The sequence below is a fragment of the Squalius cephalus genome (genome assembly GCF_949319135.1).
Source record: "Squalius cephalus genome assembly, chromosome: 22".
In the NCBI taxonomy this organism is placed as follows: Eukaryota; Metazoa; Chordata; class Actinopteri; order Cypriniformes; family Leuciscidae; genus Squalius; species Squalius cephalus.
The window spans coordinates 21,149,754-21,257,167 of NC_137143.1; the positions used below are offsets into that span (position 1 = coordinate 21,149,754).

The 107,414-nt window shown below is 36.7% G+C and overlaps 2 protein-coding genes across 22 annotated transcripts; both read right to left on the bottom strand.

Annotated features, from left to right (window-relative positions):
* Positions 1-1,713: 1,713 nt before the first annotated feature.
* golt1a (golgi transport 1A) lies at positions 1,714-4,122 on the bottom strand. The gene is made up of 5 exons (XM_079856764.1): positions 4,028-4,122; positions 3,728-3,819; positions 2,191-2,369; positions 1,906-1,969; positions 1,714-1,768 (listed from the first exon to the last, which is right to left on the bottom strand). The coding sequence occupies exons 1-5, from the start codon at positions 4,050-4,052 to the stop codon at positions 1,727-1,729; spliced, it is 402 nt and encodes a 133-aa protein (XP_079712890.1). The 5' UTR covers positions 4,053-4,122; the 3' UTR covers positions 1,714-1,726.
* A 3,073-nt stretch (positions 4,123-7,195) lies between these two features.
* Positions 7,196-105,975, bottom strand: plekha6 (pleckstrin homology domain containing, family A member 6). 21 transcript variants are annotated; one of them, XM_079857160.1, is made up of 27 exons: positions 105,851-105,975; positions 84,151-84,283; positions 53,415-53,498; positions 51,322-51,454; positions 49,940-50,044; positions 49,682-49,754; positions 41,030-41,130; positions 28,554-28,750; positions 26,394-26,840; positions 24,627-25,125; positions 24,057-24,146; positions 23,697-23,750; positions 20,866-20,934; positions 20,648-20,728; positions 20,411-20,560; positions 20,177-20,272; positions 19,530-19,641; positions 18,273-18,412; positions 16,722-16,904; positions 15,672-15,747; positions 15,187-15,290; positions 13,627-13,779; positions 12,135-12,284; positions 11,863-11,996; positions 11,360-11,502; positions 10,526-10,613; positions 7,196-8,695 (listed from the first exon to the last, which is right to left on the bottom strand). In XM_079857160.1, exons 4-26 carry the CDS (start codon positions 51,436-51,438, stop codon positions 10,528-10,530), a joined length of 3,360 nt encoding a protein of 1,119 aa, XP_079713286.1. In that variant the 5' UTR covers positions 51,439-51,454; positions 53,415-53,498; positions 84,151-84,283; positions 105,851-105,975; the 3' UTR covers positions 7,196-8,695; positions 10,526-10,527. The 21 variants fall into 21 exon arrangements, with proteins under 21 accessions (XP_079713286.1, XP_079713270.1, XP_079713269.1 ...); XM_079857144.1 differs by lacking the exon at positions 105,851-105,975 and having other exon boundaries at positions 18,273-18,409; positions 28,554-28,669; positions 84,151-84,426; XM_079857143.1 differs by lacking the exon at positions 105,851-105,975 and having other exon boundaries at positions 28,554-28,669; positions 84,151-84,244.
* Positions 105,976-107,414: the final 1,439 nt, after the last annotated feature.

The following is a 107,414-nucleotide window of genomic DNA, read 5'->3' on the forward strand; positions in this document are numbered from 1 at the left end:
ATACACAATTATTTTTATACTGTACAAACTGTATATTCTATCCCCTAAACCAAAATTTCAGCATTTTTACATTTCAAATTCTTTTACAAGGATTTCGGATACTGCCATTTGTACCCACAATGTAGGGTATACCTATCCACACACAAACAAACACACACGCACGCGCACGCACACACACACACACACACACACACATACACACACAGTAGACGCAAACTCAGACACACACTTCAAAGAGAATTTAAGTTATCAAAAGCATCACAAATCAGCCTGTCACCCCTACTAATATTCTGTTTATAGATGTAAATGATAAAAAAAAAATGTAGGCCTAATACAATAATATCAACTAATCAGATATTTTGTGACCAAAATGCTGCTAAGCAAGGATAAAATAGCAATGTAAAAGGTGCGTAAGAAAAATTAAAGTCATTCTTCAAAACCGCACAGGCTCAAATTGAACATGGAATTAGCGATATCAAAATGTGCATTCATTTACATTTTGAAAAGCATAGAAACTACAAAAAAGTGGATTCTTCTTTAAAAAGCATCACATTCAGACCCTTTTGGTTTGGTTTTACCTGCATATACAAAAACATTGCAAAAATGCATATTTCCAGTGAACACAGGTACTGATTAAAAAAAGAAAAAAAACGTAATCACTTTGAAAAATATGTCAAATGCATATGTAAATGTAAAACCGTCAATCAAACCCTAGACTTTAAACAGACCATCACACAGAATGTATAAATGTGTGCTTACACTCCCTAAGGACTTCAAATAGACCATCACACAGAATGTATAAATGTGCGCTTACACGCGTACACTAACATGTATGCAACTATCAATGCAAACATGAACATTTCATGGCAGTGGGAGAATAAAGTAAATGGCTTACCTTTACACCTACTGGTATGGAGGTTGTGTTTGGTTCACACAATTTTCAGACACAATTTATCTTTTTCATACAACATCACCTGCGTCATAGCCTCCCCGGTGGGTGGGAGACCTGCATAAGCTTCCCTTCTTTCCCTCTGATCTTGTCTTTTTGCCCCGGGGTGGGTCCACCACCCATCCATTTCACCGGAACAGAACCACAAAGCCTTTATATATTTGAACTCGATATCATTTGATTTTCAATGTGAGGATATTTCATTGAAGTTGGGGGGGAGCAGACAGATGGAATAGAAATGAGATGATTGGAAAAGCACTCCTCTAAAATATATATTCATAACTTGTGGCATTGAGAGCAGGCCAAGAAGCTTTACAAGATCACCAGACATTTTATTTTTGCTTGTGTTCATCTCAAGAGGGAAATGTAAAAAGTACAGATCAACGTATGTCTTGCGCTCATCAAACCCTCTTGCAGCATATATATATATATATATATATATATATATATATATATATATATATATATATATATATATATATATATATATATATATATATTATTTATTTTTTTATTTTTTTTTATGAAAAAAGATAGAATTTTTTTAATAAATGAACACAAAAATAACATTCTTAAGTTATTATATAGTAGTTTCTTAATTTATTAGGACATGTTGTTATAAAAATGTACTAAAATATTAAAATAAAATAAACCACACAACTATCCATCATATACCTTAGTCCATGTATATATATATATATATATATATATATATATAATATATATGAAAAACAATCTAAAATTTTAACAGTGCACTGCAACAGCCAACATATGCCCTCACACCATTGAGGAACTACTTCCAGATAACTTGTTTAACATCTGAAAGAGAGCAAAGAAACAATGAGGAATGTTAAGTCAATCCTGAATGTTTAATTGTATTGTTGTAAAAAATAAATACTTTGGTTGTGCTTAACTTCAATATAGATTTAAGTTTTGATCCAACTTTTGTTCCATACCGTATTTAAAAAGGGAATGTTCAAGACTGTTGTGAGAAATCCAAAAGCCATTGGGAAGAATGACCTACAAACAATGCAGATTTGTGTTATTTGTCAGTTTAGGAGAGGAACGATCCAAGAATGATGCCAATTCAAGCAGACAGATAGCATGTATTTAATAAAAATATAAAAGGTTTCAAAATGCGATTAGGCAAAATGCATCTTGGTTGGTTTAAAGTAAGAATATCTTAACCAAATGAGGCGCCTGCCCTGCACACATGGACAGGACATGATTCAACTACTCACTTAAATAGAAGCACAAAGCCATAGGTCTCCACTAGCATGCCAATACGAGGCCATCTTAGTAGAACTAAAGCCACACCTCCTAGAAAGAAGGCGGAGCTTCTGAGCTTCTGTCTCTGGAAAAAGAAGTGGACTGTCCTCCTCAAGCCAATGATGAAGGCCAGACCAGACAGAAACAGAATCTGAAACACGAGAGAAGGAAAATGTTCGGAAAGTACACAAAACTAAGAAATAAAAGTATGTGCACTATATTTTTTATGCTTTTGAAAGAAACATTTATGCTCACCAAGGTTGCATTTATTACAATACAGTAAAAACTGTAAAATTAACGTTATTACAATTTAAATAACTGCTGTCTATATTATTTAAAAAAAAATTATACAGTCATTACTTCAGTATCACATGATCCTTAAAGGGATAGTTCGGCCAAAAATGATATTTAACCCATGATTTACTCACCCTCAAGCCGTTCGAGATGCATATGTTAATCATGTTTCAGACTAACACATTTTCAGTTATTTTAGAAAATGTCTTAGATCTTTCAGTGGTTATAATGTGAAGCTATGGGGTCCACTCCTTCAAGTCCCAAAAATGTGCATGCATCCTTCACAAAAGTAATCCATCCGGCTCCAGGGGGATAAACGAAGGCCTTCTGAGGGTAATCCGTGCGGTTTTGTCGTAAAAATATACATATTTAAAACTTTATAAATGAAAATATCTTGCTTCCGGCAACGGTCGACGCGCGTTCACGGGAGATGGATGCCGGCGTATGACGTAGGACGTAGCGTAGGAAGCGTCGTGACTACGTCATACGCCGGCATCCATCTGCCGTGAACGCGCGTCGACCGTTGCCGGAAGCAAGATATTTATCCTTCGTTTATCCCCCTGGAGCCGGATGGATTACTTTTGTGAAGGATGCATGCACATTTTGGGACTTGAAGGAGTGGACCCCATAACTTGACATTATAACCACTGAAAGATCTAAGACATTTTCTAAAATAACTGAAAATGTGTTCGTCTGAAAAAAGATTGACATATGCATCTCGAACGGCTTGAGGGTGAGTAAATCATGGGTTAAATATCATTTTTGGCCGAACTATCCCTTTAAGAAATCATTCTAATATGCTGACTTCTGATTTTCAATGTTAAAAAAATTTGTGCTGCTCATTTGCTTTCATTTGAAATATAGGTTTATGTAACAATGTTAAAAATATTTACTCTGACTGATCAATTTAATGCATTCTTGCAGAATAAAGAAAAAACACCTAATCTTTTGAATGATATTGTATGTCATTTTCTGACACACTTACAGTACAAGTGATTGTAATTCATGAATTTGGGCCTTTCCATTTCTTGTCTTATTACCATTTCTGGATTGAATTAGCTGTGTTTAGCAAAAAAAAAAAAAAGTTTCATATTTGGTAAAAGTGACATATGGTTGGGCAGATCTCCAATTTTTAGAAGTACCCCTTTAAAAAACATTTCCCATGACCAAAGATCTAGCTTGTTGTGTCATATCTAAGCTCATTATAATACTTACATTACCAAACGCCAACAGGACCGAGTCAAAGTACAGCAGTATTCCAAACAGCACAAAGAACATGCCGAATCCTGACAGACCCACACCGATTTCTAGAATCCAGTTAGAACAGATTGTTTAGCTATATTTTTAGTTAATCAAGCAATTATTAATGTAGTCATTTAAAAGGGATAACATATTCTCATTCTGTTTATCAGTTTACAATAAAAGTCAGAATGAACATACCAGTGTCTCTGTGTTCAGTTGTAACTGCAACTCATACAGCGGTTCATTTATATTCAGTGAAAGAAAGACACTCACTCTGAAACTCAGTGATTGTGATCATGGTTTCCCCTCTGTTGTCTTTCTTGGCTCAGATGTCCCGGTTTAGGTTCCTTGGTTTTTACTGGTTTGAACGTTTCCCATAAATACTTGACTTTGAACCCTACCGTAGGGTGAACATTAACCAAACGTATTAGAATGATGATCACTTTATCTCCTTTACAATCTATCACAGTCCATTTACTCATTCATGTGTCAACTCAACCTCTGCCCTTATTTCCTTACCTCACATCCCACAAAAAATTTATTAATCTCTAATATGACTGCTAATGCTGCCAAAAGTAGCCTACACCCTAACACCTTTCACAATTTGGTAATATCCCCTGTCCCCCAATCTAAATAACTGGAGTATGTAATGTGCTTTATTGGCATGACAAATAATTGTATATTCATATTAGCTGTGTTCAGAAGAAAATAGTGCAAAACAAAATAGTCATTTTATCAGAGACCCTTTTGGTAGTTAAACAAAATTCTGGCATAGGCCTACTTGATTCTGACTTTTCAAGAGCGACATTCAAAGGTCAGATATTTTACTAATATTCCCCGTTGCCCATGTATGGAACCTTGTTTCTGCCACAGAATAAAAAATAAAAAAGGTAAATGTGACTATCTCACAAATATGACTGAGTTTATGTCTAACAATTCTTACAAGATATAAACTCTCTTAAAAGATATAAACTCGCAGTTTTGACTTTTTTCATACGCTTTTCTAAAACGTGGCGACGTCTACTCAGAATGCAATGCTCGATGACATTGTTTCTCCATTCATTTTCTCTATAGGAAAATTAATTTTGAACAATAACTTTAAACCTTTAAAGACAGGCCTATTAACGGCAGAATTCTTAGTGAAAAACCCCATAATCTGCTGTACACAGTCTTGTCCTTAGTCTTTTTTCCTATTTTCAAAAACTTTTTTGCTTCAAACCAAAGTTTGTAATGTGATTCACCTTGTAGCTGATTGGCTTAGTTCATGGCTTATAAATCTTTAACGAAGACTTTTTTTTTAAATCCCAGAATGGGAAAAATTTATGGAAAAAATAAAAGGGGGCGGGAACTGTTGCACTCATTGCGCATTCCATTTAGTCACCGCCATCATGTTTTAAAACACACTCATGAGCGTACAATCATATAAAAGTTTCATTTTACTAGCTTGGAAACAACACAATGGTGAAAGTGAAAGTAAAACTCAATGAAAAATTGCACTTCATTCAAGATACGTTTTCCACACCAGTCCTGAGAGCGGCTACGGCAGGTCATAACACCGGAAGCGTTCACCATTCTAATGTGTTTTTAACTGTATAATATGAATTTTCACATCTCTATTTACTCAGCATTATCTCTTGTGGAAGTGTGAACAAATGCTCAAATGCATTTTGCTAACACTTTACAATAAAGTCCCATTTGCTAACATGAATTAACAATGAGCTTTTTGAAGCATTTATTGATGTCACGTATTGAATTGTTCATTGTTTGTTCATGCTAGTTCACAGTGCGCTGACTAATGCTAACAAATAGAACTTTTGATTTTAAAAATGTATTTGTAAATTTTTCAATTAACATTGACTAATATTAATAAATGCTATTGTTTATTGTTAACAAATGAAACCTTATTGTAAAGTGTTACCAAGATCTTGGTAACAAAATATCTCTTTCTTCCTCTTTCCGTCCTGCCATTGACCTCTTTTTTTTTCTTTTTGTACCTCAACCATAACCCGTTCCCCTCCTGGCATCTATTGAAACAACCCCCAACAAGCTCTTTATTTTCCATTACACAAATCCCTTCTCAGTCTGTGCACTCATTTGTCCTATCCTCTGTTTAACAAATGCAACAAAGTGAACTGTCCTTTAACCAACTGATCTTCACAACATGTTACTTCAATGCCTTAATACTTTCCATTAGAATGTCTATCATAAACATATTAACATACTGTTTGCTTTACAGAAGAATTTGAATTTGTCTCACATTTGATGATGTTTACATCGATTACTTACAACTACAAGTGGCGCAGGAATGATTGTGATCATAAATATGATGGGATTTCTATGAAAAAAAAAAAAAAAAACATGTTGGAAAGATGCATTGACTGGCGTCTGGCTCAACACTATGAGTTTCTTTGTGGAGTATTCCATTTCCAACTGCCAGAACAAGAGTAAGGCCCTGTGTCCACCAAAGCGTTTTTTTCACGTGGCTGGTGTATTTTCCCAGTTGTTTTCAATGGGAGTGCTATTTACCTCACAAGTTGACCTCTAGAAAGATTTGCCTGTTTGAGAAAAATGAATGAAGAAAAGTGTCATGTTTAAAGGATGGCTGTTCTGTGTTTAAGGTTCAAAAACTGATACGAACAAATGAAGGTTTTAAATACATTCGCTTTATTGCATGAGGGTACTTCTAAAGCAAGCACATGAAGTATTAATTTGTTTGATTTGCATAGCTCAAGCAGTCTTGTTTTTTTTACTTAAAATAGCAGTAAATATGACATACAGTGTTTTGATTTAAAAATATTTACACAGAACAATGTGCTTATTTTGAATTAGATATTCCCACTTTATACGCTACATATTTTATCAAATATTAGACATATCTGTTTTGACTGTCCAACTGCAACTTTTGACCATTTTTGTCCAATTACATACAAAATAACACTTAAACAAGGCCTTCAAAAGGATGCTGTAAAGTTTTGGTCAATAAATTAAAAATATATCAGCCTCAATTCCCCATAATACGTCAGATCAAAACTCTCTTTAATCATTTTATAAATGTAACCAATCAAACCCTTATTTATACATCATAGAAAAATATGCAAAGCACTGTTCTTGTTTTTCTCTTTCTGAAAAATGATAAAAATAGATCTCTGTCTTCCCCTTCAGGGCTGTTTTTGCTTAAAAGTGATGGTGAGTAATCTGCTTCTCTGAAACTTGTCTTTCATTTCCAGATGTCATACTGTGTTTTTAGCTTGATTCAGGTTTTTTTTTTTTTTTCTTTCGTTTTTTTTTTTTGGAATAAGAACAAAATAATATCCATGACTTTACCTGACGGGAGAAATAAAAATGACAGTATTTTTCAAACAATTTTTCACAAAATATCTCATACACAAGCGAAGGCCAGTGTTTAGTCAAGAGTCAGACCTAAGACAGACTGATTTCATATTTAAAAAAAAAAATTAAAAAAAAGACAAGCAGAAAGCACAGTATGGGCTAACAACTTGCATGCCATTTCAGAGGTTTCGATATGGTGAAAGATCGAAGTACAAAACAGGAGATTTTTATTGTTTGGCAAATTGTTCTTTACTTTACGATACATTATAATCAAACTGCTTGATTACAGAGGTAATTACCAGTGATAGAAAAATAATCCAAAATATTGTTCCATTTAATTCCATGTCAATCTATATTTACACAAAAACTGTGCCACAGCAGAAAAAGAAAGCCAGATGAATCTCTAAATGGCACACTGATCCACAAATAAGGGCTTTGATATTCTGTTGGGGCAACAGGTTACATAATTTAAAGTCAGTACTGTATATACAGGCTGTAATGCAAGTTGCTGGCCCTGCATGAACACGCATCGTTTCAACAAGCAGACTTACAACTCTAAGGACACTTCCAATGTTTGGGCTTCTTTTCTCATTAATCTAACACACACGCTCACAAGTATTTAGGTACCATTATTTGGTAACAACTGTCCTAGCAGTAAAAGCACTATGATGAGTCCACATGGCTTTGATGCAAAGATTAGAGTAATAGTCATATCAATATATATGCTTTCTTTATAGATACACACGGTACTTAAAGGCCTGACAATGGTTTGAGAGACTGCAATGTTGACTGGATGAGGGTTCTCAAACCCTATAGTGAAACCGGAGAGGATAGTGGGAAAGAAGGAGGCCAGGAGGAGTCACAGTGAGTCTGGCCTAAAAATTGATGGAGGGGAAGTGCCCAATGCCAAGTCTTCTTGAATCAACAACATCCTTCGGATCAAAACAACAACTGTCTGCGATTGTTCCCAGTTCCGATCGAGGCTAGTGTTTTGAACACAAATAATAATCATCCCAGCGGTTCCAAATCTCTCTCATGATGACTTGCTGATAAACTGAGCTTTGACAACTTTGCTGTAGTCCTTGGTCTGGTTTACACAACTTCCTCAAGCATGGCTATTTTCCTCTGGTCGCGCTCTTTCCTGTCACGAACGTGCTTGTGTCTGCAGAATCCACCCTGAGCAGCTGTAGCATGAATTTGCTGTGTGTACTCCAATCACTTAATGTGACCGAGAGCAGATATGAATCTGTAAACATCGTCCACTTCCTGGCTAGTTTGTAGCTTTTTGTAATATGACTGCCATCCTCCGAAACCAAGTCAAAACAGTTGATTAATTCAATTACGTAGCCTAGTTCTGCTGTGGGTTACGCACTCTGAATACGGAGAGCGCGCAGATGTGGAGGCAAGATGACCTCGTGAACAACCCTCAGACATCCAAACATATTGAAATATTTCTCTGCTTGGTATTGTGTAAGTAATCAAAAGAAATACAATGTTTGATGAAGGCAAAACATATGTTCTTGGTGTTCAGTGGGTTTTTTCCATCTTTTCTTTGTCTGCTGGACACTCAGAAGGGCTCACCGTCAAATTTGACAGCTGCAAGAGCTTGAGCTGGGAAAAAAATGTGACATGCGAGAGAGAAAAAGAGAAGAGGAGAATAAATGTATTGTCAGAAACTGTCATATTTCTTTAGTTCAAAGAACTTCAGCTGAACGTTTTTCAAGCACAAAAATGATACTAAGGCCAAAAACACACTCTGTGGAAGTATGTGAATGCATTATCACGGATAGTTCACCAAAAAAATGGAAATTCTGTCATCATTTACACATTGGTCCAAACCTGTATGATTTAGGCCACGTTCACACTCAAATCCAATTGTCCATCCAATTGGAAACTGAAACAGATTTCCAGAAATGCGATTTGAATAGGATTTCAAACCACATATAAATGTAGCTCGAAACGGATTTGTAAAAATCACATTTCATCTGATTATTTTAGCCATTCACACTTGCTAAATCTGATCGGATTTCAATCGGATATGCACAAAAAAAAATGGATTTGGAATGAGTCTGAATGAGGCTTTACTTTCTTCTGAAGAACACAAAAGAAGATATTTTGAATAATGTTTCAACTGTTTTTTTCCGTACAATAAAAGAGTCCGAAATAACACTAAACCCCATTGGCTTTCATTGTATATGGACAATTTTGTGTTACGCCGAAGAAAGTCAACGAGAATTTTCAGTTTTTAGAAATCTGTCAAAATGTATCAAACGACAATTTAAAATGCAACACAAGTATGTGCTGCCACTAGGGGAACATTAGTGTACATGTGTGTACAAATTTTTTACAAAATGTACAAAATTACTACTCAATAAAACATTTTAGAGCTTGGCTTAACTAGAAAAATGTATAATGTATTGTATTCATTATTAAAAAAAAAAGCCCATGTAAGTTATAAGATTTTATTAATATATATGAGGGAAAAAATTGTTTAGGGTGGGAATTAAAATAAAGCAAAAAAATTAAAAATATAAGATATTTCTTATTTTGTCTTAAATCACCTTTAGTCATCTTGAAGTTTGCTCTATGGGCCCCAGACCCTTGGTAGAGAACCACTGAGTTACATTAAACACACTGTTTATGGCAGGGCCTATATAGTTAAAATTGACTTATGTTTATAGATAGCTACTTGAATAATAAGGTCTGGCTTAATGGCACTTTTTTTTGTCTATTGAGCTCTGAGGTTTGCTACCATCAGAGAAATGCAAGTTAAATACATTCAAAGGGATTACACTTTTGCAATGCGTCTGGTTAAACATTCGCATCTGCGTTCACACACTTGTGTTGAGCATGTTTCTGGCCAAGCAGTTAATAAAATTTCACAAGCGTTGAAGCCAAAATATCAGCATCTGGTTTCCATGTGGTTATAGCAGCTAAAATGCTCCTTAATGAACCAAAGGAGAAACGTAGGGTTTGCAAAGTCCACTGTAGATCATATGATCCACATGGTCCAAATGTGTAATTTCAAACACCAGGCCTTTCAAAATTCTTGTCACGTTTTTTTTATCATCACTGGCTAATGTCATGAGCTGATTGCAGCTTTTAGGTTTACTGTTAGTCTGTTTACTCTTGGTGTCAAAACTTGTCCATTGGAAAAAATGAAAAATATACAGAATGAAAGCCAGTCAACTCGATTGCAGGATGTGTTTGTGGAGTAGCCATAAATCCTTGAATAAATATGCAGTTAATTATTTTCTTTTAGAAAAATACCAAAACAGGGTGGTGTAAACACCCCAATATTCTGAGCGTTTATATTTCTATCTCTACTGAAAGTAAAATAAAGCAAAGACAGTAATGAGTAGGACCCAGGAAGAGAGTTTGTGTAAGGAACTGGAAGTGAAAGGAAGAGGCGGGGTTTGTTGTGCAGTGGGCGGGACTCACCTTCACACACTCATGATGTGGGAGTAGTCAGCAGAAGGGGGAGGGACCAGGCTGGTTGGGGAGGCAGGGGGACTGGGGACGCACTGGGCTGCAATGCAGTGGAATCATGGGGGGAAAATATCAAAAGGAATGTATGCCATGAAGCAACTGAAAAAGGATTTGTGGGACAGAGAGGTGATCATATACTGTCCTCTCATGGAGCCACAACACAGAAGGTAAAATGAATCCATGCTAATTGTATTTCTGACTTAAAACAATATGGAATAAAATGAAAGAAAGCTATGAAGGAATGTCCAATGCATGATCCTAAAATTAGCATGAATTTTTGCATTTTGGCTGCTTTTAAAAATCTTAATCTAGCAATTGAGATCAAAGGCATGTTAAATTGAATATAAATGATGTTTGTTCTCTCTGCCTTTGTCAATTCATATGTGTTCTGATGTTTAATGATTTAGTGAAGGTAACAAACCTGAATATATTCATAGTCATTAAACTCTAGAGCAGTTTCCCAGTGAATCGAAATGGAATTAGACAGTGTGCTTCAGTACAGAGGTCACACATCTAGATGTTATCTAAAAGCTTCATTAATATATTGCAAATGCAGATTGTGATAATAAAAATAAATCACATTATCATTTCCTTTTGCAAAATAACAAATCTAATAGTTCAAAAAATAGGTATAATTAAAGTGCAAGCTCAGCACTGAAGTGTGGTGAAAGTGTGCATTGAGGACATTGAGGACCATGTGACATTAGAAGGGCATGAGGGTCAGACAGTGATCAGAGAGTAGGGGTCACAGTTCGCCAGGCTCCTCTGGGCGGCAGGCTTCCTCACCGGAGAGAAGCCGGCTACGGCGGGACGCCTCGGCGGCCAACGCGCAGGAAATCTCGATGCGTTTCTCCTGCTCATGAAGCTGCTGCTCCGGGTTACTGGATCCCTCCACCGGCCCGTCCAAAACTGGCACCACATTTTGCAGGCTGGAGAAAAGACAGATCATCCATTAATATACAATAAAGAATATATATATATTTCCACAGATGTGATTAAAGTCTATTGTTTTAAAGGTTTTACCTAAGAGGAAATACTATCATGATTTACTCAATGTTGTTTCAAACCTATTACCTTACATTTTCCAAAGAACACAACTTTTATGGTGTGTTTTTATACTTGTATTTTCACAGCTTGACATCGTTTTAAAAGTTTAACGGTCCCATTTTGTTCGGCAAGTGCTGCGTATGGTTTATGGCAGTATAACAAATGGGTTTGGACCAAACAGAACAAAAACAAAACGAAGGTTACTGGCTGTGCAATGAATGAGGACATGATGTGCATCATACTTTGATTTGGCAATCAGTGTCTTGATTCTTTCAACTTTCTTCTGTTTTTCCCGCTGCTCTTCTGGGCTGAGCGGTGTACTGGGCTCGATGTCCAAGTATCGCTCAGGGATCAGGACTTTATCTGGCATTGACAACTGAAAAAACAATGAAACAAAAGTCCTTGCATATCATTCACATCAGCCATTATAAAACAAATGTAAAATTGCTGGATGATGTAAAAAAAATTGTTGTTCAAGTGCAAATCAGTGCTGCCATGTGTCCTCTAGTCTAACCTCTTTGTTGAGATCCAGGTCATAGTGTTCAGGCTCCACGTGTCGTCGCAGGCGAGCAATTTCTTGCCTGGGTGACTCCACACCACCTCCCCTCACGGCCGCCTCAAGATCCTTAATATCCACCTCATCAGCTGTTACTCTCCTCCGCACCTGGATAACAGGAACAACAAGTGGCTCAATGCTTGGCATGACTTAAAGTACACTGCAAAAAAATCTATTGTTTTCATATCTTCAATTACTTTTATTTGTCTTACACCAGTGACAAATCATTTCATGTTTTAAGCATATACTTTATGGTACCCAATTAATGTATTAATTATTATTAGATATAATATATCAATTTACTTAATTTACTACACTCTTAAAAATAAAGGTTCTTTTTTTGGCATCTATGGTTCCATGAAGAACCTTCAACATCCATGGAACCTTTCCATTGCACAAAAGGTTCTAAGCGCAAGTAGTTTCTTTAGATTTTTTACCCTTAAATGCATACCTCGTGTCTTTAGTGACCCAGGACGTCATTTACTACCCTCATCTTTATTCATTTTTTAAAGTTAGACATCAATCTTCTTAGTATTGCTCAATCAATTCATTATAAACAATATAACAAGAATTAAATAATACAATTATAAAAGAATGCCTGTTTTCCCACAAGGTGGCAACGTCTGATACACAATGATGAAGTGATGTTTCACTCATAGTTACCGCAGGCAGAAAACAATAGAATACACAGTATTGAAATACTGAAATGGCTCAGCGATTTACTGCAGAGCAAGTACTGAACGCAATAAAATACTAGTGTCACTGTCACTTAATGCTAGATCTGGTAAAGTAGCTGACAGCGATCAAAATATTGATTTTGAAGACATTGAAAATTATAGTTTTGAGAATATGTTTGAGATGGTGAGGAAATGAGCTCTGACAAGGACAGTGATGATGGTATAAAACATCTTCTCAAACTAAACCCTTCCAAGCTTCAAAAGGTATCAAAGTGTACTTTATTTTATTCTTCTGTAATTGTTACTCTAATATCAGAAGTATAATAATATAATAATCAAATATATAATATATATTATCAGGATAGGAAGAGATCCATGCTTGTTAGATATAGATCCACATCGCTAAAGACCCGAATATGCAATAATGATTGGCCAAACAATCATGCATTTAAAGTTTAAAATATTCTTCACACTAAGAGAAAAAAATGGTTCTTTTAACAACTGTTTACTGAAAGGTTCTTTGGGGAACCAAAAATGGTATGCCACTGCTACTTTTGGAAGCGTTACTTTTATTTTTAAGTGTGTAGTAAAGTAATTTTATTTCAAGTTGTGAAGTGCCTAAATGATCAAAATTCAATAAGTAATAAATCTGACCCTAATAAAAAGTGGGAGTAAGAATTCAACTCAAAAGCATGAGCTACTGGTAATAAGATGCACTGCTAACCAGCTAGCCTTGCGTAAACTCATGATATGTTTAAGAGTATGACGCTAACCACTCTGTAGTTAGTTGAGTTGCTGGAGAGGTTGAGGCTACGCCTCTTGTCTCTGACGGAGCTGCTCTGGTTTCTTCGTATCCTCTCGTTCTGTTCCTCCACGCTCATTTTCGACTTCACTTCTGCTGGGAACACCGCACTCTTTGGCCTCTCCTGGGACACACATCAAACACCATTACAGGCTGTATTCATAAATGACTACTTATAATGCCACATAGTCCTATTCATACTGAATCTAAACATATAATTTGGATCTGTAACCAATTTATGTTATAAATTGGACCTACTATATTTTATAGTTCATTATACTTCATCATACACTCACCTAAAGGATTATTAGGAACACCTGTTCAATTTCTCATTAATGCAATTATCTAATCAACCAATCACATGGCAGTTGCTTCAATGCATTTAGGGGTGTGGTCCTGGTCAAGACAATCTCCTGAACTCCAAACTGAATGTCAGAATGGGAAAGAAAGGTGATTTAAGCAAGTTTGAGCGTGGCATGGTTGTTGGTGCCAGACGGGCCGGTCTGAGTATTTCACAATCTGCTCAGTTACTGGGATTTTCACGCACAACCATAGGGTTTACAAAGAATGGTGTGAAAAGGGAAAAACATCCAGTATGCGGCAGTCCTGTGGGCGAAAATGCCTTGTTGATGCTAGAGGTCAGAGGAGAATGGGCCGACTGATTCAAGCTGATAGAAGAGCAACTTTGACTGAAATAACCACTCGTTACAACCGAGGTATGCAGCAAAGCATTTGTGAAGCCACAACACGCACAACCTTGAGGCGGATGGGCTACAACAGCAGAAGACCCCACCGGGTACCACTCATCTCCACTACAAAAAGGAAAAAGAGGCTACAGTTGAAGACTGGAAAAATGTTGCCTGGTCTGATAAGTCCCGATTTCAGAGACATTCAGATGGTAGAGTCAGAATTTGGCGAAAACAGAATGAGAACATGGATACATCATGCCTTGTTACCACTGTGCAGGCTGGTGGTGGTGGTGTAATGGTGTGGGGGATGTTTTCTTGGCACACTTTAGGCCCCTTAGTGCCAATTGGGCATCGTTTAAATGCCACGGCCTACCTGAGCATTGTTTCTGACCATGTCCATCCCTTTATGACCACCATGTACCCATCCTCTGATGGCTACTTCCAGCAGGATAATGCACTATGTCACAAAGCTCGAATCATTTCAAATTGGTTTCTTGAACATGACAATGAGTTCACTGTACTAAAATGGGTCACCAGATCTCAACCCAATAGAGCATCTTTGGGATGTGGTGGAACGGGAGCTTCGTGCCCTGGATGTGCATCCCACAAATCTCCATCAACTGCAAGATGCTATCCTATCAATATGGGCCAACATTTCTAAAGAATGCTTTCAGCACCTTGTTGAATCAATGCCACGTAGAATTAAGGCAGTTCTGAAGGCGAAAGGGGGTCAAACACAGTATTAGTATGATGTTCCTTATAATCCTTTAGGTGAGTGTAAAATGTATATCTATTGTTGAATAACTTTTACATTTAACAAACAATTTACAGATTTAACCTACCCTGGAAATGTGACCGTTGGACACCTTCCCATTCCTCCGTTGGACGGCATCAGAGTTGTTTTTTTCTTCTGAAGGCGACTTGGTCCTAGGTGGAACAATTCCAACTGCGAGGAAAAAGTCAGTTATACACTATATTTTAGACAGACGCCATTGTAAGGCAATGCAGTTTTGTTGGTTCCTTCCTAGGTTTATCAGTTGGCCATTCTATAAGCATTTTAGAATTCATCCTAGAATTTTGGGATTTTAGAATTTAGCTTTGTAATACAAGATTTTAGATTAGTAATTTGTATATTTTAAATATTGGTCTATTTTTTGTTTAAAATCCTTAAATTATTTAGTACTGATGTCTCATTGTAACAGCAAAATAATTCAACTGTTTCAGGAAACTGTAAAAATGCTAAGGTCAATGAACAATAATAATAATATTCCAGATTTATCCCCAACTTCACATGCTCAAAATTAAAATTGACAGCCATTCTTTTTACCTTTATTCTGGTTGGATAGCCGGTCTTGCTCTGTCTCAAAGTCGCCGGCCTTTTCTCCCTGTGAGTTGTAGTTGTGCTGAAACAGAACATAGCAAATATAAACCCTGATAAAAAAAATATCCTAAAGGAATATGCAGGATTGCTAATTGAATTTCTGTCATAATTGAAACCAGCCACCCCAAAGAATCCTGACAGGATGAAAAAATAAATAAATAATAATCCTCTAAGAATCAAACTGAGAATCTAGTTGTTAAATCTTATTTGATTCTTAGCAGATGCTTAATCTGATCCATTTGGATTAGATTCATATTATGATTTAAATGCCTTCCCATACCTACATTTATCACCTAGGGAACCATTTCCCACAAAACCACCCGCCATTTAGCACAGCTTTTAGCAATTCATTACCCTAACAGTTTTCTTAGCATAGATGAAAAAAGTATGAAAGAAAAAAAACAGTCAGCATGGTGCACAGTGGGGGCTTCTACAGGTTGCTCAAAAGCATGATGAATAGCATCCTGTAAATGCATGAAGCTGTTTGGGCGAATATGACTATACGTAAAAGCAATGGAAGCATTTCTACAAACCACAGCACTGATAAACGCAACACTAGCACTGACACGAGCAAGCACAAATTAAAATGGGTACTAAGGACAAAAATGGTGCAACTACACAAGTCTGTATATGAGGGAATTTGAGCTGTCTGCCAGCACACACACACACACATTAGAGGGAAAATGGGAACTGTTATGGAAGACAAGCTACTCTATCTGATTCATTTATTCCAGTATTTTCTATATCTTACAACAGATGTTATATTGTGATGGCGTTTGGTTTGAGATGAAGTGATAAACGACAAAATGATAAATATGTAAAAGCAAACAGAGATTATATAAAGTTAAATAGTACAGCAGAAGGAAAGGGAAGTTATCAAGTTAATGAGTGAGCGTGAAAAGGAGATGTTGTTGAGGTTGCAATAATGATGATGGAAATGGACACAGTGGAAGTATGATTCCTTGTTCTCGTAGTGTGGCCGCCTTCCTGAGGTACCTTTCTGCTGCGGAATTCTTCCTCGTTCTTGTAGCCTTCGTGCTGGATGCCTGAATGGGGGCCCATACTGCGCAGCCAGGCATTGCTGTCTAAGGGAAGGGGAGGGACAGAGGGGGGAAAGGACTGGGAGGACTCCAGGGGCTGGTAAGATTTAGGAAGTGGAGGTCTTGGAGGACCAACCTCCTGTAGTGGAAAGGCAGGAGAAAACAAACAAACAAAAAAAAAACAAGGAAGTTGGGAAAAGAAAGTAAAGTTTACGGAGAGAAAAGGTATAAAGCAGAAGGGAAAGAAAGGCAGGGAGGAGGAGAGAAGAGAAGGAATGGAGAGAGAGACCACTGCATCAAGAGCGACTAAGCCAGGTGGAGGGCGGAGAGAGTCATGGGAAGCATATTGGCATGGATCCCTCACCACAAACGCTAAGCAACACTGACCTGCACACGACCCACACATGTACTTTGCATTTTGATAAATCACTGCTAGCAAAGGCAACTTGAGTGAGTTTAAATGGCTAAGGCCATTTGTTTTAACATGGAAATCCTTTGTGACCTAAAATTTGAAGTCTGAAAATGTGCAGTTCAGTCAGGTGCTGATTTTTCTGAATAAATGGTATGTGCTAGAAGCCAGAAAAGGCATAAAACTCTGGGTATATTTTGGTAACGTATCACTGTAGGAGTGGGTCGCCTATGAATACTAGCAAACACGCACAACCAAACGATTAAGAGTGACTACAGCTAAGTAACAACAAAAAACAGAATCGTACAGCCAGAAAACAGGTATTAGACACAGAAATCCCATTTCAGGCCATTTAATCATTATTCAATTACATTAATTCAATTCCTGATTAAGCTCATTGTGCTTTATCTTATGCTAACAAGCTAATTGAGAGTGCAACAGTGCCCGTCCACATTTTCAGTAGCCTTGGTTCCAAGAAGCCATGGACCAAACCATGTCAAAGGTACAAGACTGTTTATTTAACAGCAATCCCATAAAGCATTGCGAATTACACAACTGAATTAAAAACATTGGAGATTTTTTTAGTTTTTCACTAGGAATTCTGTTTTTGAGCATGCTTATTTAAAAAATACATTGAAATAATGCAGGCTGCTGGCTTCAACAAAAACATATACCATTGATTTACAAACTTCCCTATGGACAAAATAAATGGGATTTTTACTTCCGTAACCCCACTGTTGCACTCTATTATGGACTCTTTTAAAAATAAAAGTCTTTTGAAATTATTACCACGACTCCATGGCATTGGACTATGGTTAGGGTTTTCTTTAAATGAGCCCAGTACAGCAAATATTAATTATTGTGAATAAGGAACAAATCATGCTGTCCTGAATAAACAAAAAATAGAAAATCCTTCAAATGTAAAAGCTAAGTCCTATGATCAGCCTTGATTTAATTAGAGGAAACAGACTAATTGAATATCCCCTTCTTCGTTTAAATGAAATGTTTTGGTACTAGAGAATATGCTATTGTATTGTTTTCTGTGCACTGTAATGAGTAACAGTGTCTTCCATTGAAGAATAATGGTGTGTGAAATACCTCTGTGGCCAGCTGTTTAGTGGGAGAGGCGTGAGAGCCAGGGACAGGAGAGAAGGGGCTGAGAGGACTCGTCAGACTCACTGAACTCAAGGGACTTGCAGGACTGTTTGTGCTGAAGGAGCCGGATGCTCCACTGGCTACTGGAGACAGAGACAGATAATAGAGTTAAGGACTTATGTCAGGACGTCAAAACTAACCTAATATTCTTCCCTGTAATGTGCTCCACTTTGCTGCTGTTGTATTCTAATAAAACATAATCAAATCATAAAACTAATGATGTTTTTCTCTGTTTCCCAATTACTTAGACTGTTTCACAATGTATGCACAAAAGGTATGAAAGCGCCGCAGGATAAAAATGGAAAATAAAGTGATTTCTGATTTATTGTATTGACAATTTCCTTTAAAGTCGTCATTAAACGGAAGTAGCAATAGTTTTTTCTTCTCTTTTGTGATGTTTATCCGAGTGAAACGGATTCTCGAACAAGAAAAAAATGTAGGACAGGACTAGATTTTACTCCATCAGGAATTGATTGAATCGTTACAGGTTGTCTCAGGCAGTTTTGTGGGTCACACATTAAAAGTAACGTGAGATAAGTAATTAGATTACTTTTCCAAGTAACTAGTAAAGTAACACATTACTTACTCAAATAAGTAACGCAAGTTACTTTGTTTTCCCATTTATTGACTGACAACTCTTGTCCCCATGTTGAGAGAAATTGGGAATAAAGGTGTAGAGGTGTTGTGTGCGCTGTGTAAACATGATGGTTATTGTAGTTCTAGACTAAATGTGAACATGCATTTACTCATCTCACCTGCACAAAAACTGAAGTGAGATGCACAAAGATTTTTTACTACCCAATGTCTTTGCTGCTGACCTTCAATGATCCCATTGAACCATACTAATAAGCAAAAATGACTTTAGATAAAAAATGGAGGGCAGAGACTTGGTTCTATCCATTGATTGTTGATTGGAAGGAGGAAGATCTGAATGTGAACTTTCAGATCATTTTAAGAAAGGTTTGGTGTTTAAACTGACTAAATGATTGGAGAAGTCTGGCGTACTCACCAGAGAGAAGTCTGACGTTTCACCGGAAAATCCAGTTATGAAATTTTGATTAAATTACAAGCCAGTTGGAACAAAATGAAACGCATTTAGAAAAAACAAAAGGGTGAATTTTCATCTCATGCAGACTTTAATATTCTTCTTCTTTCCAACCAATTTTTTGCTGTGTTTATGTGTGATTTAGATCATCTGACCTCTGTGTTTGGCCGTGTCCGTTCCACGAGACGGGTTGTTTTTGTGCAGCCCCTCCAAGACATCCTGAACCCTCCAGAACTCTTTCTGAATGTGCCTGTGTACCAGCTCACTCTGGGAGGAGAAGAGATTCTGTTAGACAAGCTATTCATTGAAACAGAAAAGACACATGCATTATTTAATAGTGCTGTCAGGATCATTATAAAAATGCATTTTTATTCACATTAATAATTAATAAGAATCACAAGCCATTCAATTATTGATTGCACAATTAATTTCCATTTAAATAAATGTGAGCAGTCCTTGCATTTGCACTACTAGCAAATAAATAGGTAACTGCTATGGATCATAATTTAGTATACTAATTAATTCTGTATCGTCAAGGTCACATTTTTTACTATGATAATGCCCACATCACACCACCCATGATGGATAAAGGTAAATCAATCATGTGAAAATGATCATGCTGAATACATGATGCAAATGGATAATTGCATGTGCCCGTGAATAAATGATCTGTCTAAATGAAAAGACGGCAGAAGTCATTAAGGGTTTGTAGTATAGGAGTTCAAGGTTTCCAAGAAAGTAATGATGATGTTGAAAACATGAGCGCCGCTGATGATGATGACAAACATGGAAATCAATATACCTGCCCTCCAGCGTTCAGCTGCTCCCAAAGGTCACCATGGATGCTGTTCACATCGTCCTCTAGTGCCTCGAACTCCATTCGGGTGGTGGTCAGGGCCTGTAAAGAATGCAAAGAATATTTAAGAAATATCTATTTTCAAAATCATACAATTTAACATTTATTCAATCAACAACACTAGCTTTGATAATGTGCTAATGTGTTTTCATAAAACTGTTAAATTGTCTGTTTTCTTACACTGGAGGCCTGAGACAGCTCTCCTCTGATGTTTATCAGCTTGTTTTGTAGACTCTCCTTCTTCAGCTGAAGTTTCTCCATGGCCAGCGGCTGGTTCCTGTACAGCTCCATCTCCTGATGTGTGGCCACCAGCACCCCCTCTAGACTATCCTGGAGATTGCAGAAGACATTCAAGTAATGTTTGGTTTAGTATTTTTACGTTTTATGGTTTAAGTATATCATTTAATCAGAAATTACCTTTTCCATTCGCAAACGATGAACTACAGTCTCCTGCTCTTTCACAAGACGATTCTGCTCACACAGGCGGCCCAGTAGTTTCTGTACAGAGACAAAATGAAAATTCATGGGTCTGTTATGCCAATGACAATGATTTATATGTGTGAGTAATATGTATGACAATGAGTTATACATGTGTGCACCAAAAATTCTGTCTTTGATCATACAAATTGACTTACACTGGTTTCAATCTCATTAATCTTCAGTGTGGGATGTAGGTCACCGTACACATCATGAAACGGAGGCACCTATAACCAGATAAAATAAAATAAAATGGAAATATTAGTGAAAATGAGTCTTCTGATTGTATATACACTACCAGTCAAAAGTTTTGGATCGGTAAGATTTTTAATGTTTTTAAAAGAAGTAAATTCTGTTCACCAAGGCTGTTCACCGTTTATTTGATTAAAAAAAAATGTAATATTGTGAAATATTATTACAATTCGAAACAGCTTTTTTCTATGTGAATATATAGTAAGGTGTAATTTATTCCTATGATCAAAGCTGAATTTCCAGTGTCACATGATTCTTCAGAAATCATTTACATTTTTATTTCAGGATTCTTTGATGAACAGAAAGTTCAAAAGAACAGCCTTTATCTGAAATATAACAATAAACACTACTGTTCAAAAGTCACTACTGTTCTTTTGAACTTTCTATTCATCAAAGAATCCTGAAAAAAAAATTGTACACAACTGTTTTCAACATTGATAATAATAATGAATGTTTTTTGAGCATCAGATCATCATATTAGAATGATTTCTGAAGAATCATGTGACACTGAAGACTGGAGTAATGATGTTGAAAATTCAGCTTTGATCACAGGAATAAATTACACTTTACTATATATTCACATAGAAAAAAAGCTGTTTGTAATAATAATAATAATAAATTGTAATAATATTTCACAATCTTACTGTTTTTTGTATTCTTAATCAAATAAATGCTGTCTTGGTGAGCAGAAGAGACTTCCTTTAAAAACATTAAAAATCTTACCAATCCAAAACTTTTGACTAGTAGTGTATATATATATATATATATATATAAAGAGCATAATATTATTAATATCAATAATCGTTTTAAATAAATAACTTTTAAAATAAATAAATAGATACATTATTTATTAGCCATTGCAACGTGCTGTTTGCATTATTCAGCAACAAAAACCATCCCAAATGCTGTGTCAATGATAAGCCCCACTGTGTGAAGGCTATATACTGAACAATGGCTTTCTTGCTGGATGATGTGAATGGGTAAGACACACACACAGAGGACAACAGCAAGACGGCACGATACACAATGACTACACAATGGAGGGTGTGATATAAGGCAAACAAGCACTGGAAATGGTGGGATTCTGGCACATAAATAAAGCGAAAAGGCTGAAAACCAATCGAAAACCAAAGACAAACTGAAGATTGTGGCTTAACTTGTATCACTGAACTTGAAAACTATCACTTAAACCTAAAGCACTATCGAAACATCCAACATGCCACATCGACCAGGAAGCACAGAGAGAGGCAGGCTCCATTACAGCCTCAGAACAGCCTCGTTTGAGCCTAACTTTGCCGGAAAGAGACTGAAATGAGGTTTGGTGGTGCAGGAATACCAGGTAGATCAGCAGCCTGCCTCTCTAGAGGACTCTCGACTCTCTTACTTGTGAGAATAGCTTTGTTCGAGGAGAGGAACGCTCAACCATTCTGGTGACCATGCCGATTAGGTGATCACCATCTGTCATCTAGGGCAGAACAAACCATCATTCATCTGGCTATACACCTGACTTTGAATATGGCCGACTTCGGTGGAACCTAACTTATACTTCACAGCAGGTAGAAGAGAGACCGGGGCTAGTTGTCACAGTATTTTTTTTCTATCAAGTCCATATTAGGTACACTACCGTTCAAATGTTTTTACACTACAGTTTAGGTCGGTAGGATTTTTTAAATGTTTTTGAAAGAAGTCTCACTAGGGCTGCATTCATTTGATTAAAAATAGAGTAAAGATTTGGAAATGTTCTTTAGTTCCACAACTACATCTTCTTGGAGATAAATCAGTGGTAACCAACCAACCATTTATCGAAGAAACATTTAAGAAACATTTCACAGTAGGTGTGACAATGTGCCTCAATGAAAATGTGGCATCCTTCCCCAACCTGGCATTAAAAATAATAATTTCCAGAACTGACAAAAAAAACAACAATTAAAGACAATTAAAAACCACTGCTAGAGTAAACACATATTTGTAAAGTTGAACTCTTGACTCGAAACCTTACAACCTTGTTACAGCTTTCCCATGTGAAAACTACGAAGGAGCTAAATATAGCAGTTGCGGCTGTGAACGTCACATGCAACCGTAATGAAATTAGAAAACACTTTCAGATCAGTGTGAGAACTAACACAGAAGGGAGAAAGGGAGGAGAAGACAGTGGTGCTTTACAAAATGTTTGAAAGGACCATGACTACATTTACGACGTGGTTGTTTATGTTATTCTGAAGTGGGCATCCAAACATCAGTCAGTCTGTTCTTTATCAGAACACCTTCTTAATGTGAATCCAACAATCAAAAGCTCTGCTTATGTCTAGGTTTGAATACCAGATTTCTAATGTGGTCAAAAAAAGTCGACATGAAATGGAAGTTGTGATAGACTTTTCTTCCCTATAATTGTGTCGTATATCAGAGAGAAACGGCTTTTCGAACAAAAAAAAAAGTTGATTTTGTCCATCGAGAAATGATTGGATTGTTGCAGTTTGCTATTGCTGTGATGTCATGTGAGTGACAGGTTGTCCTGCCCTCGTCAGAGAAGATATGTTGTTTGAAAGAGGGAGGGAAAGCTATTTTGACTAAAGATTATGAGGGCACATGAATAAAAAAGAAGAAGATGTGCACATATAAATCATTTATAATAAATACAGTAATTTGCCAAGGTGGGTTGCTCTAGCTCGCTCGGTTTTGGAACAGAGCATGTGCTGTCAGCATTGAAACTAAGTTGTGTTTTTTGGATCAAGCCTACCTGCTGATCTAGGTACTCCAGGTTCCTCTGAAGCTGCACGTCTAAAATGTCCTCCTGATGTGTGTTAAACCCAGCAGCAGCAGCATACAGCACGCAAAAGCATCAGATGGAGGGATGGAGACCGAGACACAGGAGAGGACACACACATGCTGATCACGGCATTGCTAATCACAGCACAGCGTGGTGCATCACGCTCATACTCATAAGAACAGACAAGTACATGCCCTCAATTACAAGCTATTGCACATACAAATGATCAGTCACATGATCACATGATTTGCTGATTCTCAATTGACAAGGCTGTAATCGGCTTGCACCATGCTAAATACATTCACAAATGCTTAAAAGGTGCTGACTTACCATTTTACTGTGGAGAGATGCTGGGGATGCCGGGTAGTTATAGTGGTACATTCCTTGGCTGTAAGAGCGACGATCTCCAGGGAAATCGTACTAAAATAAGAATTAAATATGGTAATTTAGTGTATGCTGTATATACACATTTAATATACACTATTTTTGAAATAAACACTTTCATTTAACAAGGATGCATTAAATTGATCAAAAGTGACAGTCATTTTTTTTAAATGCTACAAAAGATTCCTGAAAAACTGCATCACGTTTTCCAAAAAAATATTAATGAATATTAAGCAGCACAACTGTTTTCAACATTTATGATTTCTGAAGGATCACGTGACACTGAAACGCCGATTTTTTGGATAATATGTTATCTTAAATAATATATTTTGTAGTGCAAGTGGGCAGTTCTGCAATAAGGTAATAAGCTGCAAAGTGGACTAACAGTAGTTTGACAGCACACGCACATAAAGAATTCAAAAGTTTAAGAAAGTTGCCAGTCAAAATTATTCAATTGAGGTGCTCTGGTTATTGTTGTCACTATATGGATGCTTAGCTGGTTGACAGGTGCTTTACCTTAGGTGAGCTCAGTGACCTGCGGAGTCCGTAGACCGAGGGGTCAGCATAAATACCCTCCTCTCTTATTCGGCTGGGTCCCCGATCAAACCTAGTGCTGGGCGATCGGGCAGGAGAGGCGAAGCTGTGCGGAGAGTAGGGTCCTCCCGATGAGGAAGAAGGCGAGCGAGGGACTGACCGTGAGCGCGGCTGTATGGAAAGCCGTCTCATAGAGTTCTGTGCAGAGTCCAGCTGGGGGTAATAGGCAGGAGCTTGGGGTCCCATCATCCACTGAGGGTCTCGAGGTTGACCGTATATGGGTCCGTCTCGCAATGACCTCCTTCTCTCTTCCACGGTCCAGCGAGGAGATGGTCGGTTGTACGCAGCCGACATGGAGCAGATGCTCTCGGGTCGGACACCGGGTGGGTAGAGGGGATATTCATCCATATACGGAGGCCCGCCGTACACGCTGTAACAGTCTGCTGACATACCGCGGTTCACTGTGTAGTACCTGGATGGACTGAGAAGCAGAGTGATTATAATTAATAACAAATTAGTGAAAATCTAAATAAAAATAGACTATTTTTCTAAGTTTGGGGTCAAAGTCTATTAAAATAACTGTTTCTATGTTAATATATGTCAATTATTCTAAATAATTCATTATTTTTCAGCAGTCATTACTCCAGTCTTCAGCATCACATGATATTTCAGAAATCATTCTAATATGCTGATTTGGTGCTTAAGAAACATTTCTTATTATTATCAATGTTGAAAACAGTTGTGCCGCTTAATATCTTTGAGGAAACCGTTATACATGTTTAAAGGGTTATTAGATTAATAGAAAGTTCAAAAGAGCAGGATTTATTGGAAATAGAAATATTTTGTAACATTATGAAAGTATTTACTGTCACTTTTAATAATTGAATGCATCCTTGTTGAATAAAAGTATTAAAGGTATAGCGGAGGATTTTCTTTTTCCGGGTGGATCATCAAGACTATTGGTCCTCCTAAGTGTCAATCATTCTGGTGATATGTTTACGTAAGGCCGTCGTACGTGCTCGTGCACACGATTCACACGATGGCGTGCGCTCAAAACACAGGTTGGGCTTCCCACTGATGCCTCAGTCGCGAAGTTTCTACTTGACAGGTAAAGTTTGGCATGCTATTTGGAGAAATCCATTTAAAATCACTGCTAGTAAAAGTTAATGTAGCTCGTGCATACGTTTAATAGGCGTTCCCTCTCGGGAGCAGGTAGAGTGTTGCGCATGTGCATTTTTTCAAAAAGTGGAGAGGGCGGTTCTTTTCTAAAATTCGGGAAAATCCTCCGCTATACCTTTAATTTCTTAAAAAATTCTTAAAAATGTATTGACCCCAAACTTTTGAACAGTAGTGTATATATACTAGCATTACTTAAGAAAAAATGAAACTAAACTAAAATAATTTGTTTACAACTCCAAAAAGAACTTAAATTCCCATACGTTTTTGCAATCTACTTACATTATAAACAAAAATGTCAGAGAAAAATAGCAGAGAAATTAAATCAGTTTAGTAATTGTACCAGTGTGATTAAGTTTAACATATTAATATTAAATACTATAACTAAAAAAAAAATTAAAACACTAAAACTAAAATAAAAACAGAAAATTACAAACCTAAAGTAGATCTAAAAAAGATAAATAACAAAAACTACATTAAAATACTTCATTGAAAATAAAATGAAAACTCCTTTGAAAAACCCAACTATAATAACCCTGCTGAGAAGAAAAGGATGAGGTTGTGACGCCTCACCTGCGTCCGTCGTCCTGTGGCACCATGGCCCGTCGCTGGTTGACCCACTGCTGCAGCTGCGTCATGGAGCTTTTCCTCTGGGCGAGTCTCTCTGGTGCCGTCCTGGGCACAAAGCCCCTCCGCATCACCACATTCTCCTCGTGCGGCTCTCGCAAGTCCCTCACATTCTCTTGGGACTGGTATCTTGAACCGTTGGGAGGACCATAGTTACCCCAGCCGTTGGGGTGATGGGGTGCCAGGCCTCCTTTCTCCCCCATCCTGCTCTCTATATTAGGGGTTACTGGGGTGCTGGGTGTGGTGTCTCTGGACTCTACTCCATTTGGCTCATGTTTGACTGGCTCGTGAAAGTCTGGCCTCTGCCCGTTGTTCTCCGCATGAGAGTTGGGCTCCAGTCGTTTGGCTACCATGTCATTTTGGTCAGCTGTAGGGATGGGCTCAGATTTATTTCTGCAGGACAGCAGGAGAGAGAAAGACAAAACATCTGTGAGACACTGTCATGAAACAGAGTGATGCCTTTGATCTTCTTTATGCAATGTTGTTTTATAAGGAGTGCACATGACTGATTGTTTCAGAGTATCAGGGTAGCAGTACTAAGGACGCACTCTTGCATTCCATCTCTGCTATTTTTTAGCATCTGCTGTTTTCGCTCCACGAGAATCATGTTTTTAAGACGCTGTCCAAACCCATGACTTTTTGTCCTTCTGTGAAACTCAAAAAGTGGAAATCTTGAAGAATGTGAAGAGTTCAGATGCAAAAGCCTCTAAATGCCATCTGAAATTTTCTTATAGAATGATCTTTTTATCAAGCTTGTATATTTAAGTTCAGTAATTTCACTTAAATGACAATTAATAGGTAATCTTCATTGCCATTTAAGTGAAATTATTGAATTTAAATATACGAGCTTGATAAAAATGATCATTCTATAAGAAAATTTCAGATGGCATTTAGAGGCTTTTGCATCTGAACTCTTCATGTACTCTTTGTTCTCTATGAATGAAGATCCATAAAAGCACCAGAAACTTTTAATAAACGTAGTCTATATTACTCATGGACTTTATTTCAAGGAGTGGTTGACCGATATATCATCAAGGCTGATTTTTTAGTTATCGCATCGGCCAATAAGTTATCCTGTTTGGTCGTGAAGTGTCGTATGTGGGACTTTTATTTTGACAGAGTGCAGACACACAGGAAAAATGCATGTACAAACTATCCAAGTGAATTGAGTTTGGCTGTCACTAGATACACACAAGTGAGCAACTTCAAACTATGGTGCACTATATATCTAGTTGACCATTATGTGGTCATATTACTTATGTCATATTCACTTTGTAGTGTGTGTAAAAATAGCATTTCCTGGTCTTCGAGGGGTTTGTTTTTATTCCCATTGCACACAGATTTACACTACCAGATTACTAGTAAGTTTTATTGGTTATATTTAGTGTAGGACTGTTAAACGATTAATCGCGATTAATCGCATCCAAAATAAAAGTTTGTTTTTACATAATACATGTGTGTGTATGGTGTATAATTATTTTCTATATATAAATACGCACACATGCATGTATATATTTAAGAAATATTTGCATGTATATACTGTGTATATATATTTATATTATATATAATTTATATTATATATAAATATTTTATATATAAATAACACATTTTCTTAAATATATATATGCATGTGTGTGTATTTATATATAGAAAATAATTATACTCCGTACACAGACATAAATTATGTAAACACAAACTTTTATTTTGGATTAATCGTTTGACAGCCCTAATTTAGTGATGTTTTTAAAAATGTCTTTATTTTTGAAAAGGCCATAATATGATAACAGAATCAAGCATTTGCTATCTAAAGTATAAGCGTGTTAATTCTACATATTTTGCCAAAACGCATCTTAATACAAGGTGTAAACAGGGCCATATAGTGCTCATTCTTTATATGGAAAAATCATTTCTCCTTTTATGTTACACAGGAGAAAGAGAGTCATAAGGGTTTGTAATGACAGGAGGGTGAGTAAATGGCAGAATTATATCTTATATAAGAATAAAAATATATATTTTAAACAGTTTTTCACTTTGTCAAGCTGTTTTTGAATGCAGGACCAAATTCTGTGTGAATCAGTGTGTATTATGTGTGATGTGTGTGTGTACCTGGATGTGGCTAGGATGTGGACCCTGGCAGCCTCACTCATGACTTGGATCCACTCCTCTTGCTCCTTCTGGCTGTCGGCACTGAAGTAATATGTACGAGTTCCTGCGTGCTCAGCCTGCAAACAGAACGCAATACTGCCCTTTAAATCCTCACTTTCCTCTTCCTCCTCCTCCTCTTCCTCTATTTCACGCCACACCTGCAACAGAAAGAGAAAGAAAGAGAGAATATTATTGCACTGTCCTGTAGCCACTCCCATTTTGTAAGAACTTAACTGTAAACCTGATACCACAGGAACAACAGAGCATGCAAAAAAAAAGACCCAATACAGCTCATGCAAAATAGTGGATTAAATTGCTCATATGTACGTGAACAGGTATACAAATAACAGCCTGCAAATGAAGGACATGCTTAAAGTTGTAAGCATAAACACAGCACTATTATTTGGAGTAATATTTGGCTTATCGCCTTTCAGAGCTGGAGAGATGTGGGTAGGTGGGGTTGCAGTGCATGCAAACAAACAAATCAGTCGTGCAACGACTGTACATTTTCATGTAAATTCATATCCTCGAATTTAAGAGGGCCAAATTTGTTGATATTTAATATGCAGCAGAACATGGGAGAAAATAGCAGAAAAGACATGCAGATCAGACTCACAAATATAGTAATTGAAGGCTGACAGGTGAGCAATTTAGTCCGGTTTCATTTTTTCATTTAATGACCGACATTTGATTTAGACTACTGAATATAGAAGTTTGAAGATTCTTATAAAGTTTTGTCTTCACTATCATTACCGTTAGCTCATGTTAGGAACGTAAGCATGTGAATCTGATCTTGTCACTTGTCATGCAGTTATAGGAGCAAAAAGAGGTGTTCTGAAATACCTACTAAATGGGGATCATCGACACACTGGAGAAAACTCACTCAGGGGTCCTCAGAGATGGGGGGGTATTGGGAACAGAGGAGAAAAGACTACATAAGGATGACTAGATCAAGTATACAAATCAACTTTAGGAGCAGGTTAGATGTGGGCTAGGTGTGGCCTAATGGAGTGGATAGTGTACACTAATTTCCTGAAAGAGATGGCGGTTAGTAGAAATGGGGCTTTGTTGTGTTGTTTCAGACACAAAACATCAGCTATATGAAACACATAGACACCTGACAATGTAAAACTTTTGTGTGAATGTGTAAGTATAGCATAAATTAGGCTACATTTAAAAAGTAAGACTAGTTTAAATTGTCCAAAACACTGCAGTAGACAACTTCACCACATGAGGGCACTACAGAGTTAATTGTGGACTATATGCATTCAGTGGTCATTAGTGGCAAAGAGCAAAGAAAAAAGAAAAAGAAAAGATAACTGAATAAATTAGTTTGACTACGCAGCTAAAAAACAAAAATACTGAAGGTGTTATTTCTATAATATCTCAAAAGAAATCAACAAAGCTCAGATCTACAAGCAAATTCTACCTAATGCCTCTGATTGAACTTATGTCTAGTCTCTCTAGTTCTTATTTAGGGACAATATTTGCCCTGGAATATTTTTTTTTCTAACCATAGAAAAACACAGTGTATTAGTCCATTTATGCCAAATACTTAATTCAAGTCAATTGAGAAAAAATAAAGTAAATAAATTCAAATGAATTCTAGCTGTTGTTACTTAAAAACAAAATTATTAACAAATATAGCTGTAAAATGTACTGGATATAATAACTATTACTATGGGGGAATATTTTAGTACACATTTTAAATATCTTGGGTCTTTTTTTAACTTTCAGTGGCATTTTTGGTCAGTTTATGATGCAAGAAACCTCAGATTTCTATAACATACATGACACTTTGAGGAAACACATCACGTATACTGAATGGAGAGGGTGTGTTACCACTGATGAAACCTGACAATCACTGGAAGCTACAATAATCCGACCATAAAAATATCATTATGTAATTCAGCATCTCTACCATTGCCAATCCTCTTGATTAGTCTTGCTTAAAACAAACACCTGAACTTTTAGTCATCCGAGGGTGTGCTACTGCTAACATCAGTTTCATACAAACTAATAGTTAACAAATAGACAGTTAGCTAATTGATACTAGAGATCATTAGGGAACTAATTGTATTTCTGAATAGACAACACCCTATGAACAGGATTTGTTGTACATCCACAAACAAATTATAGTCATACACTGTACTGTACAGATGAACGTGTTAATGTGAAATGTCTAGTAAGGATTAAAACCCAGGGAGACCCCTGAGCTTACATGACTTCAATTAACCAGAATAACAGACCTGGACTAAACTAAAGTAATCATTTATTTTCTTGTTCATTCTCTCAATTAGCTGGATATTGTTTGCATGCCTAAAATTCTCTTGAAACTGAGACAGTTATTTGTTTCACAGGAAATGGAGTATCAAAACAAAAGTTTGCCTTAAGTTCTGCCGTTCGCATTGCGGAGGTTGCTTAACTTTAGAAACATGGCACAGAAACCAGTAATGCTGTCCCAATCCTTCGCTCACCTTTGTACCTGCCAAAAGAATGCCTCATTTTCTTTGATTGAACCTCTCCCTGAGGAAACCGTCAAACACTCCCGCACTATTGATTCATTTCAGGGCTTGCCAAATTCTGTGATTACTGTTTGCATTTCATTTTTACAGGGAAGCCATTGGCCTTTGTTTAAACCTTCATTATAGTATAACCAACATTCTAGCACATCTTTAGGTAAGGTAAACAAGTGCAGGAGTAAGAGAGTTTGGCAATTTGTAAGTATGTAAAAGATATTTGACACTGCTTTGTGAGGACGCATGACAAATGAACCATGCTAAACTGAAGTGACATGATTTATCTGGTGCTAATTTGACAAGTTGTCACTAACATAATGATTCAAAGTGTAATATTATAATGAGAAGAGGCAATGTAAAGTTCATAGGTTTCCCAGATGAGCAGTTACCGGTAGTTATAATATGGTGTTGTTTTGGACCCCATTGACTTTCATTGTATGCACAAAAAAAGGTTAAATATCCTTAATACAATAAAAAAAATTATACTAATAATAAAAATGTCTCCTTTTGTGTTCCACAGAAGAAAATGTAGTAATACAGGTTTGGTTTTTAGTGATGCTTCATTGCTTGTAAATCACTTCCTCGAATGTGCATCCTGGAGACATATTTATGTTCCAGATGAGACATTTGAGTTTACAGTAGCATCACATGTCAGACTGATCTATCTTTACAGACCTCCTCTTAACTACCACGTACTCTTCTACCCAAATAATCACAGGGGCCTTCTTTTCTTCTTCACAAATCAGAAAGAAGAGTATTTCAGTGCAAGACTATATTTAGTCAAAGCTTAATTATGTCCTAATTGAAAAGGTTTGTCATCATTGGTCTGTGAAGAGAAACATGCGAGCTCAATCTCATCCTCAGGAATTCCACAGGCTCAGTCAGACCACAGACAAGAACTAGCACAAGATCACTTCTATTGCAGCTAGCCTAAGGAAATAAGCCTACGCAAGGGAAATTCGGAAAGTATGTATTAGTATCCTGATCTGTGTAGGATTTCATGTTATAACGACGCCCTCTTTTTGTGCATTTGCTGATGCAAGTGAAGGCAATACACCGGACTAGCAGGTGATCTGATAAGAATGACATACATTTGACCCTTTTATTGCAAATGAAAGAAGGTCAAGCTAGATAGTCTTGTTGTAATTGGAGTGTGCTTTGATGTCTCTCTCCGTGCCAAGAGCTCTCCGTCTCCTATGGCACTGGCACAGAGGTGCGACCTGAGAACCATGTTTACTAGGGGTGTGACGGTACACAAAAGTTACGGTTCAGTACATACCTCGGTTTAGAAGTCACGGTTCGGTAAAACCATGAGAAAACTAAACATTATTTTTAATAGTAACCTTACACATTACTATTATATTAAAGGTTACAATTAACAACAGAGCCCAAACTATTAAATTCAGTTGCTTTTTATTTTTAGATTTAGCCTAATAATCAACACTCACATAAAAATTGTATGCAAACATTTAAATTGCATATAACGCAGTTTTAGGTTTCTGGTTGCAGCAACGAGGAAACAGGATTTCTGTGCAGCAGACTAACTTAAAACTTAAAACTTAAAACTTAAAACTTAAAACTTAAAACTTAAAACTTAAAACAACACTCGGGAGACTGAGAAACAGGACAGAACAACCAGCTTAACATTAACAACAGACACTGAACAGGACAAAACACAGGGCTTAAATACACAGAGCAGATGAGGGAAACGAGACACAGCTGGGATAAATGAACTTAATGAAAGAAACCATAGTAACTAACAGGCTTGGGATGAACTAATGAAGGAGGAGTGGCTAGAAACTGAACACAATGAACATAGAGGAAGTCCAAACACAAACAGAAGCGTGACACTTTTAAATCTAATTATACAATTATGTTTCTACTCCAATTTGTTGTTAAAATATACTCATTTACACAGTGGCCGTCATAACTTGTTTTCATGACAGATTTATCTAAACGTACATTAAATAATCAAGACAGGTTAAGTAAAATATAAGGAATATATAGCTAATATAGTGCATATATTTAGCGAAAGAGTTTATTTCTCTAGCGAACTAACAAGCTGTGGACACTGAATGTAAATGTAGTTAAGTACTTACCTGAGGTAAATGTAATGCTATGTGACATTGTTTACAAGCTGTTTTATTGATGCCTATCTGCCGTTGAAACACTGATTGTTGAGCGATTACACGAGATATGTTTAAGTTGTACTGTATACTGTCTCTTTCATCATACCTTCAAATGTTTATTCTGTAACTATAGCATTACATTTCATTATAAAATGGAAATTCATTCATGATAAAAACGAAAAATCTCGATACGAGTACGTGTACCGTTATACCCCTAGTGTTACAGTAATCAAATGTCCAAGAGAGACAAGAGACAAGTAATGCTAGATCATTTATTTCAACTGGCAACAATGAAAGTCACTACAGGTTATTTCCTTTGAGTGCAATATCCACTAAACATAGTTTCCCATCTCGGCAATGACCCACAGCTGAGCCATCACATCATGGCTTTTTACACCACAACACAATCTGTTGCTGAGTTTTAGGAATTATTTACTATTTTGTTGTGGAAAATCCCAGAAATCTCAGAAATCCTCTTGTACATTACACGTGCTGTAACTGTATTCTTCTATCTGTATCTTACAATGATGTACATCTCAACATCTGAATAGTGATTCTATAGCATCTTGAAGAGAATAGAATACAATACAATAAAATAGAACAAAACTAATTAAGTTAAGTAAGTTAAGTAAGTTCAATTAAATAAAATCAATTAAATGTTACACTTTATTTTATGGTGATGTAGTTACATGGTATTTACTCAGGTAATGCACTCAAAAAATTAAGCCTTTTTTAAAGATTTAGGCCCTATGCGTTTCAATTAATAGTAATGTTCCATCCAATTTAATTGAATAATCCTAACATATTTGAATTGAATTCAATTTGATGGAATTTTACTATTAATTTAAAGGTGTAAATCTTTTTTAATGATATACTGAGTAATATTAAAGCTGCAGTATGTAAGCTACTTCTCTCTGTTTATGTCTATGATGAGTCACACAGGTACTGGGCACAGTGGTACGACCCATACCAGTCTTAAAGAGCCTGACTATAAAAACTTGTTATAGGTGTACCGTAGTGATTAATTAACTACATGTACTTACAATAGAGTTACAGTTAGGGTTTGGGGTAACACTTTATTTTACAGTGTCCTTGTTACATAGGTTACATGTACTTACCATAGTAATAACAGTAAATTATGCATAATTACATGCAACTAACCTTCAACCAAATCCTAATCCTACCCTAACCCTATAGTAAGTTCATGTAGTTAATTAATATTACTCAGTACTTAAATGTATAATTACACTGTAACAATGACACCTTAAAATAAAGTGTAACTGGTTTTGGTTTAGGGTTAGTTGTAATTATGCATAATTTACTGTTATTACTATAATAAGTACATGTAGTAGTGTGTAACTAACGTCACCTTAATTTAAGAGATAAACACTCAGAGAATGAGCAGTTCACCTGTCTACACAAATTACAGCAGGTGCCGATGCCCAGAGCAGCTCAATGTAAAAACAAAGGAACAGGGCAATTCTGCCTTATTTTTTGGAGTGCCAGACGGAAGAGGAAGCAGACAGTCAAGCTTCAGCGGATATGAAAATGACAGCCCTCTGCTTTCCAGTCTCCCTGCTTCTGTTATTCTGCCTGTCTAAACTCCTTTTGAGCCTCTGACACAAGTAGTTGTACACTCTCAGTCATGCGGAGCTAGGCTTAACTGGCTTGTTTTTGATCCTTATGTTTGCTGATCCTGGAGTCCAGGGGGCAGGGACATGTAGACATGCTAGTGTAGACAAACATGCTTTCAGAAAACTATGAGACCAAATAGGGTTGTCAAAATACCAAAAATGTCAGTAGACAACAACAACATATAAATATAATGTACACTACCAGTCAAAAGTTTTGGATCGGTAAGATTTTTAATGTTTTTAAAAGAAGTCTCTTCTGCTCACCAAGGCTGAATTTATGGAAAAAAAAACAGTAACATTGTTAAATATTATGACCATTTAAAATGACTATTTTCTATTTTAATATATTTTAAAATGTAATTTATTCACTCAAAAAAATAACTCTTTGAATGAACAGAAAAAAATCATGGAAAGGATTTCCACATGATTAACTTGCTTTATTTCAACATTATGCAATTCTGTTCCAATTTAATGTACTTACGTTGGGTCAACTTAATTTATTAAGGTTGATTCAACTTATTTACTATGGTTGGACACAGCTTAATTTAATAGTGTCAGCCCAACTAATTTACTTAATTTGCATCCAACTTATGTGTTTGTTATTTTCATTCATCCATTAATATTTCATTTATTTTAGTGACACATAATTAAATTGATAGACTATAGCTAGCTATTTGCTAGCAGTAGCACATATTAGCATCTTAAATGCTAAGATGTACATGCTCTTTCAACCAAAGCAGTTAAAAGTAACCCAATCAGTCCACAGCCAAACAAAATGCTCCACACTTCTCCACAATGGTAACCCACTGTAATTTAAATGGTTCTAATAATTCCAATGTAATTGAACATTAAACACAATTACACACTATCAAGTCTTATCCTTTTCTCATTTTCTCAAAAAAACATAAAATAACACTTAATTTTAACATTTATTCTCTCTTAATTCAACCATATGCAAAGCATGCTGGGAACTAACAAGCACTGCCCAGTTTCAGTTAATCCAACACAAACGGATTAAGTAAACTTAGATTTTACATATTAAGCAGCTTGAACACAATCAAATTAAATTAGGGCAAAATGGCAGTTGGCTCGCACTACACTGCCACCCTCTGGATGTAAGAATTTTTTACTTAACATAAATGGTTTGTGTTTAGACAACACGATAGGATTTTGTACTGTTAAGTTGAGAAAAAACATTTCAAGTCAACAAACACAATTATTATAAGTAAACTAAATATAAATATATTATGTAAAGTGCACAACCTTCCTAGTTCATTTTTTGATTAAATCTGAATTTTCAGCATCATTACTCCAGTCTTCAGTGTCACATGATCCTTCAGAAATCATTCTAATATGCGGATTTGATGCTCAAAAAACATTCATTATTATTATCAATGTTGAAAACAGTTGTGTACAATTTATTTTCAGGACAAATGGAAAATTCAAAAGAACAGCATTTATTTGAAATAGAATCTTTTGTAACATTATAAATGTCTTTACTGTAAATTTTGATCAAGTTAATTCATCCTTGTTGAATAAAAGCATTGATTTATTTTATTTCTTTCCCAAAGCTTTCTATTTCAGATAAAGGCTGTTCTTTTGAACTTTATATTCATCAAAGAATCTTGAAATAAAAATGTAAATAACTGTTTTCAACATTACTTTATATTCACATAGAAATAATATAATTATTTCACAATATTACTTTTTTTTATCAAATAAATGCAGCCTTGGTGAGCAGAAGACTTCTTTTAAAAATATTTGAACAACAAAACTTATGACTGGTAGTGTATATATAAATATAAAAAGTAATTGGTTCATATTTATATTATATACTATATTTTTAAGTAATGCAATTAAGTTTACATTCCTTTAAGTTAATAATATTATAATAATCAACAGTACTGTACTCAGTAACACAGCTGGGTGAAGGCAAACAGCTGGAAATAACGCACACGCAACATTGCAGAAGGTTAAAGCCACAGCAGTAGTGTGATGCTCTCCATGTTGACAAAGCAGTTAACAGCACGAGCTCAAACAACAGCAAAAATATGGGGGAGAACTGCAAAATGAATGATTGCAGCAACCTTTAATGACTAGGCATCACACAGGGCTGGACGGCTCCTTGTGTGTGTGTTCCGTCTACCACTGTACTTTACAAACACGCACACACTCTCTGGATGGCGTGTGTCTGTTCTGAACGCTCTGATGTGTACTTCATACACAGCAAACAGACAGAGTTCACATGTCTGATAAGAGAGACACCTCAGCCCAGCACGCTAGGACAAGGTAACCAGCTCAGGGCTGCTGGGAAGAACAAAGTGAACTCAGGACAGACAACACCGACTGCAGAGACAGGTGAGAACGGGGGGTTTCATCCAAATTGCCATCAATAGCTATTCCAGACTGGCTGCAAACCCTGTTTTCAAGGTCCACCCTACTTAAGGGAAACATGTCTGTCATGAATCTATTACAAACTATATGAAAGCTGTCTGGCCGTATCTGTGCATCCCACATGCCAGTGGTTCAGCCGCTGAGGACTTTTCCATCCAGAAAAGATTTCTCATCTCTAAGTCTGATGGCGTGAGTCGGTAGACTCACCTCCTGATCTTTCATGTTTCTGCCGTTCATCCCTCAGAGAAAAGATGAATCTTAGGCTAAAAATGTTCCAAGCACACAGCAGTTACACAACCAGCACTCATTAATATTGCAGCGGCTCTATACTGGGACATTAGAATGAGAGAGAGGGAGTAAAAGAAAAATAAATCTCTTCAAAGAGAACATAGTAGCAAACACACATACATATTTATGTAGCCATCTAAAATAAATTGGGCTGATGAAGAAATTATTTTACTGTTGCAGACAAAAGCATTCAACGGCTAGTTCACCCAAAAATGAAAAAGAATTGTCATCAATTACTCACCCCCATGTCATTTCAAGAGTTCAGTAAGACTTTCGTTCATCTTTGGAACAATATTGTTAGAATATTTTTTTTCCAGGTGATGAACAATAAAAGAACTGACAGCCAAGTATGCGATTTCAGATACAGCCAATTAGAATCCACATAACTTTAAGGAGCTCAAACAGAACGTTACCGTCCATTGGTATGGACGATATAGTTATAATTATCTATATAGTTATAGTTATCGTTCTTGGTGTGAACAGGCCTCAACTCCAAATTTAAATGGAATTTTGTCAGATTTAGTGTACTTTTGGGGACAGTATTGTCCTCAAAATTTATCCAAGTGTCCACATACATACTTGTATGTGTGTGTGTGTGTGTATGTGTGTGTGCGCGTAAGGCCTGAAGCAACACAGAGAAAGAGAGTATTAGACTCCCCTGTGAAACTGAAGAATATACTGTGCCCAAAGGCCAAACACTAGTTTTGATCCTTGCACACAGGAGAAGAATTTCATAAAAGAATTGGTAACACTTCCAGGAGAAGAGTCTGAATAAAAAGACCCAGGGCAAGATGCACTGCATCGGACATGTTTCAGGTTCTTTAGTGAAGGCAACATGATACATGTAACCATTCACTGTCACCGATCATGATGAAGAATGGTTGACTAAACACACCTTCCTTTCTCTCTCTCACACACACACACATGACAAACACATTTCAATATCTCCGGGTTAATTATTAACACCTAAGTTCAAAACACGCACACAGATATTTTTAGAGACATAGTGTGACATATATGATGGTGTCATGATTTTTATTATGGCTGCCATAAAAATGAACCTGATCTACGCTGACGTGGATCCACACCGAAACTACACCTTAAGGGTCTCTGTGATATGAAAAAGAAACACTGCACACCTTTGCCTCAGGGTGCAGATGTAAGAGGCTACTGGATCCCTCTGACTGTTGGTTTGCTTTGTTCTGCAAACTAATCTCTGGAGTATAAAATAGTCTCTCTTTAGTAGAAGACTGGACAGCTTTGGATATGTTTTCAAAAACACGTGGATAGGCAGACATGGGTTTTAGTAAAGCTGTGATGGCGGTGTGTCTAAACCTGCCATTTCCACAGGGGATGAACATTAGAAGTATAAGTGTGACGCAGAAACCAAAGTAAAATACAAAAAGAGATATTTGAGAACTATAAAGAAGACTTTGAAGTAAATGTGATCTTACAGTCAAATGACGGTTAAACCCCCTGCTTCTTAAAAAATATTACTTAATGGACAATAACAATATTATACAACAGACATGTTACATAGGAGTTTAAGTCTAATATTATAGAATTTAATCCAAATAGAAAGGGCAAATATAAAATAATGTCTAAATAAATCATATTTAAAGGGATAATTAACCCAAAAATGAAAACAAAGAAGATATTTTGAAGAATGTTGGTAACCAGACATACTATGGAAGTCAATGACTATCGTCGTTACCAACATTCTTCAAAATATCTCCTTTCGTGTTCAGACCCACATGTTGTTCCAAACCTGCAGTTTGAGTAAATGATGACAACATTTTTGGGAGAACTATCCTTTTAAGTCATTATATTTACAATATAATAATTTTTTTATTAAATACAAATAATATATTGTAAATATACAAAATTATCAAAAGTGACAGTAAAGACTTTCATGATGCTATAAAATATTTATTTTTCAAAATAAATGCTGTTCTTTTGAAATTTCTGTTTATCAAAGAATCCTGAAAAGATATTAAGCAGCACAACAGTTTTCAACATTTATAATAATAAAAACAAAAATTCTTGAGCAGCAAATCAGAATATTAGAATGATTTCTGAAGGATCATGTGACACTGAAGAGTGGAGTAATGATGCTGAAAATTCAGCTTTGACATAAAAAATAAATGACCTTTTAAAATATATTCAAATAGAAAACGATTATATGACATTGAAATAATTTTTTTACAATATTACTGTTTTTACTGTATTTTTGATCAAAAATTAGCATAAGAGGCTTCTTTCAAAAACTTCTTACCGATCCTTCTGAATGGTAGTGTATATAAATAATATGTTTATTCAAGTCAAATAAGCACTAAATAAAATACTTTTAAATATAAATATAATTAAAGCATTTATCAAATACAAAATATTAACTTACATTTATATATATATATGAGTACAACTGAATAACAAAATTATTATTATAAATATTCCCAATATAACCCAATTTTCAAATAACTTAATTCTAAATAAGTTAAATAAATATTTTTGCATAAAGCATCATTCAAATATAACTAAATATTAAAAAAGCTTAAATCAGAAATTATTCTTAATACATCTCCGACAGAAGCAAAGCTTATTCCTCCTTCCTGATTATTTAAAAAAAATATATATATATTGCCAAAGGTCATCAACGCCTCAACTGTGCCTTGTTTGTTGCTTGCTTATTTCCAATTGGTCAGTTTAAAAGCCAGGTGCTATATATAAAAAAAGCAGTTTTACTAGAAACCTAACCAAACTTGCAGAGACACGACACCAAATTCTTGAACATCTCCAGCCCAGCCTTTAGGGGCCCCGTGGAGCCAGAGGCAAGAGACATAAACACAGTTACCAAACACATAACGGTCTCACATTCTCCACAAGTGGAACGAGCACACCTACAATCGTGTGCTATAAACACAGCTCAAAACACATCTTCACATGCTACCCAGCATGCACTCTGTCTAATCTAAAAGAGCCTCACACAAAGGCTAACCACAATCTTATTCACTAAATTATGATAACTCACTAAATTATGATAACTCACCACAACAATGTTCTCTCACAGTGCAACCAGGGGCGCATACACTCAGAAATACTGTGATCTGTCAGATATGTATGCTCTAAAGTTCTATGTACTCAAACCCAGTCGCCTGGGACCCTGATGGAAATTTAATCTGACATTATGTTTGTCCTTCTGGCACATGGTGTGCAAACATATTCGGGAACGCATGCAAAGATGCAAAGTCCACTGCATGTGTGGGTGTGCAATCAGGGTAAATATAGAGTCCGTGGTTTTGACTAAAAACAGATAAAGGTCAATGAATCATGATTAATTCAGAAACATCGCTTAAAGTTTCCTATCATCACATGACCTACACTGACACCGAATACCATGTTTACCTGTCGCCCCTCCCATCCCTTGTCCCGACAGCATTCAAAACATTAATTAAAAATGCACAGAGATCACCAACCTTGAAGGCAAACTTGCGGGTAATGTTGTCCACTGCCTGAACTGGTCCAATCTTGAAGCTGAGAAGAGGAAGGCTGCCCAAGACTCCTTCTTCTTTATCGTCTGGATGGAATAATTAAAAAGAAAAAATGTGTATGTCAAAGACAAACGTAAACAAAAAATAAAATAAAACATCTGTATTATAGCATTCCAACCTGGATTTAAAAAGAAAAAGCTGATGAGAAATTAGATGAGAAACAATTCTGTTCTAAATCAGAAAAGTCCAACTTTCTGTTGTGTGCCGCTACACTGGTGATGAAAGGCAGCGGTAATGGAAAAGCAGGTAAACGGCAGGTGAATCCCATAATAGATATCCATTTTTATCCCAGCGCAAAGCAACGCTAATGACACTGAAGCAAGCAGCGGCGCACAGCCTGGGAGAGAAGCGCTCGCGCTGGTTAAATAATGGAGCACATCGTTAAATTTTCATCGCGAGGAGGGCAACGGAGATCCTGTGTTCTTGCTCTCGATCTCCCGTACTGAGAGCTGCTGACGGGGAAATGCAGTGAACCCACCCGCGCGCATGTGTGTGTGTTCTGACAGCACTGTGTGTGCGTGTTTCTGTGTGAATGAGAGAGACAGGGAGGGGCGGAGGGAAAGGAGGGGTGGAGCAGGTTGTGTTTGTGCTGTATAGAAGCGAGAGAGAGAGAGAGAGAGAGAGAGAGAGAGAGAGAGAGAGAGAGAGAGAGAGAGAGAGAGAGAGAGAGAGCAAAAGATAGCTATCATCCCCTCAGTGACTCAGTGCTGCAGGTATTCTGGCTCTCGACCAGCTGTACCTGCACTGAACAACCAATCAGAGTATTATTCTGTCAACAAAAAGGTCAGGCAAAACAATTCTGAATAAGAACCGTGTACTGATAAGGAAAAACATGATCTCCACGACAATGAAATACATGAACACTGTATAAATGAGGGTTACATACCAACAACAACCACAAGAACAACAAACACAATCCTAAACCTGTATGTCAGGGTTGTAAACATTACAGACATTGACAAGAAATATCTCTCCCAATTTTCAGATTTGTGGTTATGAGTTTAGATGTGAGTTTTTTCAATGGTTGATTCTTTAATTTATTAGCCTTAGTCCTCTCCAATCCTGAAAACTAGCTGTCTGCATAAAATATATCCTTATTTTACTTATTCACCCCCCACATTTAGCATTTATGTCTTATTTTCCAGTAAAAATGTCTAAGTAAAAACTGCATGAGACATGGTGTCAGGGAATACATTTTTCTTACTTTGTTGGTATATTGCTATATATTGTGTTAAGCATAAATCTAAGAAAATTTTGTTTAAAACAAGAACATGATATAATAATAATAATAAATAAATAAAATAAGTGAAAAACATAAGATATATTCAAGTCTTACTGTCTGACAATGTATTTTTAGAACTATAAACTATAAAAGAAGATTTTTTTTTTTTGGCAGTCACCTATTTTTATCTCTCTGAAACTGTGAAAGTCATCTTAACTGTGTCCAAGTGCTTTGACATGCTTTTGTATACTTTAATAGGTAATTTTACACAAGAACTGTTCCACAAATTATGGGCTGACATATCAATCACACACTGACTAATGGCACATGTCAATACAAAAGCGGAGACAATATTTACTTTGAGTCTTGATACTGGTTATGTAACAATACTAATTTACAAATTCTCTCAGAATCTGTTGTTTGTCTTTTCAAAATAATTCTTGATATCACAGGTTCGAGAAGATCCTTATTTCTCTTTTCAAACAGTTCATAGTAAAAGCCTTGACAAAAGGTGCAGTCGCATTTACTGTTGTTTGGTGAATTTTCGCATGCAAAATCCAGTCATTTTAATAGGAATCCCCACAATTGGGAATTTTGCCTGAGGAGCGAAAGATTTCGCAACAGGTTGAAGTTGGTCATGCAAATTTGCTATGTTGGCCATCAGAAAGATGCTTGGTTTGAAAGTGACTTCTCTGTGCTTCATACATTGAATACTTCTCGAAAAAGAGAAATTATAGGGCGGGACTTGATTTTGTTTATCGGGAATTGATTAGACTGAATTGATTGTGGATTGCTATCGTTGTGATCTCGTTGCAAGAGGGAGGGGAAGATATTTTGATTAAAGATTAAAAAGGCATATGACATTTGAAAAGAATAAGGATATTCACAGATAAATCATTAATAATATATTCTGCAATATTTCATAAAAAAACAAGTATTATCGATTTTGATTTCATGGTGACATTTCATGGTGGACAACTCATACAGGTTTTGAGGGCGAGTAAGTACAGACAAAACTGGTGAACTTTTCCTTTAAGGGGTGAACAATCATTTCATCCAAGTTCTCTTCTTTTTATTTGGCATACTGTACAGCTCTTATATCTGCAGTGACAACAACAGCGAGCCATTTTTCAACGTCCCCCCACGTTCAGAATACCAATTGAGGCATTAAATTGCTCTGTCACACATTCTCCAACTCTTTTGCACAGCACAGTTGGGTAGATGGATGTGGGGTGATAAGAAGACGTAGGGTGTTGTGCCTCCAAACACAGTGCCGTTGCCAAGACATTAAGGGCAGCAGTGGAGACGTATGGGACACAGCCAGTTTCTGAGTGTTGCTGATTGTGATTTTTAAATAAATGACCCTCTCACCCCAGTGAGCCAATCAAGGAAGGAAAGAAACTTCCTGGTGTTCCTGGAGTGTGTTTGTTATGCCTCTGACAGTGACTCTCATTAATATTGTTATGTTGTTATGCGTTACATTTTTGAATATACAATGGTCTTTGTGTAAAGTAGTTGCAAAGTTTATTACTATGCAAGTGGGATGACATGACGTTTGTTGGCAAACTGAAACACGAATATCGTTTTGACCTTGCATCTAATATCAGATTTCTACAGACATTGAGTTAGCATGTTGCTAAGCTAACAACATGCCACACTAATAATTATAATATACAATAATAATTAAAGCACAAACATTACAACCAGTGGGTAAAATTATCCATAAATTACATTTAAATAAAATTACACTGAGCTATTGTTATTGATGATATTCAAGATTATTCATAATCAACGCATTTATTCATTTATCTCAGCTCATCTGCCATCTTGGATTTTTTAGGTTTTAGTTTTGAGTTTAACAAGCTAACAACGCAATTCCCAGAATGGTATAAAATGACAGTAAGATTTCTTAATGTTTTTTTTTAAATAAGTCTCTTGTGATCCCCAAGGCTCTATTTATTTGATCAAAAATATAGTAAAAACAGTAATATTGTAAAACATTATTGAATAATGTAATCTATTTTAATTTTTTTTTTTAAATATACTTTATTCCTTTGATGGCAAAGCTGAATTTTAGAACAGCATTTATTTGAAAAATAAATGTATTTATTCACACAAAAAAATTGTATTGACACCAAACTTTTGAAGAGTAGTCTATAATAAAGCATTTTATATAATAAACTCTCAGAAAATTTTTATTGATTCTGGGAATGTCTTCTCTATGAAGGATGCGAGGAGTGCTCATATAATGCCTTAAAGTCCCCCTGTGGTGAAAATCAAGCTTTTAATGTTGTTTATATGTCTGTGGTGTTTTTAATATGCTTTAAGTCAACACCATTGCTGAGTATTTTCTCCTTAAAACTGTAGTGAACCAAAATGCAGTTTGAAATCGTGTTTCTGATGTCACAAACTACCTTGTAACCAATCACGTCAACGTGTGGATCTCTGATGAGTGATTGGAGACGGGGGTAGTTTGCATATTCATAGAACTGCATATACTAAATGAGGCAAGGGTGTAGAGTTACATTCAAGCTATTTTAAGGCATGAATTTTTTATTATTTTTTTTCAATAAAGAAAAAGTTTAAATATGTCATTTTGGTGATCAAAAATGAGTTTTAAGGGATAAAACTATTGGCTACAGGGGGACTTTTTACGTTTTGATGTTGCCTTCAGTATATGAGGGTAATGGAGAGGCAGTGTGAAGTAATTAGCCAGAGAGACATGGGCAAAGTCAACAAGGTTGAATCATGCAGCCGAAGCCCCACAGGCTTTGCTGCATTCACCGATATAATTAAACCTGCTGCACACAGAAAGCTTGATCCAGCCAAGAACCATTACTGTAGACCTCCTCCTCAGGGTAGACGCATACACAGATGTTCTTCAAGTTTATGATTAAATTGCAGCCTGAGCTGGGAACATTTTATGATCTAATGTGATAGGGTAATGGATCTCTAATGGGTCTCAAATTTACACAACAAATAGGCATTATGGAGACCAGTGAGTAATCAGGATTTGCTCATCTCATCAGCAGGGCTAAATCAATCAATCACCAAATACTGTCTCTGATCAGAGAGCACATCTGTGAATCCACATATAAACTTAGGGACGTTGGATGTCTGTGGACAGCTTTATCCTCCATAGGCTTTGTGGAAGAAGACAACAGCCTTTAAAGCTTTACTTATTCTAGGCAAAACAAACCCCATGACATGCGTATCTGTGCAGAGCCGGGAGGACGTCAAGCGTCTACACTCCCTTCAGAAACCTGAGATCAAATGCATGGGAGTCCTGTCAAAGGGGAATGCTTGTATGAAGGCAGTAAGGTGGTAGTTTAAAGAAGGAAGCACCATAACACAGGCCTGGAAGACTGAAGGGATGAGGAAGTCTTCAAGGAGAGGAATGATCTTCAGAGGATATTTGTGAAATTGAAAAGATGTGTAGGTCTAGTGGTACAATTTTGTTTGGCATGGAATTTGTTCAAATCCCTACTTAAAGAGATTAAAGTACATCCAAAAATTAAAATTCTGTCATCGTTTACGTCCAGACCTGTGTGGCTTACTTTCTTCTGTGGACCATAAAAGATATTTTAAAGAATGTTTTGATTGTTTTCATCCATACAATGAACGTCAATTGGGTCTAAAACAACATTGGACCCCAATGATTTCCATTGTTTGGATGAAGAAGAAAAAAACATTTATGAAAATATATTTTTTTGTGTTTAACATGACATTTTCCTTGATGGGTAAACTATCCCTTTAATATGAATTTTTAAATTAACTGCATAAAAATGCACAAAACATGACAGCCAATAATCATGCATTTTCATATATCATTTAAATGAATTTTTCAAAGTTGAATTTTAAATCCATTTTGGCTCAACATCTGAAGTGGCACGTGCCGCGTCACTTTCATTTGGCATGATGCTTCTAAGCAAACACACAGTGCAAGAAAACATCGCTGTTTTTACACGGATGATTGGCAGTTACAATCTCACAGAACAAGTTTGTTTCTGACACAGCACACAAGTGTTCAGATACACAGCAACAAGAAACCAGTCTCTGAAAACTGAGAACCAACTAAGAACAACACTGATAGCAAGTGAAGAGTGAACTTTACAGGAAGTCTGACATGTTTGGAGACGTTGAGAGACTCATATGTGCATTACCTCAGACAGTATCACTGTCAACTATGGTCAGGTGCACACATAGGGTCTATTCACACGGGATTAGTATTACCTGTTGTAATTTTTCCAGACCTTTTTACTGAAGGTAAAAAGTCGGCGTAATCTTTACTGATGGCACATTCGGACAGGACTAAAATCACAGAGAAGCTCTGGTAATTATTACTTTACCCCACCTCTCCATGTTAAACTAGTCCCGTCCGAATAGGGCTATAAACACACAAAAATAGTCAATGGATCTAAAACCAAAACTATGTGTCTGAATTGTAGCGCCATCAATGTTGTTTGCTTTTAAAACAATGCACAATGAATCACTGACAAGAGGATTGCCATAAGATTACGTAATAAGATGGGGGGGAATCCACTATGGTTACATAACTTAATATGTTTTGATTTATATTCTTCTTAAGGATTGACTAGTTATACATTCTTTAGCAAATATGAAGACAAATCACTGACTGATATTCCCAGACAGTAAAGTATGTGGATTTTAAATCACTTTAGGAAAGTATTGAGGGACACAGAGGAAAATATGCAGAAAATAAAATGTAAGAAAGAGAGTGTTAAAAAGGAGTGCAGTGAAAAATACATTTTCTTCAGTATTTTTGTCTTGTTTCCAAATAAAATTGTCTAAATATTCTGAAGATAAATTTACTGCACCCAAAAATGAAAACGATACCATAAATTACCCACCCTCAAGCCATCCTAGGTGTATATGACTTTCTTCTTTCAGCCGAACACAATCAGAGTTATATTAAATAATATCCTGGCTCTTCTCAGCTTTGTAATGACATTGAATAGTGCCTGAGTTTTTGAAGCTCCAAAAGCACATCCATCCATCATAAAAGTAATCCAACGCGCGTATGGCCATTGCCGGAAGCCAGTGATTATAGTTTATAAAGTTTTAAGAAAACTCGGGCACTATTCAATGCCATTAAAAAACTGGGAAGAGCCAGTATATTATTTAATATAATAAATCTGATTGTGTTCGACTGAAAGAAGAAAGTCATATACACCTTAAATGACCCTTTAAGACCATAAAGGAATAATTCCCTTTCATTTACTTGTCTTCCTTCCTTTCAGAAGACTTCCTTATTCCGTAGAACACAAAAAGTAGATATAATGTGGTCATTCTTTTCCATGCAATTACATTTAATGGAGTATGAAGCTCTAAACTTTGAAAAAACATGCTAAAATAGAATTAAAAATATCCTAATTTGGCAAATTGTGTAAAAAAAAAAATTGTGAGGTTCATGCATTAAAAAAACTCAAAGATACCCAATTCAAGATACATTCTCTGAAGTGTATATAAGCAAATGATCTTGTTTTCAAAAATAGAATATTTGACATTCTTTTCTAGGAATTCATCTTCCTCTGAAATGATTAGTAGGTTTATATTTCAAGATTTCAAGATTATTCTGCACGCAACACAATTCATTCTTTAACATGCTGACCATTTTTACCTTTCCACATGAAGGCTTTAACCCTTTTAGACCCTTTTAATTTTTTTAATAGTTATTTTAAGAAAATGTATATATATATATATATATATATATATATATATATATATATATATATATATATATATATATATATATATATACATTTTCTTAAAATAACTATTAAAAAAAATTAAATAAACAAAAACATATTTTAATAATAATAATAATAATTATTCATAATAATTTAGAATTTAGAGTACACATAAAGCATGGATATAATGTTGGTGTGTCTGAAATATAAACCAGGTCTGAAAGCGTTAAAACCCCAGATGCGACCAGTGTCTAAAGAACTGAGCAAAAAGAGATGAGAGAAGAACATGAAGGAACATCTGGGCGAAGCTTCATACCAAATATCTTAACACCCTCCTCTTTCCCACAATGCCTCTGGATGATGTTGATTCTCCACGCATGAGCTGTGACTGACCTTCACGGCTGGTCTAAAGGAGACGGTCATGTATTCTCGTCACGCAGATCACAGACGCCGCTTTCTGAGAGTGCGTGATTGAAGTGGGAATAGTGTGGGAACAACTGACTACAAATTTGCGTCACACTTCATTTTGTAAAGTGTCATTCTTGCACCAAACTGAATTGCAAAAATGTCTTCCATTGGCCAGACAAACAGATAAGCAGTGGAAAATCACATCCCAAACTCACACAGCTGGTTGAGCAAATATCAGGATGCTTAAACATAGCAAAGTTCAGTGTGCTAGATTTTACTATTTAATTCAGGGTATTTTAACTAACGCTAAATCTCAAACACATAAACATTTAAAATACTTTTAGGCTTCATATAAAACCTATTTCCTTAATCTCCATCATTACACACTCTTTAGGAATCCAGCTACACTTCATTAGTTTCTTTCCAATATGGGAAACTAGCTGAATATATGTGCAAATTGAAATGTCATATAAAAACATGTAATTACCCCAAAGTAAATTAAAGATAATTACTAATGTCTTGTATATGCCTCGGTTAGAAGGAAACCACAAGTCAGATGCTTAAGGTTTACAGTATGTAAAACCATGACAACATCAGCCAGTGTGGCTGTCAAGACAACTTCACAAGCAAGTTCATGAGAAATAACACACAACAAAACAAACATGTCTAAACATGAAATCCTCTATTTTCAAGGCATCGTTTCTAAGATTTGTTTAAGTTTTTTAAGTTCAAGAACAATTTCTAAAACTAAAATTGAAATGAAAATTAATTTTTGGGTGAACGAAAGCAACCTTGCTGAATAAAAGTGTTAATTTCACTTTTATGACCCCAAACATATGAAAGGTACTGTAGTGTTTCTATGGAGTTTTATGGTTCTTAAAAAAATACCATTGATTTACAGTGCTTCAAAATATGTACCATGGTACTTTTTCTGTTGACACAACATACATAATACAGTTTTCGAAGGCCTTCATAGAGGTTTCTGTAGTGTGCTTGTGCTAGACTGTCATTATTGATCTACTTTTATACTTCTCTTCTTCGCTACTGGCAGCACACAGCCTGTGTGCTGAAACAATGCCATGGGATAAATTCAAATAATGTTTTATAAAACTGGTTTTAAAAAATACATTCGAATCATTCAGCTTTTGAGCTTCTGGGGAACTCACTAAAATATGTTTAACCAAATTCACGAGGCCTGAACTTACGCATAAACCAGTATTTACATGCACAACCTACCTTTGTAGTAGAAAAGACATCGATCTGTCAGCACAAACCAGCGCTTGTTCCACTGTTTCACACCACTGCTTGCCTACATTGCAGGAAAAAAAGAAAAGAAGAAAAAAATCAAGGCCTTGAAACTGCATCTAAGTGCCTAGACGTTTTTGAAAGAGAGTGGCTTAAGTATGGATTATAGAGTTCTGGCTTTAGGCTGTGAGAGCGTGTTTGTTTGTGTCTGTGTGGATGATGGTGAGGTTTAAGGATGAGCAACAGTACCTGCTTGTGAAGCCAACCCTGCCGGGCCACCTCAGCATTGGGGTTGCGCCGCATAGAGTTGGAACGCTTCCCAAACGTGGCGGTTCTCTTGGGTGTGCGCGTGCCCTGGTGGGAGAGTCACGGAGGTGTGTTAACACAATAACACCAACGGTAAACGCACACAATCTGGGTAATGAATGACAGTGGGAATGAATTACAAAGGAAAGACATCCACCGCAGCCAGACCATTGTTAACAACAACTAAAACCATTAAAAATAAAAATAAAGGTAACATTTTATTTTACAGTTCTATTTCGCATGAACATACTATGTACTTATTGTAGAAATGACGCTATCTGGGTAATAACTAAGTACTAGTCCTTAACCTACTGCTGAACCTAACCTTAACCCATGTAGTTAACTTTTATTACAGTACTTTCTTGAATAACTACAATGTAAGTGCAATTTAAGTGCATGTACTGTAAAATAAAGTGCAACCAAAATAAAATGAAATAAATATAAACTCTTTATTTTATTTTAGTAAAAGTAAGTTTTTTAAGTTCAAGTACTAAAATTGAAATAAAAATGAATTAAAGCTAATCTCAGAAACATTCAAAAACTAATAACAATTATTAAAGCACATAAAATTACAAAAATAAAAAGCTAACTTAAAATATTTATTCAAATGTTCTAATTCAAAAATTCTATTATAACATATATAAATTAGGGCTGTCAAACGATTAATCGCAATTAATCGCATCCAAAATAAAAGTTTGTGTTTACATAATATATGTGTGTGTACGGTGTATAATTATTTTCTATATATAAATACACACACATGCATGTATATATTTAAGAAATATTTGCATGTATATACTGTGTATATATATTTATATTATATATAATTTATATTATATATAAATATTTTATATATAAATAACACATTTTTCTTAAATATATATGCATGTGTGTGTATTTATATATAGAAAATAATTATACACCGTACACACACATATATTATGTAAACACAAACTTTTATTTTGGATGCGATTAATCGCGATTAATCGTTTGACAGCCCTAATATAAATATTATTAAAATAAAGACTTGTTTGTTATAACAAGTTTAAATAAAATTGTATCTTTGTATCTTCATAATTAATATAATATAATATAATATATAATAAAAATAACGTAAAATATGATATAAAGTAATATAATAATAAAACATAATATTAAAAAAAAAAAAAAAAAAAATATATATATATATATATATATATATATATATATATATTTTATATATGTATATGTATATATAAAATAATATTACTACAAATAATAATAATAATCATTCTAATAATAATTCTATTTCTAGAAACTAGTTCATCTATAGCAGCTGTACTGACCCGTGCGTGGTTTTGGGAGTCCGGGGGCATCTCAGAAACCATGCTGATATTGTTGGTGTTGCTGTTTGCTTCGCTGGCTTTGTTCACGGGCCCCCTGCCACCCGCCTTGCCGTTCATTTCCGAATCAGAGCTCCTGTGAGCACACACACAAAGCCATTGAGCCATCCCAGCCTTTGATCCCGTAACAAACTTCTCATCTGCCGACGTTCAACGCACCAATGCAGAGAAATCATTTTTCAAACTAATACACTCGAACTGGTGGAAAACTGAGGGATTATGGGAAGGAAGCACACAGGCATTCGGGAGCAGCTATTTTTATTCCCAACTGGCACCGTCGTAAGGCCGCACCCCTGAGGTTGCAGTTTAAAAACAGGCGATGGTTCACAAAGAATGTGATTGGAGTGGCGAATAGAGGAAAGAAAGAGAGAAAGAGTTGGTGGATGCAGGCCTGCAGTCTCAGGTCAATCGTATTGATCTCCTTACGGGGCCGCCCAGGCCCTTTCCAACAGCCTTCGATCCACCGACCAGCAAGATGAATTTACAATACCCTAGAGCCGCCCGGTGGCTGAAGCTTCCATCTTGGAAAGCTCACTGTAGTGCATGCTAACATCCGCAGTCAGTTTATAGCCAGACGCAAGTCATTATGAGTCTCTGAAGCAAAGAACATTACATAAACACATATGGAACAGAGCATGCACATACAGATCAAATAAGGACATAAAAACACACACAATCATTAGCGCAAAGTGGGAACACACACACGACAGTAACAATTACTACATTAGTGCACGATAGAAACATCTCTGTGCTAATTATCTAGGCTTTATTTAGCTATCGTTGCAAACAGCGGTAATGTTCCACCAGCTTCCTGCTTCGTAAACGGAAATTAATCAAATTAAATCCTGGATGGATCTCAGCTTTAATGGCATCACCTCTTATTAATGTGCTATTGGCTCTCGACTCATTATATTGATCCAGAGGAGAACAAGAGGTAAGTGCATTCTCTTTGTCCTGGAGGAACGTTTTACTAAATGTATAGAGGAAATCAAGGAAATTCTGACACGTTTATCCTCCACCTGTTATCTCATGCAGCTTAAAACTAATTAATAAAATGCTCTCAGCGTAATTTATCCCTGACATCGCCATTTGTTTGTATTTATGTTTCCACAAGTGCACAATTATTTTATAATGACTATTATACAAAAAGCCAGACAGAACAGGGCTGGTCTGACAAGTAATTGTTTTTCTGTCTCCTCATGTCCTTAGGGGCGTTCACACTTACATTTTCAGCAACAATGAGACGGATGTTATTCATTTTCAATGAGAGTTGATGATTTACACCGACATGAGTGACAGTGACTGTTGGGAACACCATGTTTTAAGCAGCAAGTAAACTGCCTTCTCAAAATAAAAATCTATTTTTATTATACAATATTTTTACAATTTAAAATAACTGTTTTAATATATTTTAAAATGTCATTTATTCCTGTGATGTCAAAGCTGAATTTTCAGCATCATTACTCCAGTCTTCAGTGTCACATGATCCTTCAGAAATATGATGATTTGGTGCTCAAGAAACATTTCTTATTATAATCAATGTTGAAACCAGTTTTGCGTTCTAATATTTTTTGTGGATTTTTTTGTGGAAAGTAAAAAAATTGCAGCATTAATAAGAAAAAAAGTGATCAATTTGATCAATTGAATGTGTCTTTGATGAATACAAGTACTAATTTCTTAAAAAAAGACATTTCTCTGACTCTAAAATTATGAATGGTATTGTAAATTTTTTGATGTTGCATTTACAATCTATCATGGGGATGGGTACCACTGTGCATTATATTACACACATAAAAATCACATAGCCAGACAAAAATGATCAAATGAATGAGTTCATGAGCCTTTTGGACTGAAGGAATAGTTGCGGTCTCTTTTGAAAGAAGACCCTTGGTTAGCTTGTTGTCAGAAATAATAAGGTATGTATCCAAGCTGAAATGCTTTTCACAATACAATCTTATTCAACATGTCACAGATTCAGCAAAGGCAGTATAAAATTAACAGCATATTTACAAAAGAATAAACAAAAGATCACTCACAGCAAGGGTTTCAAAGGTCCGTTATCTTCCAGGTGCGTCTGGATCACTTGCTGGTGTCCGACTGTTCCATTAGGGTCATTTTGACTGAAAAGATAAAAAAGACACTTAGCATTTCAGACTGATTGACAAACAAATTATAAACCAGCCAAAACAATCTTTCAAAAACTGTCTGGAAGAATATCAAGCCAAAAGCAGCTGGAACTGATTTTCCATTTGTTTAAGGTGCTCCAAAACTCGTTCTTATGGCTTCAAACCTGTTTCACAGCAGGCACATCCCTTCTTTATTAATAATTCAGCATTACAACATCATGTCCGATCAATAAAGGGCCACTTTCTTTGTAAGTCTACATGAGACAACTGCTGTGGAAATTAATGGCTGTCAGAGCTTGTGAAAGAGCGTATTAAGTGTGGACAGATTTGCTCTCAATGCCAAACTATCAACAAGAACTGTTTTTGAAGAATAACATGTCAGAGTTCATACACACCTATTATATTATATTCAGTCTATATTCAGAAAAGACATGTATTTTGTCCATATAAAAACCCCATGAAGCCTGGAGTTCAACTTCCTGTCACACTTTCTCTGACCTCGACTCGTGTGTTCTCCCTGTGGATGTGCGCTTGAAACTTGTCTCTCGGGTGTAAATCCTACAAGTGTTTTCATTGCTGCGTGTCATTTTTCTAGCTATTGATTTTATAACTGCAGAAGAGGGAACAGGCAAATACATTTTCTCTGGGTTTGGTTAACCTGTTTCTCTCAGAGAACCATGGATACACACACATCAAATCAAAACTAGCATTTAGAAAGGATCCAGGCCATAGGATATAATTTTGTCATGCGACAGTGAGGGTCAAATTTAGACTTGTTTTGCTTCAGGAACCACATAACAAAATGAGCTACTTAAACTTGAAATGAAAACTGAAAATGTAAAAATAAAAGCTAAAATGTATACTATAATAATATATAATAATAATAAAATAACACTGATTAAGAGGTGACCCAACACAGTACCAAAACATCCTAGTTATACATCCTAGTTATGCTGGCATCCGTCTAATTTAGCTAGCTAAATTAGCTAAAGCTAAAAGTATTGGACACAGCCTTTGACACCAACAGTAAAATACATAGGACAATTTTTCTTCTCCCTTAGAAAAAAGTTCATAAGCCTATTTATTTTGCCTATTATTATAAGTCTATTTGCCTATGCATATACCTATTCACAGTATATGGCTAATTATATTTCATTATTTGCATTTAGTACCTGTCTGCAAAGGTAAATGTAAATAAGTAAAGACAATTAATTTAATGCATTTATTGTAAATGTAGTGAGTTTCACATGAAGATAGCTATCATCTAGCTAGAGTTAAATCCATATTAAACCAGACATTATCGCTAAGCTAACATGAACCAATGACCTCTACAAGACTTTTCACGCCATGCTTAACCCGGGGTTAAAAAGAAGAGTTTGAGCCACAGACTAAATTGTGAAAGTGCTACGGAAAGTGCTACATGTTACGCCCTGTCAGATAGCAATCGACAACTAATCTTAAACTAAACAATTCTTGCAACATAATATATTCATGCTGTGTAGTTTCACAAATGTTCGTACTCTTTTTAGTTTCACTGTCTGAGAGAAAAAGTAAAAAAAACATTGCCAGCAGTATTAGCGAATTTATGCAGCGACATTTCCACAAGTGTACAAGTCACATGCGATGTTTCACTTGTCTAATAATATAAACCTTGTAAATATGCAAATAAGAAATGTAACTCCTACGCTAACACATGTACAATGAGGAATATGAAAACCTGACTGCGTAAAACCAATTCATGCATTATGATGGCACAAGATAACCCCCCTAAACATGGGCTAAAAATCAACCTTGTTTAACAATTTCAAGTGTGAAAAGCCTGTTTCTTGGATCTACTGTAAAAACACTAGACTCAAGGTCCTTATATTCATCTTGCTCTTGTCCTATCTCTTCAGTTTGATGTTTTTCCTACATACATCAGACTCACCTCTTCAGTGTTGTTTAAGTGCACTCGAACAATATGCCAAATTCAACCACTTAAGGATTACACAAGCAGAACTCAAAGTCTGTGAAGCCTCTGTATACACTGACACACAACGCATGCGGCCTGATAGGTTGGGGACAAGAAGCACAAGCCAAGAATACACTCATGCTGAAGGCATCCACCTCTTGACACCAAAAAGATACACACACCAGAGCTCTGTGCTCCATATAACACCAGAGGACAAACGTTTAAACAAATCTAGCAAAACAGCCTAGCCACTGAAATCAGGTTGAGGTGTGCGAGTGCACATGTGCGCGCTCCAATGTGGTCTTGCCACTGAGCATGCTCGCTCGTGTGTAACCTATAAACCTACATAGAGGCACAAGACATTCATCTGCACATAAACGCTGCTAATATGACCACTAATCAATGATTGAGTCGTTAGCAAACAAGAAATGATTTAGCAGCATCAGAATGGAGCATGTAAACGGAACCACGCTGGAATCCAGCAAGGACACAAATGAGGTGCCAATGCATGCACTGGTAACAAAACACGCAAACTTTACACAAATATACCTCAATATCTTGTAAAGATGGTCCATGAGAAAGCAAGCACTGCATTGCAGTCCTGCCTGACCTCCAGCTCAGAGTTTCCCCTCACACTGCTGTCTGCCGCTATAAACTCTCTCCCAACATCCTGCCTTACCTACCTCACTCGCCGGTCCGCGCGGAACTTCAGCATTTTCCCCCGGATCAATCATATAAGTCAGTGGGATGAGGCCAGGTGGAGAGAATAGCAGGTTTGTTATGCCGACAACAGCGAGCCTTTATTGCAGGAGCTGTAGGGTGTTGGATACAATAATTGCTGTCCTCTTTTCTCTCCTTGAGCATGTGTGCTGTTGCCAGCCAGCTTCATTCTCTCTCTCTCTCTCTCTCTCTCTCTCTCTCTCTCTCTCTCTCGCTCAACCTCTATATCTCATTCTGGCTCTCTTGCCTTCTAGATCTGCTCAGCTCAGCTTATTTGGATACTGGTTTTGTCGGACTCTCTCTCTCTCCCTCACAAACGTGGGGCCTCCTATCACAGATCAGATTGAGATGTAGATGCTACCCCCGAGCCTACCCGAGGAGAAATCATGACCAGAACTCCCCTGGGACGGCCATGACAGCCTGGATGTGGTGAAGGGGAGTGGCCGAGGTAAAAAATAAAAGTCGCTACCCACTCAGGTAGACGGCTTTGCATCTGCAGCCGCCCCCTGCCGAGCCTTACCCAGAGACACACACATCACTCCCACACCAAATCATTAGATCTGTATCTCACACCGAGACAAGCTCAACATTAAAAGCACTAAGCAAGAGTCTGGCATATTAAAATGTCACTTTGTCATATGTATTCACGTCAGATCCCCTTTAATATTGTCTATGGATATATACCCGGTGATATTCCATCCACTCTAATGACTCAGTAATTTATCTGTGAGTAAAGCAGGATTCCCGGATAACTACAGAAAAGAGATTTAATTGGAAATGAGGCAAGTATCACTATTACTACTACAGGACCCTTACCCTTAAGTATTGAACTTTGACTTGTATCTCATCATGAATGACACTTTACTGTCCTAAATGATCAGATATTTTTCAAATGTTGGCGGATTTTTATAAATCCCATTGCAGTGAGGGTGGGACTTAAGCCATATCTAGAGACCAGAATAATCCCACCCTTTTTGACTTGACCTAGTAAGCAATCACCTAACAACCTCCCAGAACACCCTAGCAACCACCTACAACCAACTAAATCTCTCTAGCAACCATCTAGCAACAATACAGCAACCCACAAGAACGCCCTAGAAACGCCCTGGAGACCCTATAGCAGGGTTCCTCAAATCCGGTCCTGGAGGGCCATTGCCCTGCAGAGTTTAGCTCAAACCCTGATCAAACTCACCTACCTGTGATTTTCTAGTGATCCTGAATACCTTGATTAGCTTGCTCAAGTGTGTTTGATCAGGGTTGGAGCTAAACTTTACAGGGCATTGGCCCTCCAATACAAGATTTGAGGAACCCTGCCCTATAGCAATCATCTAGAACACCCTATCAACCCCCTGAAGACCCTTACAATCATCCAGAACCCCCTATCAACCACCCAGGAACCCAAGAACACCTTAGCATCCCCCTAGAGACCTATGAGTCACATAGAACATCCTAGCAACTATCCAAAACACCCTAGAAAACCCATGTGTATACCCTAGCAATTACCCAGAACAACCAAGCAATTGCTCTGGACCACATTAACCACATAGCAACCATCCAATCACTTACAACACCCTAGTAGCCACCTACCCTATGGCAACTATCTAGCAACCCTCTAGTCTAGAACACAATAGCAACGCCGCAGAACCTGGCAATCACCCAGAACCAGATAGGGATCAACCACTAATAATTCATGTAGCAGCTTCCTAATATTCCCCGGGAGACCCTAGCAACCATCAAGAACACCCTAGCGACCACTTTCAATGCCCTGGCAACCATCCACAACAGTCTAGCATTGCGGCAGTAATTTTTATACAGGCAAGCAATTTCCTTCAGAAAAATGTACAAAATCTTGTTATATCTGTTTCGAAGTTAACTACTCTGCTAAATATGCTTAGTTTTTTTTTTTATCCTTTGATATTACATAATAATCTTTCCACGGTCATTATCACATAGTGTACATAAAATGTAAACTATGTACTGTATAAAAGAAGCCTGCGGCATCTGCTGAGGTCAGTCTTACGCTTTACCTCATCGAGGTGTATCAGAGCTGTCAAGTCTGCTGAAAACACATGGCGGTCATCCCAGTTCTTCTATCAGTGGGCTTCCATTATATGTGGTCTCACCAGATGGTCTCTGTACCACGTCCCCCACTGTACACAGATATGACAGGGACATAAATACAAATAGAAGGCGGCAGCTTACCTGCCCCTCTGAGGGGATTACCTACATATTGATTCCCTCTTTTTACCCTGGATTTCAAACCCAATCTCCATCTCTTGCTTTCTTTAAACCACGAGTTTTTAATGTTTTAATTGAACTCTTGAATATTTAAACTAAGCCTACAGCTTATTTGCATTCCTATTAATTCATATTGTGATTTGAAAGACGTCAGCATTCGTTGCTCTGCCATTATCCCCCCTTAAACCTTGGATATAAAGAGCAAGCATTCATTTAACACTAAGACACAGAGCTGGTATGGAATGTACCATGCAAGCCTGTAATGTGTCTGTTTTTTGCTGTACAGGATGAAACGTGGCATGCTGAGTCTAAACAGCACATCCATTTGCTAACAATTTACCTGCTGCGTTAGTGCTGTAAAAAAAATGTCCTTCAGTGCTGTGCTTAGTATTGAGAGCTACACACTCGAACTAAAATCGTCCTTGCGGTGAAAGAGTGAAGGTCAGCCAGTAAGCCAGTTTGTCATCTGCGCTTGCGGGACCCAAATGGTTCGTATGACGCGGTCTCCACTAATAGCGCCCACTCAGAGATCATCTGGGAACACCGCAGACAATATGCGGTTTATGTTTTGTGCAGGGGTGGAATTATGATTACAGTTAAGAATGATAATATCTACTCAATTCCAGATTGGCAAGTGTTATTTTTGTCAGTTATGAGTCACAGCATAATCTTTGCTGTCATCACTAAGGTTTGAAAATGTAAATAAATAAATAATAAAAAAAATACTGTGGGGTGAGAATATGGAATTTATGAAAATATGGAATTTAAAATCGAATTTAAAATGGGTTTGAAAAATCTAAAACAAAGAATCATTAAAATACTTAAATACTGAATATTAAAATATTATTGAACTGAATAATAAAAAAAATATTAAAAATCTAATATACATAAAAAAAATTAAACAGTTTTGAAGTATTTTTAAAAATTAATATAAAATTTTTTATGCTATTTCTGTCAGGCGTGGATGTAGAGAATGCGCACGACGAAGGAGTACAGGAACAAAAACTGTTTTAATAAATCCACAATGGAAATGCACAGGAGATATCAGGAGATAAACTTAAACACAACAACCTTGATAATAACAGACAAAGAACTAAGGAAAACTCAGGGCTTAAATACATGAGAAGTAATTAGTGTGAAACAGAACAGGTGTGATAGATTTATGAACTATTGAAACTAATTAACAAACAGGGAATCTAACTACGAACTCAGGCAAACAGGAACAAGTGCAAACAGAGGGAAAACAAAACTAAAACTGAACATGCACATTACAATTTCTAGGTCACTAAGCAAAATTTGGACATTGATCAGTGACAGTCAGATGTTCTTGGTTCATAAAGCATAAAATGCATCTCAAACCATGCAGATTTTTACACATCATTAAAGCAAACAAGGTTCAAACCAAATACAAAAAAAGCTCTGAAATGAATGTAAATGTCATCGTTTCACTCAAATTGTCCAGCTGATAACATAATTTGCAATGAAAAACATTGCATCAAATTAAAAACATGCAAAATAGAAGGCTCAGCCATCGGATGCCACTGTATTTTGTCACATTTGAGTATTTATTATATTTTTGTGTGCTTGAGACTGTTAAAATACACCCGACTACATATTTGACAAGTTAACCATGCACATCACTGCTAGTATTTCATGATGTCAGGTCTACCGTGCTCCTGTAAAAGGAACCACCGTATTCTGGCTACTGGTGTTCAGCACAATGACAGGTTTTCAGATTTCAGCTGAGAGCAAAATCCAGCATTAAACCTGACAGTCTCTCGTTCCCCTGCCATATAGAGAGAAACGAGAAGCATGGCACAGTGGGTTTAAGCTTCTCATCTCCATGTCACTGCATCAGACAAGTCAGATACAGCAAAAAAAGGAGTGTAAGGAACTGCCTGCAATCACACTGCCTCGTGGACTTCCATTAAACCACAAAGGGAGGAACAATTACACTGATAAATGTATCTGTGATGTCATTCTAATGCAAATTGTTAAAAAGATGCTAATTAGACAGAGGACAGTGCTGAGTGGGATGTGTGTGCACGTGCCTGCGCATATAAATGTGTGCACGTGTGTTTTCATTCTTTCTGTCATTGGTACGAGATGATGCAATCGCAAGCCAAACCTCTGACCTCAGCAACGCCAAGATGGTGGCGGCGAGCAACATCACAATTGCCACATCACAGCGACCACATCCTCACCGCCAGCCCGCTTGCCAGAGGATGAGTGGGAAGAAAGACGAGAGGGGGTTGGAGGAACGATGGGAAGAAAGGAGGGAGGGATGGGGGATGAATAATTACACTTGAGTGTTGCCTCCAATGAGCTTGCAGCGGCAGAATCGCACAGCGAACGACAAAGCGATGCGCTGATCACTGGCAGTTTTCTGAAGCGCATAACAGCAACATTTCCGCTGAGTCTATTTCAACGATAAAGATGGAGGGAATGGCATCCTAATGTCTTTAGAGAGAATATGTACATAAATAGAAACAGAATGACATCATAGACTAAATGAATAATGGATAATAATGATATGACACTGTCAATTACTGCTTTAAATCACTCATGGTCATTTAAAACTCTATTTGTCTTCTTGGAGAAGTGAGAAAGAACAGATGTGGTTTTTCAGCTGTTTTCCTAGCAACAGCAATCCTGAGATTGCACACACGTGTTCACACTCACATGCAATGACTCATCCCGCACTGAGGATGTCAGAGACAGAGCCCTTAAACGTAAGCAAAACGTGTGGCACAGGATAAATTAGTGTTGGACGTGCAAGATTTTACTTTTTCATTTTTGCTATTTTATTTCATGTTTTTGTTTTATTTTTCAAGCAATAATATTGAAATGTCAAGATAAATGTATTGCAATCACTAATCTTTTGTCTTAATTTAATTTTTTTTTAATATATATACAGTACCAGTCAAAAGTTTGGAAACATTACTATTTTTAATGTTTTTGAAAGAAGTCTCTTATGCTCATCAAGCCTGCAGTTAAATTTTTTTTTTTTTTTAAATAAACAGTAATATTATGAAATATTATTACAATTTAAAATAATGGTTCTCTTTTTTAATATACTTTCAAATGTAATTTATTTTTGTGATGCAAAGCTGAATTTTCATCAGCAAGTACTCCAGTCTTTGGTGTCTTATGATCCTTCAGAAATCATTCTAATATGATGATTTATGATCAATGTTGGAAACAGTTGTGCTGCTTAATATTTTTTTTATAACCTGAGATACTTTTTTCAGGATTATTTGATGAATAAAAAGTTAAAAAGAACTGTATTTATTTAGAATAGAAATCTTTTGTAACAATATACACTACCGTTCAAAAGTTTGGGAACAATAACTATTTTTTAAAAAGAAATTAGTACTTTAATTCAACAAGGATGCGTTAAATTGATAAAAGGTGATGGTAACGATTTATATTGTTAGAAATGTTTTTATTTTGAATAAATGCTGTTTTTATGAATAAATGCTGTTAACGTTTTACTCATCAATGAATCCTGAAAAAAAGTATTCCAAAAAAATATATTAAACAGCACAACTGTTTCCATCATTGGTAATAACTGAGTATCAAATCATCATATTAGAATGATTTCTGAAGGATCATAAGACACCAAAGACTGGAGTACTTGCTGATGAAAATTCAGCTTTGCATCACAAAAATAAATTACATTTTAAAATATATTAAAAAAGAGAACCATTATTTTAAATTGTAATAATATTTCATAATATTACTGTTTTGTTTTTTTTTTTTTTGTTTTTTTTAACTGCAGGCTTGATGAGCATAAGAGACTTCTTTCAAAAACATTAAAAATAGTAATGTTTCCAAACTTTTGACTGGTACTGTATATATGTATATATATATATATATATATATATATATATATATATATAGGAAGGCGGATTAGAACCCAGAACATCTGGCACATTTAAAGGCACGCTAGGTGATTTGGTCCAAATTTTTTTACATTTTTTTTTTTATGCTGGTTGAAAATCTCTTTACATCATGATAGCAATCACTAAGTTAAGTGGTCTAAATGCCTTTATATGTATATATATTGTCAGTGGCAGGCGTAGGACCATAAAATGTTCGCCCAATCATTGCATTCGGACCGAATACAATGATTGGACGAACCTTTTATGGTCCTACGCCTTCCATACAATGTCCTGCCTGTCAACGCATGCATATCCATACCTCCGTGCACCCTGCTCCCACAGACATCACACGTTATCAGCGCATTTCATTCTATGCAGAGTTACACAGACGTCAGTCACCGAGCACCACAAACAAACAGCAGCCACCTTTTACAGTTCCTCCTGAACCAAAACAATGAGCTTATGCTGCGTTCACACCATAACTGCCGTAATTTGGAAGATATGGAAACCTGTGACATTATACGCAAAGCGATTTGTGACTCGAATTTATGCGTTTCAACTACAACACTATCAACGCCAAAATAAATCTGCAGCAGACAGGTGGTACAGGTCAGTGCTCTTTAAGTTGTTTATGTTAATTTTTATTGTAATGTAACTTGCTTTTAGACATGAGGTAGTTTAACACCGTCTCTCAAGATGCTTTTGTTTGCTCTGGCTGTGCACATTCATGTCTTTTGGAGGAGGCGTGGTTTTTGAGACGCTCTGAAGGGAGGGTGAGATCTTATGCTTGCAATGCTAGCTCGCAATTGCTTGCCTCTCTGAAAAATACCTACCTTACCTTTAACAAAAGATATATACCACCACTCCATTAGGACACACGAACACTAACTGTGGATATATATACTCAAGAATAACCATATATTGTATTAAATACTTATATACGATATTGTATTAGTAGATATAAGGATGAAACTAAACATGAGAACTACTTTATGTTGATAAATTAAAATGTATGTACTATTGAAATTGATTTCTGGACATCATCAATTCTCCCCCTCCCCTCCTGTCCCACCCACTTTTTAAAACAAAGTATTACTTCACTTTAAAAAAAATTTACTGACATCAAACTTTTGAATAGTATAGTGTACATATAACAAAATTAAGTGAGGATAATGTTTAAAACAAGAACAACTTCAATTCAAAACACATTCTTTGAATACAGCTCTTATGAACATGTTTCCTTTCAAGGTTGGGATATTAAAGCCAGGGGCTGTTGAGTATACAAAAGAAAAAAGGGGATACTCCTCAAGTAAATGTATCTTGTTTTAAGAATAGATGTTTCCAAAGGAAAACAAGACAAAATTCTTTTTCTTTTCTTTTTTGCAGTGAACAAGTGTGGGTGATTCTAGATCAGCTTATAAATTTGCTCTCAGTCCTTAGGGGGAGGCATCATGGGAACTGAAGGGAGTTTCCCACTACTTCCCTTCATGTTCTTCAAAGCTAAGGTTACATTTTCTGACTGCCAAGAGCTGCCCAGGGCTCCCTGCCTTCAACGAGTGTAATCTCATAGTAGAGAGAAAGAGGTTAAAAGACAGTGAGAGAACGAGGGAGAGAAAGAGAGACAGAGAGGGAGGAAAGCAGCAGTACTAAAAAGAAAAGAGCAGAGGTGGGGAAATTTACCTGTGTCTAATTAATGATGGGGCTGCGGTGAGTATTGATTGTTAAGACTCACCCAAATGGATCAATGCACAATGTGGAAAAGGGCTGCTGACAAAGCTTTCTCTCAAGACTATCCCACTGAGTACTGCGCTCAGTGTGGCATGAGGCCGTCCATTAAACTGCTTTCCACCTAATGGAAAAGCATTTAATTCCTGACTTTAAAGGAATAGAATTCACCTGAAAATCAGTCATTATTTACTCACACTCTCTGTCATTATTTACTCACCCTCATGTCGTGACAAACCCATATGCAGTTTGATTTCTGTGGAACATGAAAGTAAAACATTCTGATTGATATTTACGCAACTCTTTCCATATTGACCATACCTGCCAAATTCCCAAAAACAGAGAATGAGAGTACAATTTTGGTTTGTTTCTCACACAAAACAATCACTTAGCGCACAAATCATACAGACCACTTTTTTTGTGCATTTATGTTTTTTTTTTTTTCTTTTAGGTTTTTTTTTCTTCAGTTTTCATTTTCATTTTGAGATTGACTCTAAATTCCAGAGAAAAAATACTTGCATACAAGTTTGGAATGGCATAAGGCTAAATAAATGACCAAATTTTCATTTTTAGATGATACATCTCTTTAATGCTCCGCTAGCCCTGTTGCAATGAAAAGGTTTACGCTGCAAGCTATAAAGTAATGAAATCTTAAAGCTATAAAATTTCCAATAAGCTCATCACTCAGGCTTTATCACCACTATCTATTTTTGTTTATTAGTTTGATTGTAAGTAGTTTCACACAGCCTGCCACAGACTCAATAAATCATGAAATATTAAACATACACCCAAAGGAGGGATAAATCACATGGGTGAAACTTGCTCCGAGCCACAAAAACACAAAACTTGCATGACCATTTGGTAAAATGATTCACAGATTGGTCTTCCAGGATGGGATGAATATCCCTCTAGCCGTCCAGCAGACTCTGGAAATCTGTTAGACACGCCCAGATGACATCACAGCAGTGGAGAGTGTTTAGTGCCCACAGTCAGGTTTGCTGGCCGAAGCTCAAACCCATCTCCCCCTCTTCTTCATACTCTCTCTCTCTGTCTCTCTTTCTACTGGAGATATAAACACAGACGGGCACTGTGCTCTCCCTGACCAAATCAAACAATACCTTCCAGAACATTGCTGAACTGTGCTTTCTTTCGTGAGATTCATTGCTCAGCAGTGCTTACGATATTCCTGTAATTTCAGGTGTAACTGTATGTTTACGTAAGAAGAGACCTGGCAAACATTCAGACTCCACACTGATATGTGCGCATTTATGATTCCAATAAAACACGCTGCTTTATGATAACACTCATCATTATGTCATTTATGATTTTAGCCAGATAGTTGTGCCACATCCTGCTGCTTCATTTAAACAAACAATAGGAGCTTCATTACAAAAGGAGGATCATAGGATGACACAGAGGCTCACATACACTTCAAAAAGGTCTGTGAGTAAAGTTAGATTTGACAGAATGAATAAAGTTGGCATTCGCTGCCCTGACTGAAGCAGAAATCAGTCATGTGTTGATGGAGGTGCAGGTGCTACAGTAAAATCAGATCAAGGGGAGATATGGGTAATTTAATCCCTCTCTTGGCAAAAATTCAACTCTGCTTTTATAACTGCTATATGAAAGAATACTATCATGTGTGTAGACTTACTATGTCCATACAGTAGTTTTTTCCTCTTGTAACATATACTACCATTTAAAAGTTTGGGATCTGTAAGAAGTTTTTGAAAGAAGTCGCTTATGCTCACCAAAGCTGCATTTATTTGAGCAAAAATACAGTAAAAACAGTAATATTGTAAAATATTATTACAATTTTAAAATAACTGTTTTCTGTTTTAATTTATTCCTGTGATGGCAAAATTTTATTTCAGCATCATTACTCCGGTCTTCAGTTTAACATGATTCTTCAGAAATCATTTTAATATGCTGATTTGCTGCTCAAAATAGATTTCTTATTGCTATGAATGTTGAAAAAATTTGTCCAGTTGTTATATTTTTTTATCCCCAGGATTTTTTCATTAATAGATAGTACAAAATAACAGAATTTATTTGAAATCGTCTGTAACATTCTAAACATCTTTACTGTCACTTTGCTGAATAATAGCATAATAAAATGTACATTTTGGAGAAAAAAAAATTATCATCAGAATAAAGTATTATTTTGAGAGTAATGTCCAATGGCCATTTTACAAAAAAAGAGTCAAAATAAAACGGTAACATTATAATTCATAATATTGAAAAAAATTGCAGATTAGAGGAAATAGTATAGGACATTGGGGTTAGGCTAATGCAACAGATTTGTTTTGGAAAAATGTTCTCATTAGTCCTCTCGTCACCTCTTGTGAGTTGCAGGATCCTTCAACTTAACCAGGGTCCATCAAGGACCTTGTACACTTGAGACAAGAGATTAAGAATGAGGCAATATCCTTTTAGGAACACAAGGGAGTTAGCAAATCCACAACCACAAGACATGGCTTAGACTGAGACTGGGGTTAAGGCAAAAAATGTAAGCACACACGCCAACACAACTTCATACGAAGAATGTGTCATTTGACCTGCATCTCAGAGAGACAAACACAATTACAACTTCAAACGAATCCAGATTTCAACATCACAATTTTTCTATCTGCAAAACAACAGTGCACTATGGGGAGTGCGAAGTGAACATAAAGAGCTCAACAAGCTACTTAATATCAGGTTTACATTAGATTTGTAAACCTGAAAAACACTTCCACAAAGGCAGGTGATCAATAAAAAACAATTCAGTTCAATCAAATAATATTGTTGGAAAGTGCACGGTTCCTGTTCCCTAAGGTGACAGCTATGTGCTTGGGTGCAGTTTGTAAAATGCGTTTGGGACCAAATGTAGTAAAGCGACAGATTAGTAGGTTTCTAAAAAGTCCATTTCCTTCCAGACTTTGATTGCAAGTAACTGACCACTGTTGCTTTTAGAAAAAAACCTTTCATCTGTCGATGTGATACATGTAGTCAGTACAATATACAGTATCTTTACATAACAGATTAAATATTAAACAATTTTAAAGATGAAAATCATATGCGAAAGAATCCATAAGCTAACATAAAAAAATGATGATTCATTAAGAGAAAATCCAGGTGTTTTTCTATTTCCTAATCTAAATTCAAAACTAAATATTTTTATTATTATTTTACTTACATTTAATTATTATTTATATCACATTATTTCTTTATATTTTCTTACTACTGTGTTATAATTGATAAAGTGTTTGAGGTTTGAGGTTGACCAGATCATACGACACAAGTACTTTCAGTACAGTAATAGAGTTCAAAAACTACACACATGGCCTGTAGAAAGCATTTTGAATAATTATGCACTTTGCATGACACTGTGTCTGACAATACAGCTATTTAACAATATAATAATCTCACTGCTGATGGATACTAGAGAAATTATAGTTTTTCTTAATTTATTCAGATCCAAATTTGGACACGTGCTTTAATCCAAATGACATACACTCAAAATGTTTCCAGAGCTCTTTATACTGTGGTGGGTTACTATAATATATATAACTATAATAATTCACAGATAAGAGTAGGAAATGTGCTGTGGTATTTGCTTGAAAAGGATTCAAATACACCCACGGCCTCGATAATTATTTCATGTAATTTCCACCTTTCGCTAACACAAAGTATTCTCACTCTAGAGTTGATGCCAAATTGAAACTGCTGATAACGTGGAAAATTATTTTCACTTTCCAGAAACTGTGTGGAAATAAATTCAATGCATTGCAACAGCACTAATTAGCCCGAGTCGATACTAGAAAAAATAAAATTCCAGGTTAACAAGGGTTTATGAGAATTTGTTTAAAAAAGCCCACTAAGCTTAATGAATCATGTGAATACAAGCACACAAGACATCCCTTACAAAATATTTACCATAGTAGCTGCCAAAATGGTGAAGTTACTACTGTTTACTACGGTGAAACCATAACACATCAAAATGGGATCTCCTTCAAACAGTGTATGAAGCTTTCAGAATCTTTCATTTTGTGACAGTGCTGGCTATAAGAACAATTTTCAACAGTTTGACTGCAGTACAATATTGTGAAAGAAACTATGTTTACCATGGTAAATTTTTCTATGCAAGTTAAAGTGCGATACAGATTCTATTTACAAACTAATGTTCAAAACTCCCTGGGTGATGACATCAATCAAACTGAGCTAATTCTGGAAACAAGTGCTAATTAAAAGTTTCCATGAATAAATTAACACATATAGATGTATTTTTGGTTTGAACAACTTTTTCATACAATTACTTGCAATTCTGGACTAAGCTAAGTAATTAACATGCATGAGGGAGTCTATTGGGACCTGTGTGAAATAAGATATGACAGAGATGTAAGTGCTTCTTAGAGGATGAAACAACTAGTTGGTGGGTTGCCTGAATGACTAGTCAGCTAAGGAGTCCCTGTATAATTAGGCTGGTTTCGGGTTCACCTTACCCTGAACAGAAATGTTTCTCAAGAGACATTTACAAAAGATGCATTATTGCATTTAAAAACAGTGAACCAATTTTAAGTTTTAATGTGTCAGTCAGTGGTGATGTTTTAAATGGGATAAATTTAGTCGACCACTCACATTGTGACTACAATCTGTTGGTGTACAATTTTTCTTTTCCTGCAGATTTAAGATTAGTAATGTCATTTAATTACATATTAGAAGGGGCTTAGAAGAGGAAAACTGAAAAAGGTAAAATTACTCACAGGCAAGTGACATGGCTGCCTAGATCACTCACAAGCCAATGAGATTGGTCTTGGGCCATACAGCAGAAGTCCTATTTGTGCATCTGTTCCCTTGTCAGGTCAGAGAAGAAATAGGCCAAGCTACAACAGAGACAACAGATGCGCCTCCTAGATAACCTATTATAGTAAGATTGCAGTGGAAGATGAGAGATGATGACACACTTGTACTCAACAAATATGCATTACTTTTGTTTTAAACTGGGTAAGGACGTGCATGTCCACATTTCACGTGAGATATGTTGATAAGACAGCAATGCCTGTCATGCACCTAGTGGGTAATGGCATTCAGACACATACGATACATTGAAATGATACGTTCCTGACACTCCTGAAGCCTCAAGCTGCACTTTAAACCACCTGAATGTGCACTTGTTTTTTCCACTGACAAATCCTTATTGAAGGATGAGACCTAGTCACTCGCACACACTCACACCAGCTGGAGAGGGGCGTTCCCAGAACATTCCAGAGCACAATACCACCTCCAATGGGCAAAACACACTTCTTTCCTTGCATACTTCCTCGCTGGTGAGGGTTGAGGACAGAAAACAGGTTAGCAGGCTGCAATCTTTCAACAAATAGGATGACCTGTGCTAACATTAGATCATTTCAAATCAACACAAATTCCCGACAATACCTCTTAAGTCTTGCCGAACACTGAGCCTCAGGGAATGCTGGTCTTTCCACCCTTACAAACACTGTCAGCATACTTTTATTTAGCTATAAGAGAACTGGTAACCTGGGTAGGTGTCAAAGGATGGGTTCCACTCATGGCATGATGGGAAAATCACGTTTAGCAGATACAGGTACCTCGGGATAAGTATAGCACAGGGGTGTCCAATGGTGCTGGTGGAGGACTACTATCCTGTACATTTCATCTCTAATCCAAATCAAACACACCTGAGCCAGCTAATCAAGGTCTTCGGGGTTGCTTGAAACTTCCAGGCAAGTGTGTTTTGGGCAGGTTGAAGCTAAACTCTGCAGGACATTGACACTCCAGGAGCAAGATTGGACACCCCTAGTTGAACCTTGCAAGTTACTGAACTTTAAAATCTGAGGTTCTTCTCATAGTCTCACAGACTGTTCAAAAGTACTTGGCTTTATTTCTACACCACCAGCCTTATTGTTTTATGCTGCAAGTTATTGTTCTTGCCTGAAAGCACTTTCACGCTTTGAACTTTACTGCAAGCAAACTGTTTAAGTGAGAAATTCTTCTAGTCAAAATACTCAAGCCTGCCCTGTGTTTCCCAAGAGTAATCAAGACTTGGAGGTTATCCTTCACGTCTGCAAGCAAACTCCCCCTTTACACAAATTTCCCATCTGGGAACAATGAGGAAAAACTCCATTCCCACTTTGTTCACTAATCCTAGCAACCAGACATTTTATTGAAGATACACCTTTAGTAAACATCGAGTTGAGCCATTAATGATAATATTTTACAAGCAGGTGAAAGGTTAAGAATAGGAGGTGGTTCTTAAACCTGATAACCTTCCTGGTATGAAACACTAGAAACTCACTGTGAGTGTAAAACTTCTACCAGTTTCAGTATAAAGATGTGGCTTAAGCTGGTAGCTGTGTTTTAAAAGCATGCTAGCTGTTCCAAGCTGGTTATTAGTTGGTTGAGGCCGGTTGACCAGCCACCATGTCTCAAAAACCTGGTCCTGGTCCAAGACGGCCAAAGGTAGAGTCCAGGCAACACAAATAATCTCAGGTGGCCACAGTAAAAGAAAAGCTATTTTAAAAAGGCTATTCAGATCTTTGTTGTGGTGCTATATTCCTGGCTTCTGGATCCTGCAGAAGCCCCACGCCCCCATCTAGCCATCGATCCACACACATACATAAACACATGGTCTCCTCTTGCTTCCTATCCAGAAGTAGTCCAAACAGCCCAGCACAAAGTACTACCTCTGCACCTAAACCAGCATTAACTAGAAAACAAAACCAAAACTTTAGATGACCTACCTCTCTACGCCTTCCTCCTGTGTGTCCTCTTTCATTCTTCGTTCGGGTCCCTAATCTGTATATTGTTCTCTACTGTTCCTTTTGCCTTCGTTTTTATCCTCTCCAACTTTCTCTCAACTCTCACTTTGTCCTTCTCCACACTATACCTCTCTTTTTGTGTCGGCTGTTGAACCAGAGCCAGGGTCCAGGGGCCAGAATGAGTGGAATTTAAACAAGAAAAGCAGAAACAATCGCTTCTTTGCGGGTAATATCTTTTCTTTCTCCTGCAGCTGAACTCACGCTCACATATGGATTACATTCCCAAGGAAGCAGCCAGCTGGATTTAAGCACAGTGTCTCTCTCTCTCTCTCTCTCTCTCTCATACTCCCCTCCGAATCCCCCCACAGCACAGGCCCTGCCCGCTCCCTCATTTCTGCAATGCTGTTTCTACTCTAATCATTAACTCTGATTGGGGCGGCACTATGTCCTTTAACCCTTTCAGTGGCCTCCTGCCACTCATTCCTCATGGGTTATAAAAACAAAGACTGTTCTTACTCCTGGAATACTTTGTAACATCAACTAGGATAGTGGAAGTGAACATGAGGGCCACTGATTCAGTGCTAATGGGCTGCAGAATGTTACATAACATGGTGAAGTAGGGCAATTCATCTGAGGTTTGGATGGACTATCATGCTAGGGCTTCCCTGTAATCTGTTGTCATGGGTTTGTGGGAGCATAATCATGTCCTGTCCAAACTGCTCAGACTGTCCGCAAAAGGTTGAAGGGAACAAGCGATTAGACACACTAACGTTTGCTAGTTTGGATGTTACAGTTGCACCACTTTAGCAGTATTTCAGCAAAAAAAAAAATTGTGCAGAGATGTGCAGTGTACAATATATAATTTAAATAATTCTCATTATTTTTAGTGCAAACATGCAATCTCCGTGCTATTTGCCTGAAATTAACACCACACTAAATGACACACTAAATAAAATTTCATTTTAAAGCAGCGCTATTTGGCTTCTGCAGTTAATGTTGCACTGAACTGCAGTACATGCAACAATACTTGCCTAGTGAAATTAACACTGCACTAAATGACAGTTAACAATTTTTTTTCCAACTTTTGCTTTGTGCAATTAATGTCACACTAAACGACACACACGCAGTGCTATTTATCGAGTGAAATGTCACACTAAACAATGGTAAAACATTTTTTGTCTACAAGCAGTTCTGCATATGCGATACAATCCCAAATTATGGCAAATTGCGGTACTCCATAGCCTGGCTAACGTCAGACCTCGTCTCATTGAGATGTGGTCTGGGAACCACATTTTCATTTTCTCGTATTTGAGGCGTGGTTTACGAATGCCCAGAGCTGTTTATTGGGCGCTACGAATGTCTATCAAATGCGCCTGTACGTAGCTCATAGCAAATCGTTTCAATTATACCAGATGACGTATGTAGAGCGACAGGAATTTTTAGCCGTGTTTACACCATTACCTTATTTTCTATAATTCCTTACATGTATCAGCCCTAGTTAAAACAATTGTTTACTAATGAAAATAAAAAATCTGCCAATATCAACTCACTTTAACTCGTTCCAAGTCCGCAAGACTTTTTCTTCTGTGGAACAAAAAAGGAGATGTTTTAATTAGCAGAATGATCTTTTCCATACAGTGAAAGTGAATTGTGACTGTTAAGTACCAAAAATTACAAAAAGCATAAAAGTAGTCCAAGTAATGTGCACTATTCCAAATTGCTTGCTCCATTGCTCCTGATTTTGCATAAGTACATACAAAAACGCAGCCAGATCATACAAACAAACAGCGCTATAAATGAGCACAAATTCATTTAATTACTAATTCAGCTTTGCTTAATGACAGCTTTTAGCCTCTATAATAGCTTCCATCTCTGTGCTTTCTGCAAAGTGAGACAAGCCACATTGTTGTCATGTACATTGATATCTTTGTAGTCAGAGTAGAATATCAATGATAATGACAGAGAAAAAAGTCTGTGGAATGACATAGGGATTATTAACAATGTTAGGCCACACATCTAATAATTTATGATCATGAGTTGTATTTCAATTTTTTGGCCTGCAATGTTCAGTTATAATCCTACAATGGTTATTTCATTAATTTGTAATTACATGACCAGAATGGGCTGATTTGTGCGTAACAAGATATAATGTTCTTGAGGATTGCTCCATAACTTCAAGCCATTATCAGCTACAGTTAAGAAGCTAATGAGGGGTTTTGGCAACAAGCATTCTGGCCTTTCAAGAATTCCAAGGTCAAAGCACAGTTTATTTACAACCGTGTAGATCGCTACATTACTTGTGTTACCATTTTATTCGTCTTCTATTGGTTTATCAGCTGTGTACAAAGCAATTCTACAAAATGTATCTTCCCCTGCTTCTAACATACTCAGCCCTAGTTAAAGAGACATTTCACCCCAAAATGAACATTCTGTCATCATTTACTCATCCTCAGGAGTCTTATAGACAACTTTTATGATGTTTTTGGTTACTTTTGAAACTTGACAGCCCCTGGTTACCATTCACTTTCATTATATGAAAAAAGAGAATCATGAACATCCTGTCTATTATCTATATGCTACGAGTTCTATGAAACCATTTGGATTTGGAACAACATGAGGATTTTTAGGTGAACTGTCACTTTAAGTCCATCTCTGATTCCTATAAGTGGTTGCAATTTTCACATACAAGGCCTCTGTCCCAGCTATTCACTGCCAAAACAAACTTCTAATGAGGACTGTCCGCATAACTTATCCTGGCGTCTGATGGCCATTGCATGTCGTATTAGTGCTTGCAATATGGCCACTTGTTTTCCAAAATGCTAACACTGATCTACAGACAAAGCTCTCCCAGTGTCCATGCCGTATCATTGCACATTCTTCAGTGATGCTCCTTCCGTCTTATCAGACACTCTGGCTGCCTTCTCACAAACACTTCGGGTTCAAGACCTGGGAGGCAGGCAAAACACCAAAACATCCCAAAACCCAGCTGGCTCTCAACAGGATGAATATAAATGCGGACTTTGTTTTTTAATGGATTCTTCTCATGAAAAAACATCTGACTTAAGTTTTAAAAGCATAGGAATATGAAAGATGGAAAAAACTATAGAAGTAAAGAAATCATAAATAAACAAATAATATTGATTCTGTATTTTTAAATTGTCAGGGTTTACACTTGAGGTGGGCAAATATACTATTCAATAATAATAATAATAATAATAATAATAAAAGATATGAAAATATACAAAACAATGTGTAAAATACCTGTTCACTGGCTTGATCTATCTTTATGTCCATGGGGTTTGAAAGCTTCTCAGTAAGATATTAAGCATTTATTCTTAGTAATATATCAAGTGGTGACATGATGCAAGGTTATATCCATTTCCTGTTCCATTACCACCTCATTAACACATCATTGTAAACCAGACTGGTAGTACACAAATGGACCCATGGGTAAAGTGTGCTCTGGAGTTCTGGCACAAACGCCTTTTTTTCATACATGCAGATGGTTTCAGTTACAGATGGTTCCACTTTCATGTTAAAAAATTATCTTCAAATATATGGCTTAGAGAATTGTAATCTTCATAATGTAACAGCATTTAAATATAGTAAATGCAATGGCAACAAATGGAACCACAGTGATACACACAGCTCAGACCTGATGCAAATAAGAACTATAATAATAAAAATAAATAAACGATTCATCATAACTTACTCTTATGTTGTTCCAAACCTCTAAGACTTCTGAGAAAGAGAAACACAAAAACTTTTAAGAATATCCAGACCAGTCTTTTCAATATTAATAAAAGTGAATAAGGATGTTAAGCGTCAATAAATCTGAAAAAAAAAATACCATAAGAAATATCATAAAATTGTCCATATGAATCAAATTACATCCATATGACAGTCCAATTTGTGAACAAATCATTGCTTTGAATTGGATTCTTGCAATGCATCAGTTGTTCCAGTCTCAATTATTCAATCACGAATCAAACTGATCCAGTTCTCAAATTCTAATTGGTTTAATAACCCAATCTCACATATTAACATATCACAGATGGGGACGATTTACAATAAAAAAAAGCAACTTAATTTTTGGTGTTTGTCACACAAAGCTATTGAATGACTTTATAACAACCGGAGTATAGTTTACATGTCATATGGTTAATGGTTGTATGGTGCTTAAGCATAATTTTAAAGAGCTTAAAAAGTTTCACTCCCCTATTTATTATAATCTCTCTTTTTAAGGAAAAGAGCAACCAGCACAGCCATTAAAATATCTCCTTTTGTGTTCCACAGAAGAAATAGAGTAATATGGGTTTGGAGCAACATGAGGATGAGTAAATAATGACAGAACTTTTTTTTTTTTTTTGTGAACTTTCTTTTTCTCTACATGTGAGAGTCCACACAGACTGGCTTCAAAATGTGCACTCTGTCACATGCTCTGCAGAGCTTTTAGACAGGTGGCTTATTTATGCTTCCCTGGTCACCATGGAGTTAGTGCCAGCTCTCTAGCCTTGCACAAACAAATTTATACTGGAAATGGACAGTGTGTGTGTGTGTGTGTGTGTGTGTGTGTGTGTGTGTGTGTGTGTGTGTGTGTGTGTGTGTGTGTGTGTGTGTGTGTGTGTGTGTGGTGGATAAGGGGTGCGAGGGAAACCAACAGAGGGACAGAGCAACAGTGCGAGGACACTTTGTTTGCTCTTGTTACATAAGCATAACCACATGCAAATGTCCACACACACAGTCAACATACAATCTGTTCATAAGGAAGAAAAGTAGCTGGACAGGATCAAACACAAAAGACTTGACATGGCTCTAGCGTACAACTGAAACCCTGCAGAACATTTTATCTACAGTACAACCAGAGGCAAATATTTGAGGACAGCAGGGGGAGGTTTCTCTGAATTGATGTGGTCTGGTATTCCAGTCCACTTCTTGTCTGAGATGTCTCAGATGGAGGAGTCTAGAATGCTTTCAACTTCGACACTAACCAAGGTCAGCCTTCAACCTGGCATGGCTCTTGGGCATAAAATCCAGCGCCTTTATCAAGAGCGAGTCAACACAGATGGCCGGCCTACCGAACCTACTCACGGACACACAAACAATCACACACACGTTGAGTCCTTTCAACACATGAGATAATCTGAGGCACACGCATGCTCGGGCGAGGTCCGTTGGGGAATGTTATTTATCGCTATTTGTCCGACCACACAGCAGCTTGATTCATTGCCTGGGGTCCAATGTCTCGTAAGACCCACAAATCTCCCCCTTCTTGGGCCAATTAAAACATTCCAGCAGCACAATCCCTTGTTTTCATTGAAGACTATTAACTTGTAATTCACCACTAATCTGTAAACCAACACGACCACAAGCATCTCTTCTCAAACCGTAGAGTACAAAACTTGAAAAAAACACCTGCTCTTTCTCAGTTACTGTTGTCGACAAACAGAAAACAAGAACTGTCTAATGCCATTTGTGACAAGTTTGGTTCTCATTAACCATTTGAGAGTTTATTGGACCGCACTTTGATAGGATGGAGGGATGAAACGGGCCACAGAAAGACCCATTATTCCTAGCCTAAGCAAGACTATGATGGAACAGGTACAGGCAGGTTCCATGAACAAGAAGAATTTAGGTTATTTGTGGCTGTATGCCACTTACCCTGAGTGGACTAACCCACTAGGCAAAGAGCATTAAACCTTTTATCTTATCGATGGTGGTGCTAATTTTGGAATCCCTAGTGAGGCGCGAGCTTGCGTTTAAATGCTGATAACCAGCTAGAGATTTAAAGAGCATGAAAGAACAGAATGTTACTGACCTACAATAAAATTTCATATTGGTTATTGTGATGGATTTTAATAGATAAGATCTATTAAGATCTATTAATCTTTTAAACTAACCATGTTTCTAACATCTAAACCTACCCCTTTTAGGTCTAACATTCTAACACTTTGGACAGAACATACCAAAACGTTCTGTTCTTTGCCTATTTGTGTTATGGAAAATTCTCAAGTGCTGACCATGACAAAATCAAAAATATATTGTCTGTATTATGTCAAGATATATTGAGTAATCAACTGAACTCTCAACCCTTTACAACGTTTGTGATGATTCAAGATATTTTTGCTTATGCCAGTAACAGAGGGTAAGAAGGTGGGGGCTTGCTTTACCAATTGAACCAATCATATTGATAGAAGGTGACGTGAGTTAAGTCACGATGATCTTATTTGTTGTGTCTGTCTATATCCTATAAAACCTGATGTATTCCTGTTTACTGGTGGGATTCTCTCTGAATTTGTCTGAGATCCTCCGGCCGTGCTTCTTCTTGGTGGAGATTCTCTGAGAACTACTCGAGAACTCTCCTGGCCGTGATTAAAGCATTTAAAGGACATTTGCTGAAGTCTGTCTGTTTATTATTGCTGCGCAACAAGTTAGTTAGGGGAACAAGTTAGAGTACAGGATTAGACCACTCAGCCGTCGTCGATGTGTAGACGCGTAGGGTATAGGGTTAGACTCGGCCGACGTCGATGTGAAGACGTGATGGAGTATAAATATTATAGGAACTAACGTCGACTGTAGACGTTTGGGGACGTCGATTGTAGACGAGACCCAGGTAGAGTAGGAGAAAAATCTACCACATTATCTACAGCTCCTCTAGTTTTAAATTAGTCTTAGTTTGGACATACAAATGGCCATCAAGTGACCAGTCTGCATAGGAACTCCAACAATAATGTTCAAAAAGCATCCCAGGAATAGAACTTAAGTTCCTTTTAAAAACCCTAACATCCTTAACATCAACACCCTGTGGCCATATTGCAAGAATAACTCAACTGTCTCTCTTGATAAATAGAGATCACATTAATTGCATTCTGTTTTCATGAGGGAAAACCATTCCTTGGCAACGATTCAGTAACAACAAGTGGTGAGATAAAAAAATAAAATAATGAGCTCTCTGTAACTTTTAATCCAGAACCCTTTACAGTGACCAGGTCAGGTTAGTAGCAGGTCATAGGAAATGATTAAAAGGATTTCTTTATGGACTGGAAAAATGATTACAAACAGTCATGTCCAGATGGATGAGGTTCCATCTCGGGGTGTAGGTTTGTTTTGGAAAGCACATGTTTGTCTGTGTGTATTAGTGGCTTAAATGAGTCTTGTGAGCAATTTAAAAAGATGTCAACACCTCTTTCCTGATGACATCCGACCGTGTTTAGACAAAGGTGCATTCTATGTGCCTGACGTCTCATCAGAGAGGTATTTACTCTGTCCTGTTCCTCCTCTTGCCTGAGGCGAAATACTGGAGGTGTGATAAACAGGTCTCTACAAGCAACACAACTGTATTCTTTCAGAAACATGTCATCTTTGTTTTCTGATTTAGGACCAGGTTCCACACTAAACGTTACCGTAACCTCTAATTAAAGAGCTGACTGCAGATCAGTGGAAATGACTGGCTCCAAGTTGGCCCGACACACAAAAATGACTTCCAGTAATGCAGAAAAGAAAACAGTATACAGTTGTATTTGTCATCTGGATACTTTTTTGCCTACTGTTTTATGAAGACATAATTACTCTTTTCATATACTGGTATTTTTGCCTACTTTATAGGAGGGAAGTATGAATATTCGGATTCAGCAGTGTAGAAAATTATTGTAATTTCAATGGTAAAAGACTAAAAATGCTACAGTAAAACCAGTAAGTTTCCTTCATTTGTAAAAAAAAAAAAAAAAAAAAAATTGTACATTTTCAAGTAATCCATGAGACCCAAGTGCTTTGTTTGCGCAAAAAAAACCCCCCAACAACCCATAACTGACCACTTTATTTACAAATTATTAATCTCCAACACACATTCATGCAACAGCGTCTGCTCTTGCGTCAACACGACAACACGCATGTGTTGCGGTGCTCTCGTGAAAACGCCTTGGAGATAAATATTTTATAAATAAAGTGATTTTTTTTTTTTTTTTTTTGCGTAAACAAAGCTCTCGCTTCATAAAATTGAGGATAAACCACTGGAGTCACATGGATTACTTTCATGATGTCTTTTCTGGGGCTTGAAAGTTGTAGTTGCGTACACTGTCAATGGAGGGACATGAAGCTCTCAGATTTAATTAAAAAAACCTTTATTTGTGCTCTGAAGATGAACGAAAGTCTTACAGGTTTGGTTTTGGAACGACATGACGGTGAGTAATTAGTGACAGAAATTTCATTTTCAATAATTATTGCATTATTTTAGTGTCATGTTTGTGCATTTTTGAGTATGAAACCGTGCACCTTCTATATATTAGTATTTACATCAGCTTGTGGAAAAGCTACTTGTGATGAGCTTTGATTCTTTACTACCTGTGTTTTATGGTGGTTCTCACGTTGGTATATTAGCATTTTCATTTAAAGAGGCATGTTTTTTACTGCAACTTTTAGTTCAATTTGTAAAACCTAAAAAAATATGTACTATGAACAAGCATTCATTTACAGCAACGCTCTGTGTAGCATAATAGTCATAACAGCTCCCCCACTGGACACCAGCCAAAAATATCTCCATTCCAGAAGAGCAGCCCAGCAGAGAACGAGTGCAGGACCACTCAAAGAGCAATTAAATTGGCCATAGTGGTTCAGAGAACAAAGGAACCATATCACTAAAGCACCATGTCAACCCGCTCTCCTGAATCCATGTCTGAAATGACTTCCTGTGCCTCACCTCGTCTTCTGCTCTCTCTCTTTCATATTAGCCATCTAAATGATACTCCAGAGACAGAGGTGGGAGGAAGTGACTTGTGCAGACAGAGCACAGATACTAAAGCCTCTAATTTACACTGTGTGTGTGTGTGTGTGGGGGGGGGGGGGGGGGGGGATGGCTATATGGAAATTGGCTATTGCTAATAATGTTGTGGCGAATTAGGACCCCAGATGGCCTTGCACAGTAAATCAAGAACAGACAATACGAGTTGTCGTTTCATCTCACAACGTCAGCCCTTAATCAGGATTGTGTTCTTTGTTGAGCAAAAGACTTTTGCCTTGTTATTTAGTCCTGGCTTTTTTTTAAGGATCTCTGTCTGGAATCTTTATGACTCATAACCCTTGCAAACAAATACAGTGGTACATTGGAAAAGTAATGATAATACTTGGTTACTTTTAAATGTACTGCATGTGTTCATTCATCTACTATGGCATTACATGGTACTTCAAAAAAGTCTATGGCATTTTTCCACCAACATACTACTTCTTAATTTATAAGAATATCAATTAACAGTTGTTAAATATCTGTACATTTCATGAATAAATGTTTTATAATAATAATTGTTTAAATATATAATAATAGTTATAATAAATATATTACTATATGCCTCCTACTATACACCTCAAAATAAAAATAAATAAATAAAAAATATTATTATTAATATTACTATTACCATTATTATTATAAATAATGTATTATATTACTTTAGTATATTTATATTTATTCTTACTGTATTATTATGTTGTGGAAATAATGAATAATTTTAATTTCTGTAGGTTTGTTAAAAAAAATTATTCTTTAAAAATAAAAAATCATTTTAATATTATTTTTAGGATGCATTTCTGCCAAAATGTATATTACCATAATGCTTTTTTAATTTAAATTACAAACAGCACAACAAAAAACTTAAGTACTTTTGATTTCAACATGATTTTTTTTGCATTAATGCAATAATTATGCGGTAAGCTTAAAATTGAGCAAAGGGAGTTAGATGTCCATGACTGTCATAAAAACAATGTCACAATGCAAAAATATTCTTAGTTAATAGTTTCAAAAAACCTTTAAAAAAATTATTTATGCAAGAAATAATTGCTTATTACTTTTTATGGAATATGACCAAGATATTTCTTTTTATGAGATTCATACAGTTATTTAACAATCATTTTCTTTTACTTTCTTATTTATATTTTCTCGCCAGCTTGATATGCTTAAACTTGGAAATTTCTTTGACAGTTTTTATATATATATATATATATATATATATATATATATATACACACTCACCTAAAGGATTATTAGGAACACCTGTTCAATTTCTCATTAATGCAATTATCTAATCAACCAATCACATGGCAGTTGCTTCAAAGCATTTAGGGGTGTGGTCCTGGTCAAGACAATCTCCTGAACTCCAAACTGAATGTCAGAATGGGAAAGAAAGGTGATTTAAGCAATTTTGAGCGTGGCATGGTTGTTGGTGCCAGACGGGCCGGTCTGAGTATTTCACAATCTGCTCAGTTACTGGGATTTTCATGCACAACCATTTCTAGGGTTTACAAAGAATGGTGTGAAAAGGGAAAAACATCCAGTATGCGGCAGTCCTGTGGGCGAAAATGCCTTGTTGATGCTAGAGGTCAGAGGAGAATGGGCCGACTGATTTAAGCTGATAGAAGAGCAACTTTGACTGAAATAACCACTCGTTACAACCGAGGTATGCAGCAAAGCATTTGTGAAAGCCACAACACGCACAACCTTGAGGCGGATGGGCTACAACAGCAGAAGACCCCACCGGGTACCACTCATCTCCACTACAAATAGGAAAAAGAGGCTACAATTTGCACGAGCTCACCAAAATTGGACAGTTGAAGACTGGAAAAATGTTGCCTGGTCTGATGAGTCTCGATTTCTTTTGAGACATTCAGATGGTAGAGTCAGAATTTGGCGTAAACAGAATGAGAACATGGATCCATCATGCCTTGTTACCACTGTGCAGGCTGGTGGTGGTGGTGTAATGGTGTGGGGGATGTTTTCTTGGCACACTTTAGGCCCCTTAGTGCCAATTGGGCATCGTTTAAATGCCACGGCCTACCTGAGCATTGTTTCTGACCATGTCCATCCCTTTATGACCACCATGTACCCATCCTCTGATGGCTACTTCCAGCAGGATAATGCACCATGTCACAAAGCTCGAATCATTTCAAATTGGTTTCTTGAACATCATTGTACTAAAATGGCCCCCACAGTCACCAGATCTCAACCCAATAGAGCATCTTTGGGATGCGGTGGAACGGGAGCTTCGTGCCCTGGATGTGCATCCCACAAATCTCCATCAACTGCAAGATGCTATCCTATCAATATGGGCCAACATTTCTAAAGAATGCTTTCAGCACCTTGTTGAATCAATGCCACGTAGAATGAAGGCAGTTCTGAAGGCGAAAGGGGGTCAAACACAGTATTAGTATGGTGTTCCTAATAATCCTTTAGGTGAGTATATATATATATATATATATATATATATTCACCAAATTAGGGGGAAAGACTTTTCTTTAAATGTAGAGACTATCCTCAAACATTATGTGCTGCAAGGGTATTTTGGGGAAAGGTGTGTCTAAATGAGCTTTTATCTCTGCACAAACTCAGATAACATCACACTCCCACACTGAACACTGAAGAGCTCCTTAGACACTGGACACATTCTTCCCCTCTCCCGTCTGTCATCTTCCAGCTTTTTGTTCACCTCTCCTGATCCGTCGGCCAGTGCCAAGTCTGTCCATCCAGACACCGAGGCAACTATTCACCCTGTGCTAGTCACGTCGAGGGACGCCGGCCCGGTCCAGAGAGCGGCCAATCTGACGACTGCCAAACCAACTTCTGCCAACTGACTTCTGCCATAGCAACAACGCTAAAAAAATCATATATTAACATGCAAGGGTGGATCTTTGAAATTTATGCTGTTGTTTAGCTTTTCATTGAATGTGGATGCAAAAACTAGGCATTATAACCCAAACTGCATTGCAACTGGTTTGCGGGATGTTTTGTAACTTTTAGCACAGTTCTCAATGTTTAATCTTTTCTTTTCTGCAGATGATGGCAGCCTGCCCATCACAAATGAGCATCTTTGCATTTCCCCTGAAATCCAAATATAGCGTAGAAATTAGCAAGTCTGAAATTCGCCGCGGCACCGCAGTTCCACCACGTGCCACTAAGCTCCAGATTTTAAACTCTCTAAAATTAATTCCAGGAGTTTACGGTCTCCCATTAAAATTTTTAAGCTGCCTCGTGGCTTATGTTAATCAGAGGTTTAAACTCAGAATGGCGGGATGTATATCAACAGCCAACAGCAGCATCAACCAGCTGCAGTCTTCAAATCAGTTTGTGTTCCCGAATTCAGCATATACCGCAGGCGCAGGTATACAGGTACTCTGTCCTCGCCAGAAAGAGTAAATCAAGAAGCAGGGGACGGTGAAACACCCTTCAGGAATGATCCACGGCTATAATTATCTGTTTCTGCTTGGTTTGAGGTGATGAGGGCATATTCCTGTTGAATGCTTTACACCTGGGCATCTGGATAACCTCAGACAACATCTGTCTTAGCATGAGTGTATGCATCTTTGCTGTATGTCATCTGTTTTTGCTGCCTTTAAGCTAACGTGATGAATCATAACTTCGTCAGTTCATCTACTCATGTATGTCGGAGGGTTATTATCGTTAACTAAAACTTTTTTTTGTTATTAGAAATAAAGTAGAAATTGAATAAAATGTAAACATTAGATTAAAAAACTTAAACTAAACAAAAGTTGAAGCAATAAAATGACTAACTGAAAATGAATAAAAAACTAAAACTGAACTAAAACTAAAATGAAGACTATAATATGTTTTTTAAAATCCGTTAAAAATGAATACATTAGTTAACATGAATTAACTATGAACAATATATTTTTATAGCATTTATTAACCTTTGTTGATGTTAGTTAATAAACATCTAATTGTTCATTGTTTGTTCATATTAGTTCACACTGCATTAACTAATGTCAACAGATACAAATTCTGATTTTAATAATGTATTAGTAAATGTAGGAATTAACATTATCTAAGATTAATAAATCATATGTATTGTTTATCATTAGTTCATGTTAACTAACTAATGTTAACATATGAAACCTTATTGTAAAGTGTTACCAATGTAACTAAAATGAAAATATAACAATAAATGCCGATTCAAAATCTTTGAAATCGTGGTTCTGGAAGACTAGAAAAAATCAATTTCATGTTCTCATTTACACTTGATCTAAATCATTCAGATCACTCCTAAAATGACCCCACATCTTTCATATTTACCCTAAATCTGCAAGATATGCTATCTGTAAAACAGGAAACATTTGGTCTAGCGTCTTCTGGTCTTTGGACAATGCATCAAAATCCCCTTCTCTGTCTAGACACCTTGTATCACATATCGAACACACACACACACACACACACAAGCTCACATGCATCCATTGATTACTTCACATCTTTCCTGGAGCTAGCAACATAGAAATGACAGAACAGAAACCAGGGATTTGGATGTAGAAAGGAGGACTTTCCTTCTCTTTTCACACCCAGCTAAAGATTCCCCAATGGAAAGAAGTGATCCTACCTTGCTGAGAGTGATTTAGTGTCTGAGAATGGTCTCGGTTAAGTCTTCGGTTTGCGCTTCCTTCACTGCCTCCCTCTCTTCTCCCTGTTACTGTGCTCCTGAAGCGTGGTGGTGTGGTATGAAGGGGGGGTGGCTGGCGAAGAGAAAGAAAGGGAGAGGGTGAGTGAGTGAGAGAGAAAGGGAGAGCAAAGAATCAAAAGCTCCAGGGTAAAGACGGCGAAACTTGAAACCACCGGTGGTTCTCAGACAATCATTTCCCCCCTCTCCTTTCTCTCTACTCCACTCATCAACCTCAAAGTAAATCCCTTCCTGGTGCGTAAGAACAGCTATTTTTTCCCTCCAATCCAGATTCAATAAAGAAAATGAATAGGAGAATTGTACATCCAGCAGGGCCGGACGTAAAAATATAACCTGTCAGTCGACTTCCTTCTTTAAACCACACACTCGCATACAGAAATGCAGCGGTTTTCATTTTCCCACACTCGGGTTCAGCTTTTAAATGTATTTTACTTCCAGAGAGGAGAAGCCATGGCAACATTTTCTAATAAAGGGAAAGGGCTGAGGTCAGGTGCACTGTGGCCGGCCATGAGAGTGTCTGACTGAGCATTTGGGGAAGGCTAACAACCGTACTAGAGATAGCGGTCTCCTGAGAGGCATGGAGGACTATGGGATATAGGTGGTGATTACACTGCACACTTTTTATCTTCTTCTTATTGCTCTCCCAGCGTGCTTCTCATTGTTCCTCACGTGCCCGTGCACGTACACAAAGTCATATCATTTATGATGTCATACAGGCCCCTGTGCAGAAACACCCAATCAGATCTGTGCGTGTGTGCGGTGAGAATGTGCACAGCCATATAACACAGAAAAAAAGCTATATGTTTTATCCAGCATAAAGGGAATCCCAAATACGGGGACATTTGAATCTACATTTAAATTAAATTAATTGCCAGCTTATCATTATCAGCCAGAATGATAAGCTGGCAATTAATTTAATGTTACAGCCAATAACTGATAAATGTCTGATATTAAAATAAAAATTCTAATCCATTTTGTCAAATTTCAACGATCGATAGATAGATAGATAGATAGATAGATAGATAGATAGATAGATAGATAGATAGATAGATAGATAGATAGATACGGACAGACAGACAAACATAGATAGATAGATAGATAGATAGATAGATAGATAGATAGATAGATAGATAGATAGATAGATAGATAGATAGATAGATAGATAGATAGATAGATAGATAGATAGATAGATAGATAGATAGATAGATAGATAGATGGATACGGACAGACAGACAAACATAGATAGATAGATAGATAGATAGATAGATAGATAGATAGATAGATAGATAGATAGATAGATAGATAGATAGATAGATAGATACGGACAGACAGACAAACATAGATAGATAGATAGATAGATAGATAGATAGATAGATAGATAGATAGATAGATAGATAGATAGATAGATAGAAAATATATATTTCATATACATCTGTACATCACACTGCCTTTATTTTTTTTTTTTTTATTTTTTTATTTATTTACATTGTATGCCTAATATTACAAAGTCTTATATAAGATTATCAGTAGCCGTCCTGTTTGTTTTTCCGAAAAACACAGAAATTGTCCTTAAAAAAAAAAATCAGCATGTGTCAGTGTGCCTGTGAGTAATTACTGGAGTGCTCTGAGTCTTTATATTTCCCTATAATCACACACACCCACAAGACTTCCCGACCCTCTCCACGCTTGTACTCGTGTTTAACGTTACGGTTTTCGGCAAGGTCGGAGGTTAAGTGTTGTCAGACCCACTACTGTAGAGTAGCCGTGTTTGCGGGAAAGTGCCTCTAATGGCCAACATACACGACGAGCTACTGCAGGCCTGCTGGGAGTGCCGTGACACTTTTTCATATTTTATGAAGCTGTTTTTCAGAACACTGGCAAATGACACAATATATAAAGCTACGACAAAAACCTTTCATCTATTTCTCTGTTGCAATAAACTGGGCTTTGGCTTTTGCTATTTTTTGTGTAAAAAGGATATAGCTGCTCTGAATACAGTTTGCTATCATTGGGAACAAACAAAGCTTCATCTACACGACACATCTGTATATGGTATTACTCTGCTTTGTAACTAAATCAGTGTGTTCTGCCCAAGACAGAATGGTGGGAAAATACCATGACAACTTCTTTGTTCAAGTAAAACAAGTCTATTGTTATCGGATCTTCGCGGCTCTGCGGAGGTTGCGCGTTCCCCCAGCTGCCGCTCCTCTAATTCTCTCTTTCTCATCTGGTTTTTACCTGGTTTAACAGAACAAAAAGACACAATAAAGACCTCTTTCTCCCACAGCAGATGACCAGGTCAACCGTACCGCAGAGTGTTGACATTTAGCGCCCTTACGAGGGTGTAGAACTTAACATTAAAATAACCACGTGTCTCTAGTTGGAGAGAAAACAGAGCAAGAGAGATTACGGTGTCCTCTGCTTTGACAGTATTATGACCCATAAAGTTTAGACAGTGTCCAGATGCTGTCACTTACAGCACACGTGATCCAGAGAGGTTAGAAAACTGAACTTTTGGATTGTCCAGTGATCATTAACCAGGTCATACAGGGAACAGGCTGTACATGTCCATGATCAATGTTGCAACATGGCAAAGTTTAAAAGTTTATCAATGAAAACGGCTTATAGTGTTGACCTGACAGAGAACAAAACTCTTAGAGACACAGAATTAATATTACCACCTCCATAAGTGTAAAGCTGAAATTTAGCTTTATGAACATATTGAGGAAATTAAACAATTAAATATTTATTACATTTTTATTTTAGAGGAAATTAAACAATTAAATATTCATTACATTTTTATTTTCCCCTTGCAATAATTTATTAATACCATTCAAAAGTTTAGGGTTGACATGATTTTTTCAATATTTTTGAAATAAGTCTCTCATGCTCACCATGTACTTGATCGAAAATTCATTAAAAACATAAATATTACTATTAAATTTGAATATACTTATTTATATTTAATACATTTTAAGGCGAGACACGGCAGGCAAAAACATTGTTTTTTTTTTTACTGGTCAATTTTGAGATTTTTGGATATTTGTCTTCAATAACATGTCTTCTTTCAGACTGTGGTGAAAAAAAGTCCGAAATACACATTTAGGTCTTTATTTTACTACACTTTGTCTGTTTGCGTCTGCAGATTTCACGTAAATTCAACAAAAGTTGTCGTTGTAAATCATCCCGCCGATCTGCGATCTCTGTCTGTTCTCTGTCAACACAGGCACGGCTGGAAAGCTCTCTCTTCACTGTACAATGCTGTCGGATCCAAATATGGTCATTTCCTTTTTATCAGCAACCAATCGCGAAAGTAAAAGGGCTGAATGCGCAATCTCATTGGCTGATGATAAATCTTTAAAGCCCGTTTTCTCAAAATGACCTTTCTCTCATACTCCAAGTCCGAAATCTCCACTTCAGTAGCACCTATATACACCAAACTTTCCAGTCTTGTACCTAGTTATATTATGAAGACATTTACAGAGGGATTTGTAAATATATTATTCCTAGCCTGATTTATATAACATTTTATTCCAAAAAACATGGCGAAAATCATTTTTTTAAGGCTATTGACAGTATATTCTGATTTACAGGATAACAAAAGTAGATATCCATAAATCCCTCTGTAATTATTTCCCCATCTAATATGTGAACACAATGAAAAAATTATTTTTAATCTGGCTTTATTCAATACTCAGATTTCGTTTTTTAAAATATATACAAATTAGCGCATATTTAATTAGATATTGCCTAATTTGCATATTTAAACATTAAATTACAGAAAACTTGTAATACATTTTTTTTCTCATCTTAATGTAGGTAATCAACTGGGAAAGTTTCATGGTGATATCTGCTAGTTAAAAATTGTACCCTATTCACCTGTAGTGTCTCGCCTTAATATCAATATAAAATGTAATATTTTTGTTGAAACAGACTTTTTCAAATTCAAAACAACTTTTCATAAAATTATAAATGTCTTTACAGTCACTTTTATGCATTCTTGCTGAAAAAAAGTATGAATGTCTTTAAAAATCGAACTTTTAATTATTTTTTAATGCATTTTCAAATTAAATGCCCACTGTAGTCTAAGCAAATTTATTTTATGGGAAACATTGATACTTATAAAACTAGTACTGTACTGAGAAGTACAAAAAAAAAGTCAAATTTTTTTTTTAATTATTTATTTAGCATGAAAATGAATGTGCACCAACAGCTTTAAAGTGGGGGGGGGGAAATGCAATAGCAAATAGTTGTTTTTGATAGAAACTATGTCTCCTTAGCGAAAATGGATTGTATCAATAAGGAAATCATTCCTTACAATGGTAAATATTAAAGTACCAGAGAATTCACATCACCGCTGTTTGAAAGGGAAGGCTTTGTTTATATATAAAAAAAGGTTATCTATCAATTATATCATCTATCAACAATTATATTTAAAATAGAATGTTAATCTAGATAAGATAGAGTGGTTTCGTTGGAAAATTACAGAGGCAATAACATTACGTTGGAAATTTGTCCATATTAGGAAGCCATCCATTGACTTTAATGTCTCTGAAGACATGAGAGCAGGCTCTTTTCCCATGCCCTATCAGCAGAGCTGTGCTAAATCGGGACAGATGAGCAGAGACCATTCAGCGCCTGACAGAGATGAGTCTGTAAGAGAGAAGGACATGGGCTGCAGGACATGTGCTAACTCCATGCTAATAAAGCTGACCATCAATGTCCGTCACTGGACTGCAGTGCCATGACTACTGCTGGCCGCCGGGATGAGGGCAACGTCAAGGGCAAGAGATCTCGGAGAGGACAGAAAACACTGACATATAAAAATACTAAACGGGGAGTAAAAAGCAAAAAGCATTACCAGCAGTCAGTACAGATATCTCATTGCTGATTTCTCTTAGTGGCAGATTTTTTACAGCAACATTATACCCAACCTGGGAGCCATATTAGCAATGGAAGTCATATATGCCACAGAAAAAGTAAACAACTGTGCAAATGAGGACAGATGCATCTGGAGGCCAAAGCAAAGAACGATTAAGCAAATTAGCTCTTGAAATAGTTTTTCAGTTCACTGCTGCCTCAGACATTTGGATAGTCTGGTTATATCCAGTTGAAGATTTTTTCTGTCCATTACGATTGTTGCTTTTCAAATTGTATGATATTAGCCAGATGAGATCTTGCATGAAAGCGAAAACGATCCAATGATAATGTCCTGGTGTTTTCAAATATTTTAATACTAAGGACCACCAAATATTACTGTCACAAACTGCCTGTTTTTTTGTTTTCATGAACTTTCTATTTGTTTTGATCAGTCACCTGTTTTTCTTTGTTCCAGTTTCCCACTCCTCATTTATAACTGGTTTGTGATTAACAAGTCACCACCTGTTCATCATTTCAGTTCAATCACCCTGTGTATTTAAGTTCCTCCTTTTCATTCAGTTGTTGCCTGGTATTGTTTGTGCAGACACTCTGATATGTTGCATGCTTGCCTTTGGATTACCTGAGTTTGTTTTATTAAAGAACTTTTGTTTGTAGAAAACCTATTTCATCATCTTCATCTGAACTAACCATGACAATTACAATCTTCTACGAGGAACCCCCTTTTTAAAATATAACAGCAGGTATATATTTTCATGTAAATACCATTGATAGTGTGTGTGAAAAATATTTTTGCATAATATCATAACCACAAATTTGTTTTCGAAAGTAAATATAGGCTTTTATATTATTGTTAAAATACCTTTATATTAAAAATATCCAGTCACACTTAAGATTAAGGTCCAATTCTCACTATTACCTACGACTTTTGCCTCAGTAAACTCATAATTACTGCTTATTAATAGTTAGTAAGGTAGTTAAGTTTAGGTATTGGGTTGTACAAGGGATGTACAATATGGTCATGCAGAATAATGTATAAATGTGCTTTATAAGTACTAATAAACAGCCAATATCCTATAGTAATATGCATGCTAATAAGCAACTACATAATAGTGAGAATTGGACCCTAAACTAAAGTGTCACCAAATTTCCTATTGTAAAAAAAATAGGGCTTAAAAACTATTGCAAGATCATGTCATCATTTCTCACCATTCTTTAGAAGTAGAATAAAATAAAAATAATATTATTGTGTGAAAAAAACATCATTAAATCAAATTTATTTTATTTTTTAAATCCCCCAGCACCCCTTTCCCCTTGGGGGACTCTGAACCCCAGTTAAAAAACACTGCCCTAAATGCCCTTAAATTTGCCCTTAAATTTGTTTCACACAGCAAAATTGTGCCTTAAACCGTACAGTGTGCACCCGGTTTGAACCTATGACCCATTCTTTCCCCCAGAGGATGCCATCATGGGAAGCTGTTTGGCTGTGGTTGTGCCCAATGGGATGAAGCTCCAGTGGTTCCAGTTCTATACTTAGTACTGCCTCGCTGTCCCCCCTCCCCTCTCCCCTCTCCCCCTCTCCCCCTCTCCCCCTCTCTCCCTCTCTCTTTCTCTCTTTCCTTCCGCTCTGGGCTGTGAAACAGTGAGGATGACTCTTGTTCATCATCCTCTCCCTCACTGTGTGCTGGCTACCCTCCCTGAGGAGTGCAAATATCCTCATTCCCCGAGAACTCCATTTCCCAGAATCCTCCCAATGACATGCAACAATTATATCCTCCATATACAGTAACATATAGACATAAGTTGGTATGACTCAACACACTTCTCATGCGTTTCATTTCCTTCAGATGATCACTAAACCTCTCCAGATTGCAGAAGACTTCTATTAAATGACAAACGACAGTAAGGGCAGATTTTTCTGGAGCAATTAAAGAACTATCGAAAGTAGGCCAGCAGTAATACATGAAAGACACATGTCCTCTTTTCAGTTAAAGTCCATCTAAATCCTCCTTGGGCCACAGACTGCTCCTCAAACTTGGAGTGTTGACTGAAAAAAGGCTTAAGATTGGCTCATAATAGTGGAAGGCTCACTCACTCACACACACACATTCATATAATGTCATTCAGCATGCTTTACACTGCACATTTTGGCAAATCTACAGTATATGCATACAGAAAATTCACACACTGCAGAGTATACATACTACATACCGCTGAAATAGTATTTTTAGTAGTATGGTAGCATGCCACACCTTAGCCTTAGATACTGTCACTGGCTAAATCCCTCTGGGAAAGATAACCAGAGACCAAATCTACTGAATCATCAGTCAGAGAGTCACAGTTATATAACAGTCCCGCAGTGAGGATGGACAGCCACGAAGGACGGTGTCAGACAGAAAAGGTGGGAGGTCGGGAGCGAGGGCGCACAATTTCACAACCTTAAACGCACAAATCTGATACGATCCGATGGTTCATCCTGCTCTATATCCGTAGTTTAGCATTAACTCTGCAGGCCTCTCAGCATGCAAGACCAAACCTCTCCAAAAGCCTCAAGAAACATTCAAGAAGCATCAGCTTTCCTACAACAAAGCAGGACAGGGTGTTAAAATAAAGCGGAAGCCTTTTCTTGCTTTCACAGTTTCATCAGTAAAGACAGGCAACTGTTTTATGCAGAGGATGAAAAAGCTAATCTAATTAGCCAGCGTTTTTTTCAGGGATCTTTGATGATTAGACCTCATGCTAGCCCTTATCAAAGAGGGTTTCTAAATTCATTAGCGAGGACCGTAGCAAATACACACCCTGTCTATTGACTATAGTCACCCTTGTCCTTGCTGTGAGCAGTGTCTTAACGTTCCGGAAAGATCCATTCAGAGATGCGTTCTCTGCCTGTCACTTTTAATTAAACAGACTTTATTTTTTCAGGTCATTAGCTCAATCAATAGTCTTTAGATTAAAATGAATTCCCTTCTGTGCACATCAAACTCAAAACAGGTTTCCAGCCATTGCAAAGTCACTACATGCTAGTTACGTCAAGGAAGCAAGGCAGAGATTAGAGCAGATTGTGTCAGACATCTGCCGTGACGAAAACACTTGGCACGTGGCAAGGAGGCTGCCACAGAAAAAAGAGAGCTTAACAAAAGGAGGCAATCACAGCATGGGGCTTTGTGTGGAAGTGGAGGAAGGGAAGGCGCTTCTATTCAAGTCAATTATGTTTTAGCGGCTGCTATTGGTGCTGTCCTCTAATGACAGCCACTCCCAAATCTCTTTGCCCCACCCACTTATCAACTGAACACAAAAGGGAGAGACACAGAGGACAAAGAAAGGAATGCTTCATTCCCATTCATGTGTAATTGTTAATTATTTTAGCACAACATGCAATAATTGTAAAATTGTTATTTTCATGCAATTGCTAAAAGCCTTGGATATACATAGTGGTTGACGCACTTGCTTCATCACACAAGTGGAAATGAGGAAATTATAATAAAATAAATGTATGCAATCATTTGAATTGAATCAAAAACGCATTACAGTGAATTTAAGGTATGCATTTTGCACCAACAGATGACCTTGGCGAAAATAAAATAGAAATAAAATAAAATATGATAAAAAATAAAATAAAACAGCCAAAATTTGAATACAAAATGATTTACATGCATTAAAAGTTTTTATTTATTTATTTGCGATTATTTGTGCCTAAGAATTGAACCCATGACATTGGCTTTGCCATGCTATACAAGCTGATAAAATATAATAAAAAAATATATATAATAATAATATAAAAATGTAAATAATAATAATTATAAATAAAATGTAAATAATAATAATAATTGAAATAAAATAAATATATATTAAAAAATAAAATAAAAAAGTAAATAAATAAAAATAAATAAAATAAAAATGCCTTTTTGATGCATTCAGAATTAAAGACAAGGCTACTAAATGTAATCCAATCATATGATATTACAAGCAGTAACCGGAAGTAGCCTAACTCATTTGAAAACATTCTCTACTACAGGACATGAGCAGACAACACAACTGTATGCGACTGTACTACGGCTACCAGATTGTGCAGTCTAGACTTCAGCATCTTGTAACTCACAGATTCTTCCTGTTCGCTCGACATTATTAAAACTCATCCAGCTGCCTGTCTGCATCATTCACTGGAGGGAGCGGATTAACTGGCTCCAGCTCAACCAGTAGGGCACCATGAATCCACATCCCATCATTCTCTGCTGACACAGACAGCCAGTCATTTCACAGTAAATCACACCCCCACGAGGATATTATGCTGACTATCTGTTAGGCCAACAGTTCTGCTTTTCAAATGAGCAGCTTTGGGACATGCCTGTCATTTGCAGAGCATGTAAATGAGACACATGGCTGGATAAACCAATGTTACAGCTTTCAGATTAAAATTGCTTTGCAAGCGTGTTCTTCTAAACAACCCCGTAGTTGCAATTTCAGTAGCCTAAATGAAATTCTTTAGACCTTTGTCCTACAAAAATATATTTGTAGGAAAGCCACTGATAGCAATAAGCAAAAGTCCACTCTTCTACCCATAATTTCCTGATCTATCTACAGTTTCTGTCAATAAAAGTGCCAATTAGGACAAATATTTAAAAAAAACACAAAGCAAAATATTATTCTAAAACACTTGTCAGATAAGTTTAAATATGCACCTTTATGAATTTGAAACAAAATCTACTTGCATAAACACATTTTATGTGAGTGATCATTAAAATATCAGAGTGAGATAAGAACATGATGAAAATGAAGCTTTTATCAGCAACAGGAAGTTCCTTACCTTGTATACATAAAGTCTGCAAATAAAAGGAATCGTTGTTATTCAGCATGAAACAGAATATCTGGTAGCTGGATGCCTGTGGCTAAATTTCTGAAAGTTATATATAATCATTGCGGGTTAGATAAGTGTTAGCTATCAGCATTAGTCAGTGTGCTTAGTCAGCAAGTTATCAGTCAGTTCATGTCCCACAAGACTATAGATCATATATGCATCAAAGGTACATCACCTGAAAGTTTCATGTCCTTTTTGTTCCATCTTCCGTGCAAATGCACACTTACACACCCGTCTAATGCCGTATCTGTGAATAATCAAGGGAGTTCTGGAAAACAAGAATATTTGCTCTTCAACTCTTTTGTGTCTTATGTCTTGAAGGAGACCACACCTTTACATGCTTCAACTGTCTGACAAATAAATGTGCTATTATGTCATTTGACAACCTTCTCATGCTATTCAACTGACCTTTCACACTCCAAACTTCAATTTAAAAGCCCTGTTGGGATCTTATTTATTAATACCCTCCAATTGTAAATTATTTCCCCTCATTAAAAAGTTTAACAGTTAAAGAAATGAACAGTCTAGAAAAAATATATTTCAAATCTCCTGCTATTGGACATGTTTGCTCATGAAATGACTGATGGCTGCAAATAGTAAGTTTCTGCAGTGCCACCTGTAACTGAAAACGATTGTGTTTTTTATATGCTATATTAAGCTAGCTGTAAGTAGTATGCTAGCTGTTTTAATCAGGAGATTCAGTACTCTTTCAGAAGATGCCTAATAGTGCCCCATACTGTATAACAGTGAAAACACGGAAATCTGGAAATTTCCGTCAATGATGGAGAAGCGTTGTCTCACAACTGACAGAAAACTGACAGATTTAATACTGACATGTATCAATTAAAAAAGTTTGTATATTAATGTATTTCTGTGCTTAGAATATTGTTGCTTTAGCGTAGCAACATGCTAACGCCATACCCAACTCACTGGGTATTGGCTGTTGCATTTTCCCACAATGCACTACAAGCTGAGTAGGCCTAATTTCTCAATAAACTGAATCCTTGAGAGAGACTTTTTAAAAGCAGAGCCTGATGACTCACAAAGAATGTGTTGAATCTCTCATCCATTCAACAGAAATCCTTCTCTCCATGAGATTGTGGGCGGCCGGATGAATGAAGAAAAACAACACAGGATTGAGGGAGAGACTGTGAGGAAAAAAGGAAATCATTTTGGCTTATCGCAGTCTAAATATGTGAGTCTCTGAAAAATGTGGAACAAGTGACGGGCAATGCACATGCAGTCCGCAGAAAAACAGCTGTTTTATGACAATTAGTAGACATTAAAGAAAGTCCACTCAGAGAACTCTGAAAGGGTGCTATCGAGGCTAATGCTGCCATTTGAGGACTTTTCTTGACGTCCTGCTATAATTCCCTCAGACTTTGTCCCATGACGTGATTTTTGTCTGTGTAGATCATAGGGATTAGGATTCAATTATATGAAAAGGATTGTGGAGGCTTTGTGTTTTATCTGTGAACTGGGCCCACAAGTGTGCTTGACAGAAGACAACCAGTCCACTACAGTCACTGTCAACTTGTAAGACTTGAGGGAAAGGTAAACTAACTCATGATCATATTACCTGTTTTTGTTCTTAAATCAGTTTAACATCACTGTTTACATCTGTTCTGGCTTATTACAGTGCAGTCAATTGATATTAATCAAATATTCTGAACAGGATTTGATGAAGACACATTCAGCAACGAATTCAGCCCAAAGCTACACATCAAGGTCCAGATTTACTAAACAGTGCAAATTAGCGTGAGAGCGCAATTCCAAAACAGCGCCGATGGGAGTGGAAAGTTCTGCGCGTTATCTACTGACGACACGCAAATTAAAGAACATAGACGCAGATGGATCATCTCCATAATGACCAACGCATTCTACCAAGAGCAGAGCAAATTAGTGTCTGTTATAAGACGTGCTTTTTTGGGGTGGTAAATAATGGCACAAATACCAGTAAATTGACTAGCGCATAGTAAATCACATTGCAAATGCAGCCACAAAAATAACCCTGTCCACACGCCTTTTGAGCACTAATTTTTTAATCTTTAGTAAATCCTGACAGTAGTTTTTTAACACCAAAAGAGGGTTTGCGCTGGCACAAGCTGTTAGTAAAGGGACAAGCTGTCCCTATAAGCATCTATTTTTTGGCACGCATACCAGTGATGACCCGTCACTGTAGAATATTGCTTCATCTCTAGTTTATTTTTACATTTTAAATATAAATAAGTGAATTTGATTGTTTTTTAAAATGGAAATTTGAATATATTATAGGTATAAAATAGATTTATATATATATAGCTTTAATATATAATATAGTATAATGTAATATTTAATTTTAGCCCATGACCCTCAATCATTTCAAAGAAAAATGTCCCTTTGTAGAAAAATGTGGGCACATCTGCTTTATACAATGCTTTTTTTTTTTTTTTTTTTAAGATGAACGGTGAAACATTTTCCATTGTGTATTCAAAATTTAACTGATCCATCCAAAGGAAACCATTCATAGCAAATAAGTCTTAAGTTTTGGCCTCCTTAAGCTTTCTGTCTACCCTGGAAATCCAGAGTTCTCGCGAGAGCACAAGTTGAATTTGCTCAGCGAGTTTACTCTGGCGTTGAGTAATGATGCTCATTAATTATGCCCTTGTATCCGAGCTGCACCAATCACATCGGGTTATCTGATATAGGCGGGCCAGAGGCGCTGTGACGTCTAAGTCATTAGTAAACATTGCAAGATGGCTATGGATGAACACCAGTTGTTTGAAACGGCTTTGGCCGCTACAATGAACGAGTTAGACTTGGCTTTTTATCTAAAAGAGGAACAGAAGACAGCGCTCGAATCGTTCCTTTGCAAGAAGGGCGTTTTTGCTGTTTTGCCGACCGGATACGGCAAGAATCTAATCTACCAGTTAGCTCCGCTGGTAGCTAAGCATATGAGGCTTGTTGTCATTGGTCGTAGTGTTATCCAATTGCGTGCAGTGAGATTTTCGAATGCATGCTTGGTGCCGCCCCTCAAGCTGGGTGATTTTCATTAGTCAATGCCAGACCATTAATCTTTCAGATTTAGGTCTGGATTTCCAGGCTACTTTCAGTACAGGTTTTGCCAGAAACAATTCTGAGGAAATGTTCCAAGGAAGGATTAAACAATGATATTAAACTCTATCTATGCTCACTTTAATGAAAGCAGGAAATAGTACGGTGCCCATAAATCGGGTCACACAAACATGACCTGAAAAAATAAATGAGAAACATTGACGTGTGTTTTTGTTCGCCAAGTCCTTACTACAGTTGAAAAAAGCAAATCTCAGTAATAACTTGGTTTTAAAATGGTCCACTGGGTCAGTACACAATCTTACTGGTTTTAGGTTGACCGGGCGTGGACTTTCGGTTTTGGGATATTCTTGATCTCACACTCTTTTGGAAATTACCCAACAAACAGAATCAGCAACAGTAGGTTGTGGAGTGGAGGCATAAAGCAGGCTTCATACAACATATGGCAAGGACTGATAGAGCCAGAAGTGGACCAGACCACCAATTAACGATGCAGTAAGCGGAGAGAATTACATGATGCAGTACATCTGAAAAGCATGAAAGCACAGAGCAGATCAGGACGATCCTCCTACTATTCAACGCTAATTACAAATGTGGGTCTTTGGGTTAACCTGATATAAGGCCTTGGGTTAACCAACCTCAACACCAAAATCAGGCTCTTATTACCATTTATATATATTTTCAACCCTCATTCTGACCCTCTGTCTGAAATGATCTGTTTTTAAGTGACGGTTCCTTTAAGGCTCGTCAGTAAACGGCCACCGTTAAGATTGGCTAACGTCATTGAATAGGAAACCGTATCAATGCCCACTTGCTGCATGTGAGTAAGTGTTTTAAAAACATTATCCATAAAACTGTCATTTAGAGCAGAGGTCCCCAACCCCCGGGCCGCGGACCGGTACCGGTCCGTGGGACATTTGGTACCGGGCCGCACAGAAAGAATATAAAACTTAATGTATTTTCCGGACTATAAATCGCTCCGGAGTATAAGTCGCATCAGTCAAAAAATGCGTCATGAAGAAGAAAAAACATATATAGCCTAAGTCGCACTGGACTATAAGTTGTATTTATTTAGAAATGTAGCCTATTTCACGTAACAAATGTTACGGACGGGACAGTTCTCTGTTACGGACGTGAGCGCTCTGAAAGCAGCACTAAAAGACTGCTTTAAAACTTTCACAGAGACCTCAAACAGAAAGCAAAAAGCCTGTCTTTAAATTTAATTTCGTTTTGTATTAATTGTATCTTAATTTTAATCAATGTTTCGTCAACCAATTGCCTGGATTTAATAAGTAAGAAGTAAATATAGTAGAAAATATTTAATCACGACACGGAGGCGCGGGCGCGTGAACTGGAGCTGATCTCATAAATTAACCGAAACTCAGTAATAAGGTAGCCTACTTGCCTCACAGACCTGAGATATAGAAAGCTTGAAATGTCTACTTTTAAACAGAACAATTCAAAATGAAAGAAAACTGACTGTTCTCTGCTTATGTAATCCGTATGAAATGTGCATTTCTCTCTGGCGCGTTCACTAGGCCTACTGCGAAGATCGAGTCAGCATCGTCAACTTCATCTTTTTACAGAAAACACTTGTTTATTATTAAACAAATATATTTTACATATTCATAATCATTAATTTTGCCGGTTCTTTGTGACAGCTTTTAGGTGCTTTATTGGCAGCGCCACCCTTACATCGCATCAGCACCGAAAACATGGAGATTTCTTTCTTTTGGGGGGCATTTTTTTTATGTTCAGGCTTTCTCAGTTGTCTTTAGGCGCGATGTTACGAGTAGGCTACACTGCTAATAAAATTGCGAGTAAGCCTACACATTGGATTCACGTTTATTATTATATTTAAAAAATACCCCAGTTTTTATGCCGGTCGTATTATTTTATTTTGTTGTATTTATCCCCCACACCTTAAAGGCCGGTCCGTGAAAATATTGTCTGATATTAAACCGGTCCGTGGCGCAAAAAAGTTTGGGGACCGCTGATTTAGAAACAAAGCATTATGAAATCATTTACTTTCGGTTTGTGATGCAGCTGCTGTCAGATCACTGATGGTCACTGTGATTTTGCAAAGTAAGACATGTTCCTGCGTCAACATATTTTGTTGATCCTGGAACAACATTCTTGTCTGAAAATTTAGTCCCAACCCTATCCCTACCCCTAAACCTAACCCTACCGATAACTTATCCCTAAAATCAAAATGAAATAATAGGTGAATAACACTCATGTAGAAGCACATTACCCTGGTTGAAACCCTAAACTTGACATAAATTGATCCAATAAGTTGATCCAGAGGGACGTACAAGCAACTCGTACAAGTTTGGAACAACTCTAAGGTGAGAAAGTATTTTTGGGTGAACTACCCCTTTAAGATATGAAACTTGCAAGATGGTACAAAGATGAATGTTGGAAAATGTATTCCATTGTGCATTTAAAATATAACCAATAGTGATGGCATAATCTATATATTTTACACACACACAGTTTTATGGTTTTCTCCCTGTATAACTTCTCACGAATACCCTGTTGTTCTTAAAAAAGGTCTGTTGTTTGATCTGTTCAACTTTGAGCAAATTTCTAAAGGGGGAGAAAAGGCTTCAGAGGTTGTTGAGATTCTTCAAAGGTGACCTGATTTTCTAGTTACTGACCCTTCAAACACATCGCTGTACTTGCAAATGCCAGCCTGTCCAATTAAGTCTGCATTAATGTTTTGGGGTCACTGCACTTCAGCAGTGAAAGAATAAGATGTTCCAGAAGCGTGTGAGCAACGTTCCCGCAGGCCTCAGAGACTCAGCAGTCATGAGCTGACGGAGTAAGATGCGACATCTCAGTAAAGTCGAGCTGCAATACTTCCGTCATAACTCAAGAGACTTCAAAGCGGATAAGAGACTTCCAGCTAATTATGTAAACACTCTTACACGTGTTCAAACACATTAGAAAAGTAGGTGTATTGTGACAACTGCCAGTGCATTTTGGGTAAATACTATGGTGTGTCATCACCGAGGAAAGAATCAAGACTAAAAGTGCTTTTTAATTAGTACATAGGGAGAAGAGGGAGAGCGTCTCAGAGTCTGGTTTAGTCCCACAATGCTCAACCAATCTACAGAGGAAAGAGGATTTGTAATGCCATTCAAATCCTAATGGGTCTATATCCTGTGTGACTGATAATACTGTCTGCAGAGCTTGGACTCACATCCAATAGATCGCTCACTGAGTGCCAGAAAAGGACCTGGGATCCTTTAGAGATTAGAATTACATTAGCATGCTAATGCATTGATATATACTGTAACTTTAGGCCTAATTATATAAGAGTTACCATTTTATTTGCTCATATACTTGACTCATTCACTGGTAAAAAAAAAGCATTAAATTTAATACCTATGGGTTTAAATTCCTTAAATAAAAGCAGATTTATAGAGCTACAGCAAGGAATAGATGTGGCTGTCACTTAAATTGCTGTCAACTCATATTAATCAATTGTCTATGGTGTATGGGTGTTGAAAAAGAACACAATGAACTTCATAGTTTCATTGCAGAGGCTTATAAAAGCCTTTGTGATGTCACAAATTCATGACAAAAGTGATAAACAAAAGGGTCATCTGTTCCATTGCACATCTGTTTTTATTACAATTAAGGCTTTTTACAAAGCTCATGCTGTGTCTGGAATTGCTTACTCATTCACAATTCACTACAGAAAGCAGTGTCATACTAAGGAGCAAGCTAAACGTGACAGAACACAGAAAGAAAAATAACATTTTATTTTTGAATGTATGGATGCTGCAAGGAGTGCTAAATATAATATAATATAATATAATATAATATAATATAATATAATATAATATAATATAATATAATATAATATAATATAATAATATTCATCAAATTAAAAAAAATGTATAATGTACAACTGTTCTCAACATTGTAGCTAATTATGTTTCTGCACCAAATCAGAATATTAAAATGAATTCGGAAGGGACATGTGATACCGACATTATATATTTTTACATCATCACTAGCGTTAGTGTACATCACTTTTATACTTGCATCACTTTTATAATCAGTGTGCATTACAGGTATTACACAGGAAAAACTGTATATTAGGTAATGAAATTGTTCACACACTATTGCAAAAGGACTGACACCCCATACTGTGGACGATATGGAAATAGAGAGACGTTTTAGATCTGTTTTCAGCTGTGTGAAGATCTTTATGGAATGATAAGATCTGACATGCAAATCTGCTTGTCCAGAATCATTCAGTTGAATAGTTTAATTCCAGCTGAATAGTTCAATTATTCTGGTTGAATATCTTGTCACAGCAGGTGAACATCAGAGAACTTGTGCTATCATTGCAATACTACCATACTTCTGTGGACCTCAGGGTTAACACTGGTGGTCAATCAATCAAGCTTTAAATGCTCAACCCGACTGCCTGATTGGTCAAGGTTGGTCAGGTGATCAGCCAAACCATCCAAGGTAGGTGAAACAACCACTGCATGATCCAAATAGGGATTAACACCCTTGGATGGTGCCAGTCATTTCCAATTGGTGTGGAGTAGACAGCAACGGGAGTTAAAAGGGTTAAAATCCAGTTGAGCACGATCTGTTGTGGGTTTGGCACATCTTTTGGCAGGCCACCTGGTCCCCGTGCTAAACGGACCGAAGACGGAGGCAATCTGTCTCGTCTATAAGCCACCATTCTCAGATGTCCACCGCGTTTATAAAATATGCATAAGTAGTACTTATTTATATGCAAGAATAAACATATAAATGGGTTGGTGTCAGAATTCAGAGTAAACAAGTTTTGGGTGCATTGAAAGATCATGGAGCCCCAGGGAAAAATGCACCTGATTCCAAACAATCTCCATCTGCCATGTCTCACTCTCTCACCTCATCCCTCCTTTCTTCTCCACTTATTCAAATGCCGCCCTCTCTTCCGTTCTCTTTCTCCCTCCCACTTTCATTCTCTGAAAATGGTCATGCTTGTCCCAAAAACACTTATTTGGAAACTTAAAACCACTTAAATTCATTTATTTTGTTTTATTTAAGATTTAATTTATATAAATTATATTATAAATTAGTATTTATATTAATGTAATTTGAAGCATGCAACTACCTATCTAAATATTTTACTGTATCTATTCATTTTTCAAACCTCATTTTAAAAAGTGTTTTAAAATAAATGCAATTTGGATCAGCGTTATTTTAGTAGTATTTACAGTGCTATGCATAAGTTTAGACAACCATGCTAAAGTTGACTAAAAAGAGGAATAAAAAATCATATTTTGCAAATTGAACTTAATGCCTTATTTTAAAAAATTAGGAAAAATCCAACCTTTAAGGACACCAATTTTCTTTGTGAATGAATAATGTATCGTAAATAAATAAATGTTCTTCCTTAAAAAACAGGGTGCATAAGTTTGGGCACCACTATGTTAAATTCCCATAGAGGCAGGCAGATTTTTATTTTTAAGTATTTTTTTAAATTTTTTTTTAGGATACTAGGCATCCTGATAAAGTTCCCTTGGCCTTTGGAATTAAAATAGCCCCACATCATCACATAGCATTCACCATACCTAGAGATTGGCATGGTTTAATTTCAGTTAGCCTAAAAGCTAGTTTGATTTGCATTGCTCTCAATGTGTGTGATGTGATGTTGTATGTGATGATGTGGGGCTATTTTAATTCCAAAGGCCAAGGGAACTTTATCAGGATGCCTAGTATCCTAAAAAAAATTTTTTTTAAATACTTAAAAATAAAAATCTGCCTGCCTCTATGGGAATTTAACATAGTGGTGCCCAAACTTATGCACCCTGTTTTTTAAGGAAGAACATTTATTTATTTACGATACATTATTCATTCACAAAGAAAATTGGTGTCCTTAAAGGTTGGATTTTTCCTAATTTTTTAAAATAAGGCATTAAGTTCAATTTGCAAAATATGATTTTTTATTCCTCTTTTTAGTCAACTTTAGCATGGTTGTCTAAACTTATGCATAGCACTGTATATACTACTATAGTATTTACAGTATTAATAGGCTATTTCTTATGTTTTTATTCTAATATTAGTTTAAGTTTTAGTAATAATGTGCTTTAGTCATTTTTATTCGTTTTTTTAATATATCTATTTGTTTTTATGTCGGTTTTTGTTAGTCATTTTAATACTACTTATTTTTAGCAATATCAATAATTTTCCTTTAGGTTTAGTTAACTGTTATAATTTATATTTTGATTTTTAATAGTTTTAGTTTACAATAACACCACTGAGTAGGACTGATATTTATTTACGTAATGTAATGACATTCATTCATAGCCTACATCTTTAAGTGTGGCTCAAGTGTTCAAATACCTATTGGGCCTACAGTATATTTAATGGGTTGCCTTTTGAGAGAGGAAAGGGTAATGAGTGAGCAGATTAACACTTTAATGCTGGGCTCTCCTCCTACACCCCTCTTTCTCTGTCTGCCTCACAGTAATCCACTCTGAAGGACAATGATGGAGGTTATCTCACTGAGTGCTGTTCACTTTTCTATGTCTAATTACATTCGCTAAAGCATGTGCTGAAAGCTAACACCACCCCCGTAAACACTGAATCAACATGAATGCACTCACTCAGACCTGCAGTAACAGTGCTGGTTGATTTTAAACAATAAATATGACTATCTGCCAGTGTATTTTGAAGTTTTGTATTTTGCTCTTCTAAAAAATAGCCAGTTGGTGGTGCTCGAGAGCCTGGTAGAACGAAAGTCATATTTTATGGTGAACGAAATGTTCCTCCAAGCATTATTTTTTCATATTAATATTGTGGTAGACCAGGGGATATTTTTCAACTCTCGGTGACCACAAAAAAAAAAAAAAAAAAAAAAAAAAGGATGTATATAATGGAAACACATCGCCTCTTCATGCTGCTGGCTTTTTAAAATATGTGTTGTTCACACTGCAAACAACTGGAGAGAGAAAAAAGGCTAAATTGTATGTAACTCTGTTGACAAAATGTCAAACTCTCACTTCAACTTTTATTACAATACATACATTCACTTATTTTACAAATTTTTTGAGATTCCATTTCTATCTAAAATCTAAAACCTAGTTCAGAAAATGAAATAAATAAATTAACCTAACAAACCTATTTTTGTGAGATGCTTTGCTTGAAAAAGCTTTACACATTTAAAATTGGTTTTACGGAATTCTTCAGATTTTCCCTCTAAATCAGAGTAGAAAATGATATATTTATAATATATATATATATATATATATATATATATATATATATACACACTAAATAAATAACTTTAGCTGTTTTTGTTTTGGCATTATGATCATTTTTTCACTGTCGGTTTCACTTACTTAGTCATTGCTTAGTCGTATGTTTAGTCGCGTAAACCGAAAAATCATAAACAAACCATCCATTTTTATAGATGGCCATTATTTTTAATGAAATATGACTTTTGGTCTATTTGCAAGCTATCATATGGCTTTTACTATGCCGTTTTGGAGCTTGACAGCCCAAGTCCTTATTCACTTTCATTACATGAAAAAGAGCCACCAGCACATTCTTCAAAATATCTTCTTTTGCATTCCACAGGATAAAGAAAGCCAAACAGGTTTGTAACAGCATAAGGGTGAGTACATGATAACTGAATCTTCATTTTTCAGTGAACTATCCCTTTAAGATGCCTCAAAATGTCAAAATGTGCAATATTGGGTTCTCCAGCAGCATGTTCTAGAAGTACCGCATTCCATCACTACTCAGTATTCGCTCTGGGTCTCACAGTATCAGCACTGCATCAGAGAGTGAAGCAGATGCAAACAAGAGAGAAGAGACTGAGATGAGAGAGAGATGCACATGCACACGCACATTTCCCTCCTTTTTTTTTTGACAGGTTTCATACAAACCACAACCAGCGTTACCAGCCATCAGCATAGATCCTACATTCTCCAACCAATGAGAAACAGAGACAAAAGTGCATTTCCTTTGCACAAACCAATCACACGGTAGATAAACAGAACAGCGAGAGTGGCAACATAAACAGATACACTGGGACAGAGAGCTAGTGTGCTTCCAGCACAGATGCGTCTTTTTTAGAGGCAAAGCACCGCATTCATCCCTTTTCCACACAAACATACACACACGCTCGCTCATGAAAGGCCTCACAACTCCATTTAAATGGCATTTAATCCAAGAAAACTTGGATTCAAATGACTAGGCACTAACACGACTTTATATTTGATTAGTGCTTCATATGAAAATCTTTCCTTTAAAGACGTGTCACGTTTATCCGAATCAAGATCGCACAACCCCGGTGGGAGAAATCCATTACACAACCAGGATTTAAACAGGATGCCTGTTGAAGTCAATTGAGTTTATCCTCTCAATCTAAGTGTGGTTCATCTAAATAGCTCAGGTTTGGTTTTAGATTTGATTGGATACTCTGCATGCTGGACGGCACTTGATTGGAACAAACCCTGCATTGAAGGAACAGGCGAACGAGAACGAAAGAGAATGAAAGACAGACAGGTGGCGGCACTCTGGGGGGGTTTCGAAGCCCATCTGGTGAGACCCAAGCATCTGTAATCACGGACAACACCCCAAAAACCACGAGGATCGGACCAACCAGATCAAAACATTCAGCATTTTGGACAGGATGTACCATCCACATTCAATCGTTCAGGGCTATGAAATATTCACTTAAAAACTTCCTATATGAATTAATCATAAGTGTGTGAACATGCTCAAAAAACAGGGGGAAAACAAATGTTACGAAACAGTCCTAACACTGAGACATTTCATGAATAAAATCCCAAATGCACAAATATCAGCACTTACCAGGAAACTGCTATAAGCTCCTTGACAGTGTTTGGATATTCTTAATATGTCCACAAATGAAAATAAAATAGAATCATATTTTAAAAATACTAAATAATGAATCAGTTGTAAGCAAAGAAAAGTCGTTCCTGACAACAACTGACAACAGCAACAAGACTAGCTGGTGCAGGCAGTCACGGAGAGATGCTACAATAACAGCATCCCCTTTTCAGGAAAGGATGGATAAAGGAGGGAGTGACAAGCGTACTGGAGAAATGGAGGCAGGAGGGGAGGAGGGGCACTATGGAGCATGCTCGCTGAAAATCCCTGGGTATTTACGCGTCACATGACCTGCTCTGAGCTGTCAATCATCGCTGGTTGGAAAATGAAGGGAGGGAAGGGGCAAGAGAGTGAAAGAGAGATGGATAGGGGACCATTATGTTGATGGGTACAGTGGGGAGCGGTGGGTGACGCTTTCACAGCTGCTTCTATTTTCCGTTTAATTAAAAAAAGAGGGAGAAATGAAACTGTAATCTCTCACAAGCCCACCCCCAGGCAAGAAGCCCACCAATGGCACTCGTGTTTCCGGCTTAGAGCCGTGGATTAACCCCTTAGAAACTGAGAAACAAGCACATCACCTACACACACACATTCGGTTTCAATGTTTCATGGGGACTTTCCATAGACATAATGATTTTCATACCGTACAAACAATATTTATTTTATCCCCTAACCCCAAACCTACCCATCACAGAAAACTTTCTGCATTTTTATTTTTATTTTCAAAAATCATCATTTAGGATGATTTATCAGCTGCTTTCCTCAAGGGGACCAAATAATTGTGTCCACATAACAGGGAATATGTGAACCACACATACATACACACACAGTCAGACAGACAGACAGACACACACACAGACAGAGAGAGAGATCTTCATATAAAGAATGTTTCTTTCAATATTAGAATTTTCATTTAAAAATGTAATAAGGGAGTATATCACTGATTCTTTTTATCCTTTTAATTCCTTTTGTGCCTTCATTAGTGCATTTGAACGGTTTTCTACTTTTTAAAACAGACATATTTAATGTAGCATCTCTATTAATATGAACTCAAAAACGTATGTGTGTATATAATATTGCACATCTGATTTTGTACATGTAACTCAAGTACATGAAAATAACTTGTTTTCCATATTGCATTACTGCAATAGGATATCATGATATCTGATCCGATCCTACATGATAGCACTGCATCAAAAGTGACAAATAAAAACGTATAATGTTAGAAAATCATTTCTATTTTTAAATACACGCTGTTCATTTGAACTTTTTATTCATCAAAGAATCCTACAAAAAATGCACCACAATTTCCACAAAAATATTAGGCCACTAACTGTTAACAATAATTAAACTGACAATAATAAACATTGACAAAAGATTATTGAGCATCAAATCTTCAAGGATCATGTGACACTAAAGACTGGAGTAATGGCTGCTGAAAATTTTGCTTTGCCATAACAGGAATAAATAACATTTTCAAATAGATTTTAATAGAAAAAAAAATCTTTATATATATTGTTTCTTG

What these genes read in the sequence shown, in the direction of transcription:
- golt1a (XM_079856764.1), bottom strand. Translation starts at nt 4,052, where the DNA reads ATGATCACAATCACTGAGTTTCAGA. An exon ending in TCCTGTTGGCGTTTGGTAAT is followed by an intron (nt 2,370 to 3,727) that starts GTAAGTATTATA and finishes CTCGTGTTTCAG; the next exon opens with ATTCTGTTTCTGTCTGGTCT. An exon ending in ACATTCCCTTTTTAAATACG is followed by an intron (nt 1,769 to 1,905) that starts GTATGGAACAAA and finishes GCTCTCTTTCAG; the next exon opens with ATGTTAAACAAGTTATCTGG.
- plekha6 (XM_079857141.1), bottom strand. Translation starts at nt 70,800, where the DNA reads ATGAAAGAGGACACACAGGAGGAAGGCGTAGAGAG. An exon ending in GGACCTTTGAAACCCTTGCT is followed by an intron (nt 51,455 to 53,414) that starts GTGAGTGATCTT and finishes GTGTGCTCACAG; the next exon opens with GAGCTCTGATTCGGAAATGA. An exon ending in CCAACGGTCACATTTCCAGG is followed by an intron (nt 13,780 to 15,186) that starts GTAGGTTAAATC and finishes TGTGTGTCCCAG; the next exon opens with GAGAGGCCAAAGAGTGCGGT.